This window comes from Orcinus orca, chromosome 5, assembly GCF_937001465.1.
Source record: "Orcinus orca chromosome 5, mOrcOrc1.1, whole genome shotgun sequence".
NCBI classification, from domain to species: Eukaryota; Metazoa; Chordata; class Mammalia; order Artiodactyla; family Delphinidae; genus Orcinus; species Orcinus orca.
This window is the reverse complement of record NC_064563.1, coordinates 50,597,953-50,742,131: the sequence shown is the minus strand read 5'-3', so window position 1 is coordinate 50,742,131 and position 144,179 is coordinate 50,597,953. Positions and strand designations below refer to the sequence as shown.

The window sequence follows — 144,179 nt, the reverse complement described above, 5'->3', positions numbered from 1 at the left end:
TAAAGTATTTTTTTCATAGGCTGAACTGGACAGAAAGAGACAAAAATGAAATCCTCTGGCTTATGATAGGGCAGCTTCAACTGGAATCAGATCCGGCAGAGCAGCTTGTTTATATCTCTCCCAAGCCCAGAGCTACCTATCATCCCTTTTATATTCAATCTTCCAAAGCAAGGGAAGGTGAATCTAAAAAACTGCCTGACAAAGAAGAGTGAAGGAGAAAGGGCTCACTCTAAGACTCAGAGAACAGTAGACTAAGACCATCCTGTATCTTAGACTTATCCTGGGTCCTGAGAGACATTTTCTCTGTCTACACTTGGCTCTGATTTTAGTGAAGAGGCATTGAAAATTACCATCAAGATATTATTTGTATTTCTTGGGCATATATTAAGTCAAAAAACTATAGGTTGAGTTCATTCTTCCATGACTTATTTTGCTGTTATTATCAAGTCCAGGACAAAAATCACTTTCCAGGGTTGTTATAGATGGGTACCTAGACTTGGCAGACCAAATACACAACTGAAGCTAAGATTATTGTGTAGAGCAGATTAAGAAATGCTCTTAAGCAGTGTCCTTTAGAGAATAATGCTTAAATGAGGTCAGTGTTGCCCAGGTGTGCCCTAACTTATCCAAACACAGCCTTTGATGGGGCACCAGGGAGAGCCATGATTGCTTTAATACAGCATCCAGACAGTGACATGAATGCTAAAGATTCAAATTTCTTATTATCTTTCATCTGGTAAATTAATTCCACAGTATTTTTTTAATTAAGCCGATAGGTATCTCGCCATTCCTGTAATTTTATGACACCTAATATTAAAGCACAGTTCAGAGGTCAGTAAAGTTAGCAATGTCAATATTACTGCTGATCTTCTGATGAGCTGCCACATTTTCTGGCAGGTCAAAATGTGGATGCATTAGCCGTAGGGTCTTTTTTCTGGCTTGATATTATATCCATCAATGTAGCAGTAGTAGTTCTCATAAAGCCTAACCTTTTCAGGGCTCACCCTGTGTGTAAGTAGGTTAAGTGGCTGCCAATGTGGCAGGACTTTAGAGGCTGTAAACCTTTCCTATTCCCAATATTTTTAAACATCTATTCTATGCAAACATCTATTCTATACCTACCATTGTACTAAAACCTGTGCTAAATGCTAAAGCTAGAAAGACATAGTTTTTTCCTTCGAATCATTAGTGCTGGGAGAGTAGCGGACATGGTTGACTTGCTAGGTGTGGAGAATTCTTGTAGTAGAGGTGCTATTTGTCATTAAGTAAATAGGTCTCTGGGCCACCTGTGTCAAAAATGCAAACGTGGGAGATGAAACTAACTGCTCTATTAACATCTGTATTAGTTAAGCAATGGCTAAATTGCTATTTAAAAAAAGTAGGTCCTAAATACAATGACTTTAAAAGATCTGTCAGTTCCTAGGAAATGTCTTCATCTCTGCAATAAAAGCTGAACTGCCACAAGTCCATGTTCTGGCTGAAGTCTAAGACAGGCTATTTTATTTTAAACCAGTGAGGTAGAAATTGCACTTATCACTTCCATGCACAGTCCCTTGATGATAACTAAGTCACATCCCAGCTGCAAAGGAATCTGGAAAACATAGTCTCTAGCTAGACAGCCACATATCCAGTTTGAACCCTATTACTATGGAAAAACAGGAGTATGGATTTTGATAGACCAGTAGCAGTATCTACCATAGAATCATTCAGAACATTTTCTTCATAATTAATTCAATAAAGTAACTATTGCTTTAGTGAAAACTTGAAAGTATGGGACATACGACAAGAATATTTTTAATGGGGAGAGAGTGAATAAGCCCTCTCTGTAGGCTACTTGGGCCTGATTATGAGTTGGATATGGAGTTGAGTTTACAGTTGCCTAAAATAAGTTTGGAGGAGAATATGGTAGCCAAAGATAAACTTGGAGGCACTATGAGGGACTGGGGCACAGTGGAGATGTTACACTGAGCTGGTGGTAAGACCAGGTCAAGATCTTCCCAGAACCGTCTGAGAGCGTATCAGTAATTATAACACTCGGATATTGTTTTCATAAACCATATTGCACCTCTATTTGCCTCTCTGATTGGAAAAGTCATGTAGATACAGACATTACCTTTGGGCATTCCTTCTATATAAAAATGTTTTAGCATTAACTTTAGAAAAAAACTATTTTAAATTAATGTATTACACTTGAGAGATTTCATACTCTTTCTTTCTGGTATCGTTATTTGGATTTTGTTGGAAACATTTTTTAAATATAGTGAAAGTTGTACATTTATACTTATGCATTTGAAGTTTTGAAATGCTTGATGCTGCTGGGATTCTGTAGTTATGTGGTGATCTGGCGCCACCCAGCAGATCAAGTAAACATTGACGTAGTGGCCACTTAGGACAGAGAGTGGAGCAAACAGGCAGAAGGCGCTCCTAGTGGTGGACTGAATGGGAAAGCTTCCAGCTTCGCAAGCAATAGCCTGTCCTCCCCGTTCCTGTGTCAGTAGGCAGACAGGCCACTGAGGAGCTACTAGGAGAAAACTGATCTCTTGAGTTAGATTATTATTTTTCAAATGCTAAGTCCTACCCACAAAATTAGAACTTTTCCACCTTCCACAATTTCCATTCCTTGCCTTCTTTTCAGGAATAATGTTAGGGCTTAGTTCTTGGTTACCACTCCTCAAGGTCCTTCCCTCTCCCTTCTCCTTCCTTCCTAGAGATCACAGTAGAAAAACTGAGAGAGCTCACTAATCTGCAGTGAAATCTGAAGTGTAAAACATTTTCCTAGATATATCCATGGTGCTCACATTGAGGACCATCCTAAGAAACATCTTATTAATGGGCCTATAGTTTAATTTTCCCTTAACATTTACATCTTTTCCATACACACTTTCAATCTCATGAGCTCCCTGGAAAGTGTCTCCATTGTATAAATTACTAAGAAAGATGTGTTAAACTTTTCCACTGTTGGGAAAAATGTAAGTTGGCTTTTGCCCAAATTGCCTTTAAGCGTTTATTGATATTCTTCTTTATAAATGTATGCCCTACCTAGACCCTTCACACAGAAGTGGTGCTCATAAAAGCATATTATTAAGGGCTAATTATCTCTGAACATGTCACTTAGGTTGCAAATCAACATAACATAAAGGGAGCTATGATAATGTCTTTTCCAGTTGGGAAGAATTTATTGGTTGCTTAAGTTGGAGAAAGCGCTTACTGCATCTTTCTCATCATAGGCTTTTTCTTTTTTAACATCTTTATTGGAGTGTAATTGCTTTACAATGGTGTGTTAGTTTCTGCTGTATAACAAAGTGAACCAGCTATATGTAAACATATATCTCCATATCTCCTCCCTCTTGTGTCTCCCTCCCACCCTCCCTATCCCACCCCTCTAGGTGGGCAAAAAGCACCGAGCTGATCTCCCTGTGCTACATCATAGGCTTTTTAATTGTTGGTGACAACGACTCACTGGAATGTCCTCTTCAATTACTAATTTCAGGTCAGGAGTTCCCATTCAGTTTAGAAGTTCAGGAAAGAAAAACCTATATTAATTTTTTCTTCACCTTCATCTCTCATTCTGTCTGCAATTCAGTGCAGTCAGTTTTCCATCCCACCTCTTCATGAAAATATCCTATTAGAGTTCGGGAACAATCTTCTATTCCCCAAGTGCAATGAATGTGCTTCAGTCTTCATTCTCTTGCAGCATTTAGCTCCCTTGGACACTATCCTCATTTCGAATTAATCTCTTTCCTTGTTTTTTTTTTTGTGACATAGTTTTTCTGGTCATCGTCTCATTCTTTCCTTCTCAGTCTCCCTCTCAGGGTCCTTATCCTTTGTCTACCTTTTCTATGACAGAGTTCAAGATTTCTGTATCATCTACCTTTTCTCATTGGGTTATTTCAACAATTCCAATGACTTCAGTCACTGCCATTGTCTCTAACTTGATCTTTTTCCTGTTCTCCAGACACATAACCGGTACTCTATAAATGGCAGTTACTGTCCCTGTGCTGTATTAACAAAATAGTTGTTGTGATGAAGTATTCACAAGAGACTTATTGAGTGAGTGACTGAATGAGTGAGTTCGTGAGTGAGTGAATGAACAACAGCTGTCGTGATTTCATCAAACTTTCAGCAGCTTTAGCTTTTGCGTGGATTATCTCTGTAAATTACCTTTTCTTGTGTCTGATATTTGCTCATTCTCATCAGTTTAACAATGGCTCTTAATTATCTACTCCTGTACAAGGTTTGGAATGAAGCCACATTGGCCTACGATAATACCCTATTTAAGAACAATATATTTCTGGTGTCTCACATGTCCCTAAATTTTGCTAAAAGGTTGCAAATATCAGATATCTAAAACTAAACTTTCTTTCATGTGCTATCATAATTCTTTAGACAAAAAAGAGAAGGATTTAGAGTAAACACCAACAGCAGTGATTATAAACACTCATTAAATTTTTATATATTTGATTTGTACATATTACATAATAAATTCACTAGATATAGAAAATATTTCTTAGCTAATATAACATACATATCACAATTTATGGCCTGTAATTTTAAAGTTCATAAAAATCCAGACAATATTTTTCTGAAGGAGGGGGGGTTTTATTTTCCACAGTAAAAGCATATTATTGACTATGTTATCCAGTCCTTCAGAGAATCTTATTCCTTTTTATGTTTGTTGTAGATTGACAATAGTATATCTGACATTTCAAGATAAAATAAATTTGCATTTCACAGTGATAGTCAAATTATCCCTTTTTGCTGTGATAAAATATTGAAAAGGGGAAAAAAACCTAGTAAGACATCTTTACACATCTATAAATTTCTGAAACATAAACAAAATGAAGAATTTGAGAGCCCACCAATCAATTTTCCATTGTAGAGGTGCATTATCTGTTCTCTTACTTGACTGAAAGGCTCTATGACTGAGCAAGAATTAGAACTCATTCATTTTTTATCTTGTAGCACACCCATGAAACAAAGTGCAAGGGTGAAATGGGCCCACTCCCAACTATGTGGATTTTTCTGTTGTACGTCAGGATGCCACCAGCCCCAAAGCGCTTTGTTTCTTTTCTCCCCGACCCCTCTGCTTGATTGTCCTCATCTGAAACTTGAAATTTGCCAAGCTTAAACTCATTCTCACTTTACATACAAACACAACCTTCTTTTTTGCCAGTGAGTTTAAGTTTAGTATTTAGAAAACCGCGTAAGATTTTCCCCCCCAAAGGCTGCTGATTCAGCAGGGCATTTTTCCTTTTGAAAGGCAAAACCATTTTGAGTGAAAGTTCTCCTAAAAATGATTTGTTTTTTCTTAGCCTTATGAGTTCTGTCATCGTCTGCATTTTTCTCAGCATAAAGGCTCCCTCCTGCCTTTCCCTTTTATTTATTGTCTGCTGTACTAACAATAGTTTTTCTGGTAGCAGGGCAATTTCTTACCTTCTGACTTCTTGCTGGTCAACACAACTCTCCACTTTGACATGTTATATTTGGGAATGAAATATTAATATATGAGACTAAGCAGTGTTTCAAGGAAGATAAAGTAAGGAAATAACATGTATCTGATAATTTTCTCATGACATGGAAGAGGAAAAGTGTGTGTGTGTGTGTGTGTGTGTGTGCACTCATGCGCGTGCGTACTTATGTTGAAACGGGATAGGGAGTAATTTATTTATTTTCATGTCTCATCCATACAGTGTCTATGAGGTGACTTGTGTATCTTTGCAAGCCTAGGGCAGTGCTCTTCCTCAGTCAAATGAAACTTAGCCATTCAACTGGTGGTTGAAGAAAAAACCTGAAAAGTGCAAAGAAATGGAAATGAGGGAAGTCAAGTGAGATGTAGAAAAAGAGTTTGTGGAAAGGAGCCAGATTTCTACCACCAAGAATCTCTGTGCTTAATGAATATCTCAACAACTCTGCAGGCGAGTAGCTGAGTTCTGCATGTTTATAAATGAGATACTCAAAGGATTTAATGATTAAGAAAGAGAAAAAAACAGGTAGGCGGTGTCATGATTACCATATGAGACTAGGGCACATCGCCTTTCTCCCTGGTCTTTCCTCTCCAGTGACAACAACCAAATCTGACATTGTGGTGGTATTTTATTTAAGTCCTACGAAAAGCAGAGACAAATCGTGATCATTTAAGTTCTCTGAGGTCATTTTGATATATCTCAGTCTTCCTTACCCTTTGCTCTTCGAAAGAAAAGGACACAAAATATTTGCTAATGCAATTTTTCCAATTAAAGTATTCATTGACAAAACCTTTAGACTTTAGTGTATCATGATCATTGTGTTTATTTTGCAAGGACTTTGTCATTTGCACACTCTCAGTCATATATCATAAATATTTATAACATGCCCAGGCATTCATGACCTGTTTCAACAAAAAAAAAGAAAACAAAATGAGCTGCTACTTCTTAAGATAGGTCACATCTAGGTATAAAAATATAACAAAAATCTCTAGGTTTGTGAATCTCAATTTTACCTACATTTTGAAAGTTATGAGTCCATTTGGATACCACTTGGATATATAAATAAATAACTAAATAAATACACACACACACACACACACACACACACAATATTTCTTTTCTATACACATAAAATACATTTCAAATGTGACCGAATTAAGATTTTCATGGAACTTCCTAATGGCATATTTTTTCAAATTTTGGTTCGTGATCTATCTGCATCAGAATTATCTAGATCAGGGCTTCCTAAACTCTGTGTGATGAAGGTCCTTTTTTTCCTTAATCTGTGGAGGACTGACATTTTTGTTCTATGCTCTGCACAATGAGACAAGTTCACTAATCGTGGGGATTGGATGTTGCAGCAATGTCAGATGGTTCAGAAAGCAATAAGGCTCCTTATATACCAAGTAAACCAAACCCTCAAACCAAAGCAGGCCACATGGCTTTCTCTCTTAATTCCATACTTTTGCCTTCGCACCTCCAAACTGGTAATTTATGATGTGTGTGGGCAGAAAGGCAAAATGGGCCAGAATCAAATAGAGAGAGATATAAGGAAAAGGAAAAAAAGTGTGCACCCTGGTAATGGTGAAGCTGGTTTAAGTCGCCTCTTAGGTGAGCCTCAGGCCGGGCCAGTACATGTAAACTTCACAATTATGTCGGCAAGGCAAGGTGAGAAGGATGGCAGGGTCATGGTGAGGGGGCAGGCGCTGGTGCTTTCCTCGTCTAGCCTGTACTGAGTGGAGGAGAAGGGAGAAGGTGGGAGCACGTAAAGCAAGGTGTTGACGTCTTAGCCATTTCAAAGCCTCTTAAAACATGACCCAAGTTGGTCTTCTATACGCTGGAGTTGGGAAAGGAGGTGCAGCTCTTTCTCCGTCCCAGAGCAAAGGGGGCCAGTAGAAAAATGAGGCATGGTGCCTGCTCTGAGGAAGCTCAGGGCCACATGTGAATGGAGGAAACCAACATGTAATTTTTCCTATTTCCTTCTACAGTGTCTGGCGTGGGTGTGGTATGAGCTCTAAAGATGTCACTCATAGGTTAATTGATGTTGTCATAAAAATAAGAAAGTAAAAACCTTACTCCTTTTGAATATTTATGACTGTAGAAGCACATATGTCATGCTCTCCAGACCAAATTAGACGCTTTTATTTTTTAGGTATATCTTTGTCCACATTACTTGGAGCAAAGGTGTCCAGCACATAGCATCAGTGTGTCTCATCACAAAACTCGCCACTTACAGTGCTTGCTGCTGTTTCATGTATGTGATCTCGTCTTTCCAACTCTTTGACTGAAAGACTAATGATAGAATACATTACCCTTTGAAACCGAGAAATGAAATATTTCCTGCCATATCAATAAACAAAGGATATCATAGTCATCAATGATTGCAACCCTCCAACATGGGGCGAGGAAACTCAGGGCTGAAAAGAATCCCTGCCATCTAACAGCCATCAGACTGCAGCCACTCCCTGTAGTGGGCCCTGAGGAAACTCAGGATGTGTCAGGATACTGGCCCCAGAGAGCTGAGGTGCACATCAGAGGAATGATTTCAGTGAGCCCAGACTCTTGCATCTTCCCATACATAGAAAAGTGCTAAATTCCTTAACTTGAGGTATCTGGTTTTCTTCAATTAACAATAATTTTTGACGTTCCCGACTACCTGTCCTTTGTTGAAAAACTCCTATATATCCCGGCTCGACCGCTCACCTCGAGCAGTTTTTCAGAGTTATCTGAAACGCGCTCTCCAGGGCTGCAGTCTTCATTTTGCCCCCAAAAAACGTAACTCGCAGCTCTCACGGAGTGCATGTATTTTTTTTTAAGTCAACAAAATGTTAAAGGGTATTGTCTCAGCAATACTTAACATTGTATAGGAGTTTGGAGAAAAGTGGCTTAGAAACAGTTTCCTAGGTTTTTGTTTCTGATCATAACAATATCCTTGTATTTATTACAGAATGCAGATTCTCAGGTCTCCTGGAGATTCTGATTCACTAGATCTGATGTGGGGCTAGGAAACTGGAGATTTTAACAAACACCCCAAGTGAGTCTTATGATCAAGAAACACACCTATAAGGTGTCTCTCACTCTAATATTCTGTAATTCTATTGTAATCACCTGGACCATGAGGAATATATCTTTTATTTTTTTTAGAATAGGTTCTTATTTATTTATTTATTTATGGCTGTGTTGGGTCTTCGTTTCTGTGCGTGGGCTTTCTCTAGTTGTGGCATGTGGGGGCCACTCTTCATCACGGTGCGCAGGCTTCTCACTGTCGCAGCTTCTCTTGTTGCGGAGCACAGGCTCCGGACGCGCAGGCTCAGTAGTTGTGGCTCACGGGGCTAGTTGCTCCGTGGCATGTGGGATCCTCCCAGACCAGGGCTCGAACCTGTGTCCCCTGCATTGGCAAGCTGACTCTCAACCAGTGCGCCACCAGGAAAGCCCATGAGGAATATATCTTTAATGGCTGTATCAGAGTTGACATTGCACTGAAAACAGAAAGGGTGCTCAGTGTTGATTTACTTGTTCATTGATGAACATTTTGACAGACTCCCAGCCTTCAATTCATATGCATAGTTTACAGCCAGTGGTCTTTTGGATAATGACTTGTAAGTGTGAATATGTTGTTAGAAACAAGGTTATTGTGATTTTCAAAATATTTCACAGCTTACAAAGTATTTTTATTATTTGCTCTCTTGAGAACTTCATCACAACCATCATGACGAAGTTGTTAAAGCACTATTATTGATATTTTACAAATCTGAAACTCATGGATGTCAAGAACCGACACCTTTTTTACTCAGCTACTACGTATGGAATTAAGATTCAAATTCAGTTCTCAGGATCCTTTATGATCTTTCCATGGTGCCAGGCTGCTTTCTAACACTAGTAATCCTGCCTATACTTACTGCATACCCAGCAAAAGAAAATTCACAACCTTATTCCTGCATAAAAAGACCAGTACTACTTGTGAAATCAGCTAGGACCAAAATTGATAACCATTATATACAAACTGTGAGAAAAAAAAGCAGAATATTCAAGAACATTATCTTTTCCTAAGAAAGAATTTTAGTAATTCCTAACGAATCAAAGAAAATACTTATCTAGAACAATCTGTAAATTCCTATATCTCATCATTTTCCCACTACAATCTTGGCCTTCATTCTTCTAAATGACTTAAGTAGCTGGTGCATTTTTGAGAGGGCTGGGGAATGAACCCTAGGGAGCAAGTGAGAAAATTTTGTTTCTTCCTTCAGAAGATGAATGAACGGAATTGGAGGGTTAATTGAGTCACAGGCCAGTTTTAATATGCCTCTATTTCCTCCCATGGCTCAAGACTGAGAACTAACTGAGGCCAAGTCCCCATCTTCTTTGTTCTTCCCTCAGGGTGATGCTTTCACATGTGATCCTTGGACTATTGCAGGTACCTGTGAAATTCTTGAGATCCACCTCTTATGGCTAAATCAGAATTTCTAAGATTGGGTCCTTGATATTAATGCACACTTAAGTCCGAAATTCTGCCAGAGAGAGATTAACCTGATTGTGTATGCAGGTACAAAACTTTTTTTGAGAGCTTATTCCTCAAGAATATGTAAAACTTTTGGCAACTTTCTGTAGCATGTATTAGAATGGATGAACATTAATGAAACCTTGCCTGTTTGGTGTACGTAGCATTTTGTCTCAGAGGAGCTGGAATATCAGATGTTTACCTGTCTTTTTTTTTTTTTTTTGTGGTACGCGGCCTCTCACTGTTGTGGCCTCTCCCGTTGTGGAGCACAGTCTCCGGACGCACAGGCTCAGCGGCCATTGGCTCACGGGCCCAGCTACTCCATGGCATGTAGGATCCTCCCAGACCGGGGCACGAACCGGTGTCCCCTGCATCGGCAGGCGGACTCTCAACCACTGCGCCACCAGGGAAGCCCCTACCTGTCTTTTTTGATGACAGAAAAAACATGAGTTTGAGAGGTGAAAAGACAGAGCAGCATTTTTTTTTTTTTTTACCAAGGCAGTTGTTATTTTCTATTTAATCTCATTAATCTGCATATTTTTTGGAAAATAAGCAACTATATTCTTTGACAGGATTATTAAATTCTAAATTGCATGTGACTTGTATTAGACACAATCTGAAAAGAGAATAATGCCTAAACCAATAATCTCCAAACAATTTCTAGTTGGAATAAAATATTTTTTAGGTCTTCAAATAGCAAATATTGCTTAGCCATAAGCTATATAAAGACTGGAGAAAAAGTTAAAAAGACACAGTTGAGAAATACTTCGAAATGTTAAGCTATAGTACAACTCCACCCAATGGATTTCTGTTGAATTTCACTTGTGCTGAGAAACACTCTGTTTTTTAGATGCCATCTGAATTTATATTTGATCACAATTATGTGAAAATTAAATGATTAGTGATATGGATGGAGAAGGGGCTGGAAAAAATACATCCAGATATAAACAGATTTGATAAGTGTGGAAAATTTGGAGTGAATATATTTTCTATTTTAAAAATAGTTTCTACATCTTCACCTATCTGTCTATATCTATGTATATTTATGTAAACTTAATAGTGAAAAAGGTCAATAAAATTCACTAAAAGAAACATTTTACAAACTGCTAATGGGCAGTTTTTTGGGGCCCATAGTTTACATGATAAACAGGTTATACTGCTTAGCTCTTACATCATGTTTTTAATTGGTTGTGACTTGTAATTCAATAGTTCAATAAAGACAGAAGTGAGGTAATTGCATTTTACTTCCACCTTCTCCATTAATTTGGTTTTCTTATAGGCAAATTATATCTCTACTTCAGTTTCCTCTTCAGTGAAATGAGGACAACCACATTAGCTATCTTTTTTTAAACTAATTGCCTTTGACAAATTTTAATATTATTTATTAAACTTTAGCATCAAAAATTAATTGAGGCAATGACTGGAAAGAATTGCAGGTATATGAAGAAAATATTCATTAATATACTGTAAGGTAGTATCTTTATTTCTTGGAGCAGTTTAGAAATACTAGCAACCTGATACTTTTTGAAAACTAAACCCAAATAAATAATGGTAAAAAAAATCCCAAGATTGTGATAAAATCAATAAGAATGAATAAAATGAGTGGCAGTGGAGATTCATTTAGTTGAGCATAGAAATAATTGGATATACTTCTTGAATCAGTTAAAACTTAAGCTGCTACAGTAATCTGATAGACCAGTTCCTGACTGTTGTTACAGTAAAATAAATTTTCTACCCCAAGGACAAATCCTTACTACAAAGTTAGATTTAATTTACTTGAGGAGGGAGGAAAATAGTGCTCTAATGTCCTTCTATAAAGTTGATTTTCAAAAATTTTATATCAAGTCAGTTATGGAACTTATTAAAATGAAGATTCTAGGAGACAGATTCAGTAAATCCAAGGTGGAGCCCCAAAATCTGTACTGGAAAAAATAAGAAGGATCTGTGGTGATCCTGATGGAAAAGGTCCTCAGAACTCAATAAAAGAAACACCAGGTCTACAACTTCCTGACTTCATAGTGAATTTTTGTCAGTATCCCAATTTTTTTACTCATTGCCTTTGACAAATTTTAATATTATTTATTAAATCTGGCCATCTGATCCTGAAAATAAAAACTTAAGCTGCTAAAAATAAATTCAAATATAGTGGCTTTAAATAGGAAAGAAGTTAGTTTTTCCTTTTATAGAAGAGTCTGTCTGGGGATGGGCATCCAGACTGGAGATTCACTCACATTCTGTTGGTAAGAATTTAGTCACACAGCCACACCTACCTTTTAGAGAGTCTGGGAAATGTAATCCTTAAGTAGTTTACTATATTACCAGGTAAAAGGATTTTTTGTTTTGTTTTGTTTTAGGCTAACTAGCCTTCTGCTAGCGATAGTTATATTTAGCTTGGGCTCTGAAAGCAGTTGGTGAAATCATTGCATCATCAGATAGAAACCATATCTTACACTTACTCCCTAGGGACTCTTATCTCATCCTATTGCTTTAAATTCCATCCATATGTTGATGATGCCCAAATTTATATTCTCAGCTTTGATCAGTGCTGGAAATATATCAGAGTGTTATAGTGAACAGTTTACTCATCCATCCACTTAAATGTCAAATCAGATAATGGCACCAACACCCATCCAAAATCTAGAAGCCAGATTAGACTTCTCCCCTTCGCATGAAGACAATCCCTGACATTTCCATCTTGACTTTCTTCCATTGTAATAGAAACCCTGAGTTTTAGACAGATACCTGGTCTCCCAGATACAGACTATATTTCCAGCTTCCCTCACAGCCAGGTGTTGTCACATGACCAAGCCCTGTTTAATGGGATATAGACGGAAGGCATACATACAATTTCCAGGTCATGCCCATAAAAGAAGTGGTGGCAAATTGAACTCTCATACTTTCACATAAGTATTTATAGTAACTTTATTTGTAAGAGACAAAAACTAGATACAATTAAATATCCATTAAAAGGTGAGTGTATAAACAACTTGTGGTATATCTATCCAGTGAAATAGTTCTCAGCAACAGAAGGGAACAAATTGCTGATATACACATCAACATGGAAAAATTTCAAAAACATTATGCTGAGTGAAAGAAGATTTACACAAAAGAGAACAAACTTTATGTTTATGTTTATAATAAATTCTAGAACAGGAAAAATTATTCCACAGTGGAAGATAGCAGATCAGTGATTGGGGGTATTAACTGCAAAGAGGCAAGCAGGAACTTTTTGGGGATGATATATATTTTCTCTATCTTGATTTTAGTGGTAGTTACATGTACACATTTGTTAAAACTCATTGGCTGTAAACTTAAAATGTGTGTAATCTATTGTATTACCTTTTAAGTAGATATCTCAATAATTTGGGTGAAAGAAAAGATGACCTTATTTACAGTAGAGACCAAATGGTAACAATTAAAAATCAATCATGTTGAAAAGAAGCACTTTGCAGAACTAGAAATACAAATGGCCATTAGAAAATGTTTAAACTCACTATGAAGTAAATGCAAGTTTAAGATTTGCAAATTTTTATGATTGTCTCATATGAACTATTAAAAAAACAAACAGAGGATTCTGGTTTCTGGTCTGGTGAGCTTCTACTGGTAAGAAGGTTGGAAGTCACCATTCAGTCCTAACAACAAGTAAAAAGCTGAATAAACTGAAAAAATCAACAGTGCTTCTTAGATCCGCAAGAGAAGTGAGGTCACAGGCCCAACCACTGCCTCCAAATTATAGAGACCCATAGGCAAATACAGAGAATCACAACTTTCTGGACCAGAAATATCCTTGGGAACCAGTGCCAGGGCCAAGAAACCTGAACTGTAATTGAAGAATTGAAGGAGGTGCAGTGTAGACAACTCACAAAGTTAAAAACTCCAGAAGGACCCAGTCATTGGAGGGACCGCACACTTTTGTGTGTTTTGCCTCCTGAAATTCTACCAGGTTCTCACAGTGAATATTGGAGGAAAACCCTTTATGCTTTTGGCAAGGGGAGGGGAAAAATTTGTTTTTAAATATACCAGAGCTTTCTGTTCTTCTTCAGAAGATTCACCCTTAGGAAAAATTATTTAATCAGAGTCTAACCTGCTGGGGTTTTAGCAGAGCCTACCTGACCTGGGGGAAGGGAAATACCCAACTCCAGCTTGCTTCAGTCATTCTGTCCCAGCTGAAGGGGAGGTGGAACAACTGAGAAGCATATGGGAAGATCAGAGTCCAGAGGCTCAGGCTCGCTAAAGGACTGAGACCTAGTCATAAAATGAACATTTCCCCTCTTCCCACACCTTTCAGTACATGACTAAAGGCCTACTTACACCAGTTCCTTTTACCGAGTGCATCATGCCCTGCTATCAGGAAAAACATTACAAGACATACTAAAAGGCAAAAAGCATAGTTCAAGGAGACAAAGCAAGCATCAGAACCAGACCCAGATATGTCAGGGATGTTGGAATTATCAGTTCAGAGGATATAAAGCATGACTGATATGCTGAGAGCTTTAATGAATAAAGAAGACATCATGCAAGAACAGATGGGCAATGTAAGCAGAGAGATGGATATTCTAAGAAAGAATCAAGGAGAAATGCTAGGAATCAAAAACACTGGGACAGAAATGAAGAATGCCTTTGATAGACTTATTAGTGGACTGTACATGGCTGAAGAAGGAGTCTCTGAACAGGAGGATATCTCAATAGGAACCTCCAAAACTGAAAAACAAATAGATTAAAGCCTCAAAAAACCCAGAATATCCAAGCGCTATGGGACAACTACAGAAGGTGTAACATACGTGCACTGGGAATACCAAAAGGAGAAGAAAGAGAGAAATATTTGAAATAATAATGACTGAGAATTTGCCCAAATAAATGTCAGACACCAAACTACAGATCTAGGAAGGTCAGAGAGGATGAAGCAGAATAAATGCCAAAAACTTTACCTAGGCATATCATTCTCAAATTATAAAAAAATCAAAGATAAAGAAGCCAGAGGGCGAAACACCTTACCTAGAGAGGAGTAAAGACTGATTTCTGCTTAGAAACCATGTGAGCCAGGAGACAGTGGAATGAAATATTTAAAGTGTTGAGAAAAACATCCCACTGACCTAGAATTCTGTAATTTAAGAGTTAACATAGAATTATCCTTCAGGAGGGAAGGAGGAGTAAAGAAAATTTCAGATAAACAAAAATTGAGGAATTTGTTTCTAGTAGACTTTCTTGAAATAAATGTTTTAAAAAAGTTCTTTAGAGAGAAGGAAAAAGGTATAGGTCAGAAACAGAGCTACACAAAGAAAGGAAGAACACTGGAGAAGGAATAAGTGAAGATAAAAGAAAAACTTTTATGTTTCTTATTCTCAATTGAGCTAACAGACAACAGTTTGTTCAAAATGATAATAGCAACAATGTATTCAATGTTGTATATATATATATATATATATTCATATGTGTATATAATGAAGTGAATGATAGCAGTGATATAATAGAGGTGAGGGGAGAATTAGGATTATTTTGTTATTATAAGGTACTCATACTATCTGTGAAGCAGTTTAGTGTTATTTGAAGGTAGACTTGGATTAGTTCTAAATGTATATGATAAATACTAGGACAACAACTAAAAAGCATTTTAAGAAAGGTAAACTAACATACTAAGAGAAGAGAGAAAATGGAATCATGTAAAGTGCTCAATTAAAACCAGAAAAAGTAGAAAAAAGTGGAAGATAAAAATAACAAAGAACAAGAGCAAAAAAAAAAAGAAAAAAGTAACAAAGTTGTAGACATTAATTTAACTATATCAAAAATTACTTTGAATACCAATGGACTAAATGGACCAATTAAAAGAGTGTCAGTGTGGATCAAAAACCAAAATCCAACTATACATTGTCTAAAAGAAACTCACTTTAAAATAAAGACCCATATACAAAAAAGTAAAAGGATGGAGAAATATAAACCATGCTAACACTAATCAAAAGAAAGCAGAAGTAATATTAATTTCAGACAGAGCAGACTTCAGAGCAAGGAAAGTTATCAGGAATAAAGAGGGATATTGTCTTATGATAAAGGGATCAGTTCTCCAAGAAGACATAACAATTCTTAATATTTATATATTATATTTAACAACACTGTTCAAATATGTGAGGCAGAAACTGGAAGAATGGCAAGCAGAAATATATAAGTTCATTATTATAGTTGCAGACTTCAACACTCCTCTATTGGAAATGGACAAGTCCAACAGGCAGAAAATCAGTAAGGACAGAGTTGAAGTCATCAATGCCATCAATCAACTGGATATAAAGTACATCAATAGACTACTTTATCCAACAAGAGCAGAATATACATTCTTATAAAGCTCACATGCATTTTCACCAAGATAGACCACATTCTAGGCCATAAAAAATACAGTAACAAAAATAATAGAAATCATATAGTGTCTGCTCTCAGGTCATAATGAAACTAAACTAGAAATCAATAACAGGATGATTGCTGGAAAGTCTCCAAATACTTGAAGATTAAACAACACACTTCTAAATAACACAAGGGTCAAAGAAGAAATATAAGAGAAATGAAAAAATGTTTTGAACGAAATAAAAAAGAAGACACAATTTATCAATATTTGTGGGACACAGTGAAAGCAGTGCTAAGGTGAGAAATTTATAGTATTGAATACATACATTAGGAGAAAAGATCTAAAATCAATCACCTAAGTTTCTACCTTAGAAAACTAGAAAAATAAGATAAAATTAAATCCAAAGTTAGCAGAAGAAAAGAAATAAGAATTAGAGCAGAAATCAATAATATTGAAAACAGGAAATCAATAGAGAAAATAAATGAAACCAATAGCTGGTTCTTTGAAATGATCAATAAAATCAATAAGCCTCTATCCAAGCCACCTAAGGCAAAATGAGAGAACAACTCTATGTCCACAGATCTGATAACCTAGATCAAACTGACTGATTTCTTGAAAGACACAATTTGCCAACACATATGAAGAGATAGACTATCTGAACAGGCCTATATCTATTAAATAAACTGAACCAATAATTAATAAGCTTTTAAAACAGAAAGCACCAGGCCCAAATGGATACACTGGTGAATTCCACCAAACATTTAAGGAAGGAATTATACCAATCATGTACAATTATTTTCAGAAGATAGAAGCAGAGGGAATACTTCCTAATTCGTTCTATGAGGTCAGCATTGTCCTTATAACAAAACCAGAAAAAGACATTACAGGAAAAGAAAACTACAGACCAATATCTCTCATGAACATAAATACAAAAATCCTATCTTCAGGTCCATAGATACTAAGGATCACCCTTTATTCCTCAGCCTCTCATCTAATCAATTCCAAGTCCACTGATGAATTTTTCATATAAATATTGAATCCTTAAACTTTCTTTTAATTGTGCTATCTTGTCCTAGGCCACTAGTATCTGCCTGACTGTAGCAATGGGCTTTTATTCTCCCCTTTGCCAAAGTTTTGTGACTGTCACTATTTTTCTCCTTCTTCCCCACTTCTCCTAAGTCCCTTTCAAGTTTCAGTAATGCTGGACATTTTTAGATTCTCTAAACTTAACCATATTCTAACTCATCGTGGGGATGTTTGCCTATGCTTTTTTTCTACCCAGAATACCCCCTAATTTCACCCATTTCTCCAAACCAGTCTGGAGCTCCTACTCAACAACTGGGCCTAAACCAGATAGGGCATCACTTAGGCTAAGAAAACTTTCTTGAACCTCAGCTGTTGGGTTAGGTTCCTTCCTCTTTGCTTCTAGACTGTTATTTCTCATACAGTTTTAGTAGTTAATATTCTGAGTTTCTTGTCTGTACCTCCCATCTAAACTGTCTTTTCTGCAAGGACAGAATGCAAATCTGTCTTGTTCATCATTGTAGCCATTATTTATCCAAGTAACTGGGACATAATAGGTCCTCAAGAAGTATTTGGTGAATGTCTACACCTTCATGAAAGCTGGCTACATTAGATGCATATGGTTTTCTGAATTAATGTGAAGATGGATACATAGGTCATGTTAACTCACAGTGGGCATAAGAATGGTAAATCTAGTTTGTTCTATAGTGGAGAGAGTTGTAACAGCTCCTTTGGAATGTTTTGGGAGCAACTTCTGCAAAAGGTAAGGCTGTTATAAAATATTTCACAAAATATGCTGAAAAATATGCCCTTGGGGATCAGAGCTGTAGAATAAAGTTGATGAAAGAAATTTACTGTTAGACATCTCATGTCAAACAAACCTTATAACTCTTGTTTTGTGCCTCCCAGCTTGAGTGCATAAGAGAAAAAATGCAAATTTTCCAAATGAACTACAGCTAACAGTGCATAAATCTCAAGAAGACAGTATGATACACTTATTAAAACTTGTCAAGGATCAAAATGAATGTCTTTTTCTCTGAAATGCCAGCCTTTTCCTTTTTAAGGTTAGCTTTTCCCTAAAGCTACATCAATTATAAATAACTGTCTGCTAGCAAAACTAGCACAGCTACACTTAAAGTAAATAAACTAAGAAATTAAGCTGATTAAAAAATAAACAAGAGATTTTACCTTTTTTTTGATAGAATGGCTTCAAAAGAATGCCAAATGACCTTCCTATCTTTGTATATGTAGGAATATTAATTTAAAATTATGAGAGACATAGATTAATGTTCAACCATTGTTTAAAATAATTCTCTGGGAATCTAACTTTGGACTTGCCTTATAAAGGAAGTTACTTTAGTATTACAATTCTGACAGTCGTCTTAGTCAAGATTCTTTTTTCTGTACAACTGAAATCAAGCCATGCCAGTTTAAGTAACAAAGGGAAATTTATTTTAAGGATATAAGAGTGTATCATGGAACCCAAAGGCTAGAATGTAGCTAGTCCTCAGGAAAGGGAAAGCTTCCATAAAATTCCCTCCCTTCTTCCTTTTTAAAATTCATTTTGTCCTTTCTTCCGTTTTTTTTTTTCTTTCTCTAGTCGACATGGCAGAGTATTGTTAACCCAAGAATCACCCTCTCAGTCTCAAATATACATTCTCACGAGAAAAAATGTTGTTTGAATTTATTCACTTATTTATGGACTCTGTCCACTAAATCATTACAAGGGTGGGCTGGGTAGTGCAGGAAAACATGGCTGCCAAAGCTCACAGATTGTTGCCAGGCAAAGGGAGGGAAACGAGGGTCAGATTATTGGTGCACTATAGGTGTTTATTCATCTCTGGATGGAACCAAGAAATACTAACCTCATATTAAATTAGAGAATATAGTAAAAAAAAAAAAAAAGAACATAATGTTATATTCAAATAAAGTGTCTTTCTAGTTCACCTGAGTTCTATCTTCATCGACTCTGAACCTGTTTACCTAAGTTGTATGAAGGTGTATTTGTATTGGCAACACATGTTTCAGGGACCAATGCCAGTTCTTTTTTTTTTTTTACCACTTATGTAGTCCATGCTTCTCAGTGGTAAATATATGAATGACAGTGAGAATAACTGAGGATCACATTAATAAATTCATTCAGGGTGTCATGCTCATTTGTGAGGACCTTGCAATGAACACTGCTGGATAAAAAAGGCCAAGTATGAGTTTCATACCCATCTATTTTAGCAATGTCGGATGAATGTCTCTCTCAAAACCACCTCCTCCATAGTTCTTTTTTTTTTTTTTTTTTCCCCTTTTTTTTTGCGGTACGCGGGCCTCTCACTGTTGTGGCCTCTCCCGTTGTGGAGCACAGGCTCCGGACGCGCAGGCCCAGCAGCCATGGCTCACGGGCCCCGCTGCTCCGTGGCATGTGGAATCTTCCCGGACCGGGGCACGAACCTGTGTCCCCTGCATCAGCAGGCGGACTCAACCACTGCGCCACCAGGGAAGCCCTCCTCCATAGTTTTTTGAAGGCTCCTGGGACGTTTTCAAAACTCCTTCTTTAGCTTTGGTTACTCTATATACGCTGATGACACTCTAATATACACGGCCAACCCCATCACTTTCCCAACAACTTGACCTATATTTTACTTTTTATTATTTCCAATTGCTATCTCAAAAGTAAAAACTTCAAAACTGAACTCATTTCTGTGCCATCTCTTCAATCCGCACTCTGTGAACTGTTCCCTGTTCTTCGACAACCACGTTTCTTCAGTCTTCAAATCCTGTTGGAGTTTATGAAATCCCCTTGAATCTATTATCTTTGGCCTGTGCCCTCTGCGTTGATTTATTCCAGACTCATCATTTCTATCTCAGACTAATATAACCATATTTTAAGCGTGTCTCTTTGTCTCCATTTTCTCCTTTGGCTCTGTTTTTACATTACCACCAGAATTATCTTTAAAAGATGCTGTTATAAGCATACTGAGATGATTAATTTCTGTTTTAAAAACAATTTTGTAATTTCCATTGTGAACAGTGTAATGTCTGAGGTGCTTTTAAATTTGACCCCAGCACAGCTTTTTATCCTATCTCCCTGCCACACATGGTATGTTTGAACCACCCAGAACTTCTGGCCATGCCACACACGTCTTGCTCCCATACTTTGTGAATATAATACTTGCTACATTACATATTAATTATTTGTTATCTCTCACTTCCCTCAATAGACAATGGATTCCTCAAGGGCAGAGATACAGTCTTTGTTCCTATTTGTGTCCCTCTTAAGGGCAGTGTCTGCAATAGAGCTGGTGTTGAATAAATGCTGGTTAAAAACACTATGCCCATCCAAAAAGCTTATACATTTATTTTTCAACTGGGAAAGGACTGCACATTGCAGGAAGCGGGAATTTATCATATGCCCTGATGATTCTCCTCCACTTTTGAAACATCAGTGATCATTGCCTTGTGTTATGGAAATTTATTTGCTGAAGAATTCTGTGTCATAGGTGACAGCCAGAAATTACAATGCTGAGAAAAATTATAAAAGGACAATCTCACCTCCTAACTACAAGTTTCTTCTTTTTCCTTTTTAAGTTTAGTCCTTAAGATATATTTAAATATATTTATATCATACTAATTTACATTTTTGAGAAATCTTTTTGTAATTTTATGTTGCCTCTAAAACTTGGCTATCCTTGACGATATGAAAAATCCCATACATATGTAATAGGACACATAGTCAGTGTCTGCCGGGGCATGAAGAAAGTAGATGCCCCATTTCAAAGTAAAGCTAAATTTCAGGATGTGTAAAAGCGAGATGGTGGAAAACTGTTTTACAATCCTGAACTGACCATCAACTTATAACTATAAAAAAGTTTGAGAAGCCAAGAGTGGAGTGAAGATTGAAAGAGTGCTTTTGGCCAGTTTCTGGTCTGCCTTGTGTCCCATCTCCCTTCAGAAGAGGAAGGCTTGGTACCTACTATCAAAATATAATTTCAAGAGTTACGAACATGATGTTCTATGAATACAGAATTTACATGTTTCTTTTATTCATTGAGGACGGAACTACCAGGATGGTTCAAAAATCTAGATGCAAATGATGTGAAAATTGTAGATGAAAAAAACCCTACCGATTAACATGTAACTTCACAGAAACAGAGCTTTATGGTTAGTAAAAGATGATCACACAAAGGTACATTTTCCTAGAGGATAAGATAACCTTTGAGTGGGCTCTTAGAGTGTATCTGAAAAGACATGTAATTATTCCTTTAACTTATTTCCAGGTTTTGGATAATGTCTGTTGACAGTCCCTGACTATCATTTCAAACCTGGTAAGATGTACATCAATGGGTCCCTGCAGCTGGGGACACAGTTGGCTGGTTTTTTACTCCATCTGAGGAGTCAGAAGTGCAATTGTTAGGCTGGTGGGTTGCTGGTGTTTGAGCCAAAGAGAGGTGAGCATGTGGCTGTCCTGCGTTCCCACAGTGTGGCAGGGCAAAGGATGAAAGAGCGTTTCTATAGGTCTGACATGGGACTTGCAAAAACGTAAGAGAAAGTGGGTCATTTATAACTCTCTCCAGGAGGACCACTGATATCCTGCAGAGAGAAGTGAGAATGATCACTTGATGCCTAGGGGCTCATAAGCAAAGGTCTGAGGAGAACGTGCCACCTGCATCCAGAGCAATGCAGGTAAGAAGTCCCCACTGGATGGAGTGGACTGGTCTTTGGAGAATGGGCTGCTTTAAACACCTGGGAGGTGCATACCAGGCAAGTTAAGACTGTCCTGTTTTAACCCCCATCCTTTCCTGTGATCCTAACATAGGCAATCAATAAGACTGAAACATGAATGGATGATGAGGAATGAAAACGCAAGCTTTTCTTTTTTTTTTTTATTTTTTTATTTTTATTTTTTGCAAGCTTTTCTTAATGGTTGCTTGACTCCGGGCTTCCCTGCATTCAGGAGGCCCAACCACTGTGAAACGGAACAGCCTTAATGTTAAGTCACATGCAGAGTTTTGACAATTATGCAGGACTGGACATTTTTATTACTCATCTAAGAACTTTTATTACCTGTGAGTGACTAAAAAGTCCTGAGATCAGCCACAGTTTTCCTCCAGGTAGTGTCTACCAAGTACAAAATAAGGTTACTTGATGAGCTGGGCTTACTTAATGGAAGTGGTGTGTGTGTGTATGTGTGTGTGTGTGTGTGTGTGTGTGTGTGTATGAGAGAGAGAATGTGTCTTTTTAAGCATGACCTTGCAGTTATTTTTTTGAATTCAGTAAGTCTGTGCTCTCAATTTCTTCATGGTTAGTTTTTATCTCTTTAAATTGAATTTCTAGTTCAGAAAACTTGCATTCAGATCTTGTCTTCAGACTGACACAATGAAGCATGGATTTGCCCAAACTCTCAGGAATACTGTCCTCCTGATACAGACGTGGTAACCTGTTTGCACAATTGCTGGTGTGCCAGTTACATGCATTCTGCTTCAGCAGAAAGGATATTTTATCTCTAGAGGTGTTACTGTTTCTACATGTTTCATTTCATTTTGTCACTAATCATGGTTTTGAAAAACAAGCACTTCATGTTTTGCACTTTAATATGTAACTTGGCATGGGATTATTTTTTGGCTCTGCTTTGTTTTGCATAAGTATGCATAAACTAAGATATTTCCCTAAATATAAGTATGATAATGTCCATTTAAGGCTTCTGAAAAGTGCCAGAATAATTTATACAATATTTTTATGAGTTTAAGTTTCTATTGCGCCAGTCAATGCATTGTAAAAACTCTTTTTTGAAGTAAAAAAAGTGCTGTACAGAAGTGATCAGAGTTTTTATGCAACATACTGCTCTTGATTGAGTCAGAATTGAAGTTTGTTTACTGTTCCCTCTGTCTGGAATGGTCCTTGCTCTGACTGCCCCACGTCTTCCTCTATCCCTGCATTCAGAGACCTCTCTGATCATCTAACCTAAATTTGGGCTCAATTATTTTCTATTTCTTGATCCTTATTCTTCAAAGCCCCTGACCTATAATTATATGTTTGTTTATTGTCTTTCTGCTGGCAGTAAACTATAAGATGGACAGCAGGAGGGGCTATGTTTTCTTCACTGCAGTATTTTCAGAACCTGGAACAGTGGACTCTCAATAAATATTTGTTGAATAAATGAATCAAGGGATGCATACTGGAAATACCATTCCTGATCATTCAAAGAGCACAGCTGTCTGAGAAACACAGTCTTGCACAAGAAACTTCTAGTAGTATTACACATCCACTTGAAAGTTGTCATTGTATTAGATTTAAAGGAAAGACTTGGTGAATTTATACCATGAACAGTAAGGTAACCACCATAGCCTCAAAACCACCATATTTTTCAAATATTTAGCACCTACTGTTGCCCTGGCTTAGTGCCAAAGACTTAACATACATTGTTTCATTTACTCTTCCATGTTACACCATGTGTGAACTAAACGTATCCTTACCTCATTTAACCAATTAAACTGGGTCTTAACAGCTTACCCAAGGTCGCACAGTAGGTGAGTTGTGGCAGGACCAGGACTCAAACTCAGGTCTGCCTTCATTTCAAAGCCCAGTCATAGCCACATGACTATCATTGTCTTTTCTTATCCATGCTGGTTATAATCTTATATAGCTGACTGCCAAGGGAAAATATTTGATGTGTTCTTAAATGAGTATTGGCAGGCACATTAATGTGGAAAGCAGTGGTGCAAGAGTTAGTGTAAAAGACTTAGATTCTAGTTCTGACTTTGCCTATTGTGACCTTTGATGAGTGACTGAACAGTATATATGTGGGAGTTCTGAACTACTTGGGTTAATTCTTGCGTCTGCCATTTGCTAGCTTTGTAATTTTGGGTTGTTATTCAAACTTTCTGAAATACGGTAGGGGCTCAGTAAGTGTTAGCCAAGTGTTACCCACTCCAGCACAAAGCTTCCGGCACCTGCCCTTTCCTTCTCTTCCTCTCCTCCTCTCCCTCTTCCTGCTTCTCTGCAGGGCTCCCTTGCTCCCTCTGCGGGCCGAGCGCCGCAGTACCAAGCCTTCTGGTTGCTATGGGTACCGAGGTAACGCGGTAACCAAGGAGACCAAGGCGGAAGCTCCAGACAGCTCTATGCGGCGGCGATGGTGACGCACACGTCTGGGGACTCCAGGTGGGTCGGCTGGCTGCGGTGGCGGTGAGCCTCGCAGTCGGCGTAGCGGGCAGCACGCCGGGTCTGGGTGGTGCGGGGAGCGGGCCGGAAGGCGGGAAAGGATACTGGGCCCCAGGGGAGCTGGGGGCGCCGGCCCAGCGGGTGTTTGTTGAGCTCCTGCCTTGTGCCCGACACAGTACCAGGCCCGCGGGCTGCAGGAAGCGGCCTGGACTGCCGGAGTTGGGAGTCGTCTTTTTTACAAAGCAAAGACTTCCCAGCCCTTAGTGCTAATGGAGACATGAACGAGGGTGAACCCTAAACAGTGAAACCAGGCCTTCGTCACATCACTTGTACCCCTTCTACAAGCCAGCCTTTTCGAATTAAGTCTTTTTTTTTTTTTTTTTGCGGTACGCGGGCCTCTCACTGTTGTGGCCTCTCCCGTTGCGGAGCACAGGCTCCAGACGCGCAGGCTCCGCGGCCATGGCTCACGGGCACAGCCGCTCCGCGGCATGTGGGATCCTCCCGGACCGGGGCACGAACCCGTGTCCCCTGCATCGGCAGGCGGACTCTCAACCACTGCGCCACCAGGGAAACCCTCGAATGAAGTCTTTTTGAGTCTTATTTGAAAAATTTGGTGCCCTGACAAACCGTTATCACACCTTTTGCCTTCTTTCTGCCTGGGCGGCCACATGCATACACTTCATTCTAGAATTCCACTCCTCCCTAAAGGTCACGGTTAGGGGTGCCAGATTCCTGAGAAATCTGAAGCTGTGGAAGTTTTTTATTCTTCCTCCCATCAGCATTAGAGGAGCTTAGATATACTGTATAAGTTCAGTTATGTATATTTTATTTGTGGAGTTATCAAGACTCATTAAAAAAAATCCTATAAAGTTGATCGCTACCCAGGATTAAAACTATGTAAACTGTATGCTTATGGAAGATGAGAAAACACACACAACGCACACACGTCTACTTCCCTCTAGCACCTTATCTTAGAGGCTACTAGAGGTCTGCCCTGACCTCCCATAATATTGCCAGTTGTATTACAAATTAATTATTTGAAAGAATCTCGGTCCTTTATTTCCTTCAAAACATTTAATACTTTCTACAATTATTTTATTTGCTTTTAAATTTTTTCCTACTTCTTCACCAGAGTGTAAGTTTAGTGAGGGTTAGTACTATACCTGTCTGGTTCACCTTGTTCCTCAGTGCTTAACCTGATACCTGGCACATGGAAAAAAGAAAAAGGTTTGTTGAAGTGGGTGTGTTTGTTTTAAATTCTTTTTTCATGGAGTTGATTATACAGTAAATTCAAAGCAGTAGAAAACTATTAAATGCTAAAACCTAGAACACTATTATTGACAGTACACTATGTGTAGACACTCTACTAATTGCTAGGGATTCAAAGATCAATGGTAGGACTACCCTCAAATATCTGGGATACTTGGGGAAATAACATCTATATAAGCGAAGCAGCAAAAATAACACAGGACAGAATATAGTAGCAAGTGAGTGTAATACATATTATGTCCTTAAAGGAGAGAAGCTCGTTTCTGATGGAAGAAACCTTCATGGTAGAGGTGGCCTTTGAACTGGGCACTGAATAGAATAAAACTTGGTGAGCTGAGAATTGGAAAATAAAGCATAATGGATAATGGAGACTCTTAAGTACCAAGCTGAGTAGCTGGGTATTTTTTTCCCTGTGTTTAGGGGGAACTATTTAGAGGCAAAATACAGAGCAATCTGACACTCAAAAGGGTTTCAATGGTGTTTAAATAAATTGCTGTAAAATTTAGAAAATAGTTTTGGTAAAAGAGTTCTTACTCTAAATTTCCTTTTTATGATAGGTTAAGAGTATGAAAGCGGGGGAGAATCTGAATGATATGAATTAGTTATTTTAAGTATGTAGAACAATTTAGATTTTAAATCCTAAGAGGAGCTAACAGGACTGAGAATAAAATTGTAATTTCTGGCTTTGTCACCAGTCTTGGATGGGTGCCTTAATTTTCCCATGCCTAAAATAGTCACAAGAGAGCACCCAGGATAACAGTAGATTGTATGAGAATGGATGGGAGAAATAAACTATAAATATATAAAAGGACTTAGGTTTCTAAAAGGTATGATTTATAAATTTAAAACTTGTATCTTTATAATCATATAAAGTTTTTAGTTGATACAGAATAATAATTATATATTACTTTATTATTGTGCCTTTCAAACTTTTTTAAGCTCTAGAAGAGTTTCTTTAAGTCTGACCCAGAGGCTCATTATGTAAAAATAGATGAAATCAGGGCAGCTGTGGGTAAAGCAGAGCCTTGATGCTCCCCTCATGTGCTTCTCAAGGTAGTTTCTAAGCCTGCCCCCTTCTCTAACCCTGAACTCTCTGAAGCCCTTTATAGGCCACAAATCAGAGACCTTTTGTTCAGTACTCTGCAAATTAGGGAGGGGGAGATCCCTATCTTTTTATACTGGATAAACAAACTGAAGCTCAGAGACCCTCTAACACAAAGGTCTTCTGAACTTAAACCCAGCATCTTTTAATATCACTTATCATTTTTATTTTATTTAAAACAATTTTTATTGAAATATAGTTCATTTAAAATGTTGTCTTGGTTTCAGGTGTACAGCAAAGTAATTCAGTTATATATATATATATTCTTTTCCATTATAGGTTATTACAAGATATTGAGTATAGTTCCCTGTGCTATACAGTAGATCCTTGTTGGTTATCTATTTTGTATATAGTAGTGTGTATATTTTAATCCCAAACTCCTAATTTATCCCTTCCCCCACCCTTCCCCCTTTGGTAAACGCAAGTTTATTTTCAATGTCTGTGAGTCTATTTCTGTTTTGTAAATAAGTTCATTTGTGTCATTTTTTTAGATTCCATATATAAGCGGTATCATATGATATTTGTCTTTCTCTGACTTACTTCACTTAGTATGATAATCTCTACGTCGATCCGTGTTGCTACAAATAGCCTTATTTCATTCTTTTTCAGGGCTGAGTAATATTCCATTGTTATTCTTCATGGAACTGCTTATCATTTTTAGTCAGAAATTATCTTAAAAGGATATCTTGCCCCTTGATATTTAAAGCCAAACTTTTTCAGTTGTTCTCAAGGGAACTGGCACATAGAAGGTAAAAAGTGGGTGACTTGGGTACCATTTAGTGCCCTGAAGCAGTGTTTAATTATCAGATATTTTGGTTGGTTAAAGATTGAATGCAGCCTGGATGTTAATCTCTGATTTACTTTCAGAGTCTATGGTAGGAGAAAATGACATATATTTATTTAGTAGGGCACTCAAGCATAAGATGTTATGCTAAGGACCACGTGTCCTTAGATTAGTCCTTTCCTTAGATTAAAAAAAATATATATATATATACATATATATACACATATATATTTAAAATAAGGATTATATCAGGCAGAGAAACTGTTAAAATTCTTTTGTCAATTTAACTATTTTTAATTAAATGCATTTTCATTTAACATTTCTTGCTTAGGCCTTTGATTTCTAAATACTATGGTAAATACCCATCCCCAAAAGCTTGCTTATTAGACCCCTTGAAAGTATGTGCTAAAGTAAAGAAAAATCCTTATTTATTGGCTTTTAAGTTTTCAGCTCTAAGATGATCTGGGTTGTTAGAAGAATCAACTAACCTTAGATAAGTTTTCAGTTATATGAAAACAGTGGTTTCCCAAATATCCCGTTCTGCCAATGGTGTGATGATAAATTCTCTGAGCCTAGGGCAGCTCTTGAATACTCTGAGTTTATAGATTTATAGAGCATAAATTCCTTGTTTCCATTCTGTTGCGGCAGGCCTTGATGCTTGGGTTGCTTTCCCAAAAATGGGAACTTATGTAGAAGGATCTTTCAAACCATCATGGGCAGTTCTGGGTCATATTGTGTGTATGTGTCTGGGGAAGAAGAAGGTTGGGGACAAAAATGATGCAGTCTAATAAATCAGGTAACTAGAAAATTTTCCAAATAACTACTGAACTTTTGGTATTCAATTATAAGAAGAAATTTATTGATCAAAGGACACATGGAATTATGAGGTTTGCGTAACAGAGAGTATATCTGTATTTCCATGGTTCCATTAAGTGACTAAAGTTTTGTGCCTTGCTATTTTTCCTGCTGACATTGTTATATCCTTGCTGTCCCAAGAACGGTGACTAATTCTCTGTTGGTTTCAGGAAAGGAAACAGGCAGAAGAGCGTGACTCACAATTATAATCTTCCTTTTTTTCTTCATGCAAGAAAATTGGCCTTTGTTTGTGGCTTGATAAAACATTTAATTGAGAAGAAACCTTACTAATTGCATTCAGTGAAGTGAAATGCCCCCTGAATAAGGCTATTTATTGGCTAAATCACATTATCAGCAGAGCTATAAATCTGAATCATCTCATCCTAATGAAATTTACAGATTTTTCTTTCATTCATTTCAGTCCTTGTGTATCAGTTCAGCTTTATGCATAATGTACACACACATATAAAATTGTATATCTCAATGCATAAATGAAGTTAAGGCAATTTAAGTTATTTTAATTAGTCAGACATATTAACTTTGGGGATTCTTTTGTTTTAATTTTTTTTTTTTTTTTTTTGCGGTACGCGGGCCTCTCACTGTTGTGGCCTCTCCCGTTGCGGAGCACAGGCTCCGGACGCGCAGGCTCAGCGGCCATGGCTCACGGGCCCAGCCGCTCCGCGGCACGTGGGATCTTCCCAGACCGGGGCACGAACCTGCGTCCCCTGCATCGGCAGGCGGACTCTCAACCACTGCGCCACCAGGGAAGCCCTATTTTAATTTTTGATGATAATGGTAATGATAACATTATGGAACTTTTCACGAAAAACTTACCGACAGTAGATGAGTGTCCAGCTGTTGGATTTCCTGATTTAGATCAAAAAGGGATACATAGACTCTCTGTTACTCTATGTCCTAGAAGTTTTTAAAAGGTGCCTTTTGTAGTCTCTGATAGAAATGAGACAAAGGTTTTACCTATAAAGAAGGGGCAGAAGCAAACCAAATTTTGTTTTTCATTCCTGTGGTATCTTAGGTTTTCTTTGACACTGATTTTAGCTTTGAGAGACAGGACTTGGTGGTTGAGAAATGAGTCTGAGTTAGACATCTCCCCAAGTACTTTCTTCTTTCAGAATGTCGCACGGTATTGTCTTTATTTGTGTGTTTTCCCCTTGACTGTGAGTCCTTTGAGGGAAGACACCATGTCTTATTTACCATTGTAACTTCAGTACCCACAATAGGGCTCACAAAGGAGCAGCTAAATAACTGTTGACTGAAGGCACAAATATACTTTGTCCTATGATGCAGCCATTACATTACTTACAGTATAAAATTATTTTGTATAATTCCATTTTGGAATTCTCTTCAGAGAATAAATTCCCTTAGAATTTCCTCTAAGGAATTAAAAATCTACCCTTTCAGGCTAAATCTGATTTCTGGAGGTAGAGTAATTTGAAACTAGATTTGAGTGAACAAAGTAGTTGCTTCTGCTGGCCACCATCATTTTTAGTTTTGAATGAGGTATAGCAAAGTAGATTTGTGTGTTTGTTGGATATATGATGGACTCTGCAGACAGTCTCAAAAGAGGCATTCCAAAACTGTTTTGATCAGTGGTTGCATCATTGGAATTGTAAAATAATCTCCCAGAGATTCGATTCATTCGATTGTGTTGACTTTAATGTCACAGTAGACTTACACTTGATTACTCCTTTTCTGATGTCTTCTCTGCTTAAGTCTTTGAGCATACCTTCTAGGCTTATTTCCTGTTCCTCCTTCTAAAAGTTACAGTGATTCTCATTAGCTACAGAACACATTCCAAATGCTTTAACTTGGGATTTAATGTCACCCATTATTGGGCCTCAGCCTACAAGTTTATACCTACTTTTCCCCCTCCATTCAAGAGCTGTTTTCTTCTAGCAGTGAGGAAAGTTCATCCCATCCATATCTTTATATATATTAACCCCCTTCACCTTAAAGCCCCACTTTAAGTGCTATCCAGCTTGAATTCTCTTCTTTTGCTCCCCTCTTATATCTGTAAGTTTTATAGCCTTTGTAATTCCTACCTTGTTTTATGGCTTTGATATATAGGTCTTATATGCCCTATTTGACTCTACACTATTTGAGCCCAGAGAACAGATCTCCTTGGGCCTTGACTCCTTCACGTCTCTCAGTACAGTGCTGTGCATATAGCAGAGCCTTAATAAATATTTATAGGGGTTATGAGCACATGGGAGCACATATATAAAATGACGGTATCAAATGGTTTGGGCATTTATGACTATGGACTCTATTATATTGCCTCATATTTAAGAGTGTTTGGAATTTGGAAATTTTTATTCATATAAAAATCTAATAGTTGTGCATGTGATTCAGCAGTTCAGCATTACAGAGTAAATTATTGTAGAACCGTGAGTAATTGGGATACTCAGGAAATAGGGTGTTCTGAATAATTTAATTTTCTGGCTAACTTGGAGTTAGGCAAAAAATCTTTTTTGTTTCATTTCTTGTTGAAAAATTCTTTCTAAATATGCTAATTTTTGATCTTAGGCAAAGAGCATCATTAAATTTTTCTTTGATAAATGAGTATACTTGAATGCCTTTGGGTAATTATTGCATACCTTAGTTCTCATTTTACATTACCGTATATGTTAAAAAAAAAAAAAAAAGGTTTTCGAGTTTGGATTGTGTTTCTAAGGTTCTTCTCACTACCTACCTAGCTTTGGATATTATTTTTGGCTGGGAACAAATACCTGATATATATTGTTATAATCTTAATCATAGAAAGAGCCAGAATATGTGCTCTATTTGTCTTAAGGAATTCATTCTTCACTTTCAGTTTCCACAGTCTTTTGCTATATAATTATTGGCAAAATTTTAGTTCCATCAGATATGTTATAGTTATAACTATATTAGCATATAAATATTTGTATAACATAATACATTTATCATTTATAATAATTTCTTGTTGTTTAACCATTGATTCGATTTTTTCCCTCATAATGTTTTCTTGTTTAAAAATTTTCCTGAGTTATATGTATTTTCAAATTTGTAACGTTAACCACTTTATGTTGACATAATTCTTTTGCCTTTGTTACTTTTTCAGAAGTTTCCGCAAATCACAATAATTTTTAGACAGTACTAAGATAGTAATCATGAACGCCAAGGATTTTGTGGTTCTTCCATGGGGAAAAGCTGGAAATTCTGTAAAGCTAAAATATAAGTAAGTGCATATGTGTTTATTACTTAAATAGAATAGTTGCTAAAGTTTCTGTATTTTATAATTTAAAGTATTCTTTTCATATGAGGCTGTTTAGAGTTGAAATAAAATTTTGTGAATTCTCATCTCCATTTTCTTCACATTGCTCTATTTTAAGAGAGTAGGTTTGAAATATTATAAATCTATAATGGTTTAAAAATGAGGACTAAAAATACTTATGACACAAGAATCTATGCGACTTGGGTTCATCAACTATTGAAGCAATACAACAGAAAGTGACAAATATTTTTGTAACACTTATACAAAATTAGAAAAGAATCACCCTGAAGAAACTGAAAGAAATTGAAATTTAGGGAGACTGTAAAAGTGAGAGACGAGACCTTTAAACAGGGAATAGAAATCACTAACTACCCTTGCACTTTGCATCTTTAAAGGACTTTATGTTGAATTCACCTTTCCCAGGACAGGTATCTTCTGTCCTAGATTGCCTTGGAGATGCATTCGGCCTGAGTCAAGCAATTCTGGGTATCCTGGAAATTTCAGGACATGGTAGGGGTACCAGAAGGTTCAATATACCATTTCCCTTTTAGATCATCTAGAGTCACTGGGAATTCCCAAGGCCTTCCTCTCAAATATGATTCAGGGCCAGCCATCATGGGTTGGGGGCAGACTGTCAATGTTTAAGTTTAGTTTCTGAGTTCCCTGATCCAGATAAATAGTCCTGTGGGTACTCAGTGTCTTCAGAGCTTTCCTAATTCTCCCTTTACTTTTGAGATACTGTGTGGAAAAGCATTTTGTCAACTGGAAAAAGTTATATGGCATTATCATTATTAGGTTTACTAGTTTTTGGTAGGGAGGGGAGCTATCCAATTGCTAGTATTACTAATTTTACTTTTTTAATGCAAAAAGAGAAGGGACAATGCATTTTGGTGATATGTTTTAAGTCTGTGTGTATATATCTATAAACATTCATCCAACAAACATTTGTTAAGTACACATAGTCTATACACTGTGCTAAGGAACAATGGGTACAAAAGAAGAAAGTCACAATCTTTGCCCTCAGGTAGCTTTTGGAGAATGTGAATAAGTAAAATTACATTTACAAAGTAGTGTGAAACATGGTGTGATATTAAAGCACAGGTAGCTATGAGAACATGGCCCAAACTGCTAGGCCAGGGGTGAGGAGGTCTCCAAGCTTTGCCTGAAAGATGCAGTTAGTTGGGTAGTTACTGGGTGAAACTTGTTCAAAGGCACACAGACACATAGTCTGGGGACTTTCAGACATATCCAGTTCACTAAGATTTATAGAACAAAATTGGTGAGAATGGCAAGTCATGTAGCTAATAAATTAACTTGTATGCCACACTAAGGAGTTTGGGATTTATCTTGGAGATGAGGGGGAATCACTGTTCCCTGGCCTGCATGTCTCCCTGGTCCACCCATGAACCACAACCCATAGAAACTAGGGCGGGAACACCCATTCTGTGGTAGTTGCTCTGGAGTTTCTTTTCTTGCCCTTTCCGTCTTCCAAGTCTTTCTTATTTGACATTGTCTCAGCAATTGTCTTAATGTTGTCTTACGTTTTGGTGTTCTCCAATTCCTCTCTACTCTTTTCCAGCCTCCACACCATTTCTTTTTCTTTTTTTTTTTTTTTTTAACATCTTTATTGGGGTATAATTGCTTTACAATGGTGTGTTAGTTTCCGCTTTATAACAAAGTGAATCAGTTATACATATACATATGTTCCCATATCTCTTCCTGCTTGCGTCTCCCTCCCTCCCACCCTCCCTATCCCACCCCTCCAGGCTGTCACAAAGCACCGAGCCAATATCCCTGTGCCATGCGGCTGCTTCCCACTAGCTATCTACCTTACTACGTTTGTTAGTGTGTATATGTCCATGACTCTCTCTCGCCCCGTCACAGCTCACCCTTCCCCCTCCCCATAACCTCAAGTCCGTTCTCCAGGAGGTCTGCGTCTTTATTCCTGCCTTACCCCTAGGTTCTTCATGACTTTTTTTTTTTTTTCTTAAATTCCATATATATGTGTTAGCATACGGTATTTGTCTTTTTCTTTCTGACTTACTTCACTGTGTATGACAGACTCTAGGTCTATCCACCTCATTACAAATAGCTCAATTTCATTTCTTTTTATGGCTGAGTAATATTCCATTGTATATATGTGCCACATCTTCTTTATCCATTCATCCGATGATGGGCACTTAGGTTGCTTCCATCTCTGGGCTATTGTAAATAGAGCTGCAATGAACATTTTGGTACATGACTCTTTTTGAATTTCGGTTTTCTCAGGGTATATGCCCAGTAGTGGGATTGCTGGGTCATATGGTAGTTCTATTTGTAGTTTTTTAAGGAACCTCCATACTGTTCTCCATAGTGGCTGAACCAATTCACATTCCCACCAGCAGTGCAAGAGGGTTCCCTTTTCTCCACACCCTCTCCAGCATTTATTGTTTCTAGATTTTTTGATGATGGCCATTCTGACTGGTGTGAGATGATATCTCATTGTAGTTTTGATTTGCATTTCTCTAATGATTAATGATGTTGAGCATTCTTTCATGTGTTTGTTGGCAGTCTGTATATCTTCTTTGGAGAAATGTCTATTTAGGTCTTCTGCCCATTTTTGGATTGGGTTGTTTGTTTTTTTGTTATTGAGCTGCATGAGCTGCTTGTAAATTTTGGAGATTAATCCTTTGTCGGTTGCTTCATTTGCAAATATTTTCTCCCATTCTGAGGGTTGTCTTTTGGTCTTGTTTATGGTTTCCTTTGCTGTGCAAAAGCTTTGAAGTTTCATTAGGTCCCCCTCCACACCATTTCTGTGGGCTGTTTCTGCCTCTTGGATTTGTTGTATTGACATGGTCCCTGTGGGATCAACTTTAGTTGCCCTTCTGGCTCTGTGTCTAAGGATGTCTCCAGGAAGAATCTTTTGTGTTGCTCCAGACCCACGGAATTACACCATCAACTTGACCACTTGGTCAGTAGGCCAGTTGCTTTTCTTCAGTCGCACCCCCTTCCTCTACCGTAGTGGGGACTTTCAAAACATCAAAAGTTTTGTAAGCAAACAAGTGACACAATCACATGTGTGCTTTTGAACTCTTCCTCTGGAGGCCATGTGGAAAGTGTTGTGGGTCACTGAGACTTTGGGCCACTAATCCTGAACTGTGTCCCCAGCCCACCCCAGAGTGAATTAGTTCAGGAAGTGGCATCACTGGCCTCCTGGTTGCTCTTGGGATTATCTCAGGTTCCTTCCTTGTCCCTTCCTTGGTCAGTCACCTACTTCTGGTCAGTCTCCAACTCCAGTTAATTCTATTTTCTTATATTTCTCAAATGTTCCCATTTTTCTCTCCACTGTCTCTGTCCAGTCAGACCAGCACAGTCTCTCTGTTATTAGGATTACTGAGATAGTCTCCTAACTGGCTGCCTTGCTCTCAGCCTTACACCCTCTGATTAATATTCCATTATACAGCCAGAGTGAACTTTCTAAAGTGCAAGTATTATCAAGTCTCAATTCTCTCAAAACCTTTTAAAAATTCTTATTGCTAATAGAATACAAATCCCAATTCCTCATTATGGCCTACACAGCTCTTCATAATCTGGCCACTGTCCACCTCAGCAGTTCCATTTCTTGCCACTCTCCCCGTCCTGCACTTAATGCCTGGGCACATGGAACTTCTAGTTCCTGGACCCACACATCACTCTTTTCTACTTGTACCCACACTTTTCTTTCTTCCTGGAACACTGCTCCCACCACTTCCCTTTGACCGGCTAAGTCCTTTCATCCCTTGGGACTCAGCTTAGTCTTCACTTCCACCAGGTACTGTTCCTACGGCCCCAGGGGCTGGGTATGTGCCCTTTCTGTGTGCTCAGGTATCTCCCTGTACTTCTCCAATGAAAGCACCATTAAACTATACTTAATTACCTTCACGTTTGTCTACGTTCCTGTCTATAATGGAAGCTCCATTGGGTCTCACATCCTATCGCTTACGACAGTGCTTGTTTGTAGTAGGGGCTGAATTACTCCTTGGGGAACAGATATAATGAAAATAATGCCTCTCTCTCTCAATATCTTCACCAGCTTCTCTGAAGGCTCTAGACAGTTTTCGCCTCCTGTCACTTTCCATATATCTTCCTGGACTGTCCACTTGGGGACATATCTTTGGCCCGCTTGCTCTTTGGTGGATTGCTCACCACCTCTCAATTATTTCCCTCTCTTATCTTCATTATTCTTATTTTGGTTCCTTGCCATGGCACACATACCCAAGTAGCCCACACTACTTGATTATAATAAGACACTAATGAAATAACGAAGGAAGAGATTTAAACTCATGATAGAGAATGAAAGCTAGAGAACTAGGTTGGTTTACTTCTTGAAAGAGAGACTCAGTGACTAATGCTGACAAGGGACCAGAATTGTAGAATGAAGAAAATAGCTTGTGTCAAAAGCTTGATGAACTTCAGATATTATTACGAAAGCTCTTGTACAGGAATCTGTAAGGGGGCTCTGCTCTGTCCTCAGAAACTTTTCTTCTTGTTGCTTTCCTTCAGTGGAGGAAACAATAGGTGATGCTTGCTTGACTCAGTTCCCATTTATCCCTTTGATGGCTCCTGTTCCAAAACCCTTGATAGGTGTTTTCATCCTAATAGGCTCCAAGCAGGCCCTTCTCTCTCTTTCTCTCTCTCTCTTTCTCTTTTTGTATTATACATACATGGCATAAAGGTAGAAATTTATCGAAGTTTTCCAAGATGATTAATTTAGCAAAAATGTGTATTCTGCCCATACAGAATAGTTATTTTAAACACTATGATTCAAAGCATTAATACTTGAATCCTTTAAGGACAGTATGAAAATTAGAAAATAATTTTTATTTTATTTTTCTATTTGTGTGTCATGGATATTTGTACATATATAAAGACATAGCTCATGTATAACATGAATTATGATTTGAGACCTCTAACAATGTAATAAAACAAAAGTCTAAGATTTGGAGCGATACCTTGCTTCAGGAGAATATTAATGGAAGGCAAATGCTAACTCTAGAAACCATATTTCAAAGACTACAAAGGAAGTAGTTAAAATAGTTGTTCACATATTTATTATTCATAATTTTAATTAAGGGCAAACCATAATATAAACTTACTTTGCCTTTTTTTTCTTTTTGGGGGGTTTGTTTGTTTACCCCAAATGAACATTTTGCATTTAAATCTTATCCAGAAATGCTCAAGAACTGAGAATGGAGAAAGTGCAGTTAGAGTTGGAGAACCAAGAGATGGAAAAGAAACTACAAGAATTCCAAGCAACAAGGAGCAAAGAAAAGGAAGAAAGAGGGTGGGTGACATTTTTACAGGATTTTAGAGGAATAAAATGAATTTTATTATAAACTGAAGTTCTTATGTCAAGAACTATTTTATATATTATTGTCATTCCAATGACTGTCTGTCCTGAATGAATCATTTCTGGCTTTTCCTGATGAACAAGCAATATTAAATTTCCCCTACTTTTTCTATTTGTGTCCCTTTCCTCTGAACCTTATTTGGTCTTACATGTTCTTATTTCTCTTCTTACATTCCTCTTCTGAACCAGTTATAGTCTGGAATGTTGAGGACAGCAATGCAGAACTTGCCCTTTGCTCCCATAAAATTGCCATGAATAGGAGATTGCCAGTTTATGTGTAGGGCATTTTTATTTATTAAAAGACTTTTGGGGGGCAGGGGTTAACATACACAGATAAGAATCATTCAGACCCTCATGTATGTTTGAAATATTTTTAGCAAATGTGCTTTAGCTGAAATTTTATTAATGAGACTTCTCTAATATTATGCTTGCATATCTGTACTAATTTTACTGAGCATTTTGCTTTGTTGTAAAAATAATACATAAATATAATTAAAATCAAGTATAACTGATAGTTATATAATGAAAATTATCTCTTCTTCACTTTAGACTGACTCCCAGCCCATTGTGTAGTACCACTTTTAGCAATTAAAATGTTTCTTCCCACAGATATCTTGTCTTTGTTCAAGCCTATATATATATGTGTTTGAATGTGTGTGTGTGTGTGTGTGTGTGTGTAGGTTTGTATCTGACATGTCTTTTACATTTTTCAAATGAGTTCATCTATAAAAGTCTGTGGATGGATTCACATTCTACTTTTCTACTTGATATATCTTAGTGCTCTTGCCATGTCAGTGCACAGTGATCTCATTCTTTTAGTGGCTGCATAGTATTTCTTTGTGTGGCTATAATAGCATTTATTTTTCATATCTTTATTAAGTTTTCAGTATTTTTTGATTATATATGCTGCCATGAATATGCTTCTACATATATTTTTGCTTACATCTATAAGAGTGTCTATGGGATAAATTTCCACCCATGCAATTTTAGGTCAAAGTATATGGCAGTTTACATTTTGGTAGACATTGGAGAACTCCTTTCAAATAGGCTTCAAAAGTGTATAACTTTCTCCTACAGAGAATGAGTGGGCATATTTCATATGCTTTTGGTGGTACTAAATATTACCAGACTCTGTGTATTAAATTTGCTTTTGTTTAGTATTCAAAATGATGATTATCAAATATCTATAAAGTACCTTCTGAACCATTAAAGAAAATTCAAAGGTTTATTATAGTTTTAGTAGTGTTTATCTTTAGAGATTAACTCTGTGAAAAAGTATTCATGAGCTATACACACAACCTTTCTAATAACCAGAGTATTGGTTTAATCAAAGTCATCTCAATGTAGTACATCCCAGGTGACAAAGTTTATTCTGTATCTTGCTGCTCTTATCCTAATGATCCAATGGCCAGTTCTCTTTTTTTATTGTTTTTTTTGGTTTTTCGTTTTCTTTCTTATTTTTTTAAAGATTTTTTTTTTTCTTTTTTTTTTTTGCGGCACGCGGGCCTCTCACTGCTGTGGCCTCTCCCGCCGCGGAGCACAGGCTCCGGACACGCAGGCCCAGCGGCCACGGCCCACGGGCCCAGCGGCTCCACGGCATGTGGGACCCTCCTGGACCGGGGCACGAACCCGCGTCCCCTGCATCGGCAGGCAGACCCCCAACCACTGCGCCACCAGGGAAGCCCTCTTTCTTATTTTTTTAAACCTTCACTAATTTGGATTTAATTTGGGCTTCTCAGTGGATCATGAATATATCTGTGAATCAGAGTTCCTGCAATCAGCCCCCAAGAGTAAATTTTCATTAGTTGAGGAACCTTTTCTAGATGTTTTTAAAAATGTTCTAAAGCTTGACTGGGTTTTCAGAATAGTTAAATGCTTTTCTAAGGTAACACAGATAGTAAATGTCACAGCCGGAATGAGAACCTGCTCGTCACTGGTCAGGAAGATGGAAAGTCCGGTTATCCAATCTTGGTTTTATGATTTATTATTTCTGTGGCTTTGGGCAAGTTTTTCTCTCATTATTATTTAAAATGGGAATTGGCCTCCCTGCTCTGTTGACTTCAAAAGATTTTGTGAGGCTCAAATAAAAGTACTTTGAAAACTGTAAAACGAAACAGTTTGCCTTCTTTGCAAGCTCTGTTACCTTTTGCTGTGGGAGCTAATTTGAAGTCTTAATAGGAATTCATCACATAGTAGATCTGCTGAATTTTGGGGGGTCTTGTTTTGCTTCCTTTTTCTCTTTGCATTTGTGAACACTTAGCTTTTAAAACTGCATGACAATCTGTAACATTTCCTATAAATCAGTAAAGCTATCTTTAGTCATTGTAAATGTCTAAAAAATGAAATTCTTCATCTGTGTTTGGACATTTCACTTTTATTCATTTCTTCTCAAAAGTTCCAAATATAACAGAGCTATATTTTAGAATTACTGAGGATATTGTGGCATTCTTGATATTTCATTTTCATTTTGTGGTGGTCTGTTAAATGTTAACAACTGAATTTCCATTTTCTGAAACAGGGAAAATATATTTGTTTTCATTAAAAGGAGAAATATATTTAGTAATTACATTTTGTCTTCTGTTCATATATATTGAAGGTCAAGTGGATGTCACTGGAAATCTGCACAAGTGGGCAGATTGGGTAATCAATCATGCATGATGTCACGAAATAAAGGAAATGTTATTAAGGTAAGAAAATACCATTTGATTCTTAGGCAGTTTGCTGAGAAGATATAAATTATTTTTTCAGATCTTGCATTCCCTTCCATGCTTAAGAACCTCCTATTCTTGTTTTAACAAGTTTGCATGTTATTGGATTTCAATTATATTTTATGGGCTAATATGCAACTTTCACTATTCAGATATGTTTTTGTTTTTCATCTGAAAGTTGATTTTTAAAAATTCATCTTCAGGTGAATTTTCTAAACTGAATTTTTCCATTCAGTTCAGTTCTGGTTTTTAGTATGTGAAATAGAACTATGTAGTTCTATATTAAGGTGAAAGCAAACTTATTTGATATAACAAAGGACAGACTTTTTTCTGCCTTTTTGTTATATCACATTTATTTAATGTATTTATGTTCTGCTGGAATAATAATTATTCATAAACTGTTGATTCCGTATGTGAAGATACCCAAGGGAAAATGCTTTAAAATTCCCCAGCCATAGAATTGCTTTATCTTTACTGTGTATTGTAAAATATAACATTACATTATATTTAAGGTTAAAGGCAAATGAGTGTCCTTATGTAAAGAAAACTGTTTTGCTTCTGGATTCTTTAGTACAAAATCTGTGACTTTGTAAGTTTTAACTTCTATAGCTTTTTCTTTTTTATATACCTGTCATTAAACTTTCATTGGGTCAGTTGGCATCTACAGACATCTTGGCACTTCTAACATTTTTGGCTTAGAAAAGGCATTTTATTCTTTAGTGTCATTCTCTTACTGAGATATGTTTCTTTAATTTTTGCATTAAAAGTTTTATAATCCACTTTGCATTTTTCATTATCTTTCTGAGACAGTGTTCCATACTTTAGATGTTGTTGTAAATATAATATATTAAAAGTGCTGACTCTGTGATTATTGATTTATTTATTCAATAGCATTTAATAATGCTATTTATTTATTTATTATTTTTTTTTTGCGGTATGCGGGCCTCTCACTGTTGTGGCCTCTCCCGTTGAGGAGCAGCAGGCTCCGGGTGCGCAGGCTCAGCGGCCATGGCTCACAGGCCCAGCTGCTCCGCGGCATGTGGGGTCTTCCCGTACCGGGGCACGAACCCATGTCCCCTGCATTGGCAGGCGGACTCTCAACCACTGCACCACCAGGGAAGCCCTGCTATTTACTAATAGCATTTATTAATGCTTCTTTGTCTTATACTGAATTATCCTTGTTCTCAAGGATATCCTTACCTAATGTAAAAGATGATGCACATATGAAAATATTTATAGGAAAACTCACTATGTCATTTTTGCCATGTAGTGTATTTGTGCTTGGGAAGTAATAGTTTAGCTCTACAAATATTTGAGAGTGTACTAGATATATTTATAAGGAAAAGTGATGAATAAGTCATAGTGCCCATTCCCATAAACCTCATAATTGATGATGAAAGCATGAGGGGTTGGGGAGTTACAGAAGGTGGGAGTAGAAATAAGATTGGGCAGGAGGGTAGGAGGCCTGAATACCAGACTCAGGAGTGTTGACTTTTTCACTGGGTGAATAGAATTCCCTGACAACTTTGAAGCAGGAGAGTAGCAAGTTTAAGGTAATGATGTATGATGGTTGATCTTGTTAATATCCAGCGCATTTGAAGTTTATATAAGTAGAGTTTAGAGCAAATGATATTCAAACTCTTTTGATCATGTACCACAGCAATAAAGAATGTATTTTGAGGGCTTCCCTGGTGGTGCAGTGGTTGAGAGTCCGCCTGCTGATGCAAGGGACACGGGTTCGTGCCCCGGTCTGGGAAGATCCCACATGCCGCGGAGCGGCTGGGCCTGTGAGCCATGGCCGCTGAGCCCGCGCTCCGCAAGGGGAGAGGCCACAACAGTGAGAGGCCCGCGTACCGCAAAAAAAAAAAAAAAAAAAAAGAATATATTTTGAGAATGGACTTTCTATCCATGCATTTTTTATCTACTTATAAATATAATTTATTTATATACATACTAATATGTCATGTTCATTGTAAAACAAAATATGGAAATTAATCAAGGGTGATATAAACATGAATAGATGCTTCTTTTCTTCTCTTTGATCCTTTCCGAGCTCCCTCAGGCATGCATACATGCTACTTTGGAGGCCACTGGTATAGAAGCAGAGACTATTTATAAGTCTATTAAAAGGTCAGATGAGAAGAGTCTGAATGAGAACGTAGCAGAAGAAATATAAAGGAAACATGGACCCAAAACACAGTGAGAAAGGAAAAGAAGAAGTCAAATATATAACTGGTATTCCAGGATGAATTGCCTAGGAGATAGAAAAATGAAGGAGCTGGAAAGAAAAGTTCTGGTGTTTAGATTTAGAGCTAGATAGTTGGCTTCCTCCTTCTCTCCCTCCCTTCTACCCTCCTTCTCTTACTTTCTTTTCCCAGCTTTGTTGTATAATTGGCAAGTAAAATTGTAAGATATTTAAAGTGTACAACACGGTGATTTGATATACATATACATTGTGAGTGAATTCCCTCTATCGAGTTAATTAACACATCCATATTTACCTTGTTTTTTTAAATAAAAACATTTAAGTTCTACTCTCTTAGCAAATTTCAAAGATTTCAGAGTTTTGTTTGCATTCTCATGTGTTAATTGAAGCTGAGAGGGTAAATGTGCTCTCTAAGAATTTATAAAAAGGATAAGAAAGGTGTAAAGGATAAAGGGCAGGTATGAAGGATAAAGCCCAGAGAATATGGAGGCAAAGAGAACTTGAATATTTATTCACTATCTGTTTTATACCAGTCAACAGTGCTTTTCCTGTTATATCTCATTAAGTGCTTATATCACTCATAAGAGGCAGTTGTTATTTTTTCCAGTTCCACAAATGAAGTAATTTAACATCAAAAAAGTTAAATAACTTGCTCACATCAAGGGTCAGGGCCAAGATTTGAAATGCAGGCTTTCAGGCTAGTTCTAAGATAATTTGCCAGCTCTCCAGTAAAGGGAGCCTGAGAAGAGAAGTAATGGGAGAAGTAGAGTCAAAGTAATGTAATTTCATAGGAGATGAAAGTAAAGGAGGACATTTTTAGAAAAAAAATGGAGAAGTCAACCTTGATTGATGTATTCGTAATGAAAAAGTTGGGTTTAGTTTTAGCAGTGTTTCTCAACAGGTGGCAATTTTGTCCCCCAGGAGACATTTGGCAATGTCTGGACACATTTTTAGTTATCACCACTGAGAGGGATTTTTTTGGCTAATGGTGTGTAGTGGCTACAAGCCAGGGGTGCTGCTGAACATTCTACAATGCACTGGGCAGACCCCACAACAAAGAATTATTTGGCCTAAAATGTCAGTGGTACCAAGACAAGAAACCCTTTGGTAGACTATATAGATTAAAATCCTGACACATCTCATTAGCTTTGTGATTTTAAACAAATGATGTAACCTTTCTTGGGCTACTGTTACCATATTTGTAAACATGCATAACAGTACTTGCTGACTACTTCACAGAGTTTTGAGCAAGGTGTGAGATAATACGTGTGAAACCAATTGTAATATTAACTGAAAATCACATTAAAATGTTTACGGAGAATGAGAATTTTTAAAAACAATAAATTTGATTTGATCGTTGGATTGTTATCAGATGTAAAAATATATTTCAAGTGGTTGAAAAAGAAAGGCAGGTGGCAATGAGTAAAGGCTAAAGTTTCAGTAAACATGAGAACAGAGGGTGATCTCTCAAGGCTTTAATAGGATCAAGGAGACTTTATATATATAATACAAAAATATATAAACAAATACTATATATATAAATACTGTGTATGTATATATATATGTGTGTGTGTATATATATATATTTAGAATCGGGGGAAGATGTGAGCCAATTTGTAGCTGAGGGATAGATTCACTAGTGGAAGAAAGATTGAAGATTCAAATGAGAGAGGTGCCAGTTGCTGAGGGCTTTGAAGAGGTAGCTCCTTGAGGAGGGCCTGGCCAAGGGAAGGAGGGCACATTTTCTCTGAGACAAGAAAAATGGAAGAGAAAACAGGTGGCAGTAAAGGTACATTTTTAGAGGTTGTTTTTGACAGGCGGTAAGGCAGGAAGCTGTGGAAAAATATTAATAGGAAGACCTTGACATTCTTAGTAAATTTGAAGGCAAGATCATCTGTTCAGATTAAGGAAAGGAAATGGGGTGGATCTGAGGTTTTTGGAATGGAGAAGATTTGGAGTAGCCAGATCATGTGAGAATCATGTTTGAGGTTTAGTAGCAAATGGATGAATGGATTGCTGAAGAGCCATAAGAGCCCACGGGGCTTATTCAGCATGGATTTGTAGGGGACCCAGTTGCTATTATTTCATCACAATGGTTGGTAGATAATGGGAGGTCTAAGAGGAAGGAGGTAAAGAGATTGCAGTTTGCACTGAGAAACTCTGAGTTTGGGATTTTGAAAGTGTGGCCATTCAGATTGTTGCTTAGGTCCAAGGTTTGGTCATAATGGTCAGGTGGCTGAGGAGGCACTTAGATAGATGTTCATAGTAGTCAGCATGTCGGAGGGTTTTCAGCATCAGGATATTAGGTGAACATGGACAGTAAAGTCTCCACGATCATCACCCAGAAATGTGCTGGAGAGAAATACTGAACAGACTGCTGAGGTTTCAGGTGGAACAGGATCCTGGATATTGATAAAGGTGGTAAATGGATGGTGGGGACCTTCAGTAGAGGCAACTTCGCGTATTGGTGAAAGCGGACCAGTATTCTGGAAGCAGCACTGGGGAGCAAACAGGGAGAACATTTTCCTTCTCTCCTGGTGAGTGAAAGGGGGTAGAAATGGAGCTCTTTCCTCTGGAGAGTTCTGTGGAGAAGGTTGAGTGTGAGGAAAGGTGGGTCCAGTTACTGTGAACTTTTGGAAGAGATACTTTAAGGAAATTTTTAAGGCATAAGAGAGTTAAAGGACTCTTTAATAAGGGCTTCATGGAAGGGCAGAGCAGCCTGGACGGAAGGACAAGTAGTGGAGAATGGCAAAGGTTGAGTAGCTAATTGGATTAAGAATGAGGATATTTGAAAAGGTGGCTTGTGGAAGGAGTGTGGGCCCAGCATGGTGGATTAGGACATTAGTGGCAGGATGGAGGCATTTGTGAATGCCAGGGAGGCCGATGAATACAACGTAGTCTGACCCCAAGGGCCCAGATGATATGTCTGTGTGTTAGAGACACTAAGCTGCCCTGACTCCTGATAGGACCCCTTCAGCATCTCCTGGTGGAGTCATAAGTGGGTTAATAAGGTATAGGCTTCAGTATATTGAATTCCTGGTGTTTTATATATACACACATATGCATATCCATATATCTTTATGGTGTTTGCCTGTGTGTGTGTGTATCCCTGGTCCAACCCTACTCCACCCTCATCTCTTTCCCCAACAGATAAAAATCAGACTTAGGAGGAAATTCTATTTGCCTAAAAATAGTAAGCTAGCAGTTTGTTCATTGAAATATTTGTATACAGTTTGATTCATATGAAGTAAATATGGCTATATTCATAGAGCAGAAAAATATTATTCACAGTAACAAGAACAAAGTATAACATGTCCCTAATAATGAATTCATTTTGCTTTGGTATATGCATTCTGCCCAGGTAGCCTATAAACACATAGATCATGTTGCAATTCAGATGTATCATTAAGGTAATAGTATTGGATAATTTGGTTATAAAAAATAGGATTAAATTATCTGTAACTTGTACAACACTGCCAGTTTAAAAATAAAAGTGTGGTTCACATAAAAATTGATTATTTCAATTCTATTCTCTTGTTTGCTGTGTTTGGTACATAGCATTTGAGCAGCTCCTTAAAGAATGGGAACAAACAAATGCCCTTTTGAAGCAAAAGCACTAGATTCACTGAAAATAATTAGGCCTAAATTTTCAAAGATGACTGCAGTTGGTACAGCCATAGACATAGAGGCAACCATTATTCTCATATTCTCATGTACAAATTGGGCAATTGAGCATGCAAATTGCAAATTGAAAATGAGGCATGAATTGACAGTGTGTGTATAAGTGTGCGCCATGCTCCGTGAATGTCTGTGTACTTCAGACGTTGGTTTTAATAAGACCAAGGCAAGTATGTGCAATTGGAGAGTCTGTTTTGTTTCTTAAACTCTTAAGATCCAAGGATTTTAAGTGATTATTTATTTGAAATACCTATCCATAATTGTTACTTACTCAATTTTTTTGGCTACAACTTGGGAAAGTCAGGGATCACAAATAATATATTTGAAGGTTATGCCTATGATAGTTAAACATGTGGTTCTCTGATTTGGGCAATTAAGATAATAATATTAGCTTCTACAGTTATGTGAGCAGAATAGCTTAGTCAGAATTCAGCTTAGATTCAGTCTACACAAATATTAGGCTTTGTGTGTTTCAGAAAGATCAGAGATAGAAAAGGCTTACTGAGCCTTTACAACATCTGAATGCTAGTGCTTTCCTAAAATCATTTCATGATGATATGTAATTTTTGTTTAAAGATAATTTGTGACATTTAAAAAAAAACTGGTTTATATATATTTCCAAAATATATTTTTCTTTTATGAATTTTCTCTTGATTTAATTAAAATTCCTATATATGCATTAAAGATCTCATATTATTCTTTCAAAATGTTTGTTTTGTTCAAGATGCACCAAAATGTTATGGCTTTATAATATTTTTATTAGTAACTTAAACTTTGAGTTTGTATACCTGACATACAATATCTATTTTATTAATACAGCTTTCTGCTGGAAAAGTGAAATTAAAATTACTGAAGGAGCAGCTTCAAGGTAAACAGTTTACCATTGTATTATTAGATGCTCAAGGTATAATTTCTTTTTTTTACATTTGAATTACATAGAAAATTTAAGTGCTAGAACTGTTCATGCAGCATAAAGATTCTAAACCCCAAAATGGTGACTCTTTATCTTTGATACTCAAAATATATTTTATCTGTATTTTGGGGAGGTGTGCTTATTTTATGTCAAAAATCAACTTAGGATATGATCATAATAATAGTATTTTTGAAAAGTGAGGACTTTCATAGCATTGTTCCTTAAACTCTAGGAAGAAAATTTTAGCAGTATAAAATTATAGATTGAAATTTTACTCTGGGAAATTAAAAGAATATTGAAAATTGCTTTATATTTTAATACATTATTTGAAAATAGCAAAAACCAAAAATAAAATTTGAATTTACAGTACTTCTAAAAGAAATAAGATTTTTAAAATAGAGGATAAACATTTAATTTGGATAGTTAAGATAATTTGATAGAACAAATTATAGAAATATATATAACATTTATTATAGAAGTTGTTCTGTGTGGGCTTTAGTTTGATCCAGAGATGGGGCAGAACACTATGGGAATTCTATCCAAAGCATAGTTTTTAACATTCTGTAATTTTACATGTCTAGTTCAACTGAGTTTACAGCAGAATGGATATGGGTGGATATGTGTGGCCCTGTGGTCACAGTGGGTGGGAGGGGGGCTGTGGGCTCCCTAGTCTACTGGGAAGATTAGACTTGGCTACATGCCATTCTTATTGGGCAACTAATATTTATATACTGTTTGAGAATTTAGAAATGTGCATAATTTCCTTTATCAATCAGAAAACTGAACATCGTATTTTAATGTGATTGGTCTTGTTTTTCCCTTTCAGAGCCAGTGAAAAAACCATCTAATTATAAAATGGCAAATTCTTCTGAATATGAAAAACCCAAGATAAAAGGGAAGGTTTGTGGGCAGTGTGAGAACAAAGCTGCTCTGCTAGTATGTACACTGGAGTAAGATCAGACTTTCACACGGGCTCATACACCTGTCCCGACTTAACCTGCTTGGTAGCCATGTCTTTTTCTTCATGATCATTACTAAGGGTGAAGTGTGCAGGCTGCCAGGAAAGGCCAATGCTACATGATGCCCTGAATCTCATCCTCTCATTCTTGTTTAAAGATACCACCTAACTTTTGTCCTCTCTCCCTTGGATCGTGCCTATCAGCACAAGAACATGCAGTATTTCTCGAACCAAAACTGGAACAGAAATTCTTCTTTGATCCCCACATCTCCCCCTGTACCCCTTTTAGTAACATTTCTAAAGAGTTGTCTACACTTGTTGTCATCACATTATCTCCTCCCATTGTCTCTCTCTCTCTCTTTTTTTTATTGAGGTATAATTTACCTACTGTGAAATGGACAAATCTTAAATGTATACACCCCCATCAAGATAATAGAATACCCCAGAAGGTTCCCTTGTGCCTTTTCCAATTAACTCCCACTACAAAACCAACTACTATTCTGATTTTTAGCAGCATATATGTAGTGGTGCTAAACCTATTGAAATTTATATAAATGGAATCATATGGTATGTATTTTTCTGTGTAGGGCTTTGTTGTTTTTCTGTATTCTTGACCCCTTAACGTTGGAGTGCCACAGGGCTTAGTCCTCAGGCCTCTTCTCTAGTCTGTTTATACTTGTTCTTGAGGTAGTTTCATCTACTCTCTTGGCTTTAAAGCCCATCTTTATTTTGATGGTTCCCAAATTTACATCTTTAACTCATATCTCTCCCCTGAACTTTCAACTCAGACTGCCTAATCAACACTTCTACTTGGATTTCTAACCAAAATCACTAATTTAGTGTGTTCAAAATTCAACTCTTAATATTTCCCCATCAAATTTTCTCCCCCCAAGGTCTCCTCATATCAATAAAGGTCAACTCAAACATTGCCTGTCCTAACAGCTCTTTATAAAATAGCAACAGCTGAGATGACTCTCTATAGTTTTGTGAAGCTGCCTCATTCATCTACATAACATTTATCACCCTTTAGTGTATGTTTATTTGTTTATTTTCCACTCACCCACAATGTAAATTTCATGAGAGTAGGGATTTACTTTTGTTCCCTGCTGTGTGCTTACCACCTTGAATTATGCCTGCAATTTAATAGGTACTCAGCAAATGTTTGTTGAATGAGTCATTTCTTTAAAGCGTTTCTGTTATTGAAAACACTGTTATCATTGAAGCTAACTGAAAGGAAGATATCCAATATATTTTGCAATTAAAATATTATACATACCTAGGAAGCAGTTTTCCCCCAAAGAATTTGATTATAACTAATGTTTGTGGATCACTATAATATTTATTAAATTTCAGAGAATTTAGTTATAATCACTTCTGGTTTAAGATTGTATTACTAGCCTTATTTCATGGCAGTTTTAACTGAGCTCAGAGAGTTAGAGTGCTTTAAGTCTAATAAAGCACTAATAATATTAAATGTAAAACCCTGGCTCTTGGTATAATGCTCTTACTTTTACATCATACATCATACTATTTTTCTCCTTACTTGATATGATGGTGGAATTTTAACAAGTTATACCTATCCAGAAAAGTTAAGAAAATATAAACAAACGCTAATATTCCTGGAGTTTGAAGTATGAAAGCTAAAAGGGTCTTATGGCAGAATTGAATTGTTGGATTCCACTGTTCATGATCTGAAAAAGTATTTGCATAGGAGCTATGAGTCAATATTTCTTATTAATCCTCTTCTATGTTGAGCACTTTTTAAAGGCCATGGAATTCAAACAATATGGCATATGTAGATAAGATTTGACTTGGAAATAAAGGATCTGTTTTTCCAGAGAGGAGGAAAAGCAAGCAAAGGACATTCCCGGACAGTATAAGTGGCACGTGCCTTGGCTGGAAAGCAGATGAGAGTGATGAAGTGTGCAGTGATTACAAAACTGATTTGCCTGAAAACTGTTGTAAATAGAAGTCAGGGTTTAGGCCCTAACCATTCTTAAAGAATTTACTAAGATTTTAAGAAAAGATGTTCTTCGATTTGAAATGAAAATAATATCCCATGATACTTGTTAAAAGCACAAAAATTATTTAAAAATTCAAGCTCGGTAGATGTAATGAACTCTATAGTGTTGAACTCTGAGGTTACCTTGTGTTCTTAGCTTCCATCATTCTAGATGGTCATGCTGACTGGATAATCAGAGTCAACCTTTCTATATCTTATGACAGGACCTTAATCAGGGAAAATTGTACAGGGATGGGAGGTAGGGAGTAAGAGCTTGCATTTTGGGGGTTTGAATCTCAACTTTACCTGTTGTTAGCTATGTGAACTTCAGCAAATGACTTAATTCTTTTGTTTCTGTCTTCTCCTTTGTAAAATGGGACAAAACGGGTAACAGTAGTATAACGACCTCAGAGTTATTGAGGATAATGGTTAATGCATGTGAAGTGTTTAGCATTGTGCCTAGCACATTGAGAAGAGATAGTAAATTGTATGCCTTTTGTTGTTGGCACATTTTATATATGTTGCATTCATATATGTTGGTGGTAAAAATAAAACCCCAAATTTGCAGATTTCTTATTTTTAAAAGAAATTCCAGTGGCTTTAGGCTGTTTCTACATAACAAAAGTGAAACGGATAGTTAAAAATTACATATTAATTTGGCAAATGTGGATAATTTAATTAAACTCAAATGGATTCTGAAGGCTTAGCGTAAGTGATCTAGCCTTGAACAAATTAAAAAGATATTTGCTAAAACAGCACTTTAGTACTCCATCGTCAAAGAAGCATCTGTGGTGGAATGGCGTCCTTATCCACATTTTTAGTATGTTCCTGCCAGTTATACAAACTACCTAAAAAGATTTTCCAGTTGGTGGTCATTTTAACCCAATTTAAATCCAAATATGCTTGTATAACAAAATATATAAGCTTACTCTGTGACTCCAGCTTTGATCTTCCAGTATAACATCTGTTTGGCTACTTTCATTGAAAGTCTATTGTTAGCAAATATTTGGCTTAGAATTATATGCTGAAACTGACTCTCAGTCCTCTATATTACATTGTAAAAATGGTGCCGAACATTTATGAGAAATTCATTAAAATATTAGCTGACATGTTGTAGAATACATTTTGAAGTCTACTACGTTAATACAATAATACTTCCATATGTGTATGTGAAATTATAGCTTTTAATTTTTCACTTAAAAATTATGGATTTAGATAATGTTTGTATCATCATTTCTCTAAGAGACTATAGCTCTTGAAACAGGAGTTGAAAGGCTAGGACTAGTTCCCATACTAGGGATGGTATTTATTTTTCTTCCACTAAAATTATAAATCCAGTTCTGTGTAGCTATAATCACATTTGAAAAATACATTTGGATTTTGATAAATACCAGACCATGCAATCATTTGACATTTTGGATTTATTTTATTGCAGATTTTATGAAGGTTTTCTAATAAATGATTAATACTGAAATTAATGGTCAATGATTATTAGTAATGTGGGTCTTGGGTAAGAGCTTAAGCTTTGAACCAGACTCTGGGGTTGAAATCCTGGCTCCATTAGCTGTATGACTGGACAAATTCTCAATCATTATGTTCCTTTGTTGCCTCATCTTCACAATGGAGGTACAATTGTCATGCTAACCTTATGGGGTTATTGTGAGAATTAAATGAGATGGAACATATGAAGCCCTTAGAACAATGAGTAAGTGCTCCCTGAATGTCGTGGATATTGTTATTGTTATTTGACCCTTCCTTTTTAGTTTCATTTTAGTTATATACAACTTCCTACTCTTTTAACCTATTTTTGGAGTGTTGTCCTAATCATTTCATATTTAATAAACATGGTTACATTATTGTAGGTAACTGCGTCATGTGGGAACTTGCAATACAACTTTAAAAAATTAATGGACTCTTATTGGGTTTTATTTAATTTTTATTGAAGTATAGTTGAATTACAATGTTGTGTTAATTTCAGGTATACAGCAAAGTGATATATATGTGTATATATATTCTTTTTTTAAAAAATAATTAATTAATTTATTTTTGGCTGTGTTGGGTCTTCGTTTCTGTGCGAGGGCTTTCTCTAGTTGCGGCAAGTGGGGGCCACTCTTCATCGCGGTGTGTGGGCCTCTCATTATCGCGGCCTCTACCGTTGCGGAGCACAGGCTCCAGACGCGCAGGCTCAGTAGTTGTGGCTCACGGGCCCAGTTGCTCCGCGGCATGTGGGATCTTCCCAGACCAGGACTCGAACCCGTGTCCCCTGCATTGGCAGGCAGATTCTCAACCACTGCGCCACCAGGGAAGCCCTGTATATATATTCTTTTCCAGATTCTTTTCCCTTATAGGTTATAAAAAAATATTGAAAATAGTTCTCTGTGCTATACAGTAGGTCCTTGTTGGTTATCTGTTTTATATATAGTAGTGTGTATCTGTTAATCCCAAACTCCTAATTTATACCCCCCTAAATTTAGTCTCCTTTTCTTCATCCAATACACTCTAGTGCCTTCTTACTCCCTGTGTGGTCTGCACCCAGCAGCTGCATGGGCATCACCTGGGATCTTATTAGAATGCAGGATCTTGGGTCCCATTCCAGACTTCCCAAACCAGCGTGTGCACTGTAAGGAAATCCCAGGAGATTTGTATGCATGGTACAGTTTGAGAAGTGTCACTGAATTGCACATCAGGTCACCAGTGACCCGTACAAGGCAGAAGAACCTGGTCTGTCTCTCCCCAGTCTACCCCAGCTGCTTTATGCTTATTATACCCTGAGAGAGGGGAGAGGAAGGAGGGGGAGAAGGGTGGTGGGCACCCTAAAGGGAGAGGAAATGAAAGAGAGCTAAAGGGAGTGTGAGCTCCTTGGCACAGACTTTCTGACACTGTCTCTCCAGGCCTCATGCTTTCTTATTTGTACTACTGGATGTTCTCAACCTAGGCCAAACTCAAGAAAAGGGGGGCTACTAGCCATTTGCACTATTTTTTTATCATACTGTAAAGGGTGTTAGAATGGCTGTACGTCTGCACAGTAGTAATTACTCTTGCAGTAAAAATTCCATTTCCTTTTCTCACTTTCACCCTTGCTTGGCACCATCATAGGTAGAGATATATCACATTTTCCAACTTATCCGCAAATTTAAAGAATGACATTTTAGCACCATAGAGAACTTGCAAGACAAATATACACTTGTCTGTAATCATTTCACCAGTCATAAACATTGCTGACATGTTGATGAAGATCCATCCAGTTTTTTTTCTTACACTTTTTTTCCTTTGAGGAATCTCCTAAGAATGCTTTTAAAACAACATTTTGAGAATCACCAGTGAAGTAGTGCCGTTCAAAGAAGACTGTGGGGAATTTTGGAGACAAATAGTATACTAATTGTGTCTAATTTGAAACTACTATATATACTATATATATATATATATACACTGTATATATATACTATATATACTATATATACTAATTTGAAACTAATTGTGTCATGTAAATCAATACAGAAAGATAAAAGAACTCATAATGAAATAGTTTTGACCCAGAGATATTGCTGTTAATTTTTACCAGGTTAAGAAGTTTGATCTGAGGTTGCCGTTTTTTTAGTGATTTATTCAGAAATTGTACATACATACATGCACCTAACACATATATCTAAAACCTACTTACAGCTATTATATTTATTTTGCTATGAGAGTAGTTAAAGTTTATAAGTTAATTTTTCTCAAAGTTACATCTTAACTGAGACAAATGTCCCGTTTCCTTGGGCTTCTCAGTTCGGTCGACATCTAGGTGTGTAATTGGAGAAGTAAAGATGAGAGCAATGAATTTTTTATGCAAGTATTTTCTCAAAGTCATATTTTATAAGATTGTATGATTTTTCAATATCTTTTAAGGTATGCCTTGAATGTGGAGAAGATTATTGTTCAGGATGCTTTGCTAAAATTCATCAAAAGGGGGCACTGAAACTCCATAGAACAACTCTTTTGCAGGTATGACTGTTTAAAACTCTTTACTTGTAGTGTATTTATAAAATGTTTCCACACAAAGACATATAAAACATGTTTAATTATCTAGAATTTAGGATGCTTTGCATTAATTTGTAAAATTCTATTATCTACAGTCTTTACATATAACTTAAAATTATTTTACTGAATGCTAATCTGGATTTTATTTTGCTGTTTAAACTGTGCTTTAATATAGCTCCTGGAACACTTAGCTTGATTAGAGTTTTTACATTACACATTCTATCTGTGAACTTGACATTTAAAAACTAGACAATATTTTTATCTATTGTGGTTTCAAATGAACACATGATTTAAGTATTACTTCTATCTAGTTTATAAATAGAAATCTCTTGTTTTCTTCTCATGTTTATTTTTTTTAAATTTGTCTTTTATTTGTCCTCCCCCACTATTTTTTATTTTTTTATTTTATTTATTTATTTATTTATTTTGCGGTACGCAGGCCTCTCACTGCTGTGGCCTCTCCCGCTGCGGAGCACAGGCTCCGGAAGCACAGGCTCAGCGGCCATGGCTCACGGGCCCAGCCGCTCTGCGGCATGTGGGATCCTCCCGGACCGGGGCATGAACCCGCATCCCCTGCATCGGCAGGCGGACTCTCAACCACTGTGCCACTAGGGAAGCCCCCCACTATTTTTTAAATAAGCTTATCTCTCAGGTTTCTACTTTTCCTCCTACATATCACAAACGTTTATTTATCCTCATATAGTTGTTTTTTGAAATGCCTAAACTCAAACCCTGTCAGATGGCTTTAAGATTCTAATACTTAAACAATAATTATGGTTAAATATTGATATAACATTATACCAGTTACGTTTGATGATGCATTGTTTTGTCATAGATTTCATTCATTGTGCAGGGTCAGTGCTAGGCAAGTGACCCTACACAGATGAATAACACTAGGATCCTCCTCTTAAGGACCTGGAAATAAAAGTGAGAGTCGAGTACCTTGTATAATGGATTGAAGGGTTAAATATTGTTTGTAAGTTTTAATATTGATATCTGTATTTAGAAAGGTCACTGGTAGACTTCAATCTTTACATGTTGCTTCAACATATATAAATATTGGTAGCTCTCACAGATGCTGATGACCCACGTCATGATAACCACAAAGCATAAAACTGACCTTACTTTTTTATCAGTATTTACCGAAGTCTGTTAACTTTTGAGTGGCTAGTCAGTGTTGAGAGCCTTCTGGCAGAAGTGATGGAGGGAAAACAAAAGGAAATCCACCAACTACTACCCTGCCTCAGGAAGTATCCTAAGACTGGACAGTCACAGGAAATGAAAATTAATGTATACAAAAGTGAGTGTAATTGTTAATATGCAAATAATATAGAATTTAACTAAAGGTACTCCACTGTAAGGGTAAGGAGTGTAATTTCCCACTGTGAATTCTTGTTAGAATTTTCCATTCAATGATTTATTCAGCACATTTTCTGAATTACCGCTCAGTGAATTTAGGCACTGTGCTAGCTGGTGTGGAGGGTACAAAGAAGAATCAGACATGGCTCCTTCCCTCAACTTCAGTATTTGACCTTCAAGATTTATCTAAGTCTGATTCTCTTTTCTCTCTCCCTTCCTTCCCCTCTCTCTTCCAGACCTCTGTCCCTTTCTGCTTCTCTCTCTCAGTCCTCCCCCACCCCCCACATTCAATTTCAAAACACAGTCAGACTTTGCCATGATATGGTTTATTGTAATCCAGAGGCAGATATGACATGGGTCAAATCATGCTTACTAAAAGTTATGTGACATAGCATATGTATAGTAAACATTGAGTATTTTTCTCTTCCATGTTAATGTCATTAAAATGGATATATTAGATACCTTAACATAGAAGATGATTTTTGTAAATTATATTCTTATAAAATTCTAAATGTGGAATTGATGCTGAAGTGAGAGAATTAATACTTACTGAGTGTAAGCTTCATCTCATCCCAGCATCACATTTTCTAGTTTTGGTTGCAAGGGAGGAAAGGTTGGTAAGCCAGAAATAGCAGAATGGTATTTAGGTTCCTAGTGAATTTCTAATTGTAGAAGATGCATTCATCTCTAGAAATTAACATAAATGAATTTCATAATATGTATACAAATCAAAGAACATAGCAAGTAATAATGAATCCTTGAGAGTTTTTTTCAAACACGGGGATTCTCTTATGTGTATATTTTAAAGTTAAATAATGATAAATAGCTATATATCTTCTACATTTATGTTACTCTTCTGGATTGCCCTCTAGTCTGTGGAGACCAAAGTTGCTACTTGGTGCTATCTTGAGGATTTTCCTGGGAAGTTCATTGTCTGCTGGGGAAGTCAGATTGTGAGGCTGACCCTCAGAAAAGAGCAAACAGAGACCACCTGTATTGGGAGCTAAACATACATGGCTACTACTCTCTTTGTATATAACATCATTTTATGTACCCAGATTGCTAAGTAATGAAATACTTTGAAGGAGCTATCTTTTTTTAGGTAATTCAAGTAAAATTTGAGCCTTTATTTTATTCAACTAAAATTTTAAAATTAAAAAAAGTTTTTTTTAAAGGAAGCTATTTCAGAATATATAACCTACTCCCTCCGATCTTAGTAAAGTGTACAGTGGACAGAGTCTCACTATATATTGGTGACTCCTGCCCATTATGTTGACCAGTAGTTGTTATAACAGTTAATAGGAGGTCTCAACTAGCTGATGTAATATGTGTCACTACACATTCATCCTCAGAGATTTGCTTTTCCGGTTAGTACTTTATTTTTGCTCCTCTATCATGGCCTTACCCATTCTCTGCCATCCCATCTTGAATTTAATCCATTGTCCCGTTAGCTATCTGCCATTTTCTTATTATTTCTGTGTACTATTTAGCCCTTTGTTGTTGTTGTTTTTTTCAGTCATCTTGCTTTTTTTCTTCTTGTTTCCATCATTCTTCCCTGTGCATTAAGGTAAGGTTCTTGATGCTGTTGTGTCTTGGCCTGATGGCCATTGTTCAGCAGCGAGTGGATACCTCTTTCTGTTTAGCCCTCATTAACCAGCCATAGCATTTTTAGTTTTCCACCACTTTGGTAACTGTCAAAGTCATGAGATTTTTTTTTGTACACCTGTAACTTATATAATATTGTACAGCAACTGTATCTCAATTTTAAAAATACGCAAACTGTGAAGAAAAAGAAGTCATGAGATTTTTGTTGTTGTTGACTGTTGAATTCATACCTAATCTGAGAAGTTAGAGCAGACATCTTATATCTGAATATTAAGCATTACTATATAAAAAGCAAGCATTCTAGGCTAATGACTGCTATACTTTATATTATTTAACCTATGTTGGCATTTCTGGTTATTATGAAGAATAGCTTATTTTGAGTGTTGTTAATCATTTCAGCCCCCAGCCTACATACCAGTGAGTCTTTACAAAGTTCACAGTCAGTAGGGACCATTTTGTCCTGGCATATTTTGTTTCACTTAAGAGAGAAATCCCTGAAAAATTGAAGACAAACTATTACCATTTCCATGTTGACTAACATAATTTCAAAGGGTCTTTCTTTTGATTTACGATTGATTAATACTTGGAAGTGATTTCAGCACAAGTTTTTTTTTTTTTTTTTAACCTTCTCTAACCTCTGTGAAATAGTTAATTATCTGCAAAATGATGTGTAAATTCATGAGGGGAATTACCAAGGATGAAAATTCTACTTCTGTATTTAGAATGATTTTCAACACTAAGGGTTAAAACAAAAGGTTTTTTCACTTGGTAAGCCTCACATTGGTGAAAAATAAGGCCTCAATATATCAGGAATTCCTATTTCCTTTTAACAACAAAAGATCAAAGAAGAGACAAGGTTAATCAGAGATAAGGGAAAACAGGGGGAAAAACAAACAAAAGGCATTTCATTGTGAAGTGTGACATGCGCAAGGGGAGGCTGGATTAAGAAAATCATTAATAGATTCTGGTATATATATTTTCTTAATTAGAATGGAGATTTTCTTAACTGGAAAGGAGAGACCTTGGGAAGAGGGGTGGTTAGTAATGAGAGAAGAGATAACTGAGGTAGACTTTCTATGTTTTCTAATATGAGGCATCTATATGCAGTCTCTTCACTTTTTTAACTACGAAGTAAGGTATACCTACATAAATATGGATTATAAGTGGGAGTATTTGTTTGCTTGAACGTACCTACAGGAAAATAATTACCAGGCAGAACCTCAGTTATAATACTATTTATGCTTTCCGACTTTGGTAGAAAAATGGTCGATTTTTTTTCTTTCATTTGACAATGACCAGTATCAGCTTTTAGGCTCACACTACCGTTATTCTGTTAATGTTCAGGATAATACAGTAATTTTAGGCCATAGCTGGTCCTTTGGATAATATCGTGGTTGCTTACTTGGATGATCCTAGTGTACCCGTTTTAAATGCTGTGTACACACATAATGTAGATGCTATGTGTGCCACCCAGATCTTCCTCTTTAGAAATGAGACACTCACTACCCTAGCTGCCTGGAATGTTACCTGCATTTGTATCATAGTTGAGCCTCTCCCCTGGAATTGCCTTTGCCCAAAGAGAACTGCCACCTCCAAGCCTACACTCCATCCCTGGAGGCAGCCAATCCTCTGGGCCAATATCTGGTCTATGTTAGGGTACAAATTCCCAGCTACCTCTTGCCTCAATTGGGGACAACTCCGATGGGCCATCACAGCTCCTCCCTTGGGATTGGCAGTTGCATCAAATTCAACTCTCTTCTTTGCCCAGTTCTGCTTCCTTCACTCGCCCACAGGTGTTCTTCTCAGAGAACTCCCCAGTAAAAGTCAGGCAGGCAAATCTCAGAATTGGTTTCTTGGCCAACCTGACTTGTGACAATATGTAATTCAGAATGAGATTACAGTATAGATAATTGTTGGCCAGTTTCAGAGTGTACTGCAATTTTTGAAGGGCAATATATAACATCTCTTTCTTCACTTTCCATGTTCTAAACCAATTGAGAAACAGGTATTAGAGTCAGAGGGTAGAAATCAAAATATCAGTTTTATTATCGATACAATCAGAATTGGTGGTTGTAGCATGGGTGTTCAGACAGATCAGCTTCCTGATATTTCCTGGAACTGAACTTTTTGCCCTCCCCCCTGCCCCAATGTTATAGACAGGGCAGGACCTACCCAGAAAAACTCCTTAATGGAGATCTAGACTGGAATACATCCCTCTCTGGACAGGTAGCCCTTGGAGAACCCAGAAAGGGCAGAGGTCAGCACACTCACTTTCTTCTCCCAAAGTCTCACAAATAAGATAGAAATATAAGCATGGGGAGTAAATGTTCCCTCAAAAAGGAATTATCGTAAATTCACATGATTTTAGAGTCCAGGTAATGTCAATATCCTAAAAAATTTATAAATTTGCTATTTATAAATATTAGTGTTACACATAAAAAAATAAGTATTTAAAATATATATAAACAACTGAGTATTGGCATGCTTTTCTTTCTTAAATATAAATAATTCTGTATGATTCAATATGATTGTAACTTTGAACTTCTGTCAAAGGATTTTTTAAACTATATTGTTATTGACTTTTTACTCTTTTATCTCTTCTGATAAATTTCAAATCTTGTAAGGAGAGGAACTATTTCTGTCATGTTCATCACTGTATTCTTAGTGCTTAACATTGTACCTGGCATGTAAAAATCTCATTTTTGAATGAGTGAAAGCATGAATAAATCCTGAATGATATGATCAAGCTCGTGAAATCATTTAAAATTACATTTTAAATGGCAAAGTTTATTTCTCTCTAAATTTTGAAAACCAAAGATTGGACAATTAAAAGAATGTATGGTATGTTAATATGTTATGTTGGTGAAGGGTTAAGAAAAGCTTTTCCTCTTGTGTCTGAGAATTTGACCTTTAGTTAACTTTCTAGCTCTTTTCCTGGGAAACAGATAAAGGTCCTAATGTCACCTATGTCCCTAGACAACATATTCACGGTAAACGTGACTCCTCATTGGCAAATTGCGTCTAATGGGAGGACTATAAATACTTGGGGTAAGCCACAGCTCCCTGAACATGGCGAGCTTTGTAGCTGACACGTGGGCTGTGGGGCTCTGGAAACCTGCAGATGGGGATTGACTCTGGTGGGAAATAAGGCTTCTAAAACAGGTCTGTCCCTCATCTATCTGAGCTGTACTTCTGTGTGAACTATTGCAAGACTCCCAAGAATAACAACTGATGCCGTCTCATTGGTAAACTGTTGTTCCTGTTCTTATCCTTGTGAGCAGACTGTTGCCAAGAGTGGTTTACTGACAGCCTGGTGAGTCTGAAAGTTTAGTTTACCCAGGTAGACTCCTTGGAGGGCATTGCAATTAAGTCTTTGATCAACCAAAATTTCTAAAGACAGAATGATGGCTTACCCAAAAGATAGATCAAGAGCACTTATAGAGGCATCATAGACAAGAATTTTTTAAAAACAGTTTTATTAAGATATAACTCACATACTATACAACTTATCCATTTAAAGTTTATAATTCAATAGATTTTTGTACATTCACGGGTATGTGCAACTGTCACCACAGTTAATTGTAGAACATTTTTATCACTTCAAAAAGAAAGCTGTACCATTTTGCTACTATTCCCATCCCCCCTACCATCCTCCCTGTAATCCCCTGGCAACGACTTATCTACTTTCTGTCTCTATGGATTAGCCCATTCTAGATGTTTAATATAAATTGAATCATACAATATGTGGTCTTTTTGACTAGCTGCCTTTACTTAGTATAATGTTTTCAAGTTTCATCCATGTTGTGGCATGTATCTGTGCTTTATTTATTTATGGCCAAATAACATTCCATTGTATGGATATATCACATTTTATTTATCCATTCATTGTCTGATGGACATTTGGCTGTTTCCACCTTTCGGCCATTATGAATAATGCTGCTGTGATATTTATGGACAGGTTTTTGTGGGCATATGTTTTAATTTTTCGTTGCTATATCTCTAGTAATGGACTTGCTGGGTTGTATGGTAACTCTAGTATTTAATTGTTTGAGGAACTGCCAGAGTGTTTTCCAAAGTGGCTGCTCCATTTCATACCTATCAACACAATATGAAAGTTCTGATTTCTCTATACCCTAGCCAACAGTTATTAATCTCACTTTTTGACCTAGTGGGCGTGAAGTAGTATCTCATTACGGTTTTCATTTGCATTTTCCCGATTACTAATTATGTTGAACATCTTTTCATGTGCTTGTGACCATTTTGCAGTGCTAGGGTTTAATGCAGAGGTGGCCTGAATTCATCTCAAAGGGAAAAGAGGGTGTTTCTGTAATATTTATGCTAAAAGAATCTTTAAGATAAAACTCATATATGCAAGCTCAGAAGCTTGCAGAGATGTTGTGAGGATCTGATTAAATGACAACAAATATAAAAGTATTCTGCTCATAGCAGGTGCTCCATGCATTAGGTTTTATTAGTCAGGATATAGTATTTGTAGAAATTCAATGCAGTTCTTAGACCATCTAAATTTAGAGTCTAGAAAACAAAGTATTTTAATGATAATGACTCTAAAGAATGAAATGGTTACTTTTGGTTTTAGGGAGTTTTAAAAAGTGTTATAGCAATACATATTTTGGAAGACTTTTGTGAAAATACAGTGAGGTAAAATTTTAGAAAAATACAGACCTCTTCCTTATCCAAATAGAAAATAATAGAAGCTCAATATTAGAGGGGACCATAAAGATCATTAGTCTGAGAACCTGTGACTTGCCAATAGAATGTGACAAAGGTCAAGTGGGTTTGCAGATGTAATTATGGTTTCAAATAAATTGATTTTGAGTTATCAAAAAGGAGTTGATTCTGGGTGGACCTGGCTTAATCACATGAAAGCTCTTAAAAGGGAGACCGAGGCCCTCCCTGAGGTCAGAGAGATCCTCTAGTGGACTTTAAAGAAGTAACCTGCCCTGTAGTGAGAGGGCCTGGGAGAGGGAGAGGGCCACATAGCAAGAAAGTGTGGGCAGCCTCTAGGAACTGAGAGCAGCCTCAGGCTGGCAGCAAGCAAGAAAACCGGAACTTCAGTCCTGTAGCCTCAGGAACTGAATTCCGTCAACAACCCTGTGAGCTTGGAAGAGAACCCCAAACTCAGGAAGGAATGCAGCCTGGCCCACACCTTGCCTGCAGCCTTCTAAGATCTTGAGCAGAGCATCCAGTTAAGCTGGAACTAGACTCTGACTCATGGAACTCATGAGATAATAAATGTGTGTTGATTAAAAAAAAATCATTAGTCTAACCACATGTCTGACCCTTTAATCAATCACATTGATGCTGATTATTTGAGGAGTCTTTATAATTTACAGGTGCTACCCATATTATCTTACAGGTTTTTCATGGAGTCTGACAAATTTTACAGTAGTTTTTTCTTTTTTACTATATTTTATGTTCATTGGTATTTATGGGATAAAAATTGTCAATTGTGATGTACTATTTATACATAGTAGTAGCATTACTATGTATAAGAAAACGAATGAAAAACTATTGATTGTTATTTATTAGTGAGTTTATTCTGCTATGCCTAAAAATCTGTAATTCAAATCATTGCATATTAAATCATTTGTTCTTCATGTATCTCAAATATGTGTAATTGCTAAAAGCAGCTAACTCATCTGGATATGTTATACATGTAATATTAGTTGAAAACAGTAGTAAGTACTTGCTAAGATAATTAATATACTGTATAATTATATGGCATCAAAACTGCAAATAGAAAGCAGATTGCAGGTGTGAATTTCCTAGGTTGTTTTCTTGTTGCTATTCTGGCTCACTTTTAAGAATGCTCTCTAAATAGAATTTTTAATGTTGCAATAAAATTTGAAAGGCTGAGATCACATTTTATTTTTCTTAATAGCAAGTGATTTAAAAATTTTGACAATATATTATTTTTTAGCTATTACATTTATATGCCATATTGTCTTATTTTTAAATAGTTTAATGGCATTAAGTGTGTTTTATTTTGTTACTCTCACGTTACTTTATGATAGTACTAAATATTGAGTCCAGATTACTTTTATTTGACATTTACTGTCTATTGAATAGTAAATTGCATTTATTATCTGAGGCCTGTGTCCAGGTACTTGCTTTTTTTTTATTATCCCTTATGTGTCAAGAAGGAATAATAACACATAAATCTTTGATTAATAAAACCTGTGGTTTCCATTAGATCTTTGGAGGAAAGGTAAATCTAAGGGTCCTTTAAGTTCTACTTAAAGTTATATTGAAATGATGCTGGAATAAGCAATAAACTTCAGTCAAATGAATTTCACACTTCCAGGATTTGATTCCTAACTAGCTTGCAATAAGTAGTTCTTTATACCATTGACATTTTTGTACTACTCATGCAAATTTCGTATCTGTTTTTAGAAATACGATGAGCAGAACTGGATTTGAAACATGATTCTGTTGTGAGTTTCTCTGTTGCAATTTTCTTTCATCCTATAAATATTTAGTTTTCTCCTGTTTCTTCATGTATTTATATGGGGACTTTTAGTCAAACTCTGTTTTTCTTTCTGGTGTCTGCTATATGGAAATTCCTGTCCTTTGTTTCTTTACCTTTCAGCTGGCCTGAAGTTGACTTTTTTCTTTCTTTCTTTTGATCCTAACAGTAGACGAAAACTTTGGTCAAGTCCTTTATTTATGGATACCTTTACTTCAACTTTCATGGAAAATTCAGAGTTGACCCTATGGTAAAGCCTATTTTTAGGGAATAAATTTGTACTAAGACTGTCTGTAAAGGTGGGTTCATCAGAAAAGCAAAATAACAATTTGCTCTAAGAATAGAGTATATATTTTAATAATGTGAAAAAATTGAGAGATGAGGCTCCATCTTGATCTGAGAGAGACGGCAGCAGGGTCTTAGTTCCCTGCCCAGGAATCGAACCTGGGTAGCCTCAATGAAAACCAGGGCTCAGCTACCTGAGCTACCTGAGCAGAATCCTAGCTACCAGGGGCTAGAGGCTAGAAGCAAAGTTCCCCCGACTCTTGCCCCATTTGAAAAATCAATTTCTTAAGGAGGCAAACACTGTAAAAACAGGTACAAAGTTTATTATTAGAGACACAGTGCAACATGTGGGGGAGAACACAGAGAAACTGTTTTTTTATTTAAGACAGAAGCAAGACAGAAATACACACCTGGAGAGAAAGGGTGTGGGCGTCCTCCCTAATGAGGAAGAGTGTAGTAAAGAGATGGTTAAATCATTTGTACAGGGCAGTTAGTCCGGGTCTTTGTTTACCTTTGACCAATTATCTCACTTCTCTTCCCACATCTGACCTGTTCTAGGACACTCCTCAACATGCCTGAGCATGTTGAGTTTTACCAAGATGGATTCCAGCACAGAGGCTAGTGGGAGGTTTGACAGCACCTATTATGGGGTGGCGTCCCTCCCTTTTGACCCCCAAGGAGCCTTTCTGCACATGTGCAGTCGGGGAGGTCTCCTTGACCTCAAGAGTGGTCATCTTATCTCTTTACTCCAGCAGAGCTCAGCTCCTGTCATTAACTTGGTCCTTGGAGTGTCTAGGGAAAACAAAGCTCCAATTTTACTCCGCTTGACAAATACCATCTGTCCAGCCCAGGGGCCCATCCATCTCTTACCTCAGTCTTTTTCATTCTTGTTTATTGGGTTAGGATGTTCATAGTTATGTATTTTTATAAATAATTTTTACTCTGCAAAGATAGTTTTACTAGGTGGAAATTTCATGGGCTTATTGCATCTTATCATAGATACATGATAATTTGAGAAAATTTATCTGCTTGGTATGTTTAGTATTCCTTCTTTTCTATGTAGCTTCCAACTCCGAGAGATTTAGTCTGGTTTGTTATTGTTGATTTTAGTTAACGGGATCCTTACATTATCATCATGCACTGTATTTAATATATATATATATATATATATATATATATATATATAAATATATAAATAGAAATATGCTAGCAAAATAATCTGTGGAGGTTTCTTTGGATAAATATACCTTGAGCAAATGTTTTGATGAGTTTTAATAAAAAAGTATATTTTACTATAAATTAAAGCACAGTTCTTTAGTATACATGTATTACTGCCGTAGCAATATACAATTTCTGAAAAACTTCCCATTCTGGATAATCCCCTACCTATCTAATAGGGCTCCAGGAAAAATTAGGGTTAGGGGAAGGCCACTCAAATCCCATGGCACTTTGTAATCAGAGCCCTAAGAAAAACAGTTAACCGTCCTTATAAAACCACTGGCACATGTTCCTTGAGGACTTGTGTTTCCTTCTCTGTGATATAGGTCCTGGTAGTAATTCACTTCTAATGACATCATTTTTGTCAAAATGAAAACTCTGAATCAAACTGTTGCCTCCTTTCTTAATCCAGTGTTTTAAATCAGAGAGTATCTTTATTACTTCTTTATCTGCACTCACATTTTTTCCAGATAGCTTAACTTAGTGGAATGCATGGTCATTAAAGTCATTAAAGTAGTCTGTACTTGCACTGTGGGGAGGCATTTTTATAGATTTTCAGCTTTTTTTTCCCCCTAAGATCTTTATAAATTGCTAAGATTTTGGCTTTAATTGTGAGACAGCTTGCCCCCGATTGCCTCAAAACAGTAATGTGCTGGAAAAGAAAAACTTAAGAATCAATAAAACTCCATAGTTTTATTCTGACATCATTCCCTTATTTACCAATTGCATATGAGTTAATTCACATCAAAGAAACCAGAAAAAACTGTACTTGGGAAAATATTCTCTATATGGGAGGGAAGTGTTTTCTCAAAAGTAAGGCCAAAAAACCCTATATACCTACACATATATATATACATATATATATATATATTTTTTTTTCTTTTTTAAAAATTCCATTAGTGCATAATTTCATCTTCCTGAAATGATTTTTATAGTTAAAAGCTATCCAAATTCCAACTGTGTTCAACAGTCATTGTAACCAGTGAATTCATAATGTTTCTTGGGTTCTGTGTATATGTAACACAATTTTTTCTGTGTATGTGTATATGTGTACACCTCTGTCTCTACCTCTATTATCTATTTACCTAGCAAGTACCAATAAAATAACAAAACTCTTCTACAGGAATTAGAGTTTTCCATTTTTTTAAATGTTTATTTATCTATTTATTTATTTATTTTTTTATTAGTCATCCATTTTATACACATCAGTAGAGTTTTCCATTTTTAATACAAGGCTGTGGTTGCAGTAAATCTCTTCTAAAATTTTGCAACTGGAAAATCAGTGCAAGTTAGGACCATGAAAAGAGACATTTCAACATTTTGTTTCAAACTTAGGAAGTAACGTCGGTCTAAATCACATGTGAACTTCTTTGAGCTGGAACTTCTGGATCATATAAGGATGCATGGTTATGTCAACATGATTATTAATGTTGCCGGATAGCCAGGGTTTGGGATGATGGTGCTAGAGTTTTGAAACACTGACACTACCATAAAGTGTATCATTTTTCTAACTAAACTAGAACTTTTACTGTTGGACCTTAACTTCTATAAGGTGCCATCCATTCCAAAATGCTATAAAATATCAACCCTCTTTACTTTGATTAATGATACATTGTCAGAGTGATGAATTCTTCTAGAGTGTAATTTGAAAGATAATATCATTCTAGGGAGAAAAAAAAAGTTCAGGCGAGAAGTTAGAACAGTTACCCGATGAAATCCTACCATCATGCAGTGTAGTGAAGGCTGTGGGGAACTCTGGAAATGCTGGTAGTAAATCACATTCTTTGGCTTTAGTTTAAGCCTCTCTCTTGCAGTGAGATATATGATTTACTATGTGCCCTGAAGGCTGTTTTGTCTTGATTTTTAAACATTTTTGGCATGTAGAGAAGTTGCACAGGTCATTTTATTCAATTTTAGTCCCCTCTGCCTCCTATTAGTTGCTACCTATGAGTACTGCTATATGTAAATTTTTATGAAGATGGAAATGAAATTATCTTGGAGTTTAAAAAATTTTTTTTTATTGTGGTAAAAGTCACATAATATAAAACATACTATTTTAACCATATTTAACTGTGCAGTTCAGTGGCACTAAGTACATTCACATTGTTGTGCAACTCTCACCATCATCCATCTCCCGAATTTTTAACCTTCCTGAAAGTGAAACTCTGTCCCCTTTAAACACTAACTTCCCATTCTTCCTCCCCAACCCCTCCCCACCCCTACCCCTCGGCCCCTGGCATTGACCAGTGTACTTTCTGACTCTATGAATCTGACTATTCTAGGTACCTCGTATAAGTGGAATCAACAGTATTTGTCTGCACCTAATGTATATTGAAATGTATTTCTAAGGTTAACTTAATAAATGTCCTGCAAACAGATTGTACCTTCTTTTTTTTTTTCCTGTGCTATACACATTTACCATTGCAACCAAAGAATAAAATACCTAGGAATAAACCTACCTAAGGAGGCAAAAGACCTATATGCAGAAAACTACAAGACACTGATGAAAGAAATCAAATATGACACAAATAGATGGAGAGATATACTATGTTCTTGGATTGGAAGAATCAGCATTGTGAAAATGAGTATACTACCCAAAGCAATCTACAGATTCAGTGCAATCCCTAATTACCAATGGCATTCTTCACAGAACTAGAACAAAAAGTTTTACAATTTGTATGGAAACACAAAAGACCCCAAATGGCCAAAGCAATCTGGAGAAAGAAAAATGGAGCTGGAGGAATAAGGCTCCCTGACTTCAGACTATACTACAAAGCTACAGTAATCAAGACAGTATGGTACTGGCACAAAAACAGAAATATAGATCAATGGAACAGGATAGAAAGCCCAGAGATAAACCCATGCACCTACGGTCACCCAATCTATGACAAAGGAAGCAAGAATGAACAAGGAGAAAAGACAGTCTCTTCAGTAAGTGGTGCTGGGAAAACTGGACAGCTACATGTGAAAGAATGAAATTAGGACACTCCCTAACACCATACACAAAAATAAACTCAAAATGGATTAAAGACCTAAATGTAAGGACAGACACTATAAAACTCTTAGAGGAAAACATAGGCAGAACAGTATTTGACATAAATATTTAAGTTTTAAAATTTGAAAATATCTTATAATACATATCAGTGTTATGACACAACATTTATAGTTATCTATTTTAAATATTTTATAACAATAACCTTTACATTCTTGTTCATTGGTTACTTATTACTTAAAGTGATAGTTGATATATTTTTAAGTGAAAGATAATGTGTTTTGTGTTGAAAATCTAGATGTGTTCTTCTAAGGAAAGACAAAAGGCTGCAGGGATATACACCAAACTGTTAATAGTGGTTACCCCTGAGAAGTAGTATTCATGAATTGGAAGGAACCTCTGTTTCTTACTTTTTAGTATGATGGCATGATGATTTATTTTCACTGGGTTTCTGTAATTTTTTTTTAAATGTTGCTAGTGTAAGTCTAGGTCTGTGTTACTATTCCTCAATGGGAATCTCTTGAGTGTTTGGGGCAGGAACTTTTCTTGAGGTGGACCATTTCTCACATTTCAGAATATGTAACCTGTAAACCTGGTTATCATCCATTAAATGTTAGTAATGCTCTCCAATGCTTGTGAAAACCCAAAACACCTCCCCACTCTTCAGGTTTCCTTGCCTCAATTGGGAAGCACTGATCCTTGCATTAGTTAGGACTTTTTACACTAACTTGGTCAAAAAGAGTTTTTTCTTGTTATTAAAGACCTCACAGATGTCTCATTGTATGAGAGTAGGGGTCATGTAGCTGAATCATGGTAAGAACCAGGACTGGATTTTGGAAATTGTTGAAAGACTAGGCAGACTCCTTCTTCCACTTTTTATTATTTTTTCCTGTATATCTATTTTTTTTCTTGTAATTAACAAATTATGAAGATACATAATAGAGGATCAATGACAGAGAGACCAATGTTGCTTTCTTGATTTCAAATCTAAATCTTCATGAGCTCAACCTGGTGCCCACTTATTGTCCAGTGAACCGTGGCCCAGAGAGCAGAAATATGTTGAGCAGTTGTATTTTCCATGGTGGGGCTGGTGAGGATGAGCACTGCTGTGGGTCAGGAAGAAATTATGATAGAAGGGGACATGACAAGAGACTGAACATTCACCCTAATACAAGTCTCTGCTGCAGTCAGCCTAGTCTTGTCTATTGTTTTATTGTTTAGTCTAAATTCCTTTTATTGAGGTTTAATTTACATACTCTGAAATTCACATTATAACTGTACAATTTGATGATTTAAAAAAAATAGATTTATTTATTTTTTTGGCTGCGCTGGGTTTGTTTTTCATTGCTGCACACGGGCTTTCTCTAGTTGCTGTTAGCGAGGGCTACTCTTCATTGCAGTGCGAAGGCTTCTCATTGCGGTGGCTTCTCTTGCTGTGGAGCACAGGCTCTAGGCGCACGGGCTTCAGTAGTTGTGGCATTCAGGCTCAGTAGTTGTGGCTAGTGGGCTCTAGACCGCAGGCTCAGTAGTTGTGGTGCACGGGTTTAGTTGCTCCGCGGCATGTGGGATCTTCCTGCACCAGAGCTCGAACCCGTGTCCCCTGCATTGGCAGGCGGATTCTTAACCGCTGCGCCACCAGGGAAATACCAATTCAATGATTTTTAAAGTAAATTTACAAACCTGTGCAATAATCACTACAATTGAGTTTTAGAACATTTCTATCACACCAAAAATTTCCTGGTACTTTTTTGCATTCAATCCTTGCTACCACTTCCAGCCCCGGGCAACCACTGGTCCGTTATCTGTTGCTATAGATTTGTCTTTTCTAGAAATTTCATTTAAATGGAATCATTCCTATGCAATCTTTTGTGTCTGACTTATTTCACTTAGCATAAGATTCCTGAGGTTCTTCCACAGTGTTGCATGTTCATTGCTTTCCAATGATGAATAATATTCCATTGTATGGATATATCGTATTTTGTTTATTCAATCATCAATTGATGGACATATAGTTTTTTTTTTTAGACTTTTGGCTGTTAGGATAATGATGCTAGGGGTATTTCTTTGTGTACAGGTGCTTGTGAAGACATATTTTTACTGCTCTTGTGTAGGTACCTAGGGGTGGAATTGTTGAGTCCCAAGGTTAGTACTTGTTAACTTTTCAAGAAACTATCAAACTATTTTCCAAAGTGTCTGTGCCATTTAACATTTCTTTTTTGTTTTTTGGGGGGTGCTGTGTTGGGTTTTCATTGCTGCATGCGGGCTTTCTCTAGTTGCGGCGAGCGGGGGCTACTCTTCATTGCAGTGTGCGGGCTTCTCATTGCAGTGGCTTTTCTTGTTGTGGAGCACGGGCTCTAGGGCATGCAGGCTTCAGTAGTTGTGGGACGTGGGCTCAGTAATTGTGGCTTGCGGGCTTTATAGCACAGGCTTAGTAGTTGTGGTGTATGGGCTTAGTTGCTCCATGGCATGTGGGATCTTCCCGGACCAGGGCTCAAACAGTGTCCCTTGCATTGGCAGGTGGATTCTTAATCACTGCACAACAGGGGAAGTCTGCCATTTTACATTTCTCACCAGTAACATGTGAGGGTTTTATTTTCTCCACATTTTTGCCAAAGCTTGGTACTGTCAGTATTTTGCATTATAGCTGTTCTACTATGTGTGTAATGATATCTTATTGTGGTTTTAATTTGCATTTCTCTAATGAAGTTGAACATCTTTTTATTTTCTTATTAGCCATTTATATATCTTTGGTGAAATGTTTATTCATATCTTTTGACCATTTTAAAATTGGGTTATTTGTCTTTGTTTATTGAGGTTTGAGTTCTTTATGTATTCTAGATATATGTCTTTATCAGATATATGATTTTCAAATATATTCTCCTAGTTTATGGCTCAACTTTATTTTTTAATACAAATTGAAAAATTCAAATTCTAGGTCTTTTACATTTCCATATACATTTTAGAATAAGATCGTCAATTTTAGGATAAGGTTGTCAATTACTACAAAAACAAACAAACAAACACAAAACTTGATGGAATTTTGGTATAGAATATATGACATTCTCAGATCAAGTTTCATTGATCAAATTTCATAACAAAGCCTCTATTTATCTTTCTTTCATGGGTCATGTTTTTTTTTTTTTTTTTTTTGCGGTATGCGGGCCTCTCACTGTTGTGGCCTCTCCTGTTGCGGAGCACAGGCTCCGGACGTGCAGGCCCAGCGGCCACGGCTCACGGGCCCAGCTGCTCCGCGGCACGTGGGATCCTCCCAGACCAGGGCATGAACCCGTGTCCCCTGCATCGGCAGGCGGACTCTCAACCACTGCGCCACCAGGGAAGCCCCTTCATGGGATTTTGCTAAGGATTTTATGGAGTCCACAAATCAATTTGGGGAAAATTGCCACTTAACAATATTGTCTTTCAGTCTATGAACATGATTTTGTTTCATTTATTTAGATCTCATTTAATTTCCTTTGTCAATGTTTTGTGGTTTTTAGTCTTAAGTTCTTGTGCTTTTCTGTTAAATGTTTTCCCAAGTATTTTATTCATTTTGAAGTTACTGTGTATGTAATTCTTTTCTTAATTTTATTTTCAGGTTGTTCAATGCTAGTATATAGAAATAAAATAGATTTTTGAATGTTGATCCTGAGTTCTGTGACCTTGATGAACTTACTTATTATAATAGTTTTTTTTTTAGGTACCTTGGGATTTTCTACGTAAAGGATTGTATCCTCTACAAATAAAAGTAGTTTTACTTTTTCCTTTCCAACCTAGATGCCTTTTATTTCTTTTGCTTGTCTTAATGTGTTACCTAGAGCTGCCAGTAAATGTTAAAAAGAAGTAGTGAGTGTTTACTTCCTGGCTTTTTTTCTGATTAAGGGCAAAGCATATAGTCTTTCACCATTAATTCTGATGTTAGTTATAGGTTTTATTGTAGACGCTTTTATCAGTTTGAGGAAGTTCCTTTGTATTTCCTGTTTGTTGTGTGTGTTTCCTGCTCTTACTGAAATAATCATGCTGTTTGTCCTTTATTAACATGGCTTATTACAGTACGTGATCTTCAGATGTTATGATTGCATTACTGGGGTATAATTTCACTTGGTCATGATGCATAATTTACATGTTGGTGGATTGAATTTGTTAATATTTTGGGAAGGAACTCTGTGTCTACATTCATGTGGCATATTAAGCTGTAGATTTGTTTTCCTGAAATATGGTTATCTTCTTTGGTATCAGGGTTGTATTAGCCTTATAAAATTCATTTAGAGGTATTTCCTTGTCTGTTTTCTGTAAGTGTTTGTATTGGGTTGGTTTAATTTCTTCCTTAAATGTTGGATATAATTTGCCAGTGAAGCAATCTGAGTCTGGGATTTTTTTCATGGGAAAATGTTCAATTACTAATTCAATTTCTTTACCTTATTATTCTACTTTTCTTCTTTTTCTTGAGTCAATTTTGGTAATTTATGTCTTTCATTGAATTTGTCCATTCAGTCTAAGTTGTCCATTTGTTGGCGTAAATGTTTCAAATTCCACTATAATCCAGAAATTACTGTAGGTCTATAGCGATGTTTCTTATTTCATTATTGATTTGTTAATTTGTATTTTACTCTGTTTTTTTTCTTGGTCAGTTTAGCTAAAAGTTTATAAATTTTTAAGTCTTTCCAATTTTAGTTGCCTTGATTTTTTTGCAGTTGTTTTTATTTCATTGATTCTACTCTGATCCTTATTTTGTGAATTCTACCTCCTTTTGAACTTTTTTCTTTTCTTTTTCTACCTTCTTGAAGTGAAGCTTAGATTATGATTTTAGATTTTTCTTCCTTTCCAAAATAGCACTGAAAGCTGTAACTGTCACTTTAACCACTGCTTTTACTGTATACCATACATTTCTATATGTTGTGTTTTTATTTCCAGTCAATTTTCTGATTTTCTTTGTGACTTATTTTTCATCCAAAGGTGATTTAGAAATGGGTTGTTCAACTTCTAAATATTTTATTATTTCCCAAAACTGTTTGTTCCTGATTTATATATTTTTGTTGAGATCAGAGAGCATACTTTCTATGATTTCAATTCTTATGAATTTATTAATACTTATTTTATGTGGAGCATATGTCTGTCTTGGAGAATGTTCCATGTGATCTTGAAAAGAATTCGTAATCTGATGTTGTGAGGTTGAGGGTTCTTTAAATGTTATTTAGGTCAAGTTACTTGATGTCGTTAAAGTTTTCCATGGCCTTACTGATTTTCTGCCTAGCTGTTTCATTAATTTCTGAGAAGGAGGTATTGAAATTTCTAATGGAACAGCGAGGCAGAAAATCAGTAAGGCCATAGTGTTAATGATAATGCTAATGATGTTGCTATATATGATTTTATGCTTCTAAAAGAAATTAAGAAAATAAAAGAGAAAATAAATACTTAAGCGTCTTTTCTATTTACTCATGTATTTATGCTTCCAGGCCTCTATCTTTCTTCTGGTAGATTTAATACCTTTCAGCCTTAAAACTTTTCTTTAGTATTTCTTGTAAGGCTGATATGCTAGAAATGAATGATCCTCTTTCTGAATATAAAATTATCTTTGGCAGTTTTTCCTTTCAGCACTTTGTATCATTCCATTACCTTCCGGGTCGCTATTTTTTCAGATGTGAAATCAGCTTGTTATTCATACTGATGTAGCCTTATATGTAGTGAGTCATTTTTCCCTTTTTCCTTTCAAATTTTTCTATTTGTCTTTGGCTTTCAGTAATTTGATTATGATATGTTTTGGTGTGGATCTCTCTATGTTTATCTTTCTTGGGATCTGTTGAGCTTTGTGGATTTTTGAAGTGATAATTTTTCATCAAATATGAATATTTGGGGCCCTCATTTCTTATAATTTTTATGCTCATTTCTCCCCTCTGATATCCCCACTAAATGTTGGATGCTTGATGCTGTCCCATAAGTCTTTAAAGCTGTGTTCTTTTTCTTTAATCTTTTACATTTTTCTTTTCAATTCAGATGATTTATCTTGGTCTGTCTTCAAGTTGATTGAATCTTCTTCCTTTCATGTAAAATCTATTGTTAGTTTATATAAGTCATACTCAAGAATTTTCACTTGGGTTTTTTCTGTGATTTCCATTTTTTAATCAGCGCTTATATAGATCTCATTTTCAGGATCATTCCATTAAGTGTTTGTCTGGTCCACTGCTCTTCCCAACTGGGACCAAAACCTCAGGCTGTCAGAACCGAAGGTTTTCCCCATTCATTTATAACCAAATTTTCTAGTTCACTGGTAATGCCAATGTAACTTCAAGACTCTGTCCTCCCCTGGCAATCAGGCACACTCCCTGTTCAGCAAGGCCAGTCTTGCCTTAGTAATTGACAGACTTGGGAAGGGACATTTAATATAGGAGTAGCCCCATGCAGGGAAGCCTTACACTTTTACTGTTCTTCATTAATTTCAGCATAGTTTTTCTTGAATAAATATTTCTTAATTTGTTTGCTTTTGGTTGGTTTCCAGAGTTCTGAAATGGTTTTTAACAAATTTATCCAGTTTAGCATTTGTTTTATGGTGATAGAATTATTTACTGACCTCTTCATTATACCATCGTCAGAGGTCTATTGAATTTGGCAGGAATTCTATTTTCTGGGTATTTAAACTATTTACCTTATTTACAGAGAAATAGTACGCTATCGTGATCTAGATAAAATGATAGCAGTCATTTGAATGCATTTCTTTATGTCATCACTCTGCTAGGTGTTTTTCTTAAAAGATATGTATTCACAACAGCCCTGCAAGGTAGAGATTGTCTTCATTTTACAGGTGTAAACATTTAGGCTTAGAGAGGTAAATGATTTGCCCTTTTGTGCTGTTATTAATAGTTCCACTTATTTTGCCTGTGTTGACATTGACTCAGCTTGGGTATAAGGAATGAATGTTCAAATGGAATTTTTAGTCATTTTTATCTCAGTAAGTCAGTTAAATTAGATTCAACCAATATTTCTCAAGTACTTACCAGCATCAAACAATGTTCTAGTTGCAAAGCATGAAGGACAGGGCTGCAGGGAGAATTTTATATATATGTGTGTGTGTACACATTTATATATATGACATGGTCCCCCCTCTCAAGGAATCAAGGAATTCATCATCACAAAAGAGAAGATAGATATTTTCAAACAACTGTAACACAGCTGACTAAGTGTTCTGACATAGTGATTCTCAAACCTTAATGTATGTTAAATTACATATTAAACTGCAGATTCTGATTCAGTGAGTCTGAGCGGGACATAGATTTCATATTTTTAGCAAGCTTTCGGGTGACGATGATACTGTTGTTATATGGATCACACTGAAAAGCAAAGCTCCAGCATAGATGTAAGCTGGGAGTTCTAAGAGCACCCAGAAGACATGAGGTTTTTTTGCTGTGGTTAGTTAAGGAAGAAAACATCATCTCAAAAGGATAAACAGTTTGCTCTTGGAGTGATGTCAACATCATGGTAACATGAGATGCTCTGTCTCTCTCCTTCAGTCTACAACTAGTAAAACATCCATAACTCAGCAAAGCTTCCTCTGTCCAACACACTAGGATGTCAGAGAGTTCCACACATCTGTACATCTGGAAGTGAGTGGACTGGAACACAAAGAAGAGGCAGAACTGTTGGAGCATTGGAGGTGGTACCCATGATCCCAGCCTGCTGACCATGGCAGGTGATCCCACAGCCCCAGAGAACCCAGTAGCAGAGCACATAACGCCAGAATCCCAACTGCAGTGGCACCCATGGTCACAGGGGACCAGGCAGCAGTGCTGGCGGCAAGGGCCCACAACCGTGGTCCCTCCATCCTTGGTGGGTGCCTGTGATTCTGGCCTCCCCCTACCTTTGGCAGTGGCATCCTTGAACCTGACAACCCCAGATGCAGCAGGGGTACTCTTGACCCATGCTACTTTCCCCACAATCCGGGTGACCTTGGATGCGGTGGGGTGTCCACTACCCTGGTGTCCCCAGTGGCAATGCTAGCAACAGCAGTGACACTGGCACAGCAAGGCACCAGCAACCCCGGAGACCCAAACAGTGACAACTTGGATACTGAGTTCACCTCTGACAGAGGCAGTGGAGGGTGGGAAATGCCCATTCTCAAATATAGCCAGAGGCAGCTCAGGTAAGAGAAACCAAAAACTTGTGCTGTAGTGCCACCTACTGAAAAACAAAAGAAAGGCTTTTAATATATACCAACTTGTTTAACTGTTAGAATCAAAGCTATAAAGCTTTATCTAAATAAGACAGGTGTTTGCTACTTCAAATGCGCTGGCAGAGGAACAACTCCTCAAGCACCATGAAAAACCATGATAACACAGTATCACGAAAAGAAAATGACAATTCTCTAGAAATCGAACTTAAAGTCATAGAATAATACAATCTAACTGATAGAGAGTTCAAAATAGCCGTCATGAGGAAAGTGAGTGAGTTACAAGGAAACTCAGAAAGACCATTCAAATGAGCTCAGGAATAAAATTAATGAACGGAGGGAATACTTTAGCAAAACCGAAACTCTGAAAAACAGAACAAACAGAAAATCTAGAGCTGAAGAACTCAATAAATGAGATGAAGAAGGCATTAGAAAGCACTGGAAATAGAGACCATATGGAAAAAAGAATTAGTGAACTCAAAGATATAAATATAGAAGTGATTCAGGTAGAAGAGAAGAGAGAACTAAGACCTTTTAAAAATGAAGAAATTCTATGAGAACTATCCAGCTCCATTAGGAAAGGCAGCATAAGGATAATGGGTATCCTAGAAGGAGAAAAGAGGGAGAAGGGAGCAGAGAGTTTATTTAAAGAAATAATAGCTGAGAACTTCCCAAATCTGAAGGATCTGGAGATACCAGTCCAGGAAATTAAGAGAACACGTTATTATTATCTCAGTGCAAAAAGACCTTCTCTAAGACACATTATATTAGAACTGTCAAAAGGCAATGATAAAGAATTTCTAAGGCAACCAGGAGAAAAAAGATAGTAACTTACAAAGGAACCCCATCAGGCTATCAGCAGAAACTCTACATGCCAGAAGAGAGTGGAATGACATTCTCAAAATATTGAAAGATAAAATCTGTCAGCCAAGAATACTCTACCCAGCAAAGTTATTTTTCAGATATGAAGGAGAAATAAAGCATTTACCAGACAAACAAAAGCTGAGGAAGTTCATCACCATTAGACCTGCCTTACCAAAAATGATAAATTAATTAGGTTGTTAAACAATTATAGCATAGAGGTTAACGAGGAAAAAGCAGTAAAAATAAGTATAGACACTTCAATTTGGTTACAAACTCACAACATAAAAATGGATAATTTGAGACAACAAAAACATATAAAGGGGAAGAGGACAAGCAAATGAAGATAATATGCCATCAGCAGAAAAAGGACTATTTTATCTATGAGACTTTTATATAAACCTCATGGTAACCACAAAACATAAATCTAGAGCAGAGGCATAAAATATAAAACAAGAGGAAGCTGAAAAACATTGTAGGAAACTACCAAAGTAAAGTGGCAGACAGAAACACAAGGAAAAAGAAACAATGGAGATATAGAGAAACCAGAAAACAAGGTAAAATGGCAGTACTAAGTCCTCATCTGTCAATAATCATCCTAAATGTGAATAGATTGAACTCACCAGTCAAAAGACACAGAATGGCTGGATGGATTAAAAAACAAGAACCAACTCCATGTTGCCTCAGGAGACTCATCTCAGCTCTAAAAGCAGACATAAGCTTAAAGTAAAGGGATGGGAGATGATATTCTAAGAAAATGGTAGCCACAGGAAAGTAATTGTAAACATACTCATATCAGTTAAAATAAACCTCAAGCTAAAAAAGTAACAAGAGACAAATATGGACATTATATAATGATAAAGGGAACAATTTATCAAGAATATATAACATTTATTAATATATTTGCACCTAACATAGGAGCACCAAAATATATAAAGCAATTATTAACAGACCTAAAGGGAGGAATTGACAGCAACACAAAAATAGTTAATAGTAGGGAACTTTAACACCCTGCTTACATCAGTGAATAGATCATCCCAGTCAGAAAGTCAACAAGGAAACAGCAACCTTAAATGAAACATTAGACCAGACAAATTTGATAAATTTGTACAGAACATTCCATCCAAATGCAGCAGAGTACACATTCTTCTCAAATGCACATGGAACTTTCTCAAGAATAGACCATACGTTTCAGCACAAAACAAATATCAATAAATTTAAGACAATTGAAATCATGTCAAGCACCTTTTCTGATGACAGTGATATGAAAATAGAAATTAATTATAAGAAGAAAGCTGGAAAAGTCACAAATGTATGAAGACTAAACAGCTTGCCAATGAACAACTGTTGCGTCAATGAAGAAGTCAAAGGAGAAATAAAAAAATACCTGAAGACAAAAATGAAAATACAACCTACCAAAATCTATGGGATGCAGCAAAAGTGGTACTATGAGAGAAGTTTGTAGCATTACAGGCCTGACTCGAGAAACAAAAAACCTCTCAAACATTCTAACCTTACACTTAAAGGAACTAGCAAAAGAAGAACAAATGAAGCCCAAAGTCAGTAGAAGAAAGGAAATAATAAAAATCAGAGTGGAAATAAATGAAATAGAGACTTTAGGCAATAGAAAAGATCAATTAAACAGAGGTCATTCTTTGAAAAGATACAGTTGACACACTTTTAGCTAGATTCACTAAGAAAAGAGGAGGTTCAGATAAATAAAATTAGAAACAAAAGACTAAAAATTACAATGGATACTACAGAAATACAAAGGATCGTAAGAGAATGTTACAAATAGATATACACCAACAATAGGACAACCTAGCAGAAATGGACAAATTCTTAGAATCAAACAATCTTCCAAGACTGAATCATGAAAAAATAGAAAATCTGAATAGACCAATCACTAGTAAGGAGATTGTAACAGTAATCACAAACCCTCCAAAAAGCAAAAGTCCAGGCCTAGACAGCTTCATGAGTGAATTCTACCAGACATTCAGAGAAGATTTAATACCTATCCTTCTCAAACTCTTCCAAATATTTGAAGAGGTGGGAATGTTTATTTTACAAGACCAACATTACCTTGTTACCAAAAACCAAACAAGGACAGCACAAAAAAATAAAATTACAGGCCAATATCTCTGATGAACGTAGATGTGAAAATTCACAACAAAATATTAGCAAACCAGATATAATACATTTAAAGGATCATGCACAATGATCAGGTGGCATTTATTCCAGGGATGCAAAAATGATTCAACAGTCACAAATCAGTCAACATGATACACCACATTAACAAAATGAAGGAGAAAATCAAGTAATCATCTCAAAAGATGCAGAAAAAGGACTTGACAATATTCAACACCCATTTATGATAAAAACTCTCAATAAAATATGTAGATAAGTAATATACCTCAAAGTAATAAAGGCCATATATGACAGATTCACAGCTAACATCATACTCAATGATGAAAACCTGAAAGCTATCCCTCTAAGATCAGGAACAAGACAAGGATGCCCACTCTTACTACTCTTATTTAATATAGTATTGGAAGTCCTAGCCAGAACAATTAGGTAAGAAAAAGAAATAAAAAGCATCTAAATTGGAAAGGAAGAAGTTAAACTGTCACTATTTGTGGATGACATGATTTTATTTACAGAAAACCATAAAGACTTCATTGAAAAGCTATTAGAATAATAAACAATAACCATAGATTTGCAATCAATATGAAAAAGGTTGTGTTTCTATACACTAGCAACAAATTAGAAGAGAGAGATATTAAGGAAACAATTCATTTACCATTGCAATAAAAAAATAAAATATCTAGGAATAAATTTAACCAAGGAGGTGAAAGTCTTGTGCATGAAAACTATTAACAATATTGCTGAAAGAAATTGAAGAAGACACAAACAAATGGAAAGATATTCTGCAATCATTGGAAGAATTAACATTGTTAAAAATAACATATGAGTGATATATTTTTCACATATGTAGGAACTTTTAAGTATTATAAAATAGCATGTAATAGTATTGTGGTGAATTTCTAATCTTAATGATTCTGTTAAATTTTATACCTCTTAGGGGATAGATGGCTTAAGTTTGTTATATAATTCTACTCTTATAGAATACTTTTAACTTTGTTGCTCAGAAGTTTTGTTTTCTCAAAGTTCATGTAGCCCTCCAATTCCCCTCTCTCCTGCAATATGTCGGTGAGATGAGTGAAAGGAGTATCTCTATTCCTCCCTTCAATGTGCTAGTGCTTGGTCAAACATGAAAATAAATAAGCACAATAAATGTAATTAAAAACAAGAACTCAACAATCTAATCTCTGCACAAGCAGTTGTATATATCAATGTTATATATGAAAGTTGTTAAGAGAGTAAATCATAAGAGTTCTCATTATAAGGAAAATTCTTTTTCCTATTTAATTTTGTATCTATATGAGAAATGGATGTTCACTAAACTTATTGTGGTAAACATTTCACGATATATATAGTTTTTTTAAATGGAAGGAACAATGTTCATATCCATTATTAGAAATACAATTGAATAATTTTAAGTTGCAGAAAGTCAAAAGTAAACCACATTTTCTGTGTTAACATAATTTGGTAGGGAAAAGGGATTAGGCTGGAAGAAGGAAGACCTTGATTCTAACTCAGGCCGCAGCGTTTTGTATCCACAGTAATGGGGATCACAGTTCTGTTCACTTTCCTTGTAAAATTCTTTTAAGAATGAGAAAAATAGAGTATACATATATACTCTAACAACCAAGAAGAGTAATATTTAAATGTCGTGGGAAAAAAAAATTCACATTTATTGGCATTTTATTTATGTTGAATTAATGGAATCTTAAGACATTTAGATATAGGGTTCCAATTTATCAGTTATTCATGATATTTATCTTATTTTTTAGCACTAAATTTATTTATTTGTTTGTTTTTGTTTTTGGCTGTGTTGGGTCTTTGTTGCTGAGCACGGGCCTTCTCTGGTTGTGGTGTGCCGGGGCTACTCTTCCTTGCGGTGCGCGGGCTTCTCATTGTCGTGGCTTCTCTTGTTGCAGAGCGTGGGTTCTAGACGCTCAGGCTTCAGTAGTTGTGGCATGTGGACTCAGTAGTTGTGGCTTGCAGGCTCTTGAGCACAGGCTCAGTAGTTGTGGCGCACGGACTTAGTTGCTCCGCGACATGTGGGATCTTCCCGGGCCAGAGCTCGAACCCGTGTCGTTGTATATATCAATGTTATATATGAAAGTTGTTAAGAGAGTATATCATAAGAGTTCTCATCATAAGGAAAAAATTTTTTCCTATTTCTTTAATTTTGTATCTATTGGCAGGCAGATTCTTAACCACTGCACCACCAGGGAAGCCCACTAAATTTAATTTAAGAATAAAATCATTTTTTTGGCCATTTAAGTGTCTCTTAATATGCTACCTAAAACTGTTATAAAAATTACAGAATCATTGATAGCAAGATTCATTTTAGGACAGAAATAATCTTTGTTCTGTGCTATTTAAATATGTATATATATATTTGAATGTTAATTCTATCTTGATAATTTTATATAAAATACTATTGTTTTTTGATATTTTTAAAAATATAAAATATAAACTAGAAATTTTAACCACCTTTGAAGTCAATAGTACTTTATTCTAGGGAATTTAAAATCAGGTTAAATTGGATTACTTCTCTTAAAAAAATATTTGTTAAAATGCAGATGTTTCTGGAAAAATGAAACATTACCATTGGCTTAATTTCCTTTTTTTTCTTGATAAATCAAGTTTATTCAGGTTTAATTTATGAACAATAAAATCACACATTATTTCTGTGTCCACATTGTTTAAAAATTGTGGTAAAATACAAAAAATGTAAACATAACCATCTTAACCATTTTTAAGTTCAGCAATGATAAGTATGTTCACATTGTTGTGTAAAATGCACTCCTTTGAAGTGTGCAGGTTGATTTGTTCTGAAAATACATTACAATACACTTGTGTAACCTTCAGTATAAATAAATACACAGTATTTCTATCACCCCCCAAATGTTCCTTTGTGTCTCTTTATAATCTCCACTAACCCCAAACCAAGTAATGTCCTCAAGAAGACAACAGGTGCTGGCAAGGATGTAGTGGAAAGGGAACCCTCGTACACTGTTGGTGGGGATGTAAATTGGTGCAGCCACTATGGAAAATAATATGGAGTTTCCTCAAGAAATTAAAAATAGATCTACCATACGATTCAACAGTTCCAGTTCTGGATATATAGCCAAAGGAAATTAAAACAGGATTTTGAAGAGATAGATACACTCCTATATAGCATCATTCACAATATCTAAGATATGGAAACAACCTAAATGCCCATCAATAGGTGAATGGATAAAAATGATGTGGTATATATGCACAATGAAATATCATTCAGCCATGAGAAAGAGGATATCCTCTTGCCATTTGTGACAACATGGATCGACCTTGAACACATTATGCTAAGTGAGATATGTCAGACAGAGAAAGACAAATACTGTATGATATCCCTTATATGTGGAATCCAAAATGTCAGACTCATAAAAAACAGCAAAATGGTGTTTACAGGGGATGGGGCCACGAAGGGGATAAGACTGATGTTTAAGGGTACACACTTGCAACAAGTAGTAAATAAGCCATGGAGATGTAATGCACAGTATAATGAGTATAGACAACAATTTTGTATTATAAATATGAATTTCTTTTAAAAATAAGGACTGCTTAGGTCTGTAAAGGCTTTTTGATGCTCTTTGGGAAAATTTGGAGCAGATGCCATAGGTTTGTATATGGACAGCAATATGTGTGCATAGGTCACTTTAGTCACTTTTCATAGATAAATTTATTAATTCAGTATGAAGTAACACTAGTTAATTTGGTGTTCTCTGATTTATTCCAGAATCAGATTGCAGTGAATCTTAATAGATTTACTAAAGATCATAACTGGAAAGTAGTCTTAGCTATTTAAATAGGTAGCTAGATGAAAATTTTAAAATAGGCACATTTTCATGGGAGAGTATAAAATAATCATTTCTGATCCCTGCTGAAGTTTTCCTCTATCTTGAGAACATTTGCTAAGAAGTAAGACCTATTACTTGTGTTCCTAATGTCAGGTTTTCAGAGAGTCTCCGAAGTGTCTGCATCTTCCCTCTGGAGTTTGTTTGGTTCAAGATCAGATGGGATCCAGAATCCTGCAGGGTCTCCTTGGGCAAACCAGGCTTATTGCTGATGGGAAGTCCTTTAGAAAATAGGGCCTTCCTGAGATTTGCCTGTTCTTTTCCGGCTACTCTGAAGGCACTTGAAAAGGCTTTTTGAATTCTTGTTTCCCAGTTATTTATTTTAATTCTGTGATTCTCCCTCTCCCTCCCCCAACACCTTATTTTTATGTTATTTTGCCATATGCTATTTACCAGGCACTGTGGTAGCCACACAAAGATTGAAGAAGACATGATGTTTTCCTTCTGTGAACTTTTATGGTGTAGACAGACATCAAAAGATGATATAAAATCAATACTGTGTGGGCTGGTAGGGATCTCCTCAGTGTAGAAAGAGGGTGCAGAGAATGGGCGCCTCATGCATCTGTGGGAGGGCGGCAGGGAGAGGTGCCTGGACCCATGGGAGTAACTTGGGGTGAATCTAGAAGGAGAGGTAAGAGTGTGCCCAGCAAAGAAGATAATAGAGGAGGGAGGGCCTTCCTGGTAAGTGAAGCTCATGAGCAAAGGCATGGCGAGAAGAACAACTTGGCGTTTGCTAGAGCACTTCTGGATGTGCACTTTTGAGTAGTTGATACCTTCTAAAGATGTTTTATCACCAACAAAATACTCATTACGGCTTATTCAGGCTCCCGCTAGATTATATTTAGTTCTTTAGCGGTGATGTGCGCAAAATAGCACACCTACCTATTTAGGGCTGATATAGTGGAAAGGCTAGGAGTCATTAGAATTATACACACCTGGGGTCACTTCCCAGCTCTGCCACCCACTCACCATGTGACCAAGGGCAAGTTATTTAAACCCTCAAAACTTTCCTTTCTTTATCCCTAAAACAATGATAAAAATAGTTATGCTTTAGAGTTGAGGATTAAATGACATGTTTTTAAGATACTTAGGATAGTATGAGCTCAGACTAGCCCTTCAGTAGATGGCAGCTGTCACTATTATATGGTTGATGTAAATGGCAATTTGCATTTTTAAATATTAAATAAAATGCATTGAATTTTATTAGTCATAGAATAATGAAAACAGGATTTAATATATCTAAATTAGTTAAGCTGACATATTAGGCTTTTTATTCCTATTTTGTTTACTTATAGGCAAAATCTCAAATATTATCCAATGTATTGGATGTTGCCCATCAGTTTATAAAGAAAGTTAATCCGGATGAACCCAAAGGGGAGAATCATTCTACAAAAGGGATTAGTGAAAGTCAGCATAAAACCAAATCTCTTCTTCTTCAGGGGAGCAGCTCTGAGGTAAGCTGAGGAAAATATAGTAGACATTTTCTGTCATACATGATCATGGAAACTGTCATTCATATACTCAGCTAGAGCTGTAGAGTTTTGGAGATTATTTGATCACATTGTTGGTTAATATGAATTTGTTTTTTTTATTAATCAGAAACACTTTAACTGTAAAAATCCTTTTAAAGAGATTGCTTTGAGTTCTCTGGCTACTAGTTTTTTGATGAATGATCCTTTGATCATATTGCTTTCCAGGCATTTTCACCACATCAGGAAATGAATATTTGGGAGAAATATAAAAAAAAAAACCACAATGCAATATAACAATTTTATATTAATCAGGATCTCAGAGAGGCTAAAAATACAAAACCTTGCCAAGTGTTTTAGGTGACAGGCAATTTCACAGTTATTTAAAATCAGATTTATACCAAATTGTGTGGTCATTCACATTGATTACTGATCCTATGATGTACTAGATAAGCTTTCATCAGCTCATGTTTGTGTTTTAATAATAGACTTGTTGTATTGATTCTTTAGCAAGAAAGAAACTTCCTCAAATTTTGATCCTTGTAATTAATAATCCTCATTCTTTTAGATGCCACTCGCCTTTTCACTGTAGTTCAGAAATAGTAACTTGGCCAGAGTCACACAGCTTGTTACTTTGTGACAGAATCAGACTTGAACTTCAGTCCCGTGAGTTCCTAACCTTTGCTCAGAGAACATGAAAGAAAACAGGCTCTATGGTAGTAGGCCCTCTTTACAGCGGAGAAACTATACTTGAATTGTCCAGGAAGGTTAGCAGTTTGGCATGAATTTCACTAATAGACCTGCCAAGGGTGCTTGTGAATAATCACTGAATGAGTTACAGTCTTATTAGAATAATAATGTACTGAGGACCGACTATGTGCCAGACACCATCCTACATATTTCACGTGTATTATCTCTTTTTACCCTTTTAAAATTTTTTTCTTTTTTTTCAGATGAGAAAATAGTGGCAAAGCGTTTTTTTTAATTGCCCAAGATATCATTGATAGTGGAACTTCAGTTTGAACCCAGGCCTTATGACCCCAAATTACCTGCTTTTAACCATTACCCAGAGGCTGTGGTTTTAAGGGTTTCTCCTTCATGCCTGCCATTTTATCTAATTTTTTTTTCATTTTATCTAATTTATCCTACCAATAAAAATAGTGATAAATCAACAGCTAACATTTATTAAACACTGTATGCTAGGCTTAATCCTTTAATTGCTTTATCTTATCCAATAATCAAAATAACCATATAAGTTTTACATTATTATCTCACTTAACCGATGAGAAAGCCAGAGAAGATTTAAGTAACTAGCTCTACTAGAAAGCTATAGAGCTACTCTTTTGCCTGTTCTTTCAATCCCTAAAATAAATGCTGCCTCTTGTCCCCATTGGTAACTGTGTATGCTGTATAGACCCTCCACCCCTGGTCTTAACTTAAAGCCATTAATTCAGTGGTTTCATCCAGGAATGCACATTATAATCAACTGGAGAAACATTAGAGAAACACACATGACTGAGTTTAGCATCTCTCTGGGTGGGTCCAGACGTGTGGTTTTAACACCTGCTCAGTCATTCTGGTGAGTGGTCCTGGTTGGGCATCCCTGCTGTCGACCCTCAGGTGTGCACCTGTACACAGTGCACGCACTAAAGAAGTATCCCCCTCATATGCTTGGTACTACTCTGTGCTGAAGAGCAGAGGTTCTCCAACTGCAATAAGCATCTGAATCACTGGGTAAGTTTGTAAAAAATGTGCATTCCTGGCCTGCCACTCAAACTTCGATTTTTTTTACATCTAGGTTGGGCCCAGGAATCTGATTTTTAATTGGCTTACCAAGCAATTTTCATGCCTGGAAGAGTCAAAATGGTGCTAAAGCCTGATATCTGTCTTAGGACTTTTCTTATGGATTCAAGCCAGTGGATATCCTTGGAAATGGGTGCAGTTCATGAAAGAACTTTCATTTTAGAGGCTGAAACCTGGGTTTGAAATCCTGACTCTGGTTTTCTAGCTTTGTATCATCGGGCAGTTTACTTTAGCCTTTTGATCCTCTGTTTCGTTTTCTGGAAAGTGGGGATATTAAAACGTATTTTGTGGGGTATCATGTAGCCTAGAGGGGTAATGGATGCACAGCATTGGATTCCATGTGCTTCTTCAAATTTCCTAGCCCCTGTAGAATCGGGCAGGGTCCTGATGTGCTCTGAGTGGAGGTGAAATATGACAGTTCTGAGCTGAAACATTTAAGAGCCAATGTACTATCCTCTGGCTTTTTCCTATCCTGCCACCGCTGCGTGGAAGCCAAGTATTCCATAGGCATAGCTGTAAAATGCAAATGTCTCTGATTCATTGCTTGGAAAGGAGCTGCCCTGGAAAGCTGCTAGAATCACCAGAATACTTGACTCATTTTGTATTAAGCACTGAGTTTTCAGTGCATCTTCATGAGTGCAGCCTACATATACACACACATTCACATATTGCTTACTGAGTACCTGTAAATACCTTCCCACCTACTTCTAAGACAGAGGTATTTCCAAACGAAATTCATCATGTCTTCTCCAAAACCTATGGATGTTACTGTTGGTGGCAGCCTCTCTTCTAGCTTTCCAAGCCAGCAGGAACATTTCTTTTCTTTTCTTTTCTTTTTTTTTTTTTTTTCTTGGTACGCGGGCCTCTCACTGTTGTGGCCTCTCCCGTTGCGGAGCACAGGCTCCGGATGCGCAGGCCCAGCAGCCATGGCTCACGGGCCCAGCCGCTCCGCGGCATGTGGGATCTTCCCTTACTGGGGCACGACGAACCCGCGTCCCCTGCATCGGCAGGCGGACTCTCAACCACTGCGCCACCAGGGAAGCCCAGGAACATTTATTTTCTACAGTCATTTCTCTTTCTCCTTTGCATATCCAATCAGTTACCACATCTCATCTTAAAACCGTCTGAAAACTCTTGAATATTTGGTCACTTCTATTCTTATTGTTATTCCAAATACTGAAATGAGCTTTTGCTTAAAGTGCAAAAGGTCTATAAAGTGAAAAGTGCATTTTCTTCTCTCCCCTTCTAGAAGCTAATGATTATTCTACTTTTGTATGTATGTATTTCTTAACACAAATATTAGTATGTTGCATGCTGCTCTGCAAACATGCTTTTTACACTAAACAGTAGTTTTGCTATCCATATAAGTGTATTCCACAGCCTTCTCATTCTATATAGTGGTTGTAAAATACTCCATGTATTGGATATAAAATAACCTTTAAACTATGTTTTCTCTGATCAGCATTTATACTGTTTTGTCTTTTGCCAGTATAAACTATAGTATAAAAATAATTTTGAAAAATATTGTTTTGCATATATATGAGTATATCCATATGATAAAATCCTAAAATTCTTAGGTGAAGAGGGTTATGCATTTGTAATGTTGATAGATATTGAGAAATGGATGTAAATTTTAATTGGTTTCCTTGCATCCAAACTCACTGTTCTCCAATTTCTTTCTCTCCCACACTACTGTGTGGGACTCTTCAGTAGCTACTGGGTGGGACTCTTCAGTAGGTTTGCATTTCCAATATGTTTAAGTGTAATTTTCTCTGGATGGCAGGCAGGATCCTTTACAATCTGCCCCTACTTGTCTTTCCACCCTTTATATTTTCTCATATCCCACTTTTTGCTATAGCAACACAACTGCATACAGTTCCATGCCACTGTGTTCTTTAACTCCATGCCTTAACATATATACCATTCTCTCACTCCGGAATACTGACCCTGCCACTTTTTTGTCCATAGGATTCTTGTTTATCTGAGTTAAATTCCTGCTCTTTGCTTCTATTTCTATTTCTGTGTTTCTGTGTCAACGACTAGCATAGTGTCTGTAGGTTCCAGATGCTTTTTGTTTATACTGAATTTTATATATGCATACATTTAACGATTTTCTCTCAATTGTCCTCTGACAATCTGCCTGGTTTTTTGCAATTAAGGGCTGAACACAGAGGATTCTACTGTTGTGTCTAGAAGATACACATGGAGATTTAGCAATTTCATCAGTGTAGGTAATCCACATTTGATAATTCAGCATTGGTGCAGAACTTATTTTGCTTTAGTTTCCTAATTTGGCTGTTTTCTCTGATTCACTGGATAACTGCCAAATCCTACCTTTATTTTCTTCTGTGTGTTCACAGTGGATCTATATTTTGTACGGAATTCATCCTTTCCCCCCGTCATTACTTGAGAAGCAGGCAGTGTTTCATCTGCATTCATTAATTTGTCCATTCATTCAGCTAACTTTTAATGAGCACCTACTTTGTGCCAGGCACTACTCTTGGCACTGAGGAAACAGACAACATTCCTGATCCTATTAACATTCTAATGGGGAGAGACCAGCAATAAACAAACATGTAGAGTAAATTCCCATGGAGATAAGTTATTGAGAGAAAAATAAAGCAGATAAGAGATTGGAAAGTTGGGGAGAAAGGGGCTTTGTTTTTAGGGTCATCAGTAGCGTCATCACCTATTCTCTGAGTAGGTGACATTTGAGCCAAGACCGAGTTAAATGAGTGGAATGGCTGTGTGAAGATATGAAGAGGGACCATTCCAGACATTGGATATAGCTAGCGCAAGGCCCTCGAGTGGAATATGCTTGATGAGTTCCTAGAACTGAAAGAAAATAAGTTTAGCTGGAGCAGAGTGAATGAAGGGGAGAATTAAAGGAAGTGAAGTGAAAGGCAGGGGCGTGCAAGGTTGTGTACAGCCTTGTAAGTTCTAGTAGGAACTGAGGGTTTCACAGGGAGTCATTGGAGGGTTTGGAGCAGAGAAGTGACATCAGATTTACATGTTAAGAAACTGTTCTTTCTGCTGTGGGGAGGTTGCAGGGAACAGGCGACTGGAGAAATAGGATTAGATACAAGGTTATCACTGCTTTCCAGGGAAAACACTGGTGGATAACTTAATGATAAACCCTCAGTCCTGTAGGCTCTAGTTTTAGTACTTTCTGAAGAGACCGCTTAAAACTGTCTATAGTTTTAAAGAAATCAGTAAAGCACATAAATAAGTACAACTTAAAAACATTCTATTCTAAGTTTAAAAATAATGTGTGATTCACAGTGCTCAGTAATTAATGCTACCTGTATTGTAAGATAGAAAACATTTAGTAAAGCATACTTAGATACACTATTAATTGTTTTAGGTAGAACTTTCAACAACAAAAAAAGAAGAATGTACAAATACAGGAGATAGGCCCTTGTGTGAAGGGCCATTTGTTGAACAAGCTTCTGCCCAATCCTTTCAAGAAGTTCTAAAGCAATGGAGAACTGGGCATCATGATGACAATGAGAAACAGAAGTTACATGCAGCAAAACCAGGTACCGCTTTTTTTTTTTAAATAAAATGAATGCTTTAAAATAAAGCTGAATTTATTTTATCTCCATTCTCCATGAATATAAATGCAGTGTTCAGAAACACTGAAACATTGGGATAGTAGTTTGATATAACTCTTCAAAGGAGTAGTCACTCTATGACCATTGGTTTAGTGGTTTAATATTTATAACCCCCTGAATTGGGCATTGGGGATATATTTGCCTTTGTTTCCTACGTAAATTCAGGCTGTCAAATGAATAGAGAATTCGATTCTCTCAGCTCCTCTTCTAGCAGAAAGTTTTGTCAGAACAACTATTCCTATATTGAACTGTAATTACAACACATAAAACAGGACGATCTATGAGATGAGAGGAATAGAGAATTTTCTTGTATGTGTCTTGAGAAATATATTTCAGGGACTGCTGTGAAGTTCAGGGGGATAATTAATTTGTCTTTTGTTTTTCTTTCTTTTTGAAGAAATATTTGTTTTTATTTTTCTGTGGTAATTTTCACACCCATATTCTAGACATTGAAGATCTGGATGACCGAAGTGTACAGTGTCTTCTCTTTGTTTCCCAGTACCTTTTGAGGGAAATCATACCTTTAGAAGAATTCAATTTATTAATTTTATTACTCAGAATCTTGTTGAGGCTTCCAATTGCTTTTCATTAAAAATAAAGTATTAGATAATAAACTTAAATCATGTAACTTAGTTGACAGCATTCAATTTTATGATTTTTATTTCATTTTTTTCCCAGTGAAGGACCTCTCCTGATTAGTCCTCTTTTGTAACATAGTGTAATTCCTAATGTCAAGATATCACACACCTTATTCCCAAATAAAATCTGATTTTTTACTAAATAATGTTCTCTCTTTCAAATATTTTTCCTACATTTGTTCATGATACATCAATTTTGTTAATACTTCCAAGACTTTATTTGTATACCCTGTTTTAGCATGTACGTCAACATAACTCTCATTGACTATGTTATTTTATGTGCTCTTTTATTTGTGCTTTCACATTTTGATGTATTTTTTACTTTTTTACTCTGAAAAGGATTAAGTCTTCTATAGAAATACCTTTTTGATTGTCCACTTTGAAGACATAGTATTTAAAAATAATAGAAGAACTGATATGTTGTAGCTTGCCTCTGTAGGCTGAAGATTGTGGATAAAGATGCTTAAATGGAATTGAACTGCCTGATTTCAAAGGAATCATGGAAACCTGGAATAGTAGAGGCCAGATGTTGGCATATCATTATCAAAGTTATAGTGGAAAAATTACCAAAATAAGGGGCAAGGAAGACTAGTAATTAGATTGTTTCAGTTCACAGAGATCTGTGGTACTAATTGGAGTACATAAGAATGAAAAAGTTTGTATAGACTCCTGTTTTTCCTATCTGAGTAGAAAATTTCCATCCTGATGCACAGAGACCCAACTTGAGCTACCATACTGGGGATTCAGAGTTTATTATAAAGTTCTCAGCCCTAAGCCACACCACAAATCTAAAGCCCCTTGAGGTAGAGGCTGGGTCCTTTTGCAGGATTTTGTAGTGTGGTCACAGGGTACACTATGAATCTTCCTCTAAGCTTTCACTACAGAATTTATGGCTATTTACCAGGATAAACATGCACTGAGGAAAGGCAATGCCCAGACCTTCAGAGGGGTTATTAGATTCTGGGTCTGAACTGACAGTTAGACACCCTGGAGACCCTAAGTACCACCATAATCCACCAGTCAGTCTTAGAGATTTATGGAAGTGGAATGATAGATAGAATCTTGTCTTTATTCTGTCTCATAGTGCATTGGAACTGTGGGACCATTATGTGGTTATTTTTCCAGTCTTGATTCTTGGAAACGGATATACTTAGTAACAGGAATAATGCCTGTGTTGATGGTCTGACCTGTGGCATGAAGGTTGTTATGGTAGTACGTAAGTAGAAGACCCTAGAACTGTCTCCCTCCCTTGCCAATGTTCATGCTAATAAAATACCATGCCAGAAGCAATACCTGGGGATTGCAAAGATTAATGCCAGCATCAAAGACCTGAAAGATGCAGGAATACTGCTTTTTATTATATTTCCATTTACCTTACTTATTTGGTACAAAAGCCAATGATCTTGGAAAATGACTACAGATTAGAGTAAACTTGATCCGATGATGATGATACAGGTCACAGTCGCTTTTCTGGATGTAGTGTCTTTGCTGGAGAAAACCAACACATTCTCCATGGTTGGAGGAGGGAGACAGCTATTGACCTAGCCTAGGGGTTGATTTTTCTGTAAAGTGACAGATAGTAAATATTTTAAGCTTTGAGGGCCATTCAGAAGGGCCATACAACTTTGCCACTGTATCATGAAAGACAATATATAAACAAACGAGTGTGACTATTTTCTAATAAAACCTTGTTTATGGATACAAATTTGAATTTTACATAATTTTCACATGTCACAATATATTATCCTTCTTTTGATGTTTTTTCAGCCATTAAAATATGTAGAAACCATTCGTAGCTTGAAAGCCATACAAAAGCAGTGGGCCAGATTTGGCCCAAGGGCTATAGTTTACTGCTCCTTGACATATCAGATGTATTCTTTTTTATTTCTGTTAATAAATATAGCCAGAGATCGTTTGATATCATATGGGTTACAGTATACCTTCACAGCCTTGCTTCAGACCTACATTAGCTCTCCAGCTTTCTAGCATTATATAGTCCCAAAGAACCTTGATTGTCTTGCTATTGCACAAAAGCTATTGCCCATTAGATTGATGGCATGATGCTAAGTGGATCTTGTGAACAGGGAGTATCTGTTACAGAATGATTATATTGGACCCTTTCCATCATGGGTAGGGCAGTAATTTGTCCTCATGGGAAAAGCCACATATTTCAGAAAAGGATTTGCCTTCTCTTCCTGTAGTGTATCTGCCAGCAGAAGCTTTATTTGTCACTGTGGTGTCTTACACAATGAGTGTCTTAGATCAAGACACTCATTTTATTATGAAAAAGGTATAGGAATAAGCTCATACTCATGGAATTCACTCATCTTACCATGTGCAGCACTATCCAGCTAGCTTGATAGTTTTGTGGAATGGCCTGCTGAAGGTTCAGTATGGGTTCCAGCTGAGAAACAACATCTTGTGAGTTTGGGGTGCTTTTCCTACAAGGGGCTCTATATTACATGAAACTCCGGCAAAACTTCCATTAAACTGGAAGCTGAGACTACCCACTGCCATTTGGGGCTCATCAGCACTGAGTTAATAGTCAGGAAGGGTCACTGTACTGACCATGTTGTTTGAGCACAAGTATGAAGGAACAATTAGATTGTTATCATACAATAAAGAAAAGATAGACTTCATCTGCAAACCATTCAGTGGCATACTTAATTTTTCTGTGTCCAGTAATAATGTTCATTGGAAAAATGTGGCAAGCCAATGAAAAGAGGGCTTCTATGGTCTTGAATCTTTTGAGAATGAAGATTTTAGTCACTCTACCAGGTAAAAGGGGTTGGCAGACAGTAAGGTAAACAGAATGGGTGGTGAGAGAAGGAAGCTATGGTAAACAAATCAAGGTAGGCTTCAAAACTAGCTACAAAATGAACCATGGCAGCTAAGTTTTATATTGAGTAATTGTTTTTTTTCTCCTCTCTTTTTCCTGATACCTAATATGACACATACTACTGGTATCTAACATTTAAATTTAGTTGGGAGTATCACTAAATTGAAATCTCCCTCTGATACATAGTGGCTGTAGAACTTTGTGTTCCCTGTGCTTCAGACATGAGTTAGTTTTGTTTTGTTTTGTTTTGTTTTCAGAGGAAGAGACAGACAGACAAATGGATGCTTAGATGCAAACTAAGTAGACTCTGTCTCTCCAGATCCGTTTTTTCCCATTTCTGCCCTACTCTGTGCCCCTAGAGGTTGATCCTTGGAGGCTGCATCACGTGAACTCCCTTGTTCTCTGGCTTCTGGTTGGGTTTGACCAGTTGGAGACACTAGCAGAACATTGAAGGGTGAGAAGAAAGAGGTAGAGGTATTCACTCTCCCTCTCCTTTATGTGCTGAGATTTTGCAGTTACTGCTTTGTCTGCATATATCATTAGCTCCACTCAGATGACCTTTCATCCACAGCCATTGCTTTCCATGACTACTTACAACACTTGCCTTACTTTGTCCTCTCAAGCCTAGGGTTGGTAACAGTTCTCCACTATTTTTAGTCTCTGAGTGCTTCAACATCACTTGTTCCCTTAACCTTAACATGATTATAAGTTAGTCCCTTCATTTGATCTTCTTCAAATTACCCCTTTGAGTTTTTTCTTTCCTGTTAGAACCCTGACTGATAATTAAAAAGGGATTTCTAAGAAGCCAAGATTCAAGTTGAAGGCTAGAAAATGAGTTGGAGGGTGGAGACAAATTAGAATGTACAAAGGCTCCATGGTGAAGAGAGCATATCGTGTTAATGGAACTGAAGGTAGATGTGTATGGCTGGACCTCAGAGAGCAAGGTTGTAGCACAACAAGCTAGAGAGGAATTACATTTAGTGGCTTGGAAAGACAAGGCTACAAACAAGACAAAGTGTGGCATAGATATAGGAGGAAAGTTGGTAAAGTGTATTATCATAAAAACCCATGGAGGACAGTGTTGTTAAGTAAAGAAATGAGGTCAACAGTGTGGTTGCCATGGAGAAATCATTAAGATGAGGACTTCTGTTGATATAATATGTGATTTTATTTTGCCTCAGAGTATTATAAATGTGATTGTTTATGTGCGTGTATATTATATGTATGTGTTTGTAAATATTTTCCTTTCCCTAAGATATTAAGTAGATAAAAAGAACATTTATAAAATTTATATACCTTATGGAGAAAAACAAAACAATAAAAACCTGTTCTCTTCCTCTTCCCTCCCCTCTAAGTGATTATCACTAGCCTGGATTTGTATTTTTTCATTCCCTTGATTTCCTTGCAGTTTACTGCATGTGTGTATCTCTAAACAATATATTGTTAAATTTGCATGTATTTAAACATTGTGTAAATGGAAAACTAGTATATGTACTCTTTTTCAACCTGTATAACTTATTCAACATAATTTACTGAGATTTACCCATAAAGATGTGCATAGTTGTATTTCATTCATTTTCCCTGCTTAAGAGTCTTATGCTTAAAAGTCTTCTTTATGTGACTACACCACTGTTTACCTGTTTAAATATTGATGTTTGTTTAGGTTGATTCCCATTTGGGGTAAGAAAGAGGTAGAAGTACTTACTTTTCCTCTCCTTGATGTGCTGAGATTTTGCAGTGACTGCATTTTCTACTTATGTTACAGAGCAGCACTTAGATGACCTTTCATCCACAGCCGTTGCTTTCAGTGACTTCTTACAAATTTCTCCTACTTTGTCCTCTCAAGCCTAGGGTTGGTAACAGCTTTCCATTATTGTTAGTTTCTGAGTGCTTCAACATCACTTATTCCCTTAACCCTACCCAGCAAACACTGCTGTTTTGAATATTCTTGCACAGGTGTCCTAATACACATGTGTACACATTTCTAGGTGTCTCTTCCTGGGAGCAGAATAGCTGGGTCATAGGGTGTCTGTGTCTTTAACTATACTAGGTTAACCTGAATTTTTTTTACCAGAGTATTTGTGTTAGTTTATACTCCTCTCTGCAGTATATAAATGGTTTGGCTGCTTCCCATTATCACCAACACTTTAACTGTCAGTTTTTAAAAATTTTTGCTGGTCTGATACAGATGAAATTGTATATTTCATTTGTGTACCTCATTACAGATGACATTGAGTATGTTTTCCTGTGTTTCTTGGCCATTAGCTTTGAATTTTCAAGTGTTCTAGTGATTCTGTTATTGATTTCTAACTTGATTACGTTTTAGTGAACTGTAATTTCATTTCCTTCAGTGTGAAAGGCAAATACTTCCAATGGCCTAGAAGGTTATATGTAATCTGAAGTCCCTGTCTCTGTGATCTCACTTCCTATTACTCTCTCCCTGGCTTGTTCTGTTTCAGCCACACTGGCCTCCTGGCTGTTCCTTAAATACCTTGGGCAAATTTACCTTAAGACTTTTAAAAGCATTGTCTATTAAGGAAAATACCCATCATCCCTTCAATATGAACAATGGGACGTCTTACACAACTTCACACAAAAGGTAGCTAGAGAACCATTAAACAAGGGAGCAAACCAGAACCTCAGTTCCATAGCTTGTGTGGCATTGTTCAGGGAGACATGACTCATGAATCCATGTATTCTAGGTTTGTTTTATGTAAGCAATTTGAAACAAAGCTTATCCTGCTGAATGCATTACGTAGCTAAAGTCTCTCTTTCTAGAAAATATCATTAATCTGTTTGCCAGAAAGTCTAGTTGTTAGCATATTCACAAGCAAGTTAACCCAGGCTACCTGCCATCTTTATTTCCTGGGAATGTGCCATTGGTGATGGGAGAAGAGTGAGTCCCAGGTCAGCTGCTTCATCTCCTTCCTCCTCATCACCCTTCTAGACTTGGGGGTTATCTCTCAAGCCAAGCGACTCTTCTCCATGACCTGGACAGAAAAAAAAGTGAGTCCTCATTTTTTTTCTCTTTCGGCTTCCCTGCTGGGAAATATTTTGTTTTCTTATGAAAAGGAGGACTCACAGTGGAGGGCTCTCCTTTTTTCTATGACTTGCACTTGTCCTTGACTCCTACTCTTTCAGTTCATACGTTCTGATGGTGGTTCCCAGAACATCCTCCAGTTGCTTTCTTCAGCACTGCTCTACACTTTGGGAGGAATAGGAGTGGGTGACTTACATTCTTTTGGTTTATTTCTATTGCTGGCATTTGGCTGTTTCTAAAAGCTATTTATTAAAGGCTGCAGTATGAGCTTGGGATTATTCTCTAGTTTCAGTCTATAAAAAAATAATTGTTTCCCTCTTTACTACTTCTCTATCTTCTCCCACATTTTTCCTCCTGTTATGGTCATTATGGAGAGAGGGCTAATATCTAGGAGGGTGGAGAGACTAGTAACTCTGTATTTATGCTGCTTTCTTTCCCAGAAATCTCCATCAGTTTTAAATATCTTTGAATGGTGGTTTTAATTTAGTAGTACTTCAGAAACATCTTAAGCATCTGGAAGTAAGTTACCATGTAGATATAAATTCATGAGGACAGTTGTCTCCTCCAGGTGCCATTTTGAGTTATTTATTTTCTGTTTCCCATAATGTGTAAATATTATTGTCAGTGGCTCTAACACATACCTTTATGTGTGTGTGCATTTATAGAATATATAATGAATCCATTTGTATTTATCTTTATCGTGTAAAATAATTAGTTGCTTTAAAAAACCTTGTGAATCATAAGATTTTTTTCATTTCAAGAAATTATTGAAGAAAACTATCTATACAGTAATATAATAAATCACCAATATTTAACACTTTTGCATCATTTAAGCCTAGAACTATTGATTATACAGACAAATATCAAAGCACATTTGCCTCAAAAATGGTGAGTTCTATATCTTGAGAGAAGATGTGGTAATTTGTAGACTAGGTTACCTTAATTATGCATATTATGTTTATTTTTATAGAGTCATTGGAAGAATGTGAAGTACAAACTAATCTGAGAATTTGGACAGAACCACTTATGATTGAATTTAAAGAAGATAGTCTATCCTACATGGAAAAATTATGGCTTAAAAAACACAGAAGGTATTTTCTGATTTTTTGCATTATTAATAAGAAATGTAAAAGCTATTTACGATCCGTGTGTGACATGCCTTTTTGTAGCAATGTTATTTATTTACTTCACATTTGCATAAATAATTTTAAAGCAATATTAAATCCCTGTGAAGCTTCTACCGTTTTGATAAGAATTTTAATTCTATTTATGTATGTAATATGTGATTGATATAGGGTTTGCCTTGAGAAGTGGAAATGTGTATGTGGGAAACAAGGCACAAATATGGTATAGAGTTTAAAAATAATAGCAAAAATAATGTGATAAATGAAAGCTTACTTTGAAGAGGTAATTTTTGAGCTGTACTCTTCAGAAACTTTTAAGTTACTTTTAAAGTTACTTTTAAGTTAAGCAGACCTTTGATTTTATAGTTTTATTAATAGTATTCAAATATATTTTATTCAAAGGCTATATCATTAGATGTAGCATTTCATAAGTGGTTTAAAAGTTAAATATCAAACCAAATTGATGACTGAGTACATGTTGGAGTCATGCATAATTTTACCATGATATAAGAACCACATTGGGAGGTACCTTCAAAGGCCATGGTCTCAGTTTCCCCTATAGCAGTGCTACTCACACTTCATTGTGCCTATGAATCAGCTAGAGACTATGGCAAAATACAGATTCTTCTTCAGTAGGTATGGGTGGAGCCTGAGATTTTGCATTTCTGAATTTCTGATAGCTCCCATGTGATACTGCCGTGGGTAATGCTAGTCTCTGAACCACATTTTGAGGAGGAGGGTGTTAGAAAACCTGTCTAGAATGTACCTGAGGAGTGGTTTTCGAGCCCTTGCTTCATTCACTTCCAGTCATACAAAACCATCTCCCGAGATGACCCACTCCATCCTTGGAACATTCTGTCTCCTATGATATCTCCTAGTGAGCTGCAATTTTTTCTGACTAGTTGCTAACTTGGTCCTAATTCTACCAATTAAACCAATACTGAGTCAATTGAATCTCTCCTCTTCATGGTATCCCTTCATATTTTTAAAAATCAGCCCTTATGACTTCCTTGAATCTTCTGTTTGACAGGTTACCATCTGCCCCCACACCCCTTCAGCTGTTTTTCATGGGCAGATTTCTTTTCTTTTAATTTTTTTTTAAATTTTGAAATAAGACATGCAATCAAGAGTTGCAAAACAACATGAAGAATTTCCACTTGCCATTCATTCAGCTTTTCTAATGGTAACATCTTATATAATCATAGTGCATGTATCAACACCAAGAAATTAACATTAGTACAATATAAATCACTAAACTACACACTTTATTTGGATTTCACCAGTTTTTGTCACTAACGTCCTTATTCTGTTTCAGGATTCAATTCAGGATCTCACATTGCAGTTTTGTCCTATCTCCTTATCCATTGCAATTCCTCAGTCTTCCCTTGTCTTCATGACCTGGACATGAGTACTTGCTGGGTATTTCATAGAATATACTCAGTGTGGGTCTATCTGGTGTTTTTTTGTAATTAGATTGAGGTTGTGCATTTTGAGGAAGAATGCCACAGAGAGGGTGCACCCTTCTCAGTGCATGATATCACCCGATCAAACTATAAGTATATCTCATCACCTGGACGTTAACCTTGAACACATGGTTAATGTGGTACTCACCAAGGTTCCCTGATGCAAAACCACTCTTTTCCTTTCATAATTAACATTGTGGTCTGTTCAAGCTGTCAGAATAGCATAGACTGGGTGGCTTATAAACAACACACATTTATCTTTCACAGTTCTTAAGGGTGGGAAGTTAAGATCAAGGTGCCAGCAGACTTGGTGACTGGAGAGACCCAGCTTCCTGGTTCATAGAGGGCTGTCTTCTCACTGTGTCCTCACAGGGCAGAAGGGGTGAGAGGTCTCTCTTGGGGAGAGACTAATCCCATTCATGGGGGTGCTACCCTCTTGACCTAATCACCTCCCAAAGGCTCACCACCTAATACCATCACCTTGGAGGTTAGCATTTCAACATATGAATTTTGTGGGGACACAAACATTCAGAAGAGAGCTTTCTGCTCCTTGCCCTCCACCAGTTTATGTCCTGCTCGCATGCAAAATATGTTCATTCTATCCCAATAGCTCCAAAAGTCTTAACTCCTTCCATCATCAACTCAAAATTCTGAAGTCTTAATTCTAAAGTCTTATCTAAGTATCATCTAAATCAGATACGGGTGAGATTCAATGTCTGATTCATTCTGAGACAAATTGCTCTCTAACTGTGAACGTATGAAATCAAACACGTTCTGTGCTTCCAAAATACAAAAGTGGGACAGGCATAGGATAGATATTCCCATTCTAAAAGGGAAAAATTGGAAATAAAAAAGAAGTAACATGTCCTGAGCAAGTCTGAAACCTAACGGGGCAAATGCTATTAGACCTTAAATCTTGTGAGTATCCTCTGCTGTCCAGGCCCACTGGGATAGAAGCCCCACTTCTGGACACACTGAGGCAGCAGTTCTGCCCCGAGCTTTGCCTGGCAGGGGCTGGGCCCCCAAGGCTCTGGTTGGCTCTGCCCTGTGGCTTTGAGTGGCCCCATTCCTAAGATGGCTCTGAGCTCTGTGACTCCCTGGGCTTGAATTGTGTGGCTGGTCTAGTCTGGGGTCACAGGGGCAGCCTTGCCCCCAGGGATTTACTGGGCTGTTGCTCTAACGGGGCTCTCTGTGACGGGAGAGATATTAGCCCTGATGACTTCTGAATTGCCTTTGGGATCATTCTTCCATTGTCTTGGATAATAGGCCATATCTTCTGTTTAGATGGCTAACTGATCTCCCTGTGAGATGATCCTTTGGCCATATACTTCCTATTCTCTCCTGTATAGGTTGTGCCATACTTTTCAATATAAATATAAATAGGCTGAGAATGTTCCAAATCTTTAAGTTTTGCTTCTTTTTTGATTAATTCTGTCTTTAATTCATTTCTCTCTTCCTTGCATTTTGTTATGAGCAGTCATGAGAAACCAGGCCTCTCCTTCAACACTTTGCTTAGAAATTGCCTCGGCCATATGTCTAATTTCATTACTCACAAGTTCTACCTTCCATAAAACACTAGGACATGAATGCAATTCAGCTAAGCTCTTTGCCACTTTATTAGCAAGGATTGCCTTTCCTCCATTGTATGATAAATTGTTCCTTACTTCCATCTGATACCTCACCAAAATGGCATTTACCATCCATATTACTACTGACATTCTATTCAGGATTACTTCGGTATTCTTTAAGACTATTGAAGCTTTTTCTACAGCTCTCTCTTTTTTTTGAGCCCTTACCAGAATTGTCTTTAAAGATCTATTAATAGCAATGTAGCCTTTTCCTAGCATGAACTTCAGACCTCTTCCAGCCTTTACTAATTAGCCAGCTCCAAAGCTGCTTTCACATTTTAAGGAATTTTATAGCAGCACCCCACTTCTGGTACCCATTTCTGTCTTTGTCCATTTGGGATGTTATAACAGAATACCATAGACTGGGTGGCTTATAAAAAACAAACATTTATTTCTCAGTGTTCCTGCGGTTAGGAAGTCCCAGATCAAGATACCAGCAGATTCAGAGTCTGGTGATGGCCTGCTTCCTGGTTCATAGGAGAAATCTTTTCATGGTGTCTTCGCAGGGCTCTCATGAGCCTCTTCTATAAAGGTGCTAATCCCATGTGGGGACTCTGCCTTCATGACTTAATCACCTCCCAAAGGCCTCATCTCTTAATGCCATCACACTGAGTGTTAGAATTTCAACATATGAATTGAGTGGGGGGGGCTTAATCACATCACAATAATAAATATTTTAGGGGAGATACTCTGAGATGATGCAAAATTCTGTTTTTCTTTAAACTTTCATCTACTAATTTTAGCATTTGTCAGTGGATTTTGCCTGTAGCAGTTATTACTCTGCTGCTCTAGTGGGGATTTTCTATTTCCTCTATTCCTTCTACATTTGTTAATTGGAATTCTTCAAGGAAGAATATCTCTTTTCCTACTTTGGTTTATTTATTCAATTGTTTATTTATGTGGACTCATGGATATTTATTTTATTTTGGATTAATAGCCAATACGATTGTCATTTAGTTTTTGACTCAAGTTCCTGCTTTGATCATTGAGAACTCCTTCAGGTTGACTTCTCGCTCCTTTCAATACGTTCTTGCCATTTTTTGTTTGTTGGTTGGTTTGCGTTGAACATCTCTTTATTTTTCTAGCACCTGAGATGCATTTTCCTGTCCTAACCCGGGAATCATTTTTCCAAGGAAACCTGATTCCTTTTACTGGAGACTGTTATTCAGAAACCAAGATCTCAACTTAGGTGTGCACCTTGCTACTCAGGAGTCACAGATCCTAGGTTTTCTCAGAGAACATCTAGGAGATACATGTATATATACTAACCCAGGATACACACACAACTAAGTTTACTTCTGTACCTGTCTACCTGGATATCTATTAAAGTAAACATGAGTTCATATTCATACATCCAGCCAACATCAACTGGTTCATTTACATTCTCCCTTTGCTTATTTGTGGTTTCTTTCACCTGCAGTGAGAATCCTGGCTCTCAGTATCTATAATATATTTATTAATTTATCACCCTTAATATATGTGTAAAGTAGTTTCAGAATCTCTAACAAATTTCACTGTGAGAAACAAATTTACCAATTAGAGTACACTGTGTATAGTGCTTTCTACAGTATCCAGTCAAAATCTTGTTTTCCAAAGTTGCTTAGGCCATGGCACTCATTACTTTCCCATCTCCTTTAGAGTGGTTCTACCATTCTTTGGGGTATGCCCATATCCTGAGTACTTTTTAAAATTTGAATAAACTTGTGTACAGTTCTGTGGGCTTTTGCCAATGCCTAGAGCCATGTGTTCACCACAGTACTGAAGAATACAGTTCCATCACCCCATAATCCCTCATGCTTCCTCTTTCTTTAGTCAACCCTTCTTCCTCAACCCATGACAACTGTTGGTCTGTTTCCATCCTTATGCATTTGCCTTTTTCTGAATGTCATGTAAATTAAATCATAAACTATGTAGCTTTTTGCATCCTTCATTTAGCAAAATGCATTTAAGATTCAACCATGGGGCTTCCCTGGTGGCGCAGTGGTTGAGAGTCCGCCTGCTGATGCAGGGGACACGGGTTCGTGCCCCGGTCTGGGAGGATCCCACGTGCCGCAGAGCGGCTGGGCCCGTGAGCCATGGCTGCTGGGCCTGCGCTTCTGGAGTCTGTGCTCCACAACGGGAGAGGCCACAACAGTGAGAGGCCCACATACAGCAAAAAAAAAAAAAAAAAAAAAGATTCAACCATGTTCTTGAGTGAATCAAAGTCTGTTCCTTTTTATGGTAGAGTAGTATTTCATAATCATGGTATATATTTTATCCATTCATCTGTTAAACAACATCCTGCTGGTTTCTAGTTTTGGGCAATTATGACTAAATCTATTATAAACATTTGCATATAGGTTTTTGTTTGAATATAAGTTTTTAATTCCCTGGGTAAATACCTGGACCGGGATGGCTGAGTTATATGGTAAATATATGTTTATCTTGATGAGAAACTGCCAAACTGTTTCCAAAGTGACTGAATAGTTTTGCATTTTTTTCTGTAATGCGTGAGAGTTCCAGTTGCTCCACATCCTTGCCAGTGCCTGGTATTCTCAGGTTATTTTTTCTTTTGATGGTTGTTTTAACAGGTGTGTAGTTATATCCCATTGTGGTTTACGTGGCAGGGTTTTAAGTTCATACATAGACTATTCTGGTTATTCCTATGTAACTATTGTCCAAGTTGTCTGTATCTCTTTTAAAGTATTATGTCCATAACAGTCTTTCAGGTGTGAAACTTAGTAGTGTATATCTGTCAATTGCCTCTTTCTAGCTTAGGAATTAGTACATAAAAGTAATCCCAAGGTCACTTATCTTTTTTAGTGGCTGCCTTTCAAGGCCCTTCACACTGAGTTTCCTATACAGTAAAAGAAGAACACTTTTGTTAAATGACTGACTTCATTTCTGCCTATAATTGTCATATTTTATAAAAGGCTTAACAGGCTTATAAATATATATTCTATTGCATTTTGTTTTTATATCACTTTTCTGATTTGGATAGTAATGATTTTTGTATTTTACCTGCCAATACGTAAGTGTTGATACACCTTAATAGCAATCTTAATATCTCCAGTGGTTCTTTTTGTTGTAGTTGAGATAACATTGTTTATAACATTATATATATGTTTCATGTGTGCAGATTATATTTCACACTGCAACCTGCTCACGTATACACTGCAACCTGCTCACGACCAAAAGTTTAGTTTCCATTCGTTACTGTGCAGTTGACCACCTTTACTCATTTCACCCTCTTCTACTCCCCTTCCCCTCTGGTAACCACTAATCTGTTCTCTGTATTAATGTGTTTGTTTTTGTTTTGTTTTGTTTATTTTTGATTTTTTTATATTTCACTTATGAGTGAAATCATTTTTCTTTCTCTGACATTTTTCACTTATACTATCAAGGTCTATCTATGTTGTCACAAATGTCAAGATTTTATGTTTGCTTATAGCTAAGTAGTATTCCCTAGTGTGTGTGTGTGTGTGTGTGTGTGTGTGTGTGTGTGTGTGTGTGTGTGTGTGTGTGTGTGTATAACCACATTTTTATCCATTCATCTGTTGCTGGGCGCTTAGGTTTTTTCCATATCCTGGCTACTGTAAATAAAGCTGCATAGGGGTACATATATCTTTTCAAATTATTATTTTCATTTTCTTCAGATAAATACCCAGAAATGGAATAGCTAGATCATATGGTAGTTCTATTCTTAATTTTTTGAGGAATCTCCATACTGTTTTCCATAGTGGCTACACCAAATTACATTTCCACTAACAGTGTATAAAGTTCCCTTTTCTCCATATCTTCTCCAACATTTGCTATTCCTTTGTGACGATGGCCATTCTAGCAGGTGTGAGGTGATATCTCATTGTGGTTTTCATTTGCATTTCCCTAATAATTAGTGATGTTGAACACCTTTTCATGTGCCTGTTGGCCATCTGTATGTCTTCTTTGGAAAAATGTCTATTCAGATCCTCTGCCGATTTTTAATTGGGTTCTTTGGGATTTTTGTTGTTGATTTATATATCTTAGATATTACTTAGATATTAGTTCCTTATTAAATACATGATTTGCAAATATATTCTCATTTGGTAGGCTGTCTTTTCATTTTGTTGATGGTCTCCTTTGCTGTGCAGATGCTTTTTAGTTTGATGTAGTCCCACTGGTTTATTTTCTCTTTTGTTTCTAGTGGTTCTTCTAAATGCTAGGAAAGTTTCATGAAAGAGATCATACAATTTGGATTTAGAGTATTTTAAGGGTGGATATTAAAAATTAGCTGGTATTTCTACTCCAGTTCCCCTACTCTTTTTATTATATGTACTTCTCAGTTCTAGCTGATCATCAGAAGCATGGGGGGAGGTTTTTAGAATGCTGATTTCTCCTCCCGGCCCCAGACAGACCTAAAAATCAGTGTTTTTAAGGATGGGTATGAGACTCTGCATTCAAAAAGATCTTCTCTGGTGATTCTGATGCAAACAGCCTAACACTGATTCACAGTGTTAGAACCATTCATCACAAGAATGATTTGGTCAATTTGGTTTCCCCAGATGAATTGGTTAATGCTCAATACATATTTGTTTAAATTTTAAAAGAGGAAAATCTGGTGAGGTAATCCTATTCTAAAGCATATGTCATCTTTTATTTATGTGGCTTGATCTTTTGACAAAGCAATTGTGTTAGGGTCTCAATCCAGAATGTAGAGTTAGTTTATTGACTAACTAGTTGTTTGTTCATGGGCAAATCACTTTAATTCTCTTGGTCCAAATTTTATCACCTGAAAAACATTGAGTTTGGAATAAATAATCTAAGGCACCCCTTCAGCTCCAGTGCTCTATTAACTAGACTCTCTAAGTCTTTGGTTCAGGGCTTTCCTCCTAAAATTAGGTAAGTTTTCACTTCATGAAGGAGTATCTGGATATTAGTACATTTATGTGTATCAGTGATTGAATTTTTAGTACAGTATATCTATGTCAAACTGGAAAGAGGCTGGTGACCAGATGCTAGTTTGTCTTTGAACTTTACTCTTTAATATTTTCCATCATTTAATTAAATTTTGGATGTAAGATGACATGCTCTTCAAAGCTGGATAATATATAAATATTTTGGAGTGTTCTGATATATACATTACATATACTGGGGAAATGCACATAGTCACAGTTTGCCAGGAGATCATTAAATTTTTAGTACCTTTGCAAATTGTGAGAGAGGCAATATAGAGTAATGATTAAGAACATGGGCTTAGGGAGGCAGACTGCTTGAGTTCAAATTGTCTTTGCTGCATTTACTACCTGAATGACAGAACAAGTTGGTTTACTTCTTTGTGCTTTAATTTTCTCATCAAACTTAGATAATATTAGCACCTATTTAATATTCCTGTTAAGATTCAGTACCCCAAATTGTTTAGAACATAGCCTGGTACATTTTTTGTATTATTGTCACCAGTTAATATTATTAAGAAGGCCCTGACTTTTATATGGGGACTCAATGAGCATGCATAATCTAGAAGAGCTGTGCGGTTTAAGGGCAGTTAAAAAGTGACTCCCTTCCCCATTGTTTGGGACTATCCTTTGGAACCAAATGCACAAGGCCTCTAAGAATTCCTGTGCTTCATTGCCTTGTATGTGAGACAGGCCACATCAGACCTCATTGTTAATTAGATAATAGATGCTACAGCCGGAACACCTCACATTCTTATCGTGGAAGCCTATTTTATTATGCGACTGACTTGGTGGAAGTTCAGAAAAATGTCTTCAGTTCTCTTAGAACTTATCAACATAATGCCAAGTCTGTGAGATACAACACACATTTGTAAATTAGCTTTTTAAACAGTGTGATATGTTTCATGGATTCCATGTGTTTTTTTGCAAAAATACCGAATTCTATCATAACTTTGCTTTTCATCCTAAAGGAAAAACAATAAGATATGAAATTAAAAACGTGTGATGTTAATTTGATTTATAAAATTATTTTAGTAGATTAAGATTATGTTATACAGTTGTACTTTTCTTCTGTGAATTAGAGGTATGGCTATGGTTTTCATTATTAATTTTGTAGACTCACTTGTTTGTGAAATAAATCAAGATCTTGTCTGGAGAAATTTCAGATAATGTACTTTAGGCTTTTAATTGCTTCTTTCTTGTTTTGTAGAACTCCACAGGAGCAACTTCAAAACATGCTAGTGGACACCTTTATACCTCAGTGTAAAACCGGTAGTGAGGCACAGTGTTCTCAGAATGAAAATGATGAAGATAGTGATGGTTAGTTCAGCCTTAATTAGATATTTTCAAATTTACTATTTCAAATTATATACACTGAGCATTAATCAGCATCTGCTTTTCATTTTCTTTACTGTATCATTCTCAACTGCACTGTGTACACTTTATCTCCAGATCAAAATCATGCACACTCTCCTTGCCATTCTCTAGATTTACTTTGCCTTAGTTTAAATAGTTTCATTTAAAAATCGAATGTTAAGTAAATGTGTATTTTACTTGAACTGGGAAAATTGACAGTATTTATTCCTTTGTGTGGATGCACAGGAGAACATTCTTCTTCTATTGTTGCCTATGTTATTTGAAGATGAATTATCAGGTAAGGTATATGCTTTGATGATATTATTTTTAATCTTATTTTCTAGCTGAAGATATCAAAATACAACCCCCAGCTCTTTTTCTGCCAGTAGAAGAATTAAACAGAGAGAGACCTGAACCATCTCTAAAAATAGTCGAACTGGATGATGTAAGTTCATAATGACCACTCATATTACTTAACAAACAGGAAATTCATAACATACAGTTACAACTACATGTTATTTTCAACAAGATTTCTTGTTGAAATAAATTTACAAGTATATAACAAGTATTATAAATTTACAAGTATTTGAATTTAAATATGCTGACAGGAATACAACAGACTATTATTTTAATGTAGACAGTAAATTTGTGAGCTAAATTGGTATTGTGTCATAGTATGGGAGATGAGAAGACGTTTCACTCTTTTAACTTGTAGAAATGTAGTTTAGTGTTTGTTTTATTTAGTTCTCTGTGTTATCAGGCTTTTTAACAAAGACTATTCTCATTATATGATATTTATTTAATAAAATTTGTATAAATTTAGTTTGTTGAATGTCATTTAATATTTTCTATTTAAAGGAAAAATAGTATTAAGATTTAAGGGATTTAGTATAATAATAAATTGAATACAAACCTCCAGAAGACACCAGGTAGAATAAGCTGCAGCTAGAGCCAGTCAGAGCTAGAGCTCCAGGCTGAAGGGTTAAGTTGTGATAAACTCAGTGCATTTCTGACTTTCTAGTCCTCTAGTAGCTGAGTATACCCCCTGTCCTCAATGTTGCTCTTACTATGGTTGTCACAGAGAAAGACTACAATGAGGAAGTACCTTTTTAAGTACTACTTTCTTCTTGAGGTTAATAGCTTCTGCTCTGTGTGTGTGTGTGTGTGTGTGTGTGTGTGTGTGTATGTATGCCTGGCAACATTTTTATTTCTGCTCTGGATAAATTGAAGATTCTGAACAAATAAATACATACATGCATGTGTATTTGTGTGTGCTCTTCATTAAATTGTTGATGCATATGGTATGACATGCTGGCCAGAGAATGAAAAACATCTTAATCACTGATCTACTTGGCACTTAGTAGTTACAAAATAAAACCTAAGTTGTTATATTTGGTTCTGGGTGTGATAGTAGTGATAAATGTACTGACACAGCAAAAGCCCTCAGCAAATATCTGTTGAATTTGTTTAGTTCTCCTAGAACTAATGCTGTATGGCATATAGTCAGAGAGCTCATGACATTTCTTTGTGAGAAAAAAAATTCTCTAAATATTATGCACAAATTAGCTGGTTAATGTATTATGAATTTGTTGAACATACTAATATTATACAACATGCGTTTAATAAGACTGATGAAGCAGAATTTGAAGAACCGGGAAATGTCATGCCTTATAAAGTTGAGTTAGCAGATGCAGACAGTCAACAAAGGTAAGATCTTTCTAATTCACTTTTGATACTTACTAAAAACTCACCAAAAATTAACTATCTCTTGAGAAATTCACACATTAAAAAAATGTGACTTTAATGTTAGAATATATTTTATTTAAGCCATGTTTAAATTTGGGTACAATATTGCTACTATTTATCAGCATTCAGTAATTAGAAAATTATCTATAATGATATGTTTATACTCTTACCTAATATCTGGATTATTTAATAGATGGTTCTGTATTTAGGAATTGTTATTATTTGAAATGGCCTCCCAAGTCATATATTTCATATGAACTTCCTTACTTTCTCCAAAGATACTCTTTGGATTTTTCTTCAGTTTGTTATGAACCCTAAATAAAAACAGGTACGTTAATAAGTTGAGAGACAAGAAAATCCCCCAAACTATAGATTACTTCCTAGGTAGATTTTACTGTGTGATAAATTAAATAATGAATTAAAATGATTCAGCTTGTAAATTTTTTTTAGAATTTTGTCATTTCCAAATGAAAAATAATATCTAGCTGTATCTGTTAGTAATGCTAAAAATTATTCTAAGTCCTCTTTGCTGTTGAAACTTTAGCTAGGATTTCACATGTTTTGACTACAAAGCATTAAGTTGGGTAAACAGCAGAATGAAGTTCCTATTAAGTAGCCCCTACACCAATTCTTTGTTTATATGTTCAGATCACCTTAGGCCCCTGTCAGCACTTTGGAGCAGCAGTGGGCCTAAGTGATGCCCTCAGACCCGAAAAGCCCCACGTTTGGACACATAGACCCAGATATTTAGCAGCAAATGTGCTTTTTGCAGGAGACAACCTTATGGTCAGTATATAAGAGGTTTATATAAACTACTATATCCCTAAGGAAATGGATTTCTACTCTCAAACTTGATTCTTTTATATATCTTATCACAAGTCTTTGCTTTGACCTCCATGTTAGACAAGGCAGAGAAAGTTACTGATTACAGTTTGGCAATAGTTTTGCATCTTGGGTTTGGAGGTGGCCATAGAGCGTCTTTTCTAAGAGTCATAAAGCATCATAAGTGACACAAGAGGACCTTTTTGGTTAAGCATAATCCATGAGTTTTTATGATGGTACTATGTAGAGCTTACATAAGGCTATGTAAGGCTTTTGAACCTACACCACATAAGGCTTTTGAACTCATATAATTCATGATGAACAAATAAAAAGTTTATTTAAGCAATAAAACCTTGATTTCATGAGCTTGATGAGATTGAAAGATAACTCTCCATTTTTAGAAGAAAGACCATGAGAAACCAAACTTATTTCAGAATATTTTTTTTTTTTTTGTGGTACGCGGGCCTCTCACAGTTGTGGCCTCTCCCGTTGCGGAGCACAGGCTCCAGACGCACGGACTCAGTGGCCATGGCTCACGGACCCAGCCACTCCGCGGCATGTGGGATCCTCCCGGACCGGGGCATGAACCCGTGTCCCCTGCATCGGCAGGCAGACTCTCAACCACTGCACCACCAGGGAAGCCCCTATTTCAGAATATTTTTAACAAGAAACTGTCAATTAAAAATTTGTAGTTAAATCAGGTTTGTCCCAGTTGCCTATTTCCTTTAAATTCATAATACTGTTTAGTTACTTGTAGTTCAGAATTGTCCACAGTATGTTGAAGCAAATATTAAATTAATGTGAATAACCCTATTCCCTTAAGGTTTTACTGTATTTATTTTAATAAGCTGGGTCTTTTAACTTTTTTATATATAATTTCTTTCAACTCTATTCTTTTGCTTGTCCCTAAACATGAAAGTTGCACATTTCATGATTATCAGAATACTTTTCTATATGAAAATGACATCCATCAACATCATATTTTCACCAAGGGAAAAACACACCTCTTACATCTTCATCTGAGCAACAACACTTCTTATTGTAAAGATAACTCAAAAGGTAACTTTTTTTGTTGTTGCTTAATATTATTAATGGTGAATGTTAGTAACTTAATAAAACCAATAGGTATTGCAGTATGTAAAAGCTTTGCCTATTTTGCTGTTCATTTTAAACCCAGAAGATTTAGTCCTCAGGAGAAAATTGGTTGAAAATACATAATTTTCTATCAAATACTCTTTTTGGTCAATGGACAATGGTATTTGTATTCAGAGGAAAAAGCAGCCGGTATAGGACTACTCTAAAAGTTATTATGGACTGAGCTAGCATTTAAAGGATTACATAGATGGGCTTTTAGTGACAAAAGTCTGATTGACACTCTTTTGTCCTCCCTCCCTTGCACTAAATCTTTTCCTAAAATATTTAAGTTTGTGTAAAGTTTCACATTAGTGATAAAACCAAAACAAATCATCTGTTTATATATCTACATTGTTATTACTAGTAGTACCCTTGGGATCTATAGATTATAATACTCTGTGCTAATGTCTGGTTTTAATTTCTAGATGCTGAGATCATCATTTAAAGACAGTCATAGCAAAGTATCCTGGCCTGCGAGTCAGGTTTTGTTTTCATTTCTGCCTTAAATTGCTGTGTGACCTTGAACATGTCACTTCCTTTCTTAGATCTCACTTTCCGAAACTAAAATATGGGAACTAGATTATTTCTAATCTGCTTTTATCTACTTAGGATTTTATATTATCTACTTAGGATTTTCAGAAAAACCAATAAATATATCTTACGTGAAGAATTTTAGAGATGCCAGAGATCATTATTTAAAGTGACTAGTTGTAAAACTGATGATTACCTTTTCATTGGGAAACAGATGGTAGAGAGCAATGATTTGTAGTCATCATGCTGGTTTTAACATTTTCAGCTACGAAGCCTCTAAATCATATGACAATGAACTATACCCACATGGGAATTTAGGACTTTACAGGGCTCCAGGTCTAAGCCAGAAGGTATTTTTAACCTACCTGGAGCATGGAGTTCCAATTGCCTTTGGGAAAATGCTGAATACAAATGCCCATTAAGTGTTACTTTAAAGATACTTAATTTATTTGAATAGACTTTATTTTTTAGAGCAGTTTTAGGTTCATAGGAAAATTGAGCATAAAGTACAGAGTTCCCATATACCCTCAGACTCCACAAACTCATATCTTCTTCCGCTATCAGCATCCCAAACCAGAGTAGTACAAATTACTTAACAATACTTTGTTAAAATCAATGAACATAGACACATCATTTTTACCCAGAATCCACAGTTTACATTAGGGTTCACTCTTGGTGTTGTACGTTCTCTGGGTTTGGACAAATGTATAATGACTTGTATCCAACATTATAGAATAATACAAAGTAGGTTCAGTGCCCGAAAAATCCTCTGTGCTCTGCCTTTTCACACAAACTTCCCTGCTAACCCTTGGCAATCACCAATCTTTTTACTGTCTCCAGTTTTGCCTTTTCCAGAATGTCATATAGCTGAAATCATACAATAGTCTTTTCAGATTGGCTTCTTTTACTTAATAATATGTATTTAAAGGTGCCCCTATGTGTTTTCATGGCTTGGATAGCTCACTTCTTTTTAGTGCTGAATAATATTCCATTGTCTGAATGTACCACAATTTATTTATACATTCACTTATTAAAGAACATCGTGGTTGCTTTCAAGTTTTGGCAATTATGAATAAAGCTGTTATAAAAATCCATGTTTGAGTTTTTGTTTGGACATAAGTTTTTAACTCATTTCGGTAAATACCAAGGAGCACAGTTGTTGGTAAGAGTATGTTTAATTTTGTAAGAAACCACCAAACTGTCTTTCAAATTGACTTTACCACTTTTCATTCCCACCAACAGCAAATGAGTCTTCCTGTTTTTCAAACCCTTGCCAATATTTGGCATTGTCAGTGTTTTGGATTTTTGCCATCCTAATAATTGTATAGTGGTATCTCGTTTTAATTTGAAATTCTCTAATGTATGATGTTGAGCATCTTTTCATATGCTTATTTGCCATATATATCTTCTTTGATGAGGTGTCTGTTAAGGCCTTTTGCCCATTTTTTAATTGGGTTGTCTGTTTTCTTACTGTTGAAAATTTTAGAGTTCTTTTGTATATTTTGTATATTATGGATATTTTTATGTATGTGTTTTGCAAATATTTTCTCCAAATATTTGGCTTGTCTTCTCATTCTCTTAGCAGTGTCTTTCACAGAACAGAGGTCTTTAATTTTAATGAAGTGCAGCTTATCAATTATTTCTTCCATGGATCCTGCCTTTTGTGTTGTATTTTAAAATGTCATTACCATAACCAAGATTGTCTGGATTTTCTCCTATCTTCTAGGAGTTTTATAGTTTTGCATTTTACATTTAGATTTATCATTCATTTTGAGTTAATTTTTGTGATGAGTGTAAGGTCTGTGTCCAGATTTATTTGGGGACGTGTGGATGTCCACTTGTTCCAACACCATTTGTTGAAAAGACTATCTTTTCTCCACTGTATTGCTTTTACTCTTTTGTCAAGGATCAGTTGCCTATATTTAAGTGAATCTGTTTATGGATTCTCCATTCTGTTCCATTGATCTATTTTTATATTTTTGCTAATACCACTTTGTCTGGATTACTATAGCTGTGTGATAATTTTCAAAGTTGGATAGTGTCAATCATTCAATATTGTGTTGCCTATTCTGGGTCTTTGCCTCTCCATATAAATTTTAAAATCACTTTGTCAATATATACAAAATAACTTGCTGGGATTTTGATAGGGATTGCATTGAATCTTTAGATGAAATTGGGAAGAACTGACATCTTGACAAATTGAGTCTTCTTATCCATGAATATGAACTAGCCCTTCACTTATTTAGTTTTTTGATTTCTTTCCTCAGAGGTTTCTAGTTTTCCTCATGTAGATCTTACATTTTTTTAAGATTTATACCTAAGTATTTCAATTTTTTGTGTGCTAATGTAAATGGTATTGTGTTATTAATTTTAAATTCCACTTGTTCATGTTGGTGTGTAGGAAAGCAATTGACTTTTGTATGTTGACCTTATATCCTGCAACCATTCAATAATCACTTAATAATTCCAGAAGTTTTTGGTCAACTCTTTTGGATCTATACATAGACAATCATCTAATCTGTGAACAAAATCAGAGTTATTTCTTCCTTCCCAATCTGTACACCTTTTACTTCCTTTTCTTGTCTTACTGAATTAGCTAGGGCTTCCAGTACAATGTTGAAAAGAAGTGGTAAGAGTGGACATCTTTATCTCGTTCCTGATATTAGAGATAAAGCTTTTAGTTTCTTATCATTAATTATGATATTAACTGTAGTTTTTTTTTTAGGTAGTCTTTATTAAGTTGAGGAAATTCCCCTTTATTTATAGTATGCTGAGAGTTTTTATCATGAATGAGTGTTGGATTTTGTTGAATGCTTTTTCTGCATCTATTGATATGATCCTGTGATTTTTCTTCTTTATCCTGTTGATGTGACAGGTTAGAATAATTGATTTTTGAACTTTGAAACACGACATCTATTTTTTATGACTTAAAAGGGCTTCTAATGAGACTAAATTAAATCATATCTGTACTTTCTGTATTGCATTTTAAACATTATTAAGAGGCTGTGTTCTCACCTTTTTAGCAGCAATAAATCCTAATAATGGAATTTTACAATCTTGCAAAAATGTTGTAGAGGTTCGTTGTAGACATTTATACGTAGGAAATGGCAGCTCTATCTGCAAAAATATTAGATTCAGATAATTTCTTTTCAAGTTTAGTAGGAAAGTACAGCATTACCATGAAAGTTTCATTAAATTGAGTAGCTTTTATAAAGTTTTTCTATAAAATATTTCTCTGACATACAACTTATTGCATTTCTCACAGTACTTGTGCAATTTAAGAGGTGATATTGGAAGTGGAAGTTCTAAGTACTGTGTGTAATTGCTGAATTGTATAAACATTTGATTGCAACAAGTAAGTCCTTTGGACTGTAAGGCAGAGTTTGTATCACTGGAGACTATTTTAGTCATAGCCTCTACTATTTTCACAGTCTGTTTATAGAGATAAGACATGTATATTGGAAAGAGAATACGGAATAATCAGATGAAGCTGTATTCAGCCTGGATAAATGTGTGTGTGTGTGTGTGTGTGTGTGTGTGTGAGAGAGAGAGAGAGAGAGAGAGAGAGAGAGAGATAATGAAAGCAATATGGTACAAAGCTTTTTAAAGAATTTTTATTCTTAAGAAAATCTAGAACAATGTTTCATAATCCTGGTTGCACATTATAATCACCTGGAGAACTTGGTGGAGGGGGAAAAAAACAAAAAACAGTGCTTAAGTCCCACTGTCAGTGTTTGATTTAATAGTTTGGGGTCAGGACCATACGCTGATGGTTTTAAACAGTACCTTCAGATGATTCCATTGTGTAGCCAGGTTGAAAACCAGTGATCTAAACCAAGTGATTTTTTAAAGCAGACATAATGAGATGGGTGACTAATATAATTTTGCTCATTTTGTAGTTTTTCAGAGGCAGGTGTCCCAGCTTAAACATTTCTGTGCCCCTAAATGCTGCTGTTCTTTCATCTGGCAGATTTCCCTTTGCTCTCTCCTCATTACTAGTCATGCTAAGCAAAAGAGGTAAAATGTGGGAAATAAGGTTCCCTCTGTATTATTTCTCATAAGTTGCTGATATAAAACTTGAGTGGGAGAGAGGGTAGGAAAGTGGGAATTGAACCACAGGCTGAAATAAAAATTTGCATCAATTTCAAGATTGCATTAGAAAACAATATCTTGTCCCCCTCCATTACTCTAAATAATTTAGGCTTGAATATATATATATATATATAATTATCATTTATGAACATAAGCCATGTAAAAGTATTTTAACACTGAGAACTCAGTAAAGAAACATTGGTTAAAAAAATAGTGTTTAATGATAAAGGTTTATAGCACAGAATTTTTGGTTAGTGAACAGTTTAATCAATTTCTTTGTTTATATTTATTTAACTTTTGTAAATATGTGTTTTCAACAGCAGGAACTTCAAGTGCAGATTTTGGTGACATTGTGAATCCTGATGCTTACTCTCCTGCTGTTGAAAAATTAGAGGAAAACAGCTTTTTTGAGAGAAATTTCAAAGAGGACAGCATAGATATAGAAAGTAGTCAAAAGTATGACGATTCCTGCATATCACTTGAGAGCAAGGATTCTTTGCCAAGTACAGATTTAGAAGAAGCCTCCTTTAAGGGGAAATTATCTCAAGAGGACAAGGAATCCTTGGAATTTAGCAATCTGCATGAGAGGCCAAACTCTGAAGATTCTAAAACTACAGAGTCACCACTGGTAAATATCAATTATGTTTATTGTATTACAAATTTTATAATAAACATAAAAAATTCATATTGACACAATATATTCTTAAAGGTTACTTCCTATTGAATTTAAAATGTGTGACCTTATAGTTGAAGAGTAACTCACATGGGAAAGAATATAAATGACTTGCAGAACAAATTCTAATATGGTAAATGCCATTATAACAAATGATTTTCTATGACAAATAATTTAAGGCCCACCTCATGCACCATAGTAAGAGTGCTGTTACTTTTCTAAATGAAATTCATTATTATGAATAATTTACTGTAATAAATCCTTTCTAGCTTTCTACTCTATAGTCACTGGTTAAAATGAGAAAAAAAATGCAGTTTTGTAGATAAAACCAGTTTTTGTGCCTTAATGTAAATATAAGGTTGAAAAGGTAATTCTTCAGGAATATGGCTAATAAAGAAATAGGGGTGTAGTTTTTGTTTCTTCTTAGAGAAAAAAAGATAAAGCAGTTCATTATTGCATTATTGCCAAATTTAAAAACTATATTTGAATCTCTGTTCTATGTACTAAAAATCTTAAGTAATTATGATTATTAATAATAAGTTATTTAGAAATTGGACAAGTCAAATGTTAAATTATTTGGAAATTGAGGAAGTCAAACACTTTAACAAGACTTTACAGTCATTTGTAATGAATCTCCATGGTGCCTAAACTGAAGGAGGGACCAAAAAAGTTGAAGAATGAATATTGAGTTGCTGCTACTTCTGCTTAGGAGTTTGGATTTCTTTGCCCACTTAGTGACAGGTCTTTTTCCTTTTCAAAGTGAGAAATTAGAATTGAGACCTCTGCAAAAACCTTAGATCCCTAAAAGTCTGCTCAGTCTCTGACGGAATACACAAGGAGACATACTCACAGGTACAACAAGATGAAAGGAAACTGATTTTTGCAGGGGATCTGGCCCAAGTCAATAAATATCTTATCTGAAAAATGGAAATCTTGGACTTTAATCCAGCTTCGGTTTAGAGTTTGAATGTACATTTCTTACTTGGAATCTGCAAGCCAATAAATTAACACTAATGTTGATCCATATCTATTGATGCCCTGATGTATCTGGCAAAAGTTAAACCCCAATCCCTTCTAGGAAGACATTCCCACAATTTAGCCAATAACAGATTCCCCAAATCAATGCCCACGGCAGCTGAGCTTCTCCCTTTCCCCCAGTGAAGAAAACAATTAATCATAGAATGAATTTCTGCAAACAGAACAAACAAGGACTCTGATTTTCCAGTTTCCACAGGACATCATGCGGAGGGCTAGGTGACACCTGCCCATGCTGTGTGCTGTGTTATAAGAGAGGAATTCTGAGCATATAGAACCCAATTCTTTTATACTGGGCATCAGCCTGCCTGACCTCTGCCCTGGGGGGGACATTATTTTCTGTAACCTAATAAAAGACATTTGGCAAAACTCACAGATACATAATCTGTGGTAATTCACACAATGGAAAGCAATGTAACAATTAAAATGAATGAAACATAGCTACTTTTATTAACGTGGATACATTCTCAAAAATGTGATGTTAAAGTTTAAATATGAAAGGATACATAGAGTAAATATAAGTCTGATAGCATTTTTGGAAACATTTAAGATAATTGGAACTTTTTATGGATACACTCAGATGAAATAATAGTCAAAAACTTACATTGTAATAGTGTATGTCAACTTCAATACAATAATATAATAAATTCTACTTATAAAGTCTAATATATATATTTTTGGTATAGATATTTGAAGCAAGTCTTTTAAATTACTGATATTGTGTGAGAAAGTTATGTGTTGTACATATCTGTATATTTAAAGTATTTCATCATTAAAATTGAAATGTTAAAAAACTACTAATTTTGATCTCTTATCCTACTATTGTAAAAAAAGTAAGTGGCAAATGATTATATCATAGAACCACAGTGCTTTACACTTAGTGGTAGAATCTACTTTCTTTTCATCCCTAATGACTCTACATGAACTGCTTTTACTCTTCCTCTGCCCTAGTAGAAACCATTCCCTGAGCAGAAACTATTTAGAAATCAGTTCTGCTCCAGTAGGAAATTCAGGAGTGGACAGTAGGGGCAATTTTAAGCAGTGGCATTACTTGACTTCAAAATGGAGTATAAGACAGTACATTTTGCACTTCAGTTTCCAGAAATTGAGTTCTTCATAAAGGAGTGGAATTGAGTACTAAGTTGTAAAGCAGCAGCAGTGAGGTAGGGGCATGTGCCAGGAAGAACATGGACTAGTTGGGGGCTCTTGGTTTTGAATCTGAAACCTCCAATAGTTAACTTGGTGACATTGGGCAAACAAGCAAATTCACTCTCATTTTTCTCTGTTAGCCTAGGCTTTAAAAGAAACTTCCATATTTTCAATTGTCTAATCCAAATATGAGCTCCAATAGAGCTGAAGGGGTCCTGTGAATTTCTTTTTCTTTTTCTTTTTTTTTGCGATAGGCGGGCCTCTCACTGTTGTGGCCTCTCCCGTTGCGGAGCACAGGCTCCGGACGCGCAGGCTCAGCGGTCATGGCTCACGGGCCCAGCCGCTCCGCGGCATGTGGGATCTTCCCGGACCGGGGCACGAACCCGTGTCCCCCTCATCGACAGGCGGACTCCCAGCCACTTCGCCACTAGGGAAGCCCATTCCTGTGAATTTTTGATCAGTGTCTGGGAGAGCCAGTGAAGGCGTCATGAGTAGGGTGGACTTGGACTTGTCTTTGAAGGAAGTGCTTTATTGGTCACTAGCTTGGTTTTGTAATATCATTTATATGATTTATACATTTGAGTAGAGTTATCATAATTTTCTTTGTGTGATTACCACCTTGAAACAGACGGCATCTGGGCATTAGTTAGATACATTAGGGAACTGTTAAATACTGATAGCCACTCTGATTGTATTTTAAGTCCATCCAGAGCTCTCACTGGTACATCTCCAATCTGTTTCCTACTAGACCCATGTACTTTTTAAATCCCATATTTATATTCTTCCCTAGGATGAAAGCATAACAAAATATGAATTCATAGGGTGGTGGAGTAAGCCTAGGCTTCAGATCAGCCAGATCTATATATTCAAAATCTAGGTCTGCTAGTTTCTACCTGTATGAACTTCACAAATTACTTAGCTCACCCTTGCCTCGGTTTCCTACTGGTATATTTTATTCATGGTGAATGTTTTGTTAACTTGGATTTTCTCTGTGACCATGATCAGATCAGATTTGTTTCCATCAGTATTTTACTTTCGTCTCTGAATTTATTTTATGTATAGACAAAGACACTACTAATACAAAAGCACAGCATATGAGACTCTATTTTCCAGAGTAATTTATGTGCAAAGACACTGAGGGAAGAAAATAAAGGAAAGGAAAGAGATAGGAAAACTTTACTTTTTTTTTCGTGAACTTCTGTCCTCCTTAGATTTGATGGCAACTTTCAGATTATTACTGTAATTGTGGTTTATGCATTTTTCCGAATTTACTCTATATAAGTGTTGTGTTATTACTTATGTCTCCACAACTAGAACCTAAACTTGATGTGGGCAGAATCCATGCCAAGAACATAGTAGGCGCTCAGTGAATGAACGTGCTGGTTGGTGTGGATGAGATAAAATAAACTTAACTTTGTTGAATATTTTGTTTCCTAGTTATTACAAGAAATAGCCCTCAGAAGTAAGCCCATAACTGAACAATATCAAGGACTTGAAAGATTCTTTGTTTTCGATAAAAATGAAAGACTCAACTTACTTCCTTCTCATAACTTAGAATGCAGCTACTCCAGTACTAGGATTACAATTGCAGGTAAATTCAGACATAAAATCAGACGGCCTGTGGACCAAGCTAACAGTTTTCTGACACCTTTTTTTAAAACAGTTTGTCAACATCTTAGGAAATACTGGGCAATTCTGTTCAACAAATAAATCATTTCCTTCTTTTCTGGCTGGAATTATTAACCCTGTCAGAGTTGCCATATATTTATATTTAAGGCTACTGTCAGAAAACATGGCTATAATGAGACTGAGAGAGATTATTTTCGTATTTTAGAAGTGTGGCCCTTAATAAATTAATAGTAATTCTTCAAATCACTTGATTGACTATCAATCAATCAATGTTAAGTATTGTACGATAATTCTTAAATGCCATCTTAAAATCTTAGGATCTGTGAGATTTCTGAGACATATCCATAATTTTCTTTTAAAGCCATGTCTTGGTGTCGCCTGTATTCTTAAATTTCCTATGTATTCAAGTATATTTTTTCACATACAAATGATTGTATTTTATGTTATATTACTGTATACTTTTAAAAATATTTGTTTCTGTTCAAACTTGTATGTGTGTGTGTGTGCAATATCTTTGAAATTTAGAATTTTTCCTTTTGTTGTATAATTATGAGATTTTCTTTTCATAATATATACCTCACTGTTATAAATGTTTTTTATTTAGCTAAATATTATCCAGTAAGGCAATACATATAATAAAGCAACAATATGGATGTCTCCTCTTTGTCAACTTTATATAATTTTACCACTTTTCCATTTTTAGGAGACAGAGAATGGATCCCACACCATAGCGTAAGTGCCTATGCTGATAATGCAGTTGCCTTGGGTGTTCTGAAGAGAGCCCAGAGCGCATCATCAAGGAGAACACAGCAAAAGACTGGTAAGATTGGCTGTAAGGCTGCAGTGCCGTATTGGTGGCTCACTTCATTTATTAGTTTGTCTCTTAGCAGTTTACTAGGCACCTGAAAATTAGTTTTTGCAGTTACTTAATTTAAACTTACTCATTTAAACTGTCCTGGACTTTTCTTCCAAAACCAAAAAACCAAGAGTAGTCTTTATTCTTCTCAAAAACATAAATTTTGGGCTTCCCTGGTGGTGCACTGGTTGAGAGTCTGCCTGCCGATGCAGGGGACACGGGTTCGTGCCCCAGTCCGGGAAGATCCCACATGCCGCGGAGCGGCTGGGCCCGTGAGCCATGGCCGCTGGGCCTGCGCATCTGGAGCCTGTGCTCCGCAACGGGAGAGGCCACAACAGTGAGAGGCCCACATACCGCAAAACAAACAAACAAACCAAAAAACCCCATAAATTTTACAGTCTTAACTCCTTTCTGTAACAGTGTATTAGAGAATAATATTTTTAAAATGTAGCTCAGGATATGGCACATATTTTGAACAACGCTTATAAAATACATGCTGGGTTTCGTTACACTTTCAGGAAAGAGTATATCTATACTAGATTTCGCATACTCCTCTTCTTGATTCGTATTATGATCACACAAAGCCATAAGATTGCTACTTGCTGCTGTGGTTAAGAAACCTCTGCTTTAAACCTGATGCTTAATATGTTGGCCCTGGAATCTTGATTTCAGTTCATTAACTCTATCTTCTAGCCAAAATAGTTTCAAGATTTTCTATAGGATAACTCTTTCGACATATTGAATGCTCATTGTAGTATTTTCCTAGTGAGGGTATGCAGAGAATTTTGGCATGATTAAAATCAATAGTATTATTAGATCATTATTGTTATCCTAAAATACCTTCTGAAGTAGGTTTGCTTTGTGCTGAATTTCATATGAAGTTGTAATAGATGACTGAGGAATTAAGGCAATTCAATACACGTGTTGAGTATGACAGCACTGTGCCGGGCCCTGGGAGAAAATGGTTGCATAAGGCACGTTCCCTGATCTTTGGGAGAAACACTTGACAAAGGGGACTGTTTGCCTTCGTCTAAAGGCCATCTTCAAGCTAGAAATTTAATTACATATGATTTGTCCAAATATGTAAGGTTTATATGTCTCTCTTGCCCTAAATCCTATGATTAAAACTACTTGGCTAGTTTAGATTCTTTCCATGTGCATTTATGTTGAGAACCTGTCAGATTTTAAAAGGTATTTTTTTTAGTGGAAAATCCATTCATTTATGATAAATATTTTTTGGCTCTATAATTAGGAACCTATTCTCACATCAAAGTCTAGGGCAGCTTTAAATATTCTGGCTGCTTCCTTCTGAGGCAGTCAAAGATACTTCTTAAAGTCACTATATATTGATTAAAAACAAGTTCACATGCATGCTATGAGAATTTGTTACTAAGACAAATTTTTTTTTTTTTTGACGATGTTGGGGGTAGGAGTTTATTAATTAATTAATTTATTTTTGCTGTGTTGGGTCTTCGTTTCTGTGCGAGGGCTTTCTCTAGTTGTGGCAAGCGGGGGCCACTCTTCATCGCTGTGCACAGGCCTCTCACTGTCGCAGCCTTTCTTGTTGTGGAGCACAGGCTCCAGATATGCAGGCTCAGTAGTTGTGGCTCATGGGCCTAGTTGCTCCACGGCATGTGGGATCTTCCCAGACCAGGGCTCGAACCATGTCCCCTGCATTGGCAGGCAGATTCTCAACCACTGCGCCACCAGTGAAGCCCAAGACAAATCTTTATATGTAAGTAGCCAAATGCCTTTAAGTATCAACTTAGAGTGATCAGTTGAAATCAATAATTTACTATAAAAAACATTTGAAGGGGCACCTACTTGAGGCCTGGTGCTGGTGATATAAAATAAACCTTCTTCCCAGAAGCCCGAAAGCTTAGAGTCCAGTTCAAAGGCTCTCGAATGTGAGCATGAACATAATCACCTGGGAAACCTGTTGCAATGAGGATTTTTCATTGTCACTCTTAGAGATTCTGATTCATTAAGGCTGAGATAAGGTCCAGGAATTTGCATTTATTTTATCAACAATTCCATGTCATGCTGATGTAGATAGTCCAAAAATCATACTTGGAGAAAACTGCTGTTTAGACATGTAAATACATAAATTGTACCATATGTATTTTTTTTTGTTTTTTTTTTTGTTGTTGTTTTTACTGTATGATTCCATTTATATGAAGTTCTTTTTTTTTTTTTTTTAACATCTTTATTGGGGTATAATTGCTTTACAATGGTGTGTTAGCTTCTGCTTTATAACAAAGCGAATCAGTCATACATAAACATATGTTCCCATATGTCTTCCCTTACCATATGTATTAATAATAAAAGGTTTATGAAAGAACCACGAGTAACATGCTTCTGGAGACTGATAGGTAACTAATAATAGTACATATGATCAGTTATAATAGAGGTAGATGCATGTGCAGTCTTTTAGGAATGGAGATAGTAAAATGATTGCTTTGCCATTGAAACATGTTGATATTTAAGATGTTAGAGAGTAGGTGACATTTCAGCCAAATCTTAAAGCATTATTAAGACTTCCCAGTTAGAGGTGGAAAGAGATGCCTTTCTGGACAGAGATAGTGGCCTGAAATAAAAATGAAATTTTCCTGACTGTGCCACAAGTTACAGAAATCTTATGTTCTGAACTGATGCCAGTATATAAAGGAATTCCTCTTTCTGTAAGATTTTTAAGTTTGTGAATGTAAAAACATGATAGCCATGAAATACATGTGTGTTGAGCAGGAAGTCCATTGCTTCTCCCCACCCGCTACCCAAACCTACTGCTCCCCGACTCCGACTTCCTATCTCTGTAATCTGAGGAAATTATAGATTAACACTGATCACAGTTATACTATAAATATAACAGAAGAAATTGTCCTTGGTATTAGCTCAATAATATAGGCTATGATTACTAATAAGACCAGTGAAATATTGGGAAAATAATGTAAAATGGTGCTTTGGGTTACATTAATGGGCATAAGAATGCCGATATATAAAAAATATTAATCACTCACTGAAGTCTTTAATACAATAGTAATTATTACTATTCTAAATAAAACATTAGAAGTGGATGAAACATAAGCAGAGCAACATGCTTTTTGCATACTGTTTCAATAACAAGTAGCATTCTGACCAAAGGACTCAATATTTTTTCCCTGGATAAAGGTCGCAAAACATTATTGTCTTTTGATATTCTTGCTCCACTGTGTAAATTACTGAGAATTTATACATTAAAAAAATGTATTTTCTAAGAGTTCCTGAAACATATATGGGAATATTATTTACATTGCCAATGATAGCATAAGTTACTTCCAAAAGGAATTTCTTATTTTTTATAATCTACAAATTGGACTTTAAAAAAAAATATGGGATGATCCCTTTAGTTGTGGCATTTTTCATTAGTGCCCATCTTAACTGGTTCTCTAATCTTAACCCTAGCAATAACACTAATAAGCTTATACAGGAAACACCAGAGGAAATGACATACCTAAATGAACAAAATAAAATCAAGGACCAACCTGAAGCCTCACTGTCTTTCTATGTTTTAGGTACTTTAAATTACACTTTGAGTATATGTCCAGTAAGAAAGATGGTCTGTCTCTTTGCTGTGTGCTAAGCATAAGTCTGATCCAACCCCAGTGTACTTGTTTTTTCTCAGCTGGGATCAATTAACCTCTAATACTGTAGCAGCCAGATGTTGTTATAAGAGTTCAGCAAGCGTTTGTACTCTCCTGAATTTTCTGAAGGGCATCTACATTATGTTAAATTTTTCTCACCTCATGTTTGCCTGTGTTGGCAGAAGTCCAGTTCTTCCTAATAACTTCTTTTGTTTGTTTATTTTTTAATATTTATTTATTTTTTATTAGTCATCGATGTTATACACATCAGTGTATACATGTCAATCCCAATCTCCCAATTCATCCCACCCCCCCACCCCCCCGCCGATTTCCCCCCTTGGTGTCCTTGTTTGTTTATTTTAACGAGTTTTAAATTCCTTTTAATTTTGACTGAGACATAGCACAATACAAATAGAAGGGTGTGGTTTTCTCCATAGATCTAGAAGTTTCTATTTATATAGCTGAATTACTGTTATACTCTCTGACCTTTACTTCCACCATTACTGTTCCTACTTCACTCTTGGGAATGGCAAGTTTGTTTTTCTTGACGGCTATAAATAAAATATTGATTCCTTACATATTACAGGTAAAATCATTTCCAAATTCTAGTCATTAAAATAAATCTTAGGGATATTTACATTTATTTTTTAAAAAACATAGGCACGTTTTTGTCAGTTATTTTTCTTCAGAATTGTCTCTGACCACAAATAGACACAAAAAGGTCAGAATCTTAATTTATTCACAATTTCACTCCCACAAAAATTGTTTTCAAAATTGATTTCTGAAATGTTCATTAAAATTGGTGCCCTTTGGGACTTACCTTAGTCAGTTTTAATTGCTTAAATAATTACATACTGCATTAAGATTCTTCTTAGGGTAGTAGCTACCTTCAAAATAGATCTTTTAAGTTAAAAATAAAAGACAAACTCAAGAATCATTAACCGTTTAATACATGACAATTGCCTGTAGCCACCCTTCTAAATCTTACATTTTCCTTTGAGTCAATACAGTGGGCATAATGTTATATGGCATATGTTAAGTCAAATCATGACTTTTATGATAATGACAATAGCACTTCTTTAAAGAATCCAATATTTTACACAAAGGCAATTTATATTAAGGGAACGCAAGATTATCTTATAAATTATTTACATTTAATATATATATTTTACATCTTTATTGGCATATAATTGCTTTATATATACTTTATTGGAGTATAATTGCTTTACAATGGTGTGTTAGTTTCTGCTTTATAACAAAGTGAATCAGTTATACATATACATACGTTCCCATATCTCTTCCCTCTTGCGTCTCCCTCCCTCCCACCCTCCCTATCCCACCCCTCCAGGCGGTCACAAAGCACTGAGCTGATCTCCCTATGCTATGCGGCTGCTTCCCACTAGCTAGCTATATTTATCTAAATCAGAACAATGATTCAGGATATTAACAATATACCTGCACTATGCATTTCCAAATTTATGCCTTGAATATTCATTCCCTTGGCCTTTTTTAAAGAACCTTGTGAGCAGTACCAAATGATATATAGTTATGTTCTGTTAGTATGTTTTGAACGGATTATGTTTTCTTACTATGAAAGAAACACACATATTGAAGAAACCAACTAAGTCAACCTTTGAAATAGATCAAGATAAAGTGGTCACTACCCTACTGGAACAAAGTGATAATCTGACTCAGATCTGTGCTTCTGGAACTTTTCCACTGAAGCATCCTATAGAGTGGCTGAGAGTGAACTCATGTTTAGCAAAATTAGAGATGTGTTCTCAATTTCTTTAAAGCCTGTGTTTTTCTAAAAGATTTTGCATACTGGTCTATTTTGTCTCCATATCTGTTTTAATAGAAGAATGTTACACACCATCAAATAAAATTGGTCCACTAGAAAGTGATACCATGTTTATCCTATCCTCTTACAAGGCACAGTGTGGCATTGTCCTAGAATTGAAGATACAGGGCACAGTGGTTGGCTATGGGATAGATGATAAGATTGGGGTGTTGAATTGTTGTGGAATTGACTGGGTTTACAGATGTTTTGTTTTAGTTAATATTAAAATTAGCTTGCCTTTCTCTGAATGTAGAAAAAATTTGGGAAGAATAACCCAGAAGTGTTCTTTATGACATAGGGAAAGTAATTCGGGATTCACAAATTGAGGTAAACCAAAATGGATGATAATCTAAAGTTCATTTTCTCATAAACTCTGTTGCATGAATTTAGCTGTTCTAAGTTCAGGGGACTGGTCTTTTGTATCTTTAAGCACTCATTCAGAATTTTTAAAACCGTTGATTTAAATTTTTTTTATTTTAGGCTGGACATCACAGAGACCTTCAACAGCAAATTTACCACTTTGCAACTCTGTGAAAAGAAGTTCCAGCCGCCTTTCCTCTTCTCATCCCTGGTCAAGAAATACAGCTGCTCGATCACTCTCTAGAGCTGCTTCTGAAATTTCAGAAATTGAATATATTGATGATACTGACCATGACGAGCCTTTCTTAGACGACACTGCTGATCAACAAACCTTAGACAGTTTGGAAAAAGAATTAAATGCACTGAGAAATCCTGCAGGTAATGCTATTTTTTCACCATAGACAACATTAACTCTGCCTTCCACCTGATTCTTCATATCATCCTCCAAGAAAACAAGCCTTTCCCTTCTCTTTTAACCATCAACCTTTGTGTCTGTTTTCTTGACTATCCCCCAATGTCACCCTGAAAATGTTATAAAACATGTGGGTGCCCAGCCATATCAGAGATAGTCCCCTTAGCTCACATAATACACAGTTAAATTGTGGCTTAAGGACCTTCATCCTTCATGCGGACATAAAAAAATTGTTTTTCTCCTTCCTACAAACTCAGTGAGTGGCTAATCTCTGTTGCTTTATAAAAGCCGTTGCCCACCACACTTTGAGAAGTGAGCTGTTCAATCTTTTTTTTTTTTTCCCAGTACGCGGGCCTCTCACTGTCGTGGCCTCTCCCGTTGCGGAGCACAGGCTCCGGACGCACAGGCTCAGCTGCCATTGCTTACGGGCCCAGCCACTCCGCGGCACGTGGGATCTTCCCGGACCGGGGCACGAACCCGTGTCCCCTGCATCGGCAGGCGGACTCTCAACCACTGCGCCACCAGGGAAGCCCTGTTAGATCTTTTGAAGCAGTGTTTCTCAAGTTTCAATGTGTACGCAGATCCCCCGGTGGTCTTGTTAAAATGCAGATTCTGATTCTTATGTCTGGGATGGGGCCTGAGATTCTGCATTTTTATAAGACTTCCCAATTTTGAACCTTTTATTTTGATTCTTTTCTAGAAGTTTTGATTGTGGTATTCTGGAGAATGTCTGAGTTTTATCTTTATGGTCAATTGGCAAGTTAGCTAGATTAATTTAGTGGATCACAGTTCTTTTCCTCTGCGCTCAGTAAACATTTCTCCAGTGTCTTCTGTCCCTGGATATGGTGCTAGTTAGTCCTTTGGCATGGTTTTTCCATTTAAATTTTGTTTGGTTGAATTTAATTGTCAAATACTTCTTTCCCTCTGGTAGAGCTCATGGTAGCTCTATTACTGGAGTCCTGTCATGTTTGAGAATGCCTGCTACCTTTGTATTTGAATGGCAGATTGACTGCGGGTAATTTCCTTGGGTCACTTTTCTCTTCAACCTTGAACATACTGATTCATTGTCTCCTGGGTCTGAATTTGCTGTGAAATAGTCTGAGGTCTCCAATTTTTTACTTCACCCTCTCTCTTGCATGTGACTTGCTCCTTTCCTGACTGGATGTTAGAAGAACTTCTTAATCTTCGAAATTCAGTTACCGGACCAGGATTATATTTCAGTGTCAGTAATTCAGCATTCTTTTTTTTTTTTTTTTTTTTGCAGTATATGGGCCTCTCACTGTTGTGGCCTCTCCCGTTGCGGAGCACAGGCTCTGGACGCGCAGGCTCAGTGGCCATGGCTCAGTGGCCATGGCTCACGGGCCCAGCCGCTCTGCGGCATGTGAGATCTTCCCGGACCGGGGCACGAACCCATGTCCCCTGCATCAGCAGGCGGATTCTCAACCACTGCGTCACCAGGGAAGCCCAGTAATTCAGCATTCTTAAAGCACTTAAGTTCCTCCTTATTTTCAGAGAAATTGTCTGCTATTGTATATTTGAGTTGCTTTTCTGTTCCATTTGGCTTTCTCCTGCTGAGACCTGTTTTGTTTATGTTGGATCTTCTTACATTTTCTTCAACTGTTTTAACCTGTTTTTATCTTCCTTTGCATTTACTGACATCTTCTATGTCAGAATTTCAATTTTCAGCTGGTTTTAGTCCATTCTTTATTGATTGACTTAATAAATTAGCCTTTTACAGGTATTGCTTTGACTTTTTTTGGTAATTTTTACTTTGATATAATTTCAGATTTACAGATAATTTGCAAGAACACAAGAATAGTACAAGGAACTGCCATATACACTTTACCCAGTTCACCACCTGTTTGTCTCTTACCTCATTTGCGTATATGTACACACAAACACAACACTGTTTCTGAACCATTTGAGAAGTTATAAACATCATGACCCTTTTCTAAAAAATAACTTCAGTGTATTTTCCACGAACAACAACATTTTCTTATATAACCATGGCACAATGATCAAAATCAGGAAATCTAACAATGATACACTATAATTCTCTAATCCACAGTGCGTATCTAATGTTTTCAAATTGTCTCAGTGATGTTCATTATAGCTTGTTTTTTCCTGGTGCAAGATCCAGTCCAGGAACAAGTGATCATTTAATTTATTATCCTTTTTGATGTCTGACATGTTGTTGTTTGATCTTTGATATTAGTTTTATTCTTTTTAAAAATGTCATTTTCATTATTTCTTCTGTAGCGCAAGGACTTATGGGGGAGTTTTGTTATGGTCTTGATCTGTCATCTACCAGACTGGTCTTTCATTGAATCATTCTTTGTGTGCTGTGGATTCTTGGATTCCAGTTTGTTTGCATAACTAGTTGCTGTCAGTTCCATGTATCTTACTTGCTCACATGCATTGTGGGTGGCTTTGCTCATATCTTCTGTCTTTTCTGATATAGTGAGACTGCATTCTCCCTGAAACCCTCTCCACCTGTACTGAGATGTGTTAATCTTCTCTTCGGAGCTACTGTTTGGGGGTTGGCTGTTGCACTCTTTTCTGTACCCTGCTGGCTCAAAGGCACAGGAAGGATACATGAAGGACTGGGGAGTTTAACCTCTTTTGTTGGAGGATCTGGGCTCTTTTGTCTTTTTTTCTGGATTTTATTAAACACCAAACTTTACTGGACCTGATTTCAGGTGTGTTCTGTCCCTGGGGGGACACCTGCAAGTTTGCAATTTTCTTGCCTCTGCTGAGGTCTTCTGGTGGATGTTTTAGGGCTTAAAAATATTTATAATGTTTTCTCCTTACTTCCCCTTCACCCACTTTTCTCTAAATCCGTGTGGTATTAGTGAGACTTGTCAGCACCTTAGATGACTCTCCTTTTCCTGTTACTAGTTTGTGTGCTTACTGGGTGGGGAGGGGAGGGGGTGGACAGCAGTAGCCCCCAGCTATACCTGAATGAATCTTCTGTTTATTCCTTTGGTTATCCCTTGTCAAAGTTTATTATGTGAACTTGTACCTCTTCCTTTGGTTCTTTTTATGATTTTATTTTATTTTTTATTTTTCTGCTTTTTCCATTCATTTCATTAGGGGTTGGGGGAGGAGAGATTGTGGTCCATCTTTACCCGTCATTCATTTGCCTGACTCCACATTACTAAAAATCAAATGGAAATATCCTTGGAGGTAATTCTCACATTAAAAGCCAATTCTAAAATGAAGCATGTCAGGTCTGAACTGGATCAAAAGGATAATCATACAATTTTAAATCAGAAGGTGAAAGGTTTTTTATTTTGATAAATTGATAAGTTCCATTATTTACAAATGAAATATTTTAAAAACAGTAGTCTTTCTTTGTTTCTAACCTCTCAGCTTTTCCATTTCCTCTGTCAGGTTTGTCCTTACATGCTTCACTTTTTCTCCGTGTCACTCATTTCCTCGTACTCCAACACCAATATTTTCACTAGAATACATAACTTTTCATATATAAAAGCAAGCACCCACTATGTAGCCTGTGAACCGCTAGGGCTTTCTGATAGTTCAGGAGCAGAATGCAATCACTTATACACACTCTACCCAGGAACAGCTCTCTTTCTATCTGGGAAGATTGGCCTTGGATGAGTGCACAGCTTTGGAGACACTCACCTGGAGCTGAGGAAGGAAGAGGACAGCACATCAGCTGAATCGTCCCAACAGTCAGTGAGGGGACAGATGCTATGGTGCAATCAGGCCCTACTCTAGAAAATTCACTGATTCAGCACAGGCTTTTGTGTTCTGTTCAGCATCACTGGGCAGAAAAATTCCACCTACATGTCACTACCCATGGTGCATTCTGGAGAAACTTCATGAGGTCTGGTGTCACACAGACACAGCTACACAATTGGACTCTTAAGCAAATATATATGAGTTCGCACCCCTGTGAAACCTGCCTTTTTGTGAGCAGCAGACCTTCTGACTTGTTTTCTGTTAGCTCTAGGATAGATACATCCACTTCCTCTAAGTTCTAGGAAAAGAGCTAAGGAGCCTGGAGAAGAAAAGACACAAAATAACTATAATACATTGAGTAGTTTCTCCTTTGACTCTGATTGCTGAAGCTGACAGTAGAGCCATTTCAAAAGGAGGTGGGGCCGGCAGGGGGCTAGGGATGTGCGCGCGCACGCGCACATGTGTGTGTGTGTTTGTGCGCACATGTATGCAGGTTGCAGATACAACTTCCTGCTGAATCAGGAGACAAGGGGCAGCCAGGCAGGTGGTTGAGAATCAGGCTCTGGGGCCAGGGGTCCAGCTCTGAAACTCTGAAATTCCTACCTTCTTGACATTGGGCAAATTACTTTCTTAAACTCACGCTGCATCCGTTTCCATGTATGAAAGATGAGTATGATAATAGGCCCTATCATAAAATTGTTCAGTGATTGAATTTGAGTACGGGTATATATTAAATATTATGTTTATAAAAATTTTCTCTCTCCACACACACACATGCACACACACGTGCATTTTAACATTTAAGTGCCCAGCACATAGTCTGTCCTGAAAATACTGTTAAATTATATAAGAAACCCATGGGTGGTGCTTTTGACATACAGTAAGGTATGGTGCACTTGACAAGTACAGTTTTTAGTCAAAAACATATAAAAGCTGTTTCTATTCTAGAACTATGTTTTTTTCTGGGCACTTTGAGGATTATAGTTAGCTATAGTTCAGGCTGTATTTTTACTCCCTCCACAAATATCTTTGTAAATAACACTATAGTCACTCCCTTAATGAACTCAACATACCAGTATAATTTACTTACCAAGGCATTTTTTCAGTTTTGGGATATTGTTATAGCCTGAAGAATTTGGAAATATCAGAAGATATGCATTATGAGAAAGTATCAGTAATAATACACAGTAAAGCATTCATCTTTTCAATAGGTAAAAATGATTCATTTGTTTTAAACTCATTCTGATTTGTGGTTTAAGAGTTTTTGTGGGGCTCCCCTGGTGGTGCAGTGGTTGAGAGTCCGCCTGCTGATGCAGAGGACACGGGTTCGTGCCCTGGTCCGGGAAGATGCCGCGGAGCGGCTGGGCCCGTGAGCCATGGCCACTGAGCCTGCGTGTCCAGAGCCTGTGCTCTGCAACGGGAGAGGCCACAACAGTGAGAGGCCCGCGTAACGCAAAAAAAAAAAAAAAAGAGTTTTTGTGGTCCTTACATTTCCATGGCAATCTTATGCTTCTACGAGCCCAAAGGTACTGAGCCAAGTAATTAAAGAGAGGAAGGAAAAGACTTTTTCTTAAACAAGAAAGAATAAAAATCTACCTGATATTAGCAGATGTAGCCATACTGCCTGTGAAGTAAAAGAGTGAAGCAGTAGTTTCCTGAGTAATTAAAAGGTTGACTATCAAGTAAGATATTACACTGTAAAAGGGCTAATCAGGATTTATAGTTAGCTAATTAACTAGATAACCCTTGTAAAGACAGTCAGGTTAAGTTGGGTTAGAATGGCAATCTGTTTGCTTTAGGGCATCTGAATTTTGGGAAAAAAAATTGAGTGACACATAAAAGTGAAAGTCAACATATTAAATACATTCTGATGTAAGGAATATGAAACCATTCAGTGAGTAGTAATAATCACTGTTTATTCTTCCATGAAATGTTGCTCCATTTGATCTTCACAGCTACCCCGTGAGGTAGATGGGGCCGGTGCTGCTTTTAGTCCCCCCTGTGTGGCTACAGTAACTGAGGCTCTGGATGGCGCAGTAACTGCCTCCCCTGGGTGCTCAGAAGCCCCCAGGCACAAACCCAGGCAAGTCTGCCCCACATTCCTTTGTCTTACCACCAGACCACAGTGCCACTTAAACAGTGTGAAATCCTTCCTTCAAATCACTATTGTGATCACTTGAGAGGGAGAGGGTGTGGGCAGAGTGAAGGCAAAGGAGAGAAGGGATGGAGGATAAAGAAGGCAAGACAGTGGGTGAGGAGGAAGACGCTGGCGGGCTGGGCACAGGCTCACAGGTTACAGGGCGAGGGTCCTGGTTGTCACACCTCCCGAACATTGGGGTGTCCGTTGTATGTGTATCTAGTTCTTGTTTTTGTTGTTGGTGGTGAATTCCTTATTGGGAAATAGCCTGTCTGCTTTGTTTTTGTTCTTTGAAGTTTTTAACCTGTTTCTTTGGTCCTGCCTTTCTTCTTTACTTCTTTTTTTTTTTTTAACAGCTTTATTGGAGTATAATTGCTTTACATTGTTGTGTTAGTTGCTGCTGTATAACAAAGTGAATCAGCTATATGTATACATATATCCCCATATTCATATGTGTTTATTTCCCCGTAGAATAAAGTTTTATGTACATGTTTTAAATGACCTGAGTTTTAGAAATACACTGTAGAACTTTGTATTTAGTCAATTTTCCTCCTTGGCCATTCTTTATTATTGCATTTAAGAGATTCTTCAGTGATCAGAGAACATACACTCTTACTCCAGGGATAGAAAAGATTTAATTTCAGTTCACTCCTCAACAATCAGCTGACTTGACCGTTATAAAGTAAAATCTCCAATGTAAGCATCAATGCAGTCTTCCTTGGTCCTGTATGAGGAATATCAGAAGACTTAGGCTTTTGTACGGTTTACCTCTTAGGTTTTAACGCTAACCTGCAGTAGGGTTTTTGTTAGCAGTTTTATTTTTCTCTGCCTTGAAAGTCAAGTGATGTCACCTTTGTTCCTGCTAACTTCACAAGGTATTCTGAAATATAATTTTACAAAAATAGTCTCATCCTATTTGCACAATTTGAATTAGCTCTGCACTCATTCAGTTAGGACTCAAATGCCTAACAGAGGTTGAATCTCTCTCCTGGTGGGATTCCTTAGATCTAAGTATCACCATTGGGTTTTAGCACTGTGGTTCTACCAATTCCAAATTCTGAATTGACTGCTTTCCCACGGGTAACATTCTCTGTCACCGGGGTATGTGAAGGGACCTTGCCTGCCTGTTTTCTTTCATCTTGTGGAAAAACAGGAGAGAAGATAGTAGCCTAATGCTAAAGAATTAGATTCTGGAACATAGTGATTTATTATTTCGGTGAGCTAAAAGAGCTTAGGTTGAGTTCCAGTTCTTCTGTTATGTAGTTACATGACTTTAAATAAGTTATCAATCCCCGGTGGGCCCTCAATTTCCTAATCTCCAGCAAGTGGGGATGGGACAAAAATTTTAGCTGAGGAATCTTTTGTTTTTCTCAAAGTTAATCTTATAGAGAGTTCCCAAACATAAACGAGACCAGGGAAAGCTGTCCTGCTTGCTTTGGGGTGGCGGTGGGAGCCGCAGCCTTATCCCTCAGCCTACTGAATTTCTCCACGTATTGTAATTTAGAAGTCACTGGGGTTTTAAGGACACTTTCAGTCGTAAATGTATTGAGCTCTATCTTGCAGGAGGAATAATCTAAGTTACCTTCTGTAGGGGAAGCTCTGCTTGCTTAAAAACTTCAAGTTGGGCTTCCCTGGTGGCACAGTGGTTGAGAGTCCGCCTGCCGATGCAGGGGATGCGGGTTCGTGCCCCTGTCCGGGAGGATCCCACATGCCGCGGAGCGGCTGGGCCCGTGAGCCATGGCCGCTGAGCCTGCGCGTCTGGAGCCTGTGCTCTGCAACGGGAGAGGCCACAACAGTGAGAGGCCCGCGTACAACAACAACAAAAACACAAAAAACTTCAAGTTATTTCTAACCAGCCCCCCACCACAAAAGTATCTTTTGTCAAGTGTATAATACTCGTAGTTTGGTGTTTGGTCCTTCTGATCTTGGTGCTTTCATAAGAGTGAAGGGAGGAACAGCAGCCAGTAGTTTTAAGTTTTAAAAGTCTCCATAACATAACCTCATGTATAAGTTAGATGGCTCTTACAACTTTATCAATGACAAAACGAGGGCATTATGACCTAACATAGCAATTGTATTTATTTCTATACTTGACTTTTTGGTAGTTCATATAAGGATATGTTTGCTTATTTAGCTTGTACTATTTGTCCTTACTCAGGCTGAATCACTGGCCAGATTCATGAAAATGAAGAAGATTTAAGGCTTCACCCCTTTCACATACACATGGCTATTACCTACCCAAACAAAGCAAGGAAGTCTAAAAAGAAAGGGTAGCTTTTCCAAGACTAACCATTGCCTCAGACTGTGTGTGGGCAAACCTTTTAATTCTTAGAAGATAAAAAGATATAATAAAGTATTTAACATTCAGGCAAGTTTAGGAGTTGCCCAGTATTGTAACTTTAAAGAGGCTCACTTGATTTTCTTTGGAATTTTGGGAATTTTCAGGGCATTTGACACTTAAAATGTCAAAAAATCAAAATTCGTATACTAAAAATCAATGTGGCTGGGTAAAGTAAGTCAGATAGAGGAAGGCAAATACTGTCTATACTACACTATCCAAAACTATACAAATATCACTTCTATGTGGACCCAGAAAAAGCCAAAATCATAGAAACAGAGAAAAGTGGTGGTTACCAGGAGAGGAGAGTGGGAGAAATGGGGAGATGTTAGTCAAACAGTATAAACTTATAAGATGAATAAGTTACAAGATGAATAACTTCTGGGCATCTAATGTACAGCATAGTGATTATAGTTAGTAATACTGTATTGTATACTTGAAAGTTGCTAGGAGAGAAGATCTTAAATGTTCTCACCACAAAAAAGAAATGGGAGTTATGTGGAATGATGGAGGTATAAACTAACACTATGGTGGTAATCATTTTACAATATATGTGTCTCTAATCAACACATTGTTGTATACCTTAAACTTACACAATGTTACATGTCAATTGTATCTCAAAAAAGCTGAAAAAATTGGGAAATTTGCTAAAAATAAATCAGTGTGATTAACGTGACGATACCCATGCCCTCATTTGGAATCTCAGATCAAACATACCTCACATTCAGCCCACCCCACCAATACTAAAAAATTGAGATGATTGAAAATCTGTACTGACCGTCTTTGTACTGCTTGTAGTTTACTTTGAGTAAACTTCCAGCACCATATGCTGTACATGTGTTTCTTGAATTTATGTGTTGACAATGCATGAAATAAAATATTTCAGATCCTTCAGAAAAACTTTACAGCCTAACCTCAGAAGAGTTACCAGCCTTCAACAACCATTCGCTGAATACAAGTCAGACTACCCAGAATTTCCGTAAGAGCTCACGTGCGAGGGACCCACGTGGAGTTGAGGAACAGAGGTAGGTTAAATCTGCAGCTTATATGTACAGACAGTGCATAATAAAATTTTTGACAAGCCCCACCTCGTTATCTTTACTACAAAAAGAAAGATTGTCCTCATGTGTGTACTTTATATGTCCATTCTTTGTAAAATGTTTAGGTCCTTTGCTGACCTATTATCAGGATTTAGTGAAAGGCTTATGAAGTTCTTACTTTAACATGAAGAGATAATTCTCTGCTACACAATGTGTGTCAGGAAAATGAAAAAACATTTGGAATTTAATAATCCTTCAGCATTTCTTCTTATATTGAAAAACAGTTGCCTTGCTTGCATTCATTAACTTACTGAATTTCAACACTTTGCGTTAATAGCCTCTTACTCAATGTATAGAATGGAATATTGAGAAGTCTCCTTGCAATCAAGCCTAGATCATTAATGATAGCATATTTTAATCTGTATAACTTCATTGTTTCCTTACATAAGAACATTTATTTAGAGATGGTGATCTGTTTATAAGGAACATGGGTTATACTAATAAATCTTCAGAAAAGTAGTGTATCATATCAGGCTACTTTTGACATACTGGAATTCCCTGAAAAAGGAAGAGGGATTCTTCTAAAAAGACTGAGATAAATGTAAAATAAAAATCCTTTGAATTGTAAATTCCTTTGATTGGTTGAAGTCTAATATTGCAGTAAAAGGGAATCAAGAGTCCATTACTTTGTCTTTCTGAAGGAGGAAATCGTTTAGCTGTGGTCCGAGGATTTTTGCATTTCTAACACCACAAATATATTTTTTTTAAGGGATCAATGTAAAGTTGCTATTTTTTCCCTAAAAAAGTCATTAAGAACAAAGTAACTAAACCAACTTCATGCTCTCACCACCATTTCATAAAAGGAAAGACATTTAGTACTAAATATAAAGAGAATATACTAATAGAATAAAGCACAGTTCTTTAAAATGAAAAATTTCATGAAAAAGTTATTACCTTGTCCTTCTTTTCTCAGACCAGTGAAAACTTTTTTTTTTTTTTTTTAATCACAGTTAGATATGAACTGGTCCACCAACAAGAGTTTAGGAAATGCTGGTTTAGCCTGTGTTGGGCATAAAATCCAAAGAAGAGTTCTATCTGTCACAGGGTGAACTATTATATATTATTTAGTAGCATACATCGGCTGAAATTCTAGATAACTTGGACCAAAATATCTGAACTATGCAGGCTCCTCTCTGTTCCCCCATTCTATGTCTTTCCCCAAATTTCAGACAGCAACACACTAGAGTTTCCATGAGTTCCTTTCCACCATAAAATAAAATATATAATTGCTGTTCTGGATTTTGGCTTTGGCATATCTTGACTGGCTATCCACATAGTCCTCATTTACTGCACCCAGAAGAGGTGATTTATCTGGCAGTCTATTCACTGGGATTCTGTTAAAGAGCCAATGTAATGATGAATGTTCTTAACGATGACCCGGAGACTCTGTAAGTTTGTGAAGTACCTTCTGAATCATCAATGAACGACACAACAAGAGACCATAAAATCTTCTCTCCTTGGTTCCACTGTGGCTTTATTTCTTGGGAGAGGGAGAATGATGGGGATCTCTCACTACAAGGAGGCTTGGTGTATTGGGCACATCGAAAATTATGGTCTCAGTCTAAGACAGCCCCCTCACGTCTGCCTGCCTCCGATGACTTCAGCGTGTATAGTATTGATCAGAAGATAAATGAAGAGTTGAAACCTGGTTCTGTATATTGTGTATTGATCTTTTCATGTATTTCCAGCTCTTCTGAAAAAGATACTGAAATCCAGTCCTTGCTGACAGTTTCTGAAAGCAGTACGGATGAGGAGGAAGAAGATTTTCTTGACGAGCAACATGTCATTACACTCTCGTGGTCAAAGAGTACCTAATGATCATTTGTTCATTACTTTTTCCATTTTGCACCCAGAATAAAGCGAACAACTGAAAAAAGTAATCAAGTGATTACGTGTCCAGGTGCTGGAGATTTTTTTTTTTTTTGCCGTACGCGGGCCTCTCACTGTAGTGGCCTCTCCCGTTGCGGAGCACAAGCTCCGGGCGCGCAGGCTCAGTGGCCATGGCTCACGGGCCCAGCCGCTCCGCGGCATGTAGGATCTTCCCGGACCGGGGCACGAACCCGTGTCCCCTGCATCGGCAGGCGGACTCTCAACCACTGTGCCACCAGGGAAGCCCTGGAGATTTTGATGATTGTCTCTGATACTTCAAGGTTTGCAGACTAATAAAAGTTAGTGAAATTACAAGTTTAAGGGCTTTTTCTTCCAAATGGTATATTGTATGTCAAATACTAATCTATATCGCAGATCATATTAGTACAATTTAGTGAAATTTAAAAAGTAAGTGGCGGGGGGTGGCGGTGGTGGGATGAATTGGGAGATTGGGGTTGACATATATACACTAATATGTATAAAATAGATAACTAATAACCTGCTGTATAAAAAAAAATTAAATTAAATTAAAAAAAGGAAATTGATAAAAAGTAAGTTATAACTATGTCTCTAAGAACTTATCATAAGATGATACATGATTATATTTTTAAAATTAATTAATTATTTTTATTGAAGTACATTTGATATATAATATTATATAAATTAGTAAATGATTATCTTTAAAGTAACACTAATTGTTAAATTACATTTTAAATAATTATGTCATCAATGTACATTTGATGGCCAAGTTATACTTGGTAGTATCATTAATTGAGCCTGGAATCCATTTTTTACTTTGGTGATTACAGCTTTTTTTTTTTTTTTTTTCTATTGGTGTTTTTGACATTTATAGAAGTTCTGGTAACATCAAAAGTTTCTGCTGGAAGAGAAAAAGGGGACCTAAAATAAAGTGGACATAATACTTGCCATTCTCTGTTCTAGTAAAACACAGAAAAGATTCCCTAAGTATCTTATTTGGGGAGGGTCAGTGTGAAGGTTAATTTTTTGTGTCAACTTGGCCAGGCTAAGGTACTCAGATATTTGGTCACATTTTATTTTAGATGTTTCTATGAAGGTATTTTTTAGATGAGATTAACATTTAAATCAATAGATTTTGAGTAAAGCAAGTTACCATCCATAGTGTGTGTGGGTCTCACCCAATCGTTTGAAAGTCTTAAGAGAAAGAAGACTGAAATCCTCTAAGGAAGAGAGAATTCTGCCTTCAGACTGATTTCAGGTTCAAGCTGCGACATCAGCTCTTCCCTGGCCTCCAGCCTGCCAGCCTGCCCTATAGATTTTGAATTTGCTAGCCATCACAATTGGTTCTGTTTCTCTGGAGAACCCTGACTAATTCAAACATAGTTTGAAGGACTGTTGTGGTAGCCAAAGAAAATAACACATTTGGAAGTGTTTTGCTAGTCTTGAGTGGTAGTGGATCTTGGAGTTGGTAGGTGTTCAAGGTTTTACGTAATTTTATAATGCAAGGGCTTAAAAAAGAGCAGAAGACGACATGGGAGGATAGTTTTATGGATGTCCCTTTGTGACAGTTTAGGACACTTTCCCCTTAAGGAGTCTGTTGACCTATCAGAAGAACATCCCTACAGGTTGGTTATGCTATCACCACAGCATAGTCATATCTCGGGGTTCAAACCCTTCTGAGTAGTACTCCAAGATTCTAAATTCTGAGATTCTGGGTAGAAACCCCTTACACAAGACTGATGTTTGTTTAGTGTAAATTGATCTTGGATACTTTTTTCACAGCATCAAAAAATTGTACTGGCATTCACAAACATCATCTACTGACAGGATAGAAAATGATGGTGAAGAGAACCTATAGCCCTTTCTATGTCTTTTAGCATAAAAATGCCATTTATTAAAAGTGATTAACATAAGTGAACAATAAGTAATCAGGGAAGCCAATCATAGTATCAGACTAAAATTTTTCAGAAGAAATATCTTAAAATTAACAGCGTGACTCCTCTGTAATTGTTACTGTTCTCTTAGTACTTCTACTGCAATCCCATAGAGAGACAGCAGTGAGTCACCCTTGAATCTTTGTCATTTGTGTCAAAAGCCCTTCTGGCATCTTATCCTGAGGCTGCTAGCTTTCTGAATATTAGTATCTAAGTTTAAATGGAGATTTCCTCTTCATCTGTTCAGAAAGGAAAAGATACTGTTTTTCTTTTTAACATGTCTGCTCAGGTTTAAAGTTTCTTGGCTTCCCCTCTCCTCCTTTGTTCTAAGACATCTTCCTTTTCCCTTTTGATGGAAAAGAAAATTGTTCCTCTGGGTGCAATTTATAAAACTCCAATGTTTCTTCTCAGACAAAATGACAGGAGAGGTTGTCTTATTCTCATTAGGAAAGTAGAACCACTACTATCCCTTCTGTGTATTTGGCCATAGCTTGAGTTTTTTTATAAACTAGCTCAGAAGGAGATTTTATAAGATGCCATTACCTTTTACAATATAAGAATTTTGAAATAAAAATTAAGCTGGTAATTGGTTGTCGTCAGTACATTTCTGGCCAGAATTTGAAATAAGGAGTGTACCAATGACTTTGTCATTTGACTTTTAATACGACATTGAAATTAAACATGAGGGTCCTCGGGCAGAGCAGACCCCCTCCTGCCTTTATTTGCTTCCCATAACCAGACATTTAGAAAAGTTCCTTAATTCATTTGCCATTAGTCTAATGAGGAAATAAAAACTAAATAAGATGAGGGCCTTTGCCCGAAGCAGCTTCAATGTGCTCTCTCATCTTGGAGATCAAGCTTAAAAATCACTGTGAAAGGCATGCACCTAGTTCTGACTGTGGAATTGAGAGAGTGACAGACATTCTAGAAGAATCACAACCATATTCCTAATCCTAGAGTTAGTATAGTGTGCTTCTAGCAACTATTGGACAAATGATCATATGATTTTACATGCATGTTAGGATTTAGCAGTTTATATGCAGATTTGCCTCTGGTGTATAGCCATAGGAAATTCTGTAAATTTGTAACTCTGGCCATAAACATGATGGAAACAAATTGAAATTAAATTATATTTGATAGTTTTAATATGTTGTTTGATATTCATTGAAGTCATTCACATCTGGTGCACTCTGAGTGTGTCACACAACACAGGCAAGTGGCACACCCCACCCTTAAGACCACCTAATTCTGTGTTTTATATGTGAGGTACACAAAATTTTTCTTAAACACATGCATGTTACACAATGGCTCCATCTCTGAAATAATGTGCTCAAATATTTTGAATAATGCCTTGATTCAGAAAAACCAGTTCTCTTTGTCCCTATGATTCAGTTGTTGGAAAGCTCTTGAGCAATGATTAGCTCATCTTGGTTGTGGGCACATGCAATTTCTCATCTCCAAGGTCTCAGAATGTCCCTTCTCAAGAGACTCTCTAACGTCTATCTATATTAATTCCCCTTGTTCCTTTTATTCTTTCTCACAGCATCCTACTTTTTCCTTGTAGCACTTATAATTATTAATTTATTTGTGTGGGTTTTTTTTGATGTATGTCTCTCAACTAGATGATACAGTTCTATAGAACATGGGTTATATCTGTTTTGTTCACCATTCTATTAGCTTAGCCACTATCATGTGCCTGGCTGAGATTGGGTGGTCATTAGTAACGAACGAATGAATGAATGAATGTGCAGGATCCAACTGATAAGCTGTCTCAGTCCCTAACTTTTCCTGAGGGGAGGCAGCATGATATATGTAGTGCGAGAAACACAGGTTATCAGGTTACACTGTTTACTAGATGGCAGATCACTTATTTGAATGTGTTTCTTCATGAATTGGAGAAAAAGACTGTCTTGACTTAGCTCAAAAGATGGTGTGGGGACTTCCCTGGCAGTCCAGTGGTTAAGACTCCGTGCTTCCATTGCAGGGGGCACAGGTTCGATCCCCGGTCGGAAAACTAGGCTTCCACATGCCGCGTGGCACAGATAAAAAAAAAAAAAAAGATGGTGTGAGTATAAAGTGCAGTAATAAGTGTAGAATCCCTTTGGGAACTGTAAAGGGCTCTATCATGCTTATTATCATTTCTCATGAGTTTACCCTACAATCATGGAATATACAGACAAATTAGAGGATGGATTAGTGAATTTAGAACCAAGTTGACATCAATGATCCATAAAAATAACTCACTATCAAAAGTGAAGAATGCATTCAGTGAGTTGGACAATTAGATTGAATATTGTATAAAGCTGGTGTTTTTGTTAAAATCGAAATATCTAATTTTGTTAAAAATCTTTCTGAAACGTTATTTCCCTGTGTTTATAGATTTCTTCTATCATGCAAATTCAGAGTTTTTGAGTATTATAATCGCACTGGTACTTTATAAACACCCTGTGCATCATACTTCCAGAAAGGAGAAATTTAAAAAACATACTATTTATACCTCCCCAAATCTGTTTTTATAGAGTATTCCGTTTCATCATAATTTTCATCCCTGTTATTTATTACTAGCCACATTTGCATGAAAACAATCTTTATTTCCTCAGAGTTCATCTGTGCCTGTAGTTTATCCCCTACCTAAAGTCATAATTCTTTGTTAGTGACACCCTGATTGTTTGCTGGGTAAATGATTATGATGTTGCAAACAGGATTATGGCTTTAGCTGGGGAATAACCAGCAGGCATAGATGAACTCTAAGGAAATAAAGATCCTCTTCTTTTAATGCAAATGTCTTTCATATTAAGAAAAAGGAGAGAATCTTCTTAATATTCTCCACGAGGTGACAGTTATGTTTAAAATGAAAAGAATTAATTGATTGATGGGATTATCTTGTGGGTTTTTTTTTTTTCAGATACATATACTATACAATAACAGTTATGGAAACATCGGTGTGAAAGTGCTCTCTATATGCCCTTATTTCTCCCAGAAGTAAGCAATATGTGAACTGTTTTCTATCCAGAAAACAAATACACGTTATTCTACATACAAATGCTTAGAAAGATTTCTAAGAGGGGAAATGTATTTCATCCCTATTTACAATTAACTAAACCTTATATATTCAAAATTAGTTAAGTATGAAAGAGATGTTTTAAGGTGAGTTTGGATATAATTTCACATTATTTAGGTAAATGTAATACTTTTATAGGATAACGTTTTGTTGTTTATTCAAACGATGGCAGAGTTCTTAAACAGCTTCTGTACTTAAGAGAGCTGCAAGTGGAGGCATGAGATAAACAGATGCACATTTTATTCTTCAAAAGTAATCATCACATCTACTTTCTCCTCTGACCTCCTATGCTGTAGCCCTGGAAGAATATCTTGTAAGTTAGACTACTGAATCAATTAGGATTTGGTTTAATTTTATATTATAGGTAACATCAAAGAACAGTGGAATAACATGGAGTGTGTTCCCCTTGTATGTCAAGTGTGGGATTAGGCACTCAAGAGCTCCTCGGGCAGTACATCTCACTACGTTGTTTCCATCCTCAAGGTCCCCTCGTCATAGGAGAAGGTTGTAGATCTTTGGCCATCACAATCTGAGTTTGAGGCACCGAGAGGGGTGGCAGTGGGGAGAGAAAGATAGGCACCTCCTCGCTGAGGCAGCTTGCTTGAAACCAGCCTTTCTGGAAATCTCACACAACACTTCTGCTTACATCTTATTGGCCAGAACTTAGCCATCTAGACGCAAGGGAGCTTGGAACTGTAGCTGCTTAAGTGGTCACATTGCTGCTCAAAATAAAACTGGGGCTGTGTTGCTAGGGAAGATGGGGAGAGTGGATACTGGGGCAACTGGCCTCTCTGTTAGAGAATGTTATTCTCATCACTGATCCACAGCTTCTTGCTTTCAGAATATATGGATTTTGAAGTTAATGTGGTTTGAAATATGTGGTAGAAACCACCTTTTGAGATTTAAATAAGTCAAATTTAAGAGACACTGCTATGCTTATATCATTCAGTTTCTTACAGAAACCGTACCTCTTTTTTAGTCTGAAAGACATACTTGAGTTACACAAAACAGAGACGTCATCATTGTTCAGCTTCAAGTTTTCACCTTAGGGCTTCTTGAAACACATTCCACATCTCCTAAAAGTTCAGTCTTTGGGCTGGTGCCCAAATCCAATCTGCTTTAGCAAAGACTTTCAGTGCATTCTGTTAAAAATACTGTGATAGGAAATATTTGTCTCAGATGAATGTTCCAATATTAGGCTATTTTGAAACCTATGATGTTGGAAATTTTCACAAGAACACGTAGAGAACAAATATAAAATAAGTTCTTCTTATAGGACTGCTGAATATTTGTACAGTAGAGCCAGAGATTACAGATGGTTTCAGAGGTAAAGCCTTGTGTTTATGTTCCCATAGGGCAGTGCTTAAATCCTTTATAGTCCAGATATAAAATGAGAGGTTAATTGCTTTCAAACTGAGTTCTGGGGACTGTTAGGGTTTCTTGATCTGGTGGGGGAGTATCAAGGGGATGCCCAACAAATGCCCAACTACAGATGCATCTGTAGTTGGGTATTTTTTTATATAAAGAGGTTTTTTGTAAAACTGAAGAAAGAATTCTGTGAGAAAAGTTAGAGATCCTTGGCCTAGTGTCCTAGGAGGTCTCTGGGCCCTCTCTCAGGCTGGTATTCTGCGATTTATGTTGTCACAGAATGTTAAATGTTGTTAAGATATGTGACTGGATTTTTATATCTTTGGTTT

The 144,179-nt window shown here is 36.6% G+C and overlaps 1 protein-coding gene across 4 annotated transcripts; it reads left to right on the top strand.

The window, feature by feature from the left end:
- The first annotated feature begins 24,317 nt into the window (after positions 1–24,317).
- ZBBX (zinc finger B-box domain containing) lies at positions 24,318–137,823 on the top strand. 4 transcript variants are annotated; one of them, XM_049710504.1, is made up of 21 exons: positions 24,318–24,466; positions 31,577–31,693; positions 36,918–37,031; positions 39,694–39,784; positions 46,509–46,557; positions 47,429–47,538; positions 53,451–53,546; positions 83,872–83,928; positions 84,016–84,030; positions 89,213–89,387; positions 96,950–97,070; positions 106,315–106,424; positions 106,805–106,905; positions 108,088–108,167; positions 109,948–110,087; positions 115,106–115,413; positions 119,080–119,233; positions 119,975–120,091; positions 126,068–126,325; positions 135,426–135,564; positions 137,328–137,823. In XM_049710504.1, the coding sequence occupies exons 2-21, from the start codon at positions 31,626–31,628 to the stop codon at positions 137,452–137,454; spliced, it is 2,430 nt and encodes an 809-aa protein (XP_049566461.1). In that variant the 5' UTR covers positions 24,318–24,466; positions 31,577–31,625; the 3' UTR covers positions 137,455–137,823. The 4 variants fall into 4 exon arrangements, with proteins under 4 accessions (XP_049566461.1, XP_004270633.2, XP_049566462.1 ...); XM_004270585.3 differs by having other exon boundaries at positions 24,319–24,466; positions 83,872–84,030; XM_049710505.1 differs by lacking the exons at positions 83,872–83,928; positions 84,016–84,030 and having other exon boundaries at positions 24,319–24,466.
- Positions 137,824–144,179: the final 6,356 nt, after the last annotated feature.

Bases quoted from the DNA above. Each gene is read 5' to 3' on its own strand.
- ZBBX (XM_004270585.3), top strand. From the start codon at position 31,626: ATGAACGCCAAGGATTTTGTGGTTCTTCCATGGGGAAAAGCTGGAAAT. The intron at 106,425-106,804 runs GTTAGTTCAGCC...CTTATTTTCTAG, and splicing joins AAATGATGAAGATAGTGATG to CTGAAGATATCAAAATACAA. The intron at 106,906-108,087 runs GTAAGTTCATAA...GCGTTTAATAAG, and splicing joins AAATAGTCGAACTGGATGAT to ACTGATGAAGCAGAATTTGA.